The 144,179-nt window shown below is 42.5% G+C and overlaps 5 protein-coding genes and 2 long non-coding RNA genes across 8 annotated transcripts; 2 read left to right on the forward strand and 5 right to left on the reverse strand.

Moving 5' to 3' along the window:
- Positions 1–17,161: 17,161 nt before the first annotated feature.
- On the reverse strand, positions 17,162–30,397 carry trmt11 (tRNA methyltransferase 11 homolog). Its single transcript, XM_074652519.1, has 13 exons — positions 30,241–30,397; positions 28,712–28,777; positions 28,497–28,570; positions 27,015–27,096; positions 26,806–26,898; positions 26,577–26,711; positions 26,334–26,490; positions 26,144–26,224; positions 25,278–25,442; positions 25,002–25,074; positions 24,439–24,573; positions 20,087–20,207; positions 17,162–17,503 (listed from the first exon to the last, which is right to left on the reverse strand). The coding sequence occupies exons 1-13, from the start codon at positions 30,316–30,318 to the stop codon at positions 17,363–17,365; spliced, it is 1,401 nt and encodes a 466-aa protein (XP_074508620.1). The 5' UTR covers positions 30,319–30,397; the 3' UTR covers positions 17,162–17,362.
- A 1,962-nt stretch (positions 30,398–32,359) lies between these two features.
- On the forward strand, positions 32,360–33,548 carry LOC141778328 (actin-binding Rho-activating protein). Its single transcript, XM_074652521.1, has 2 exons — positions 32,360–32,481; positions 32,886–33,548. Exon 2 carries the CDS (start codon positions 32,905–32,907, stop codon positions 33,394–33,396), a length of 492 nt encoding a protein of 163 aa, XP_074508622.1. The 5' UTR covers positions 32,360–32,481; positions 32,886–32,904; the 3' UTR covers positions 33,397–33,548.
- A 1,435-nt stretch (positions 33,549–34,983) lies between these two features.
- On the reverse strand, positions 34,984–38,777 carry hint3 (histidine triad nucleotide binding protein 3). The gene is made up of 5 exons (XM_074652520.1): positions 38,568–38,777; positions 37,797–37,914; positions 37,500–37,569; positions 36,960–37,086; positions 34,984–36,320 (listed from the first exon to the last, which is right to left on the reverse strand). The coding sequence occupies exons 1-5, from the start codon at positions 38,718–38,720 to the stop codon at positions 36,273–36,275; spliced, it is 516 nt and encodes a 171-aa protein (XP_074508621.1). The 5' UTR covers positions 38,721–38,777; the 3' UTR covers positions 34,984–36,272.
- A 2,764-nt stretch (positions 38,778–41,541) lies between these two features.
- On the reverse strand, positions 41,542–46,696 carry ncoa7a (nuclear receptor coactivator 7a). Of its 2 annotated transcripts, XM_074652522.1 has the most exons (7): positions 46,547–46,696; positions 44,628–44,823; positions 43,627–43,791; positions 43,159–43,311; positions 42,946–43,041; positions 42,649–42,722; positions 41,542–42,446 (listed from the first exon to the last, which is right to left on the reverse strand). In XM_074652522.1, exons 1-7 carry the CDS (start codon positions 46,681–46,683, stop codon positions 42,308–42,310), a joined length of 960 nt encoding a protein of 319 aa, XP_074508623.1. In that variant the 5' UTR covers positions 46,684–46,696; the 3' UTR covers positions 41,542–42,307. The 2 variants fall into 2 exon arrangements, with proteins under 2 accessions (XP_074508623.1, XP_074508624.1); XM_074652523.1 differs by lacking the exons at positions 44,628–44,823; positions 46,547–46,696 and adding an exon at positions 44,085–44,244.
- A 15,572-nt stretch (positions 46,697–62,268) lies between these two features.
- LOC141778330 (uncharacterized) lies at positions 62,269–64,895 on the reverse strand. Its single transcript, XR_012596050.1, has 3 exons — positions 64,493–64,895; positions 62,609–62,880; positions 62,269–62,578 (listed from the first exon to the last, which is right to left on the reverse strand). It is a non-coding gene; the product is annotated as an uncharacterized LOC141778330 (long non-coding RNA).
- An 8,238-nt stretch (positions 64,896–73,133) lies between these two features.
- Positions 73,134–75,175, reverse strand: LOC141778331 (uncharacterized). The gene is made up of 2 exons (XM_074652524.1): positions 75,018–75,175; positions 73,134–74,932 (listed from the first exon to the last, which is right to left on the reverse strand). The coding sequence occupies exon 2, from the start codon at positions 74,919–74,921 to the stop codon at positions 74,382–74,384; it is 540 nt and encodes a 179-aa protein (XP_074508625.1). The 5' UTR covers positions 74,922–74,932; positions 75,018–75,175; the 3' UTR covers positions 73,134–74,381.
- Positions 75,176–125,331: 50,156 nt separating this feature from the next.
- LOC141778226 (uncharacterized) lies at positions 125,332–128,306 on the forward strand. Its single transcript, XR_012596010.1, has 4 exons — positions 125,332–125,627; positions 125,921–125,995; positions 127,960–128,063; positions 128,178–128,306. It is a non-coding gene; the product is annotated as an uncharacterized LOC141778226 (long non-coding RNA).
- Positions 128,307–144,179: the final 15,873 nt, after the last annotated feature.

Here is a 144,179-nt window from a genome sequence, read left to right on the forward strand (position 1 = left end):
GGTTCAATTTCAAAGGGGTCCCGTGACCTCTGACTTCCAGATATGCGAATGAAAACTCTGAGATGAACGGAGTGAAAACAGTATCTTATTAGATAAAACAGATGTTGTCAAACTGCATAATTAGCAGTTGAAAAAAGGGAATAAATCGTAATATATCTAATTGCAATACTCAGCATATCACATAATGTTCATTCATGTGACTTAAGCATGGTGATAATATGGCACCGTGGGGCCTCTGTGGATTCCCTCCTCTAATATCATGTTGATGTGATAATAACTGTGTTGTGTGTTGTGTGTTGTAAACATTAACCGACAGTTTGATGAAAAACATAAAAGCAATGATTCATCTAATGAGAAAAGTAAAAGTCCATTGAAAATGTGTTCTGCCATCCGTCATGAATGTTTCACGAGTCAGCTCTATAGTTAATGTACCATATGTACTCCCCACTCCCCCGTCTAGATATATCAGATGTCACATCTACTAAACTGAATCCATATCGGTGCTGATGGCTATCATCTGTGTTGACCCTGTTGTCTTCAGTCTGGTTTAGATGTGAAGTCTCTCACACAGCTGAGAGCTTTCAACAACAGAACAATGAGTTCTGTACAGCGTACCCTCCAACCTCCAACCTCTCTACCTCCACATTACAGTCGTTCTTCCTTCATGATGCCGTTGCATCAACATCACACGAGTAAAACAAAAAGAGAAGAAAATAATCCGACGCAGAGGAATCTTAAATTCTGTTTTTTTCATTGCTCAGACACCTCCGCCACAAGACCTTCTTCTGAGCCCAACAAGTGATTTCATCCTCTAATGAGCTCCGCCACACACGATGACTCCATGTGGTGTGTTTGTGTGCACGTTTCCTCAAAACACAAATGTGTTATGTAGCTGAAGCCAATGTTGGTGTCTTGGCACCGCTATCACTAGTCTGAATATGACTCAAACAGAGCTGTACTGGGATCATACATACTGTACTGTACAGTCAACCTTCAGGGACAAACTCCTGAGATGATCCAGGAACCGTAGCCAGCCCCGAGTCTGTTTCACAGTAGCACTCTCCTCCATCTCATAACTTTCTCTTAACTCTCTGGTTATCCTTAGTGACAGCAGTAGTCAATCTTGTGGTGAGAGGTGGGGGGGGGGACCCGAGGACAGAAGCAGGAAAATATGGCGAGGTAAAAGGAGCCAGAAGAAGGCCAGACGGAGAGGGAGTAAGAAGAGAATAAAGTTGCTATCGTCTACAAGTTGGAACATAAAATTAAACAAAGGGAAGTTTACAAGTTCCGGATGGATTGTAAACAGAGTGAAGCCTGTGCATATATCTACCATATACAAGCTTATGTTTAATGATGGGCTGCGTAAACCAGCGTAACAAAAGCTCTTACACTCCTCCAGAGACGGCCCGTTCTGTTGCCTCTCGGATCGGCTCACAGGAGCTGAAGAGAAAGAAAAACCTGTAACAGATTACTTCCAGGACACCTCGCACTTACACAAGACAAACAGTCCTTTGCAAATTAATGTTCTCTTCTCCCCCCCCCCCCCCCCCCCCCCTCCCCTCCCACCAGTAATCCAAAAGCCCCGTCTGAGTTCACATTGTTCCATACCCATTATGCTGTGTGCATTATGCATGTGTGAGTTACCTCTCCTCGTGCACAACCACGGCTCGGTGCTCTCTGCAGAGATAGGCAAGGAAACAAAGTGCGGCTGAATTTGCAAACCGTGAATTCTTTCTGCTCGATAAATAACGTGAATGATCAATTACCGGCCATTACCGTCAGTTTAACTGGACGTTAAATCACGGAGCTTTCACTGCCAGCACATGTGCTGGGTCTGATTCTCTGCTAAAGAGGGTGTCAAGAAGAAATACAGCACAGTAGTCCATTACCTTCAAAGCTTCTGGTGTATAATAATAGGCACAGCGTGGATTTTAGAGGGTATTTTATGCCAATTACTGAATCACAAAGCCAACTTTGTCTCGTAGCCAGGTTGGACGGTTACAGGTGAAATCAGAACTCACAGTAATGGTGTTTAATGTAGCTGTTAGCGTGAGATGTGTTTGGTTAAACAGAGTTTATCAGATGTTTTCATCTCACAGGTAGCTCCTATATTCTCCTGTTTTATAAAACATCTCATGGGGGTCCCTGCATAAACAGGACCGCCATCCTCTGATGCTGAAACTGTGCAACACTTAAAGAGAACCCAGCGCTCACCTGTTCAGGATTATCCAAGGTAATAGAGTTAAAAGTCCATGTAGGACAGAGACACTTCCGCACATCTGTTTGCAATGACCCCCCCGCCATGTGTATGTCACTTTTATGAGACTGACCTGCTCTTCCACTCCCGTCGACTTCACATGCCTGACCTCTCGCTTTTAAACTCCAAATTTCACACGTCACCGCTGTGCAAGATGCAAGCACAAACAAGGATTATATGCATGTCTGCAGTATTATGGATGCATAATGTGTAATGTGTACTTCTCTTCTCAAGTATTGTAAAAATGAAAACAAAAGAACAAAAGTCCTGATAAACAGTGTGAGAACGGAACAAATGAAAGGAGCCAAACAGCAGCTGAGAAGAATTATGTGCTGGTGTGTCTGCGGTCGAGCTACATGTCTAACGTGCCACTCGGTTCTCAGCCGGCGCTGGAAAACATGCATGTTGAACGTGTACGTTCTAGCGGAGGGTACAAAAATACTCGTCAAACCTTTCCTCCATTTAATAATTCCACCTCACAGCACCAACATGGTGATGGTGCTGTGAGGTCACGGCCGTGACGCAACACGTCATGGAAGGCAAAAAAAAATTAAATCAGACATGCTAGACTTTCTGTTGGGGCGTCGTGAGGCGTCGTGAGGCGTCGTGAGGCATCGTGAGGCGTCCCAGACGCGGCGTCGGTTGTCGTCTACTGTGACACACTACACGAGATAAAACGATGATGTCGTGACTCGTGATGCTCAGAGCCGACACCCTACGACGGCCGTGTCGAGCTTTAATCGGGCTGAGATTGTGTCGTCTGAACCGGACATTAATGAATCCCTTATCTAATGCACCACCTGGCGAGCACGCTAAGTGACCCAAATCAAAATCAAATCTAACTGACTACTATTGACTTTTATCTGAGCTTTTATCTGAGTAACTACTTTTATTCTAGTTCTCTTTCATCACTGATGCGACTATTATTGGATGGATGGCCATGACATTTGGTACAGACATTCAAGTCCTCCTCAGAATGATTTGACTTCTCCTCTAGCGCCATCATCAAGTCAAACATTCTCCATTATTTTGGTTCATGACCAAAGTCCCGTCAGCTGAACATTTCGTTTAGTGCTAATGAACGCCGTTGGTGAACATGCTAAACATGAAAGCTGTTTACAGAAGCATTAGCATGTTAGCGCTGTCAGTGTGAGCATGTGGCTGGAGACGCTGTTTAACATATTGATTGAGTTTACTTTAAAGCAAAAGGATGCCACTCTCCCTACCACCTATATGCTATTATGATGATTATGAAAGCATGTTAGTGTGCCCCCAACGTTTTAATGAGCTCGTTACATCCTGAGCCGTAATAGAGAAAAAGCATGAAAAGTAATTATTAGTACAAATCTGCATAATTTAGTTTAATGTCTACCATCGTCACTGTAATCTGAGCACATACAGTGTTTCCTTACAGATGTTTCCTTCTCGGCTTCTTCTCAACGTTCTTTCCAAAGACATCTGCCTTCTGCTGGGCATACATCCTCAACATTAGTTTGGTGACATCTTAACAGTGGAAAAATGTGCCTCAGTTCTGGGAACATGGCAGTCGGCGGTGATGCCGTTGTGCCGAAGAGCATTCAGCTATTGAGAGCCAACCCGACATCGGTGCGTTTGGTTCTGGACTCATAAAAGCAGAGAGCATCTAAAGCTCCCTCTTTGCATCCAAGCCTTAATTCATTCCTTATAATGTAACGTTTCCCCCCCTACCCCACCCACCGCCGCCACCTTGGGGAGTGCTGGCAGCAAATGAGACGTCACCTCCTCGCCTCCTACATGGCATGTCTGTTATTTATTACAGGTTAAAGCTTTTTTTTTTCCCTCTCTGAGCTTTCATTACACAAACGGTTCTCTTTTGGAAATAAGTATATGATGATAAATGAGCGTTTGAGGCGCGCACGGTGTTACGCTGCGGGCACATGCACCTTTGATGAGGAGTGTAGGGAGGGATGAGAGGTATGAGGCTGGCGAGGTGGAAGAGGGATGAAGTCCTATTTTTCTTCCTTAAAAATAAAAGTTCCCTCGAGACTTTTTCAATTAGTCATCGGAAGGTAAATTGCTCCGTTTATTTGACTGAATGAGAGCAGATTTCAAGAAAAATGACTTCAATGCTTATGAAGTCAGAGAGGAATTTCTCACCCAACTCCCTCCCGTTAATGCGATGTGGTGTCGGTCTAAATGTGGTGTGGATCTGGACTGATTAGCTTTGTTGCTCAGAGTTTTTTAGACAAACTTCAAATATCTGATAACTTGAAAGACAATAAAGAGCCCGGCTGCCATCGTCATTAAAACGCCTCATGAAAGTACCAACGTTTCACAAAAGCCTTTGTGCTGACAGCTCAGATCATGGTATAGCCGCTTTAAAAACAGATGCAGTTTGGTGTGAACCAAACTGGCAACCGCCACCAGTGGAAACACCCACCAACACCTGCCAGTCATACTCACCATGGCTGCAGGTTGGCAAACCTCCAATCGTCCCCATTTTTACAACAGCTCTGTCTGGAAAGTTCTGATGAGGTGCTAAGTGTCTCATAAAGGGTGAGATAAAACCCCTTAACTCAGGACAAGACCCCTTCCATTCTTCTGTAACAATGTCTTTATCATTTGCCAAAAAATGTGCCCATTTCTAACTGATGGTCTCTTCAGTTTCTGTGTTTTTAGGCAACTCAACCGTCACCTGACTAGTTACTACTGAGGCATTCTCAGACGTTGTACTGCAGGCTCATTCAGAGGTTGGTGAGTAAAAAGGTAATTTGTTATTTGCTCACTGCATTGCCAGAGTAAAGCTATTCACATCCCATTGTTTGCACCTCTGGTTCCTGTGCTTGTGGTCCAGTATAATGTAATTGGAGAGCTCAGTGGTGGTCCAATTACAACATTTAAAGGGAACATATCGTGCTCATTTCCAGGTTCATAGTTGTATTTTGGGTTTCCACTACAACATGTTTACATGCTTATTTTCTCTCATCCTGTCGGTCTCTCTCTGTCTGAAATGCTCCGTTTAATCCTCCTGAATAAAGCTCGGTCTGCTCTGATTGGCTTGAGAGAAGAAATAAAGCGCACCTTTGCAAAGGTAGTTCTCAAGCTGTGGGTGCAGATACTCAGATGGGGGGGGCGGTATATTCTAATGAGCCTGCATGTGACAGACTGTAGGCTACATTCACATCTGGCGGTGCGACGAAAACGCAAGTCCTCCCGTTCGATTTAAAAATATCAATCAATTCAAATATTTAATCGAGATTAATCGCAAATTAATTGCACTTTTTTTTTTCTGTTCAAAATGAACCTTAAAGGGAATTTTGTGAATTATTTAATCCTCTTATCAACATGGGAGTGGGCAAATATGCTGCTTTATGCAAATGTATGTATATATTTATTATTGGAAATCAATTATGAACACAAATCAATGACAGATATTGATCCAGAAACCCTCACAGGTACTGCATTTAGCATGAAACAATATGCTCCAATCATAACATGTCAAACTGCAGCCCAACAGGCAACAACAGCTGTCAGTGTGTCAGTGTGCTGACTTGACTATGACTTGCCCCAAACTGCATGTGATTATCATAAAGTGGGCATGTCTGTAAAGGGGAGACTCGTGGGTACCCATAGAACCCATTTACATTCACTGATCTGGAGGTCAGAGGTCAAGGGACCCCTTTGAACATGGACATGACAGTTTTTCTTTGCCAAAATTGAACGTAACTTTTTTACTTTTTTTAGTTTTATATGATACCAGGATCTTCACTCTTCGCTTTAAAACTGAGCCGCCACAACCTAAAAATTGCAAGTTGCGTTAAAGAAATTAGTGGTGTTTTCAACAAATTTTCATTATTATAGCGTTAACTTTGACAGCTCTAGAAGAAACAGAATCAACTTTTGGAGAAATGCAACCCGACATCACGCCAATCACATGACCAGTGATCCAGCGTTGTACAGCCCGGCCGCTAGGGAACAAAAGACGTTAATCGTCGCAGTCAATGGCCGTTAAAGTGACTCTCCCACTCCGCCGCACAACCCGATCTGATCTGGTGTGAATGCATCCACAGGAAGGGGAGCCAAATCTGAACGGCTTATTGAATCACAATCACATGTTTATGCACAAGCCCCGATATGTCCCCTTTAAAAGAGGGACTTGTTACTTCAGGCTTCTCAGCCACTGACACACACAAATGAACACGTTAAAGCTTACAGCTAAAAGTATATATTTATCACATGATCGCTCCAAGAAGCCGTCACAATGATGTGCTTTCATGTGAACACCCGTCATCCGTCTTTCGACCTTTATGATGTCTCTCTCTTAACTCCCCGCTGTGCTGCTGGAATCCAGAACCATCTGGCTCAGTTCTCAGAGGAACCATCACCAACTTTGAAGTGTGTAGAGATGGCTGGAGCCGGCCTACAGAACTATTAGACAACTCAAAATGAATGTCAGATAAAATCAGAGTACACAGGTTGAATAAAATCTTTAAGTATTTATGGCCATGTGGGAACATCAGACAGTAGTGCACTGCCTGCCATGTTAGCAGGAGAAAAACTGATTTTTTAGGAATATTCAAAGCAGGTATTGAAGCAAAAGGTAAAGTCCACGTGTCTTCTTTTGGGGCATGTGCAGGCAGAATATGTAGCGATTACAGAATAAAGAAAGGGACCATTTAATTAGGGCCCGAGCACCGACAACGTCGGGCCGGCGAAGGCCCTATTGAAACTGTAGTGTTTCTTCTTTTTCTTTTTTGCCTTTTTGAGAGCCTTAACATGCTCGAAAAAGCTGTTAAACTTGGCACACTTATCAGACGCGGTGAAAAATTAGATATTTTAAGGGTCTCGGGTTTGGGTGTTGCAAAATGGCTCGCTAGCGCCCCCTAGAAAGTTGGAAAAATGTAGCCCCCCGCTCCGGTTTCACCTACAAGTATGAAATTTTGCAGACAGATGTAACATGTAGAGACGTACAAAAAAGCCTCTTGGAGGTATGCCCAAAACTCAACAGGAGGTCAGCCATTTTGAATTTAATGTGCGATTTTCACCCATTTTTAGCGTTTTATAGGCCGTGTACTTTAACAAACTCCTCCTACAGATTTAACCTTTACATGTCAATATAGATTCATAGCCCTGCCCCAAGACGTTAGCCACGCCCCCTTTCATAATCATGAACCGGTTGTCGTAGAGTCTTGTGGCAGGCGTCATTGGACTCATCACAGTTCTGGTTTCATTGTGCCTGGCCGTGTCTATCTCTGTCCCGCCAGTACCCACGACACGCGGGGAGGTGCGAGGGCCTGTAACACAATGCATGTAGTGACAATATTTTAAAAGGAATCATGATGAAAGACCAGATTTGTGCCATGTATGATCCATTGTGTAAATCTGCTTTACATGTGGAAAAACCCTGTGCCACAAAGAATGACCACGTTACACTTCATTCAAATCAAATCCAAATAAAAACCGAGTGGTGGTTTTTCGACTACCGGGGCTGGTTGCTGTTTTATGGCAGATGCTGAATCATGAGTCTGGCAGGTGGGAGGTAAAAAGCATCAGAGAAAACAAGAAGAGTGCAGATTTCAATGAGGGCAGCTGGAAGGAAAATGTGCAAGCAAAGAGAGAGAGAGATGTTCTGGAAAGCCCCCGTGATACAACCGGTACAGATAGTCCAAATCGCTCACACACAGGCATCCAAACACAGTCACACTAACATGCTGCTGCACGCAGAAGCTTACACAAACACACATTTTATTTATTTAGATTCATACAAACCTCAAAATGTTCAACAAAAGCTACGCAAGAATGAAATAAAAAACAACAGCAACAAACTTTTCATCATGAAATATCCAAACAAACAGAGCAAACAAATGAAACCGACTTCCCACCGGCCTCAGATTACACACTATAGATCGTAACACGCCACCTACGTTCACATCAAAGACCTTTTTTATGTGGTTTCCAGGTGAAAGAAGGAGTTTCTTTTACTCCCTGTCTCATCCACATTAATCACCAAAGTGTGTAGAAGCAGAAACTAAAGAAAGAACATATGCATTTCATCTGATATCCCAGCAGCCTGGCAGCCTGGCAGCCCTACAGCGAGCCCCGAGCCACCAGCAGAGGCTTCTGCGGTCTGTAAATTGTTTATGGTGTTACGGCAGGAAGAGGTAGCGTAGCAACATTGTTTAAAAACAGTAAGAGAAGAAGAAGAACCAAAATAAACAGCATTTCTTGTGGTTTGCTTGAGAATGTTGTGTTTTTGTGTTAATCTGCCCGTAACAGTTAATTGTATATCAACCATTTAAAATGCCTGCTGTTGCTCAGTGGGGAAGCCTAAATACATTTCACAAAATACTTGAGTTGGATTCAAGTAAATCTCCCTTTAAAACTTTATATATACACAATTGAAGCTTGAGATGCCCGTTATAGATCTGTTTGGAAAACTTCTAGAGACGTTTTAGCAGCGTTATAGTGTAGTTCTCCTCGCTGTCTTGCAATATAAAACACTAGTTGTTACAGCTCTGGGCAGCTCTGAGTACGACATGGATGGAAGTCAGTGTTGGTCCTGGCCAGCGCCGAGCCCAAAAAGCTGTAACAACAAGAACAAGTACTAACTCAAATCTACAGAGTTTATTTGGTTTGAGTTCCACACTGTCAGATACTGGCCAGCTCCTTTCTGGCCACACGGCACCGCAGAGAGGAAAATGAAGTTAGAAAAGTCCTTCATTCAAGCACTTGTATATGCGCTGCTTTATCAGATCAGATAGGCTGAATGTAAAAAACATTAAGTTGTATAAATGCTGAAGACAAGTTTTTATTTAAGGTAGTGGTTATGTGCCGTTTTATTGTGCCGTCATCCCCTGATGGAACTCCTCTCTGCTGCATTCAGGATCTGGTTTAGTGCTTCTACATTTTGTAAAATCTGCTTTCTTTTCCTAATAATGATTCTCCAACCAGCAGCTCTAAAATAACGAACATCTCGATCGTTTAATCTGAACAAGAACGGACGTGTCACAACAAGTCTTGTCATAACTTTGAAGTTGCCAGGCAACCAGCAGAGTCTCCAGGAAGTCACAGCCTGACCAACAAACCAAATAGAAGTTGTTGATTAGTGAGCTTAATAGATGCTGCAGGGTTCAACGTTAATGGGATTAACGGTCAGTCAGGAGGGTCAGAAATCGATTTGCCCAAAGTCAATTTTTACTTACCACTATACAAATTGTTTTATTTATTCATGTCATGTTTTATCCTCTTTGCTCTCAAACTTGCGGCAAACTGAGCAATACATAGTTGGAGTTTAACCCACATCCTCTCTAACGCCTCCCAACTAAACTCCTGGTTCCAGGGTAAATGAAATAAACTTTGTCTTTACCTGCCGCCGTTTTCTCGGTAGTGCCCGATCGGTACTGTGCATGCACAGCTCTCAACAGTGATGAGTCTTATCCTCAGCTACTTCCATCATCAGCTCCGGAAAAAAACAATGTGTTAAATTATTTTTCAGTTGCTAGATTTACTAACCCGGCATTTTAATCTAACTCTACACAAGTTTTAATTTTCCAAAATGTTGAACTATTCCTTTAATGTCAAGGTAGATGACAGAATGTTTTGTGCAAGATTTTAAATATATATCACCAGACAGTTTAATGTAAATAAGGCTAAAGACAAAAGTCAAATGTCACAGAGTGACAGAGAAAGTGTGGTTAGACTGAGACACAGTGTAGATGGACACACTACTACTACTACTATACACCGAGGCAGATGTCCTCCGCAGGTTTCACCTCAGGAGGGACAGGTGTGAGTGTGTTGGTAGCCAGGATGCACCTCACAGATCCCCCCCAGCGGGGATGGGGGTGTGATAGTGTCTGCGGGTCCCAGAGGAGAAAACATTGGAGCATCATGCGTGTATCCTGACCCGGACTAACGCTGACACCCCCATGGATAACACATTCCACTCAGCTAAACAGCCGTGAGAGCGGTCGGCGTGATCGGCAAAGCACAAATCTACGCATGTTCGTGCTCACGGACACACAACCGCCTGTAGTACACACACACACACACACACACACACACACACACACACACACACACACATAGTACCCCTACACCTCAACCAAACCCTCTCAGGAGGCACTGAGGTGCATCGCTGAAATTCAAACCCGGCACAGACCAGAACTCTTGACTGCTGCGAGGCAGAGCAGCTCATCCTGAAAGATGTAATTTCTCCGGGCGGGGGAAGGTGTGTGGGGGGGTGCAGGGACCATGCAACGAGGGCCGGAGGTGGCAGAGATAAAGACGGGACTTCAGGAATAAATAGAAATCTGCTGGTCCTTTTGCATATTACAGTGTGGTAGATCTAGTCCTGTAACGCAGAAGAGAGGTTTTAGGAACGGCTCACAGAGGATATTGATATGTCCTTTCTGTGCTGTTCTTCCTGTGGTCACATATTTCCTTTGGCAGCTCCAGTTTCCTCCCACTTTGAAAATACATGAACTCAAATTAGCTCATTAGTGTGAATGTCAGTGTGAGGGTGTGTGTGTCTGTATTTGCTCCAGGACGGACTATAGTAACCTGTCCAGGTTGTTTCCATGCCCTCAGCCTCAGCCCCAATGCATGCTGGGATAGGCTCCCAGTATCCCTGAACAGGAAGCTACGGAAATGTCTGAATGGATGAAAACATCCCCACTGGTGTCTTATACAGTATTAGGCCCAGTTAGAGACATTAGCACTTTATGATCCTTGCAAGAGTAGAAGAGGAAATGTGTCACTACCACCATGTCTGCCATGTTCGGTGTGTGCGTGTGTGTGTGTGTGTGTGTGTGTGTGTGTGTGTGTGTGTGTGTGTGTGTGTGTGCGTGCGTGCGTGCGTGCGTGTGCGTGCGTGCGTGTGTGTGGGTGTGTGTGCGTGTGTGCGTGTGTGCGTGTGTGTGTGTGTGTGTGTGTGCCCACTTGGCAGTTAAGAGTCATTAAAAAAGGGCGTCAGGGAGCCATCCAGCGGTTTCTTGTCATTAATGAAGAACAGCACTGACAACCGCAAGAAGAACCCACACACACACACAAACACTATAAACACAAATAAGGCACTTCTGCACACACACACACACACACACACACACACACACACACACACTCATCCAGATAGACCCATTGACTGTTTGTCTTTGGCTTTTGCTCCCTGCTGCTCTCTGCCAACACTTCTTTTTTTTTTACTTCTTCTTTCCGGTCGTATTAAGTGTGATGAACCCGTAAACACATAAATACATGCACACACACACACACACACACACACACACACACACGCAGACAAGCATGTCATTTTACAAAATCAACAAAGGGCTCTGGAGGACTTAAGGGTCCATATGCTGGAAGAATAAGAGGAAAACAAAGAGCACAAACCACAGAGTGGATTTATTTAAAGTAAAGCGTGAGGAGCTGAGTTCCCTCAAAGCTTCAGCCCGTGATAAAACCCAAACCCCCTCGCGTGATGCTATCACAGTCAAATATGGTCATGGTGAATGGGCCGTGGATAGGTGAAAGAAGGATGAGGAAGTTGTGTGACAAGCCGTTCAGTCACCCCCTTTACTTCCTGGGCCAACAACCCTCGCCACTTCCAGGCGAGTATCTAGAGGATGTTGTGTGTTCGGAGCTGCTCTGCACTTTCTCAACCACAGCTCTATCACTTCAAAAGCTTAGCCCCCTGAACTGTTTGTTTACAGGCTGAACAGCATTGATTGTATGGCAAACAGTCTGTAGGCTGGAGGATAGTATACACACAGGACCTCTGGGGGATTCACTCAGAGGGGGGGATGCTTTGAATGCTGCTCAAGGCTGTCATCTAGTGGCGCTGAATCTACTGATGCTGGAAGACGATGCACTGAAGTTGTATCTTATAAAATAAAACCTATGATGTCCAGATATTGTCCTCTCTGACTGCTCCCTCCTCGTCTTCCTCCTCTACTTCACTGTGAGCATGGTTTGAGTTTCACACAGCTGCGTGAGGCGGGACTCCCGCCGTGATTTGTAGCACTATAATGGCTGCTCGCTGTGCCGTGCTTCTCCTCCCAGACATTGAGATAACAGCTCTCACCTTACCTCCATCAACAGCCGAGGGGCTGCGCAGCGCTTCCCGGGGGTGGATGAGGGCAGCGGGGTGACCTGAGGGCGGGGGCGGCGAGGCGAGAAGGGGCGGAGGACTTGCAGGTGTCCAAACTCCCCTGGCTACGGACAGGTGCACTGCACCTGTGCCACAGATGTTCAGTCACTCACATGTGGAGCTCGGACACTCCTGAATCCCAGATGTGCACTCTGAAGTTTCTCTCTCTCTGCCTCCTGAACACACACACAGCTACAGTTTCCCTGCGACACACACTCCTACATTTAGATTGCACCAGGTGCAACACTCACTCCTGTGAGAATGGATCAGTGTGTTAGCTATAGTGTTACAGGTCAATAACCACAACCTACCATCAGATCTGATGAGAGATACTCGTCTCCCTCTGGCTGCAGGGATCCTCCCTAAAGGCTTGTTGGTGTTCATGTGTTGCCTTCTTCTTCTACACCAGGGGTCAGCAACCTTTACTACTACTGAGCTTTAAATATACAACCAATATACCGGTTATAATACCATCTACCAGTTATTATACAGCGCTGACGAAGGCAGCTGGCAGTTATATTAACACAGACCAGGGGTCAGCAACCTTTACTATCAGAAGAGCTATTTTAGGCAAAAAGATAAATAAATAAATCTGTCTGGAGCCGCAAAACATGTGATCATTGTGATGAAGGTAACACAGTTTATAGTCTGAGTATATAGTATATCAGTCTAATGCAGTGAGGGCCAAAGAGACAATGGAGTATTAGGACCACATTGAGGGAAACAACATCTGAGATTTACAGAATAAAGTTGTACCTTTACGAGAAAAAAGAAAATAACACGTAAGATTACTACTTTTTACTATTATGACTTTATTCTCATAATTTTACAACTTTTTTTCTCGTTAACATATGACTTAATTTTTTTATATTTTATGACTTTTTTTCTCATAATATTCTGACTTTATTCTCTAAATCTCAGATTTATTTATTTCCCTCAATGTGGCCCTAATACTCCGTCGTACCGTCGTACCATAGACCTACAACAATGATTAATAAAAATGAAAATGTAAACAAAAAAACAGTTATTCATTTTCATTTCTATAAATCCACAGGGAGCCGCTGGAGAGGAGCTGAAGAGACGCAGGTTGCTGACCTCTGGTCTAGTGGTTAAAGGAATAGTTCAACATTTTGGGGAAACAAGCTTATTCACTTTCTGATAGAGAGTTAGTTGAGAAGATCAATACCACTTTTATGAAGCTATAGCTGATAGCTGGTTAGCAAACTAGGCAGCGCTGATCAAATATGAATCAATAATCTGTTACGTTAATGTCTATTTCTCTCCTCACATGTTCTCAGAATCATCTTGTAGCACGGTTTAGCTGGAAAATGAGAACGTTTGTGACGCCGCCGCCATTGTGAAATCTGGTGAAGGAACGCCAAGTTCTGGTCACATGACCGGAGCACAGCCAATAGGAACGCTCTCTCTCTCTGAAATGACCTGTGATTGGTCAAAGTCTCCCGTCACGGGCTAGATGTTCTAAAGCCTGAAAACAGAGCCATGAGGAGGAGCACAAGTCTAGTTATCGCTCAGAACACTTGAATTACAATATGATGAAAGGTTATTATGGGATGTCTGCCCAATGATGCCAAAAATATACTGACTACTGCTGCTTTAAAGTTATATATTGGTTGTGTGTGTGTGTGTGTGTGTGTCGTACGGTTCTCATAGTGTACCGGCTGATTCAGCAGTCTGAAGGTCACTTTCAGACGGAGGGGAGTTTAATCAGGAGCCATTGTTCCAAAACAGCGGCCCTCGCCTCCTACAGGGAGTTCCCCTTTGAGAAAAAGAGAGGTCTGTAGATGACAGAGGAGAGAGGAGGAGGAGAGGGCAGAGATGAGGAGGTGAAGAGGAGGCTGGGAGAGCTGCTGGAGGTGATAGAGGAGGAATAGATCCGTCTCTGTTGCTATAAATACAACTTCATCACACAGAGTAACAAAGACAGAGGGATTCTGGGGGATCAGGAGGTAAAGACCAACGGTGGACTGGAAAGTTGGACAAATTGAGCCCCTCGCTCCGGTTTCACCTACATGTATGAAATTTGGCAGACAGATGTAACATGTGGAGGCGCACCAAAAAGCCTCTTGGAGGTATGCCCAAAACTCAACAGGAAGTCAGCCATTTTTTATTTCGATTTTTGCCCATTTTTAGCGTTTTATAGGCCGCGTACTTTAACAAACTCCTCCTACAGATTTAATCAGATCGACTTTAAATTTGGTCAAGATCTTCTTAAGACCTTCAGGATGAAAAGTTATTGAAATGGTGAGTTTTCACTTATTGACCTGACCGTGGCGTGGCGGCCATTTTGAGCCATTCGCCATGAAACAGGAAGTTGTTGCAACTCCACTGTGCATAGTCCGATCAGCCCCCGGATTTCTCAGGCATGATAAGGATCCAGTCCTGAGGACATTTACATGTCAATATAGACTCACAGCCCCGCCCCAAGACGTTAGCCACGCCCCCTTTCATAACTCATGAACCGTTTGTCGTAGAGTCTTGTGGCAGGCGTCACTGGACTCATCTCAGTTTCATTGTGCCTGGCCGCATCAATCTCTGTCCCGTCAGTAATCCCCCGACACGTGGGAAGGTGCGAGGGCACGTTCATTTACAGGTTATGTCCAAATCATTTTATTGCCACTGAATTACACCAGGAAACGTCTCTGCTGCAGTTAGCATCCAACATTAAACTCAACCAGATCTCACATGTACACACACACACACACACACACACACAAACACACAAGCAGCATTTCCACAACGTCTGGACAGAATTAGGAACCCCCCCTCCCTCTAATTACAGTCTGCATCACTGGAGACCGAGGGCTTTTGAGAACATGGTTTATCACTGTGACACACACGCAGCGATCCTCAAACACAGCAATAGAAGAACTGTGTTAAAACTACCATCTTCAACAAATCTTCTGTTGTGGTGAACACGGCGCTCATTTAACATGTGACGAGCAAAGAAACGCCAAGAGAGAGAGAGCGAGGACAGAAGTGGTGAGCAGAGAAAGGCGAAGTCTCTAACTGTCTTGGGGAATCATTTGATTTGGCTTGATGATGATGTACAACAAAAGGGCACTGTGGGAACCGTAAACAACGAGCACCGCAAACGATGGCGAGCCGGGTATCATGTGATGGTGCCTGGAACTCTCTCGCTGTGAAGCAGGGCGAACGGGGGGGAAGTGTGTGGTGGAGAGGCAGAGGCCCGACTGATAAACAGAGCGAAGGGAAGGGGGTAATGTACATAAAGGCCTGCTGCGTCGCTCTCAGGAGATGAATAATGAGCCGGGCTGCATGTAAACTGTGGTTGGAAAACAACAAAAGCTGCTGACTAACTGTAGCGGTGTGTGGCGAGGTGGGGACGCCCTGTCGTTTAGGCCTGCACGGGGAGGCCTCTCTCGCCTAAACATGCTGCCTTTGTCTGAATAAAGGAGGACCGCGGCTCTAATTACAGTTAGACATTCTGCTTTTAGAGTATTCAGGCTCTGCTGCTGCTGAGCTGACGGATACCTCCGGATCTGAGAAGAGAAGCCGATGAGGATGAGTCTTAAACTGTCATTCTCTCTAGCAGCCAGCAGGGGGCGACTCCTCTGGTTGTATAGAAGTCTACGGCCCTGTTCACACCTGGTATTAACATGCGTCCTCAGTGATCCCATCACAAGTGGTCAGCTCTAAGTACAGGTGTGAACGCACTCAAGATGCATTAAGGACGCATAGAGATTGGGGATCTTTCAGACCACATTCAGAGGTGGAACAGGAAGTGAATTATTATCATCCTGTCAGATATGTTTCTGTGTTTTTGTTCCGCTGCTCCCGCCTGCCCGCCTGTTCTCTGTCCTCCCGGCTCTCTGGAGCGCTGTACCTCGCTGTTGTCTGGCAAAAGCAGCGGTGCCGGCGGCATGGAGGTCCCCGGGGACCGCCAGTACAATAACCTTTATTTTGATGTTAATACAATGTACCAGAATGAACTAATATGTAGGATATTACTACTGACATTCCTGTAATATTACGTCACAACGGCTGCTGTATTAACCGTGTGTTTACTACGTGTTTATTTGCATATAGAGCGGGGAAGTGAGATCAGATCACAAGTGGCCACTGAAGACGCATGTGGAGATGCATTCTAATGCCAGGTGTGAACAGATGCACTTAAAGCTGTCTACTTGTGATCCGATCACTGAGGACGCATGTTAATACCAAGCCTACTTCTCTCTTGATTTATGACCTCAGTAAACATTGTAAACATGAGTTTATGTTTCAAGTCTTCTTCAATACAGCATGATGTTCATTTAGTAAATGATGGTCCCGTTTAGAGTCAGATAGACCATAAAGCAGGGGATGCTTTAGGGCGGGGCTACCTGCTGATTGACAGGTCGCTACCACGGCGTTGTCCGTGTTTTCGTCTTTTGTCGGTATGTTTTCAGTTCATGAAAGTTGATATTAACATTTTGGTCGCCTAAAATGTCTTGTTCAGCTGCTAAAGATGCTATCAAGTTGCATTATGGGAAATTTAGGATCCATTCTTTTTAGAGCTTAACCTAGATCAGTGACTAAAAGTCGGGATATCTCAGCCTCTGCTGCTTCCATTTACACCGTTCCTTTCTATCAACCTTATGGATAAAGTGTACTACTATATCACTGCAGTACCTCTTTAACGTTTTACACCATGTTCCCTTTTAAACATTGTTTTGTAAAGTATTAAGTAAAGCTGCATTTACCATTCAGGCAGTCAACTATCGCTAGTAGTAACCGTCAGCACTCAGTACACGATGTTTGTATTTTATCCATTTATTTGCAAAGCAGTAAGTACAAGCATACAAATAATCATAATTAAAATAGTGAGAAAGATTTAAAAAATGAAAACTGTAACAAATATGTCATCAGTTTGTTCCCGTCTTTGAGTCCACTGACGACCACGTCCATCTGATTCTTCTGTCCGCTTCTATAAAGACGCTTCATGTTGAGGTCCGTCGGTCGGTTCACTCTCCGTTGACGACGGGTTTGTTGTCGTCCTTGATGCATCTCTTGTTCAGTCCGCTGAAGTACTTCTCTCTGAAGGCGTTGTGTCCCTGGTAGGCGCTGAAGGCTGGGTCTGCTACAGGAGACAGGCTGTCCAGTTCCTGGAGAGAGACACATGTAGACGTTATGGTTCTGAACTGATGAAGATAATGCTGCCTGTTTTCCCCCAATTAGAAAAAACACACAACTTCTTACATTGCAGCAGTTAGTCACATTATACGTCGTGGAATACATCACCCTCCACTGGTTTTAATAGTAAGAACAAGACGTTCTCCAGCTTCTAGATACATCTTGTTATTCACATTCACGGCTTGTTAAAGAATGTTACGAGAGAAATAAAATAAGTAAATAAAAACAGGCAGCTACTGGTTCCTTTCCCCCCAAAAGGAGCATGTGTTGAGACTTTGCTAACACTATATTAATACCATTACATTTGGATGTAAATGTTGAAACAGCTCTTCCTTCCTTCCAGTCAACTCCCGCTACATGTCTGTATAATATTAGCATCACAAGGTTTGCATACTTTCTCCATGTTTGCACGGAGGAACGGCGCCGTGCTCGTGTATATTAACAATGTATATGAACTGTTATGAATCCATTCGGTTAAACAGTTTGTCTTGGCTGTAAGGTAGCCGCTGGTCAACGGAGGGATGAAGGGAGGAAGAGAGATGCTGGGAGGAGGAATAATGAGGTGAGCTGAGTTGGAAGTGATGACTCCAACGCTGGGCCTGTAATTTGTCAGCAACACCTCTACTTCTGCTTGCCGATGCTGCCAAGCAACCTGGAAACAGTTTCCATGACCACTCGGAGGGAAAACTCCGGGTAGCGAGACTGACAACGTAACCATGAACCCCAAATTCATAAGGACAGAGGGGCATAACTAAAAACAACTAACAGTAGAAATAAGCAACAAATTAGGCAAACAAGTCATTTAAGGCCACCAAACACATTTTGTCACACCCTATAAATCAGTAAATGTGAGGATTCTCTGCACTACTTTAGCAGGAAACGTTTTACAGTAATTAGTCTGGCCCCATTATTGTCTAATCACAGACACAGTGTGGACACGTGCGCGTGTATCACAGCCACACAAACACATTTAGGTATACACACACGCACACACAGACACACAAAGCTGTGATCCCTGATGAATGAGTGCAGATAGGTGCTGATTATGTTCTATTTGGGAAGGAGAAACTCTGCGACCTGAGATAGACGTCAGTCAGATAAGATCAAACAGCTGTACAGCTGTGTTTCTGTGTTGCTGTGTTTCTGTGTGCGTGTCGCACACGCGGCCCTTTTTGGGAGCAATTTGGGGTTTTGGAGTGGAATGAGATGTCAGATCCAAAGATGGATTGTTTTCCATACGATGTGTGATTAAACCATTTAGAGTTCCAGTATAAAAGAAATGAGCCAATCACAGCCAGATGGAGAGGATTTACCCGCAGACAGACACGGAGACACCATCACTGCCATTGGGATGACATGTCAAAGACATAAAGACATACTATATACACGTACATGACATACTTATGTGGTTACATATACAAACATTTCTATGAACTACACGTAAAAAAGAAAGAAGATGAAAGAACAGGCACACACACATGCTCTCGTTTTACATGAAGTCATATCTGTGCTTCTGTTCATGCTCACATACTAAAACTGTAAACACATTCTGGTTGGTAATGTGCAGATAATATACATAACTTAACAACATATCGAAGAAGAAGTCCAATCAAAGGATATATAAAATTAAATGATATGGTCAACTTTACCGCCGTTTGGCTGTAAAGTTGACCGTTTGACCATTAGAAGAAAAATGTGTGTTTTAAATCCTGTAGAAGAACTTGTTTTTAACCAAACCAATGCTTTAACCAATCATTAACCAAACCAATGCTAGTATATACTGTATGTGTGCTACTACAGAACAACGACGATACCTAAAGGAAGAAATCAAGTTATGAAAATAAATGTAATGCAGAATTGCAGTGTTTTATTTTAGATAAGCATGCATCTCCAGACTCAAAGACAGGCCTTCATGAACACTAACGATTACTTCATTATTCTGCAATTTTTTTCACAATTAATCATTTTGTCTATAATATGTTGGAAAATAGTAGTTTTATAATTTCCCAGAGTCCAAAGGTGACTTATTGAAATGAGCTTGTTTTATCCAGGTCTGTTCTAATGTTCTCAGTTTACTAAAATATGACAAAGAAAAGCAACTAATTCTTATTCAGGAGAAACTGGAATGTTTTTCATTTATTTGCTCTGAACATTTAACAATTAATTGATTGTCAAAACAGTTGCCAATGAACTGATTAATTCAGGTTCAACATTAATGTTTTGTTTTCACAAGTGGGCCAGATATCTACATGCCTAAAGTCAGTTTCTACTTGCCCCTATAGAAACTGTTTTATTTATTAGCAGTTATCAAACAGCAACAGAGACTAAAGTTAACTGTCATGTTTAGTTTAGTTTAGTTTAGTTCACCCAACTAAACTCCTGTTTCGCTTCGGCTCATAAACTTTGTCTTTACCCGCCGCCATTTGCTCAGCTAGATGTACTAGCCTGACGTGGTATTTTACTTGCCCCGGGCAAGCGGGCAACCCTTATTGTTGAGCCCTGTAACTGTTTTCAGCTCTAAACCCAACACATTGAAAAGCACATAATGAACCCACCTCAGGCTTCTTGATCTTCTCCATGGTGATCAGGCGTCGGGAGGTGTGACTGGAGAGAGTCTGCTCACAGTTACTGATGATCCGGAGACACGGGTGGAGAGGCACCATCTCCTCACAGTACCTGAACAACGGGAGACACACACACACACATCAGTCAGGTAAACAGAGGTAGAGCAACTCCAATCCCACCTAAAGAGCTAAATGAGAGGAAAGCTTCAGGCCTTTGTGAAAACGATGCTCTTCCTGTTCTGTCTGGAGGCTATAAACCGGCTGCTGGGCTTCAGACGGACACTAATCCTGTTACAATTACTACCAAACGTTTGCCAACTCTCTTTGCCGCCCATCCCAGTGTCTTTCCTTCCTCCCTCCATGTCTCTTTCTGTTTCTCTCCCACCAAACGAATCACTAAACATTCGACCAGCGCGGCGTAACCACGGCTGCTGAAGCTAACGGAGCTCACTTTGTTGAAGGTGAAGGTGGAAAAAGTGAGTGTGACCTGACAGGTCGTCCGCTGGCTCTGTCATCACCAGCCAGGCCAGGTTAGGGCCTATTAACAGCGGATGATGATGTACGTGTTTGCATATTTGTGTCAGCGGCGCTTTCTCCTCGCCGCCGTCACAGTAGCAACGGTCCCGACCCAAAGCCGGATTTGAGCGTCGCTGTTTGTCTGGCCCGTTGCCATGGCCGCATGTGGGCCTCTGAGGCGGCGGGATGTTTGGTCGTCAGGGTGACCTAACGGTGATGCAGCCAGATGATAATTCTCTCCTGTCAATCAGGAGTCATTAGACCGGTTGAGGTCGTGTTGACGTCTCAGTGGAGGCAGATCGGCTTGTCTTTCAGAGAGTCTCTGTAAAGGACACTTTCACACAGAATGCCTCCGCTCAGGGCTTCATCTGTCTCACACTCATTTAAACTAGATTTATTTCTTTTTGCCATGAGGATGCCTTTGTTTAGCTTATTCTATATGACACTTAAAACTGTAAAAATAACAACAGTGAAATTCATTTTAACAACACTAATTTCTTTAACGCATTAATGCAACTTGGGTTTGTGAGCTTGTAGCAGCTCAATTTTAAAGCCGTAGTGAAGATACTGAATAATATGAATCTAGTAAACCTGATGAATCCATCGGTACCAATCATGTCAGACTAGCTGTTAGTGAAGGAGGTTAAATAACACTCCAAACTTACACTAAATTTTGTTGAGGAAAAACTGTCGTGTCCATTTTCAAAGGGGTCCCTTGACCTCTGACCTCCAGATCAGTGAATGTAAATGGGTTCTATGGGTACCCACGAGTCTCCCCTTTACAGACATGCCCACTTTATGATCATCACATGCAGTTTGGGGCAAGTCATAGTCAAGTCAGCACACTGACACACTGACAGCTGTTGTTGCCTGTTGGGCTGCAGTTATGCTATTTTTGATGCTAAATGCAGTACCTGTGAGGGTTTCTGGATCAATATCTGTCATTGTTTTGTGTTGTTTATCAAGCCAATTTATGCTCTCGATTTCATGTAAAAATGTGATGCTGAAGCAGAGGAGAGGAGCCTCTAGGAGAGGAGCCAGTGTCACTTGAAGAGATTTGCCAAAATGCGGAGTTAAAAAATGATGACCTGGAAATGAAAACATGGCTCATTTATCCGTATCCCCTTACTTCTGACAGTGCAGCCACTTTATTTCCTCTCTTCACTGTTTATGTTGTAATTAGGTGACTGAGATTACATCATCTGTCTTCATACGTTTTCCCTCCTTCATTTATTTTTTAAGGGGAGAAAGAGAAAGAGAGTTTAAAGGGTCCGACCCGGTCTAGACGCCGTCTTCTGATGACAGAACTTTGTGTCACCTGTCATCATGCACACACACACACACACACACACATAGACACACACATAGACACACACACACAGTCCCCCCTGTTTCTATCACAGCCGTGGACGCAGATACACACATATATGTGGGGGTGACAGAAACACGATATCTCCCCTGTAGAGCCCCAGATTAGGCCCAGGAGACAGGCTACGTCTGGGTTTACACACACACACGTGTGATTGTACACAGAAACACACACACACACACAGGTCAGACTGCAGACACAGATAGTTGACATATCTGACCAGCCTGACCTCCGACGTTTATTTTGGCACGGCGCTCTGACGGGCACGGAGTCGAGCACCGGTAGATGAGTAGCAAAGACAAATGTGTGAACATGATGACACACATGTATGCACGAGACCACACGCATTCATGCATGTATGTACGGATGCATACACACAGAGACAAACGCATGGTGTGTCTGTACACAAGCTCGTTCTTTCTCTCACACACACGCTAAAAACCAGAGGATGCAGGATTATCTCATCTCCTTCCCGCTCTTATAATCAGCGACCAGAAGGAGTTCCAGCCCTGCAGAGGGGGGTTTTTATTCCCCAAACGTCCGTTGCTGCTGCCGTCCGTCTGTTGTGGTTCATACCTTCACAGTCAAACACCTGCACCTCCAGTCAGCACTTCACGTTCTGCTCGTACACACAACGTTTAAACAATGCACAACTGTGTTTCAGGAGCGCCGCCTCATACAGCCGGAGCTGTCAGTTGTGGTTTTCTGTGACTCAGCTGTTAGAGCAGGTAAACCTCAACACACCTGTATGCTACTCTGTACAAACACCGTCATTCACACAGGTGGTTACACACGCAGGACGATGTTTTATAGGAGCGGGAATGGAAGAGTGCTATGGGGAAACGCTGGAGGGTAGAAACCCCCGAGTGGAAAAGACCTCTATGTGCCAGACGACTCTGAAAGAGCTTCTGCTTCAATGTATGGCCTTAGTCTATAATTACATCTTATTTATATGAAAATAATAAAGCTGCATTTTTTGTTTGCACTAAAAACTGTAGAGGACCTATAATATTCTTTCAATTAAGATTTGACAATAAAGTGTTTATGTTCCTTATGTAAGCCATAAACCATTACTTATTTTTACCAAATAAATGAAAAGTATGTTGAAATCAGAACATGACCTCCTCGCTGTAACAGAAATGTACCGAACCGAACCGAAAACCTTGATATGAACCCAACCATGAATTTTGTGAACCGTTCCACCCCTCGTTGTAACCCCTCTCAAAATGTGCCAGCATCTGTTTTTAGTATTTCACAATGAAACATCTGATTAAAGGCTTTTTATCTTTTGGCTAGAGGAGTGCCTTGGACCTTCCTTCTTCTGTGAGAGATTTACTGCCGTCCGTGTTACATTCACTCTTCTCCACAATTCATTTACAGATTTAATTACATGCCGTTATTAGATTTAATAAAATGTAATTGTGTTTACATTATAATCCTTGTTTGACTATTTGGGCGATTCATTAGGTCGACAGATTATTAGATGTAAATGTTGTAGGTGGTGCTCATCATGACAAGCCTGTATTGTGCAGTTCTGGTTTATGGTCTAAGTCTGCCCCCTATTGATACAGATTATGATCTGCACCAGCAAGAGGAGTTCCCAATATCAACCTTTGGTTTCATCACATTTACAGCTGCACAGTATTTACTGATGCACGTTGGATGTCATGAATGAAACGCAGAGGAGGAAAATGAAACTGAGAGCGTCTGTCTCCACAGTAAATCATCTGTTGAGAGTCTGATAGTTATTTATTTGTGCTTCAGATTGAAACAATCAGAAAATAACTTCTTCTTTCTCTTACTTACAGCACCGTCGCGCTGTCTCTCTCTTCTAGCGTTACCTCTCGCGATCTGTCTTTCTTATTCTGTCTGTTTTTTTATGAGTCGGGAGGCCGAAAGCAAAAACTAACTTTACTTTCAATGTCATCAAACAAAGAGAAATGTTCTCCCCTCGTCCTAAACCCATACTAGAGTACATCCTTGTTTATGAATGAAGCGGTACACCAGTTGAAGCCATTGTGTGTTTTACCAGTCAGCGACGGTCATCCAAACTCCAGCCCAAAGATTTCAATACTTTTAGAAAGTGCTACCCCCTGACCAGGACCTTTTTGGGGGGTAAAAGGCCCCGTAACTTATTATTAGGTAATAATTAATAATTAATTTAGACCCTGGTTTCTGCGGTCGAAACGCAATCAGTTCCTCAAAAGGTTCCTAGTTCCAGGGCAAAGTTCCTGCGGTGGAAACAGGGATTATGAAGACAAAGTAAACTTCAAATCTAGTATCAATATATAAACCTCAATGCATCAAAGCCTGTTTTCCAACAACAAACCGGTCACAGACCCAGTTTGAGCGCTCAGATAACAGAAATCAGCTTTAAAGAGCTGCATGTTACTGTGAGAGGCTCATCATTCTGAAAGACCTTTATATTATCAGCCATACAATAAGCACGTATACTCACTCTGGTCTGTAGACAGGCAGCCAATAGACGAGCCTCCCGCCCAGGACCAGGTGGTGGGCGGAGAAGTTTAACAGGTCTGTGAAGATGTCACTGAGGAAGTACGCCTGTGAGACGGGGACGTGGGACTCTAGGTAGCTGGGCAGAAGAATCAAAGAAACACAAACCGGTTCAGACCAGAGCAACAGACAGGACCTTTAAGTAGAAGAACAAACCATGTCATAGTACATACAGGTACATACATGAAATGTGACCTCTGCATTTAACCCATCCTAAGTCTTTTAGGAGCAGTGGGCTGCTGCAAGCGCCCGATGGAACTAACATTTCACTTTATATTCTTAAAAAGCATTTCCATTTTTTAAGTTTAGGTTCTGCAGGCCTGCTTAGTGTTCCTCCGAGTAGAGAGGAGGAACTCATCAGTGAAACAAGCTGCTGGTTAGAATGAAAGCCTGCAGACTGTAGACCGTCCAGGCTAACCCTGGCCTTACTGTAGTTATACATTTCATGCCTCGGAATAAATGAAGGTACATTTTGTCAGGAAGTCACAGAGTATCAGGTGAACTTACATGCCCTCGGTGGGTTTAGTGACGTCTTTGTGGGAACCCGTTCTCCTCGTGGACTCTCGGATACCGTATGGAGCTGACAGTAGGAAGAACCACACGGGAACAACAAACAAGAACAACAAAGGACAAAGTTGATCCCGTTATGAGAGGAACACAATAGACTGGACAGATGTAGCTGGAGCTCGTGCTTACTGCAATAATGCTTTACACAGAAGCTATCGATACATTCATCACAAGTTTTCATACCCAAAGTGTTAACAGAATAAACTGTGGACCTACGATCGGTAATGATGGCATCGAACAGAGGAGCCTCCCTCCACACAGGCTTAGAGGCGTCAGACACCATCACGTCTACGTACAACTCCTCTGTTCCGTACTGCCGCAGGTTGGCTCGGATGTTCTCATCGGGTCCTCGCCACTTCTGGTTTGTACGGCTCGACCGACCTGAAAGACAAAAGGTGCTTTTAAGAAATTTAGATAGTTTCTGAAACTCAGAGCTGCGGTCGAATAGTCCTCTTTCTCTGAGGAAGGTTCCTAACGGAGTGAAATGACCCTCTCAGTATCTCAGCAGCAGCCGTGGTGAGAGCTGTTAGGATCCTCTAAATGCTGAGGAAAGGAGCTTCAATGCTTCCTTTATTATCTCCTTCAGCAGAGGACACACTGGAGCATCCTTTACCAGAGGAAAAGAGAGAATAACATCCCACAATGCCTTGCAGCCGCAGCACTTAAAGCGACGCACCATTCGGCCTTTCATGATAACAAACGATATGCTGATCTTGCATATTATTTTCATACGCTCATATACTAATTGGGATTCATGTTTAATATGAGTGGACAGTGACAACCATTTGGTTTCACTTTACAGTCGGATTCTCTGAACACCACGGTTGTCTTTTCCTGAGTCCTTCTGAATTCTCCTTCTCATGTTTTCTTGACCTCATGACGTTTTCCATCGAGGTCAAGGAGAAGTGGTTAGGAGAAGACGTTAGGACGCCATTTTTTTACTTTTCTAACGCAGCCTTGGGTCCTGCCACTTAAATGACATGACACGATAATTTGCAAGCTTGAATTAAAGACCCCACAATCCTAAAATAAGAGAGATTAAAGTTGATGCTCCATGTAAACTCTGAGTAGACAAGACTTACCTCTGCCATGAATAGTGTTGTAATCAATATCTGTTCCACACACGTAGGCTCTAAAATGAGAACACGCCACCAACAGGCTCCCTGAAACAGATCAACAGACAAAGAACATTTATTGGCCCAGATTCCCCCAGATGTGTGACTCTCTATTAGCTGTGTGTGTGAGTGAGAGTCGGTGACGGGATTATCTCACCTGTGCCAACAAACGGGTCGAAGACGAGGTCATTCTCGTTGACCTTAGCGTGGTTGGCCATGATGAACGAGAGCCCAGCATCCATACTGGTGTTCCCTATGAAGTGTCTGTTCTTCACGCTGTGGGACCGGATCAGTTCACGCTGTCCGTCCGCTATCTGGTGCAGGAGTGTAGAAAGATGTTCAGTTGCAGATCACCTCTTATTATTAGTCAAATGTGAACGAACAGTCAGCTGTATCTCACCCATCGGCCGAAATAGATGTAGTTGGGATGCTCTGGGATGTCGTTTGGGTCCGTGCCGTAATCCTCCAACAAACAGAAGATGTGCTGAGGGCTCTTCAGGCTCACTGCTCCTTCAAACGGAAGATAGTCCATAGCCTGGGGAGAGAACAAAACATGACTTTCTGCATACATACATACATACAGGCATAGAAAGATGCAAACACACACATTTCCACATCTCAATACTCACATCAATCCTTTTGATTCTGTCTGTAAACTCCAGAGTCTTGTTGAAAGTGTAGACGTTGATTCTGTAAGTTGAGTCTTTGTGCATGAATGGTGACTGTAGGGGAATGAGGAGGAAGAGCACAAACTGAAATTAAACATCTTAGCCTCTGACTCTGTATGTTTCGTATGAGAGTTTGGTCTGTCGTGGCTTTAAGCCGTAGCATCACCAACCATGTTCTCTGACGGGTACTTCAAGAGGGATGTTCTGAGCTCACTGTGTGTTTTTCCGTGGCCCCAGAGTTCAAAAGCAGACCTGCAAGGATAACGCAACATGAACTACGGCTTCAGTACAGAACATACTGCCATGATAACAAAGCACAGATGGAGATGGATAGCAGTGTTGAGGTTGTTCCATCACTCACCTTCCCACAAAGCTAAAACTAGGGTTGTTGTCCACCAAAGAAATTCTTAGTCCACAAACACTCATGGTTTTGTCGACTAAAATCGATTTGTTGATTTAATCGACAGAGCTGACGCCTGTACTACGAAGCCAGTTCAACAAACTCAGGGTATCTTCTCGTTATCTGGCTTCACTAACTCTAACAACCGAGATCACGCTAGGCGGTCCTACGAAGCTGGTTATCAACTCAGTAAATCAACCCAGGGTTTCTCAGTCTGGCTGTGAGCGCGTTCACATGAACGGGGCGGTGTTTGCAGCATCTGACCAATCACAGACATGGACTAGTCTACTGACAGACAGGCAGAGAGACAGCAGAGAGACACATTTAACAAAGGAAGAGTAAACTATATTAGACAAATACGAAGAAGTTAAACTCTTAATCAGACTAACAGTAACACAGTTGAAGCTGCCAAATGCAGGAAGAACAGCTGGTGAAAGAAAAAACTCCCGATGTGTGAATGCGTAAATTAAAAGACTTATTAATTTAACGGAACTCAAAAGTCAGATATAGTCCTTTAGATATAAATAGCTTTATTATATGTACAGGATGGATGGATTACACCTCATTATATCCATTAGTTACGACACGGCGTGACTGTTTCAGTCTTCTCTCAGCTGCGTCCCGTCTCCGGCGGTGTGAAACGGACTCAAGACCAAGTAAAAAAAATAAATATAAAAACATAATTCAAAGCGGTAAACAGCCCCAGCATAGATCCAGCTGTTCTTCCTGCATCTGTCAGTTTAAACTGAGTTGTTTTAGTCTGATTGTGACGGTAACTTCTTCATATTTGTGTGATATTATCATACGATCCGCGCACCGAGCTCTGATTGGTCAGTAGGAGGTGCTTTTATACGAGTTGATCTCTTATCTGGAACATAACCTGCTCCGGAGCAGGTCAGCTGTTCAGCATCAGTTACCATGGCGATCTACCCCGATAAGAAGTGATCCTCCTTCGTAGGACGGAAAACCCTGAAGTTACCTCGCTAACAGCAAATCCTGCTTCGTGGTACAGACCTTTGTAAAACTGAGTTCCTCCACAAATAATCACACAACAGCACCTCTTTAAATCTGGAGTTTACCAGAGATGTGCTGATAATAAAGCATAATAAAAATGACTCATCGACTTCAGAAATCTTAGTCGACTGAGACCAAAACAATTGATTAGTCTAGTCGACTAAGAGCGGGCAGCACTAACTAAAACACATTTCCCCGCTGTGGGACTAATGAGAGATTATCTTATCTCAACACTTACTTTGCACAAACCGATCTGGCCATGACGCCGCGGACATCCTCCTCGCACAAACCATCCAGACACCAGAAAGGAGTCTAGAGAGAGAAGAGGCAAGAAGAGGAGTGACTGTGGGGATCTGGGAGTCTACAGGACAGAGGCATCATGTCAATCAATCACTTCATTAGAAACATCTGGGAAAAACAAAAGATTTAAAATCGGTGAATTTGTTTGCAAACCTTTTCTTTGAAGTCTCCTCTTGGATGGAATGGTTTTCCTCTGAGAGCCAGCAAAGACTTAATCTCCTGTAGGAACATAAAGCACAAATACTCAGAAGCATAATTACAGTCTTGAGCAGTGACGAATAAATACTGTAGATCTTCATGTATAAAATCAGTGAGGGTCCCTGCAGGATGAATAACATCACAGGAGTAGTAGAGTACGTTAAAGGTCCCATATCGTGCTCATTTTCAGGTTCATACTTGTATTTTATGTTTCTACTAGAACATGTTTACATGCTGTAATGTTAAAAAAAACAACGTTATTTTCCTCAAACTGTCTGTTTGAATATACCTGTATTCACCGTCTGTCTGAAACGCTCCGTTTTAGCGCATTTCAACAGAATTGCGTTGCTAGGCAACAGTTTGGGTCCATGTTTACTTCCTGTCAGCTGATGTTATTTACATCCACTGCAACAGGAAATAAACTGGGACACATTTAGAATGTTTACGTTTAAAACCGTGTAATGGTCTAAATATTGTATATTTGTGACATCACAAATGGACAGAAATCCTAACGGCTTGTTTCAAAAGCACAATTTCTGAATGCAGGCTGTGTGTGTGTTTCTCCGTATATTGAGCGTTTTGATAGTTTAAAGGTCCCATATTGTAAAACGTGAGTTTTTCATGTCTTTTATATTAGAAAGTAGCTTTAAGTGATATATAAATACTGTGAAAGTATCAAAACACTCAATATACGGAGAAATACACACACACAATTTATTTTTTTCAAGGCTGTTTTCATATATGCAATCCACTGTTCGTAATTACAACAGTCTATAAACCAACTTTTAAGTAGATGAGCTGACAGACAAACCCAGCAAGTACACTAAAGAAAACAACCTCAACATTCAAAACCAAGAAAAGAAATACAAATAATAATAATGACAAAAAGAAAGAATAGAGTTAAAAGAAAAACACACAATAATAATACAAAAATACGAGTAATAATAAATAAATTAAATCAACAAATAAGTTAATACAAATATTAACAAATATATAGTAATATCATTCACATGCACACACATGCATCCTCCTTAACGTCAGGTCACCTCGGGCATGTGTATGTGCATGCGTGTGTGCATGCGTGTGTGCATGCGTGTGTGCATGCGTGTTCACCCTCAGAAGGTAATGTAACGTTATTATCATGTAATAAAACAGCGTGTTAATCTCACGTGGAACCAGAGCCTCACTCAGTACACACACATACATAGACATGTGTACATACATAATCAAAACATATTCCCCTAAGAAGAACCATATACATATATATATATATATATATACACACATGCATGTAGTGTACATGTAAATAAGGTAAAGTGTGTAAAGTGAAACACGTGGAACCAGAGTGGAGCTGCGAACAGACGAACAGAGCCCGCCTGTCTGACTGATACCACCGTTAAACTCACAGTTACACTACAGTTACACATGAACAGCCAGAGACAGGCATTAGTATGTGTGTAACCCAGCAGGGTGTGGAGGTTTACCGGCAGCCTGAAGTCCAGGTTATCCTGAGCCAGGTGGATCAGGTACTGGAGACATGATCTGCTGCTGGAGGTCGCCATGTCTGCTGCTGCGGATTCAAAATACGTCCGACTGGAAACGAAACCGGGCTGCGGAACTAAAGTACCGCCTGATGGAGAGAATGACCCTAGATGGAGAAGAATGCTCTCTCCTCCTCTCTCAGTTTAATACTTTATCTTTAATGTAATGGAGAAGAATGCTCTCTCCTCCTCTCTCAGTTTAATACTTTATCTTTAATGTAAAGGAGAAGAATGCTCTCTCCTCCTCTCTCAGTTTAATACTTTATCTTTAATGTAAAGGAGAAGAATGCGCTCTCCTCCTCTCTCAGTTTAATACTTTATCTTTAATGTAAAGGAGAAGAATGCGCGCTCTCCTCCTCTCTCAGTTTAATACTTTATCTTTAATGTAATGGAGAAGAATGCGCGCTCTCCTCCTCTCTCAGTTTAATACTTTATCTTTAATTCAACAGTGTAATGTTTTTTTTTATGTTAATACATGTCTATATGTGCACAACACAAACACATTTTTATAAATGCATGCATTTATGTTATTTTCATATGTCTTATTTTTCAGCAGTATTATTTGCACTGTCGTTATATATACAATATGTGCAAGAACACAAAGCGCCTGGGTCAGTCCTTCATGCTGGTAGCCATCAATAAAAATCAAACAATACACGCACATATGCAACTTATAAAGTAAAAGAAAAAACATGTACAGGTGCAACTTATAAATAAAAAATTCTGACATAATTTCCTGTAGGGAAACGTGAAGAAAGTTGTCAAATACTACTACTAATAATAAAAAAAACACATTACAATATATATATAATGTATAACTTGTAAATTGAAAAACATGCTTAATTACAACTTTTAAAGGACTAGTGTGTAACAATTAACATGCACTATCTGCAACCATCTTGGACTCTAACCACTGCTGCACTTTACACTATACATCCTATATACCACTTTATAGACTGCACATATTACATTTATTTATTGCACATACTACATTTATTTATTGCACATACTACATTTATTTATTGCACATACTACATTTATTTATTGCACATACTACATTTATTTATTGCACATACTACATTTATTTATTGTACATACTACATTTATTTATTACACATACTACATTTATCTATTGCACATACTACATTTATTTATTGTACATATTACATTTATTTATTACACATACTACATTTATTTATTGTACATATTACATTTATTTATTACACATACTACATTTATTTATTGTACATTCTACATTTATTTATTGCACATATTACATTTATTTATTGTACATATTACATTTATTTATTGACGGACTGCACACACTATTTCACCCATTCACTCTGTATCTTTTATATCTCTATTTATTGTTTTTATAATGTGTGTATACCTTTACCTCTCCTGTGTTTCACTCTGTTTGCTGATGTTGCTGCTTTGACACATCACCGGGGATTAATAAAGGTTCATCTTATCTTATCGTATAAGCAGTGTTTCCACTAGCTGCTGTTAGTTTGACATTGTCACCTATAAGTACATTGGAATTCTGAGCAGTTTACACTGAGTCAGCTTTAAGAAAAGAAAAAAGGTAGAAAAGGCACAAGGTAATTACAGTACAAAATAAGTAGCACATTCAACCCAACACAATAAATAAATAAATAATTAAAATATAAAACTTCCTCAGTGTAGTCAATAAATAAACTAAACTACTCTCTGCATAGGAACGATACCCCACAATACAAATATACAGTATATATATATATATATACATATATATATATATATATATATGCTCCATGACCATGTTAAAAGAACTTGTAACTCTCAAAAATATTTTAAAAAATAAATAATTATTATATTTCAGACAATGACACAGTCATCAATAACTGTGCTGTGTGATCATATCCCTGGATGAACTGCTGTCACCTCTTCAGGCCGTAATCTGCTTTACTTCAGAGGAACCTCATCGTCACCGCCCCCTCTGATCACTGATTGGCTGTTCAGATCCTCTCTAGCAGCCCATTGGTCGAGACAGATGTCCATCACAGCGGTTTTGCCTTTGGGACAGAGAAGCATCCGCACTCTTGCTGCTGTCAGCAGAGCTGCAGGGTTGTGTTATTCAGTTGGTTTTTATGCACAATGAAAGATAACAGCAGGTGAAGTGAGGATCGAGTCAGGGTGTGACATGTGAGTTGATCATGTTTGATCATTGTTTACTTGTATAGTCATATAGTTACTTTAAAAAGCAGGGTGTTCACTTCTTCTAGTTTTGATGATGAACTGATATTGATTTTGTAAAATCATATTTTTCAGTTTAGTTTTCATGAATTGTCATTTGAATTTGTTGTTCAGGTTGTGGGCTAAGTTATCGTTGATTTGTGTACAGTTGAATCAGAAAAACACACCAAATACAGGACAGGACAACAATAATTAAATTAAATATAATGTTTAAGTTGAAATCCATAGATTATTTTGATTATTTTAGGAAGTTATTATTTAAATAATAAAATATTCTTCAGTGAGTACAACATTGCTGTATGTAGAAATGACTCATTAAAGCTGTAATCTTCTACTCATGGACAAACAGCCAGATCACCCCCCATCCCCATCATGGAAACTGAAGATGACGTCCCAGATCCTGCTCAGTTTAGCGATGACACGGCAGCGTGCATAGTTTCTGTGAAAGGCTTAAAGGAGAACTGGCAGAAGTGGTCCGATGAGCACCGGGAGTACCAGAAGCACAACCCCTTCAGCCACGACGCCAGGCCCAGCGTGGCGGTCCCTCAGAGGGGCCAGGACGACTACGGGAGGCCCCTGCAGGGCTCCATGACGGAGCAGCGCGGGAAGGATGCTCACACACACATCAGCAGAGAGGTCGAGGAGCTGTGCGAGGTCATAAGGAACATTGGAAAGCCTGGATGCAGAGATGATGGGAGGGTGATCACGGTGGAGTTCGGGAAACTGTTTGAGCATTACGTGACGATCTCGAATAAACTGGTGGGGGTTCTCCTACGAGCCAGGAAGCAGAGGCTGGTTGACTTTGAGGGGGAGATGCTGTGGCAGGGGAAGGATGACCACGCTCTTATCACTCTGTTGTCATGATCACAAACTGGGATTAGTGTTTATGCCTTGATTCATGTTACATGCAGTGACAAGTATAGAGATACTTCATGGCACTGTGGTATTCAGATAGCAGGGGGATTGCACTAACATGCACTCTTATTAAGAAAGAATAGCTCTTTTTCATGCTTACACAAGTAAAAACCTCCGTGGCCGATACTAATGCTGAAAGAAATGGAATGACATAGTTAATAACAATTCAAAACGCCGTTACGAGTTTGGCTCATACCAGGTGAAATGCCAATTAGCAGCATATGTCAGCAACAATAGAAGTCATCAGCATGCTGATAGACGAGTTTTCAAAGCAATTAATAGCACTCAAAAAATGGCAAACTGTTTTTACCTAAATGCAGGTGCATCAGTCAAATGATAATAAAATGATGTCAGGATATGCTAAGCTAAAACTTTAACACAAATATACAATAGAAGTACCATTTTTTGGGGGCTCATGCGTTTCCTAGGGTGACTTAGTTGCTTCAAAAATAGTACATTTTCATGTGTCTACATTATTTCATATACTAGATTTGAGTGTGTTGCTAAATCAGATCTTAGCTGATTAAACCCCCTTTCGCTATATATCTCCTTCACCAGCTGTTTATTGCGGGGAAAGTGTCGGAGTGAGCAGCTGAAATGAAGTCAGAGTAGTTAACGGGTACGAGCCGAAGCCAAAGAGAACACGAGGCTGCCTGTGACAGACAATATGGTGCTATAGGATGAACTTGATCCCACTTGGCTCGATTACAAGCGTGCTTTGTAATTTAGGGTAACCTTGTTACGGTTTGAAACTTTTATACACCTGCACCGCACTGAGATAGATGTACAATACGCACAGTACACTGAGATAGATGCACAATACGCACAGTACACTGAGATAGATGCACAATACGCACAGTACACTGAGATAGATGCACAATACGCACAGTACACTGAGATAGATGCACAATACGCACAGTACACTGAGATAGATGCACAATACGCACAGTACACTGAGATAGATGCACAATACGCACAGTACACTGAGATAGATGCACAATACGCACAGTACACTGAGATAGATGCACAATACGCACAGTACACTGAGATAGATGCACAATACGCACAGTACACTGAGATAGATGCACAATACGCACAGTACACTGAGATAGATGCACAATACGCACAGTACACTGAGATAGATGCACAATACGCATAGTACACTGAGATAGATGTACAATACGCACAGTACACTGAGATAGATGCACAATACGCACAGTACACTGAGATAGATGCACAATACGCACAGTACTACACTATAAACTATGCACTGACTGACATACGCCATAATATCTGCTGCTATTAAAAGTAATGACCATGCAAACTAATGAAGATGTTTTAGCATAAGGCAGTAGTAGATAGATCTATTAGCAAGTACTGCTCATGGTATTATAATAAAGGAGGAAACGTAACAACGTCCTGTCTGTTCTGGTGTTACTGTGGGTGCTTTGTGAACTGTAAGCACTGACTGGTGGAGTTAAACTAATGAGAGAGAGTGTAAACTGATATGTGGGACTCACTACGTTAGAAACACACTGAGAAGCAGCAATGCATTATTTATTCTAAGTTAAATTAATTCTTAAAGTGCATACACTTTCATACAGTATGGTTTTCTTTCTTTACATTCCTTAGTATACAGTCGTATCATATAGCATAAATATTCACTTCATACACCAACTGGTTAGTTCATGTTGTACATCTTAACACAATCATAAGACATTACATCAAATCAAATGTAAGATGAGCCTGTATAATCAAACACCTCTCTATGGTTCACTGCTTGTTGAGATCATTAAGCATCCTTTACTTTACAGTGTCAGAGGATCACTTCCACTGTGAAGGAGCCTCAGAACTCAACATGGCTGAGGTAATCGTGCTATACACAGCTGTCCAACGCGTTATGCCAATATATGAATTACACAAATTCATTTTTCTTAGAGTTTTAAATTCATTTCAGTTATTCATGCACAAAATCAGATTTGCAAAGCAGTAAGGCAGGAAATACAACAGCTTGGGAATTCTAAGTGAATCACAGTAGGGGTGGGCGATATACCGAATATACTCTATATGTACTGTGGCTTGTTGTACGTGGGACGTAGTAGATGACTATATCGTCAACATCGTGTATAAATATGTATTGTAATTGTTTAAAGCTGCTGGCATGAGACTTGCTTTGGCGCTTCGCTTCTACCGCGGCTCTCTCTCGCTCGCTCACACACTATCCTGGGTTAGTGTGTGTGTGGTGTATGAGCATGGATGTGCGTCTGGGGGGGTGTTTTTGTGTCTGGAGGGAAGGAGGGAACACAGAAAGAGCCTGGAGAGAGCAGAAGAAGTGAAGCGCCAACTCGAGTTTCTACAGTACGTGTTGAGGTAGGAGAAAAAGCTAGAAAAGCTGCACCGGTTTAAATTGGAACTCAAAATTTAATAATTCTCAATAATTTATCGGTTATAGGTCTGATACATATATTATATTATTTATAAGCATATCGCCCAGCCCTAAATCACACCATATGCTACTTGGTCCATAAAGTAAATGCATTTGTATTATGGCGTATTAATGGAGATTTTATGAACCTCTTCTGTAGAAACATTTTAAAAAACATTTGTCTGGCATGTCTCAAGTAGCACGAAACAAGATTTGGCTTCATTCATTTGGCTTCCAGTCTGAAAAGTGGTCACTTATTACAAATATGTGACCAGTTTAAAATACTGTCATTAGCTCTGACCAACTTAATGTGAGAGTGTATCATGAAACAAGACATTCTGCAAGTCTGCAAGTCATCATCAAAGTCAAGTACTGTGAGATCCGGATCCAAAGCGAGCGATCAGTTGGTCTCAACTTTAGATTCGAGGATCGCAATCAGCTGCTCCGCCTGCAAAACATCAACATGTGGACAGAACAGAAATTAGACTGACAGCACTTCTGGTTGACCTTTAAAACTCCACCTGCATAAACTAAAGTATGGTGGCACCACGGGGCGGGTGGCACCACGGGGCGGGTGGCACCACGGGGCGGGTGGCACCGAGAATCGCTGAACTAAATATGAGATTCATGTATTGATCTACAGCACACTGTCCTCCGGTCAGTTACGTCTATAATACCAGCTTTTAGACTGTAAATCCCTTATGCAACAGGAGGTAGAGCCTGGGAACACTTATGAATTTTGTGCAGAGGAACTGAACACACTTCTACTGTATTGGTTCCTGGTGGAGTGGTTTGGAATTTCATAATGAGAAAAAGACTCCGAAATGCAAAAACAGTAAAAACAACGGAGCTCACTGTTCATTCATCAAATACTAAATGACTAGTTCAACAGTCCTTTTACATTTAAACCAACCTGCCTGCAAGAAATCAACAGCTTTTTCATGTTGACCTATTTTGCTTAATGTCGCCTGATGGTGAACAGATTTAAGACTGAGAAGCAACTACTTTATATTTACTAAACCTTAAATTATATACAATAGCATGTTTAGTAATGGAGCACAGAACAAATAACGAGGAGGCGGCTTACCGTGATAAACCAATAGGAGTTGAGTCTGTAGATGACGCGAGACATGAAGCTCATTTGACTGACAGGTGCCAGGACGTGGAGGTGAAGGTGTGTGACAGAACAGAACGGGGGCCAGTGGAAACCGAACCTGCAGGCAAGGGAAAGGGCATCAGTGCACAGAGGCTCACACCAAGCTTTACTCACTTTAAGTGGCACTTGTTACATCAACAAAGCCACAGATATGTTAGCAAAGCTAAATAATCTGTCAGTAATAATTACACAGCAGTTTAGAGGATTTCCATTAGATTAAGAGCGACTGTTCTCTGGTAAATACAGCTCAGAGTTTACTCTGTTACACTGATACTGTGATGATGTGTACATATACTGTTTATCAGTACCTGGCATCACTATCACTGTGGATTGTTTGCTTGCTCTTCTGTCTAAACAGGCATAGTGTTGATTATTAGTACTGATAATGCTTCAGTCACTATTTGCTGAACTCGGCCTTGACCTGGTGAAAATGTTTGTGGATGCTTCCTTTGTAGTCACATCGGAGCTCACCGGACATCACTGAGGTCTGTTACGTTGTTCTTCTGGAGGATCTCCTTCCCTGTCTCGACCAGCCGCTTCACTGAGCGTGACAACAAAAACACATGTTCCTTTTTAAACATAATACAATTTACCATTAATAATAAGACAGCTATATTTATTCAGTTGCAGAGTAGTTAACACAAAACACCAGATCACAGGATTAGTTAGCAGTGAACTGTCAGTGAAACTGAAGTTGGCAGCAACATGCAGTACATTTCTTTACATTTCCACAGGCATCAGTAATGAGGTGTGTAGTTGAATCTTTACCCAAAGGCACGTGTTCCTTGCTGAGGGATTTACAGTTCCCTACATGTTTGGTTGGGACGACCAGGTAGTGGTGGGGAGCTCCAGGTTTGATGTCTCTGAAACATGAGATGTCCTCATCCTGCAGAGGAGAGAAATGACAAAACAATACAAACTGCATCAGCCTCAGGACCGGAGGGGTAGAAGGGTACGGACGACAGGGTTCACTGAAGTGCAACACTTTTTTTTAACTCGAGTTGTTGGTTAATTAAATCACCAATTGAGTCCCCTAACTGCAGCCTCTTTCCAGTAGAGATGGTTCCTGGTCCTCTAAGCAGGACTCAGTCCACAGTAGAAATACAGACTGCAGCTTGCACATGTCTTCATTAGTATTATTAGTACAGTTCAGACATAAACAGCTGTTAAAGCCACTGACAGCTGATCCAGATGTGATCCTTCACGTGACGCTTCAGAGGAAACGACGTCTCATGTCTCTAAAAACATATCCCCTCGTTTCCTCTGTCCTCGCATGGTTTCCTTGCGTCTCTCCATGCAGGGAAACGGGGATGCAATTAAGAGCTTTGGGATGCAGCCCAGCTCTCCATCATCTCTCCTCCAGCTCTGGTTTCCACCTGAAACCTGCAGTCAGATCGTGTTTCAGGGATCTGGAAGGTCCTTGGTGTGAAAACGTTTAGCATAGCTGAGCTAACTGTTCCCTAAAGCAGGAGCAACCTAGCAGGCCTAATGCCAGCCTGGTCTATATGATCCCTCATTAGATCATGTTGGTGTTCTCACCACGTGGAGGAGCTCTGTTCCCATCTCTTTGTTTATAATCTTGCAGAAGATACATTTCTTCTCATATCCTTCAGCTGGCAGGCTGCTGGTGTTGGGATCGTCTACCTGGGCAGGTAGAGGAGAAGGTAGAGGAGCCTCGACTGCTGCTGCCATGTTGTTGTTGTTGTTGTACTATGAACTGTCGATCCCAGAGCTCATCGAGCTCACAAGGGGAAACCAAAAGATTGTCGATTGTCAGTGTGTAAGGGAGGAAACCTGCCACCAGATGGGGATGTAGTTCAACATGTGATATGTGGAAACTCATTTTAACCTGGCTTTCTAACCTGTTATCCCTTTTTAACTGGTATAATGTATAATGTTCCTTCCTGGACTCAGTTTAACAGTGTGCTTCATGGAAACAGCAGGCACCCTCAGTATTTCCTACATTAAGTGTTTAGAATGTGTCTCCTCCATATTTTAAAGGTCCCATATCGTAAATAGTGAGATTTTCATGTCTTTTATATTATAAAGCAGGTTTAAGTGCTTTACAAATACTGTTAAAGTATCAACACACTCAATATACAGAGAAACACACACAGCCCGTATTCAGAAATTGTGCGTTTGAAACAAGCCGTTAGAATTTCTGTCCATTTGTGATGTCACAAATATACAATATTTAGACCCTTACACAGTTTTAAACATAAAACATTCTAAATGTGTCGGAGTTTATTTCCTGTTGCAGTGTACGTGAATGACATCAGCTGACAGGAAGTAAACATGGACCCAAACTGTTGCCTAGCAACGCAATTCCGTTGCAATTCTGTTGAAATGCACCAAAACGGAGCGTTTCAGACGGAGGGTGAATACAGGTATATTCAGACAGACAGTATGAGGAAAATAAAATATATTTTTTAACATTACAGCATGTAAACATGTTCTAGTAGAAACATAAAATACAAGTATGAACCTGAAAATAAGAACAATATGAGACCTTTAATTCATAATTTAGTCACATCATAATGAGGGTTGCTGGCTCTGTGGATAGGATTGTTGCCGTGCAGCAAAAATGACCCACATTTGAACATAACCTGATATAACCCAACACTCAAACAGACACTTTTGGACTTAGAGAGCAAACACAGTCGTTCCAGGTTCAGTTAAAAAGGGGAAGTTGAGGCCTACCTTAAAATCAATATGTGAACTACATAAAGATACTGCGGTCTGAAGCCAACAGCAATAAAGATGGAAAATAGATATAATCTGAATATTTTTTTTTTTTAATAATGCTATTTTTGTAATGTTTTAGACCTTTTAGTGGACTGTGAGCTGCGTATGTTTCCTGCATCCATGGACAGGATATGAGACAGTTACACCCTGCGTACAGACGTAAATAGCCCCTCAGGGCACCTACACGTCATTCACTGTGGTTTTGCATCTTTTCCCTTAATAATTAGCAGGTTGACCTCTAAACTCTCTGAAACGTTACTTGAGACTATTTTTGTTCTTGCTGGAAATGAAAGGAAGCCGCCCTTAAAGCCTTTCTGATTTAGTGAAGTAAGATCATTCAGCTGTTAAACAAACATTTACATTTAAATCTATTGTGGTCTGTGTGACTGCTGCCATAATATGCACACAAATGAACACAAATATTATCAACATGAATATCTGATCAGATTTGGTATCATCAGATCAATATCTAAAAACAAACATCTCTACTTTTGACTGAACCCTGCAAACAGAGGCTCTCGCTTAAAGGGTCGTCTCTAGAAGGTAACCTGCAAATTGCGAAATCTGATCTGAGATCTGCAAAAACTTGCAAGATAAATGCTTAACCTTAAGTATTCAAGATAAATGCTTAACCTTAAGTATTCAAGATAAATGCTTAACCTTAAGTATTCAAGATAAATGCTTAACCTTAAGTATTCAAGATAAATGCTTAACCTTAAGTATTCAAGATAAATGCTTAACCTTAAGTATTCAAGATAAATGCTTAACCTTAAGTATTCAAGATAAATGCTTAACCTTAAGTATTCAAGATAAATGCTTAACCTTAAGTATTCATGATCATTGCCTTGCCTTAAATATTCATGATCATTGCCTTACCTTAAATATTCAAGATCAGTGCGTAACCTTAAGTATTCAAGATCATTGCTTAACTTTAAGTATTCTAGATCACTGAAGTCTATCAGTCTAGAAACTGGAGGCTCCTTTCAGCTGCCTGAAGTTTCTAAACTTTAGGAACATCTTTGCCATGGCTGGATGTCCAAATGGGAACACTGACTACCTCCCCCATTCAAAGCCAAATGTCACAATTTAAGGGTTAGTTAGTCATATTCTGACATTTGGCATACCTTAGTTTGAGCGGTTGGCCGGGGTTCCCAAATGTCAACCGAAATGGCAAAAATGTTCCCAAATGTCAGCGACTAACAGGAACAACTCTGACATGCCATTGTCTGGGAGTCTGCAAGTTCACATTATTATATATTTGTTCTATTTACTTCCACTCTTTTGTTTCCTCTACTGTGTGAATGTTCTTCTATTCATCCTAATAGATGCATGTGTGTTCGTTATAGCACAAATACAGTAGAATCAGCTGGTGATTAGTCACACTAATATAACAATTCAAGTCTATTCCTATGTTGTTATTTGTAGCATGAAAATAAAACAGCTTCTTCAGTGGAAAAGATGATTGTTGTTTTAAGGGTTTATTCATAATAAAATATGAATGAAAACGTTGTCTTTCACCAGGAAAGACTCATTTTAATGTGGTTCCACGAAACAACACTGGCGGTGCCGGCACCATATATATATATTTATATATATAGATATAGATATAGATAGATAGATGGTAAAAGTATGTAAAAGACTTGAAATGGTTCCTTAATATTGTCTCTTTATGCAAATAGGCAGGCAGGTGTCTCACTTTCCCAGAAACAGAAGTGACGGTTAACAGTTGAGTCCTCTTCCTCCACAAACCACATCACAGATTAAAACGTCATTTATAGTGCAACTCTGTACGTTTATTTTTCAACCTGAGTGGGTCACTCTTCATCATCAGTAGTCAGTTTCAAATGGAGAACATTAACCAGAACTCATGTTAGAAAAAACAAGTACAATTAGAGAGCAGATAGGCCACAGTGGGTCCTATCATATTACAGTGTTTAGTTTTATATAGCCCTTTATGTGCTCAGTTTGTTTCATCATCTTTTCATAATCACATCATCGTCGGGGCCATGACAGTAAATAACACATATGCAGACGTACACACAGATACACACCGTAAACACTCGTTAGACAGAATAGAGAAAACGATTTTCCTTAAATCCTGAATGTGCTTAGAATAGTTACGAACTTCTTATTCAACAGCGTTACTGTGAACTTTGTGTTATAATGCTCCCGGAGGGGAGAGCATGGAGGGCATGGAGGGCTTACAGTGTCAGATGCCAGTTACTGACTGGACTTAGCTCGCGGCTACTGATGAATAGCCGGTAGTTTAAAGCAGCAGGGACCCTGAATCGCAGGATTTCATCTGGACACTTGGATAAAACCAGCGTAAACAGAAAGTCCAGCCTGAGAACCGCTATAGAACAGACTTGTGCTTCTGCATGTGGGCTAATCTGAGCCCGGTGCACAGATAGCAGCAGCTGCTCCATCAGGTTTTGTACAGTAGTGGCTAAAACCACACTTGAAGTCGTGTAACTTCAGACAGCACAGTGGGTTCTATACTTTGTTTTTAGCTCGTCTTTTCAGACGTTGTCCCTTCAGTTCCGTACGGTCCAGACTTCGAGGTCTTGTACGATGAAGTCTTCGTGTGTGGAGAGAGACGCGTTGTGGAAGGTGGGACAGGAGAAGCTGGAGCCGTGGTACAGATCAGCGTCCAGCCACAGACCAAATCCGCCCCTACAGACAAAGAGAAAAACATTAACATCAAATCTTTTGAAAGCTGTTCATGTTTTCTGCTCTCAGATACCAGGTGCTGTAATCTCCCACATCTCACAGGTAGCATTGTATTAACTATTTTATGGTCTTGCTTTTATGACTTTATGACAATCACAGCTGCTGCCTTTACTTTGGGTGAGCGTGTCTGTGTTTTATGACTTACCCTCCTCCACCAATCTGCAGGGAATCCAAGTTGCCGCTCACAAAGTAGGAGTTCTCACCGCTCCACCTGTAGGCCTGGAGAAATGAAAGACATAAGACACTCAAACCCAGTGCACACATTTCAAGTGGAATTACATAACATTTGTATCCTTTCCTGAAAGTTATTACTTTCCTGATATCTTCTTAATCTAAAGAATTGCTCTTAAATGGTTTCACACTTTACTTGTAATACAAACACACCAGTTCTCAGACTCGCTGGCAGGTATGATTTTGTAACTAGAGGAAACTCCATTCGTACCTGGAAGTCGGGGTTGAAGCTGAACAGGAAGGTTTCTCCGGTGCCGTAGCACTGTTTGCTGACTCTGAATGGATCGGAAGAAAAAGCCCCGAACACCTGAAAAGACCAAGACGTCGGTCATTAGAGGAGCACCCACAGATCATATACCGTCAATCAGTTTGACTGCGTTAGTTTACTGAAAAGCCTCGGAGGGTTAAAGATATAGATGCGAACCTGTTTGTGCAGGTCTTTGATGACCAGCAGCACGGGGCTGTCCAGGCCGGACATGTTCCTGTACAGAGTCTTCAGGCTGCTCCCGTGGATGGCCGTGCTGTAGACCAGCTGCCACGGATAGCCCTGAGTCCTGGCTGGCATGTGAGCAGCGAGCTGTTGGAAAAGGAGATGTTAGAATCAAAAGATGTCCTACCGAAAGGTTTATAAATAGTTCTGCTGATGGCTGTAATCAATGCTAAATTGTCCACTTGGATTATTTTTGAAATGTTGCCGGGTATTCGATACCACGGGGGAAAATTGACTCAACATTGAGTGCATGAATTATTAAAAGATGAACAGCAGTGTGAGTGTGTGAGAGCAGAAAGCGCAGGTGGTACCCGTGTATCGATACCGTGGAAAACTAGTCTGAAACCGTTTCAAATATTCAGTATCGATGATACTTTCGCCAACATACGGGGTATAACTTACTCTCTCCAGGTGTTGGTCATCCAGCAGCTGGCTGTGGTCGGCCAGGACGGGGAGGAGAGCATCTCCAGCTTCCTCCTGGTACTCGGGCTCTTCCGCCTCGGAGCCCTCGGAGCCCTCGGAGCTGCACAGGCTCAGGCGCCGCTTGGCGTCCTTCACTGTGATAATCTGGTGGTGAGATGACGCAAAATGAGAATTCCCTCTACATTACATACAGCAGCTTGTGGTTGAGTGACTCATTTACAGACGGCGTGCACGTCAGATTTGAAGGGTAAACATGTTATTGCACCAACAGAAGCAGAGACGAGCTTAAACATCACAAGTGAATTCATAACTAGATTGATGGATGATAAGCTGGCTATGAAGGATGGAGAGTGACTCAACATTTCTTACCCCTAAAGTAAAGTATATTTGACCCCTTAAATACAGAACATCTGTCATGAGCAGCACAGCAGTCCTACCTGAACATACGGCTCCCGGCTGTCACTGGCGAAATAAAACACCTTGATGTTCTCCGGCAGCAGCTTCATAGCTCCTGACTTCTCTCTCAAGCTCTGTGCTCTGCTGTACCACATGTCTGTTTAACCACACCAGCCAGCATCCTTCCCTTTTTGTTCCCTCTCTGGTCTACACTTTCACTTTTGTGCCTGAATGCTATTGGTCGGAGCCCTAAGAGGAGGGGCTTCTCATTGGTTGACATCAGTTTCTTTTCTCTCGAAGAGGAAAGTGAAGCAGGGCTCCGGGATAAGAGAGAGAGATAGAGACAGGATGTCCATATTTGGAGACAATGGGATTTCCCACAACCTCTGGGAGACCTGCCAAGCACTCTAGTGCCTGACTTACTGTAAGACTTGATGATTTTTGTAAACCGAGGTGTTTACAAATGTTTAGCAGATGTTTAAACTGTTTATATTCTCGTCCTGATGTGATCCCACAGTTCAAGAGCCACACTGGGCTTTTATTTCATATCTTATTGTGTACGTGTGCTCCTGTGCAAACCTCACCTCCCAGTTCTCAGCAGTGGGGTTGACGGGGTTACTGAGGAGCTTGTTGATGGCAGCCACCTCCTTCTTCTCCACCACCAGATAGCGGTTCTGGTGTTTCTCTCTGATGAGGAAGCGCGGTCGGCGGTGCTTCTTGTTGCTTTTAGTGTAGATTTCTGGTGACCACTGCACAAAGAAGGTGTAGAGGTGGTCGACCCTGTGGACGCAAAAGGAGAAAGTGCACGTTTTACTAATAGAAAACTGGTCCGTGCATTTATCTTCAGCCGACTTGACGACTGTAACGGCATCTTTACTGTCGATCAGACGGCTGCAGCTGATTCAGAACGCTGCTGCTAGAGTCCTCACTAAGACCAAGAAAGTGGATCACATCAGCCCAGTTCTGAGGTCTCTACGCTGGCTCCCCGTCTCTCTCAGAGAACTGATTTCAAAATACTCCTGCTGGTTTCTTTTGCTATGTTCTGAACCATCCAGACCTCTCAGGTCATCTGGATCTGGTCTGCTTAGTGTCCCCAGAGTCAGAACCAAACATGCAGAAGCAGCGTTCAGGTTTTATGCACCAAATATCTGGAACAAGCTCCCAGAAACCTGCAGGACCAAAGCTTAACACTTTCTGGTTTGCTGCTGCCTTTAATTAAACCACATAATGATCTTCTACTGCACTAGAACGTCTACTCTTGTGTGTTATACTCTATTTTAGCTTCTCTCCTAGCTTTTATTTTTAGCTTGTTTTCATTATGTCTTAATGTTCTTTTGCACTTTGTCGCAATGCTCTTGAATGTCTGTCTGAAGCACTTTGAATTGTTGCTGAAATGTGCTCTACAAATAAAGCTGCTTTGCCTTACCTAGATAATCATCGTATGTTATACTGCTATGGCTAAAATGAATAGTTTTTAATATAAAAAGCAAAAGGCCTTCTATCAACCAACACCACTATGAGGTCACAATGACATCATGTTATCAGAAAATAAAAGAGAATAGTGCAACTAAAGCAGAATTACTGTGTTATCTGCAGTACAGTAAATACATATATGTCTTATACTGAGCATGTAACGTTGCTGCAACTTAAAACACTGACAGTTGGCCCAACCTCTTATTTCCCATGAGAGAGAGAGAGAGAGAGAGAGAGAGAGAGAGAGAGAGAGAGAGAGAGAAAACAAATTGGAAGTTGAACAAGTGCCACTCGCAAAACTCTATTATATGTTTGAGTCGTGCTCGGACATGAATAGCAGGAAAGTGAAGCGTGCTCTGAATGTTTCAGGCATTAATCATCATGCCTTGCTGAGGATAAACGAGGTCATGAGTGGAAAGTAAAGATTAGGAAGCCCTTTTTTGGAGTTATTTATGTCGGATTCTGCTTCAATCTTCCACATTATTCCAAAACGGAGCCACGTCAGGGCTGAAATCCTGGAAGTCCATTTAGCATTGCCAAGAGCAGTTACAGTATACAGCAGTTGATAGTGTAAACCGACTCTGACTCCGGGGAGGTTAACCTCAATCAAGTCTCTCTCTTTCTCTTCGCCTACGTACAATAATAGCTCTCTCTCTTCCTGTCTCACACTCACAACATTTCCCTCTCATCAGTGTCAACCTGCACCGCAACAACCTCTGTCTACCATGGAATGACTGCAGTAACTCCCACTTTGCTTCCTTTGCACATATATAGTAATAAATACAACACCAAGTACATCACTATGGCGGGAGACAGGTTTACGTCCCATGCATGATTTGATCTCATACATTTAGAAGATTGGATTTAAAATCTTCTCTCCTTCTTATTATTAAATGGTCTTTGCAATTCTAATCCTACCTTTTCTTCTTTAAATTTGTTGAGACAATCAAGTCAAAGTACTGACTGAACTCCCGATAACACCACATCCAGGACCAGCATAACAATGTTCTTGATGATGCGTTTCACTTACTCTCCGACGCTGTAGGCGACTCCCATGGTTGGTTGAAGGTGTTGGTAGACTGGAAGGAGAAGGAGAAGAGTGAAGGTGGTTTGGAGGCTCAGTGCTGGTGCAGCATGTCCACTCTGAGCCTCAGCCATCGGCAGCATTTTATACCAGCGGATCAATGGCTGAGATAAGCCCCTTTGACCATAAACCCTCCCTTTCTCTCCCTTGATAGCTTTACGTGACCTGTTCACAGGAGGATTTCACAATGAAGAGTTGGTGACACATTAACTTTAATCTGCTCAGGGTCCCTGTCCTGAAGTCTGGCTGGAGTTCAGGCAGTTACTGTGTCAAGGTAGTGGCTCGGTGACCCGAACGAGGCGTCTTTACACAAAGCCTGCAACATATCGTCTGTCTGTCACTTTGATTAGAGATGCACAACCTTTTTAAGTCCCGATAGCGACACCTGGGCTTTGGGGATCGTCCCATACCAGAGTTTAATTAATCAGCTGTATGCCTAACTCAGAGGTCAGCAACCTGCGTCTCTTCAGTTCCTCTCCAGTGGCTCCCTGTGGCTTTTAAACATGGAAATGAATAACAGTTTTTTTGTTTACATTTTCATTTTTATTTATCATTGTGTATTTTTAAAGTTATGACTTTATTCCCGTAATATTACGACTTTTTTTCTCGTTAAGTTATGACTTTATTTTCGTAGTATTACGACTTTTTTTCCTAACTTTGTAAAACAAAACGCAACTAATAAATACATAGATATAAATTTACTAAATTGTTTCTTATTCTTTATTATTAAAATAATAAATCACACGCCAGCGACTTAGTAAAAACAAATCTTAAAAATGAACAGGAATTACAATTCAAGTGTAAACCTTTTTAATGCAGCAATATACTGGTTAAAAATTAAACAATAATTAAATCTCCAGTCTATAATGTGCATGGTATATAAACATAGAATTGAATTGGATAGATCGGCCCCCATTGTCCAGCTATCTGATCCGGTATCGGTACATCTCTAACTCTTTCATTGTGTCTTCCTGTCTGTGGTTCTGTCTCTCACTCTTCCTGGATGTCTGGCCTCTCTCCCATCTCATCAGAGGTGAAAAGTACTTGTACTTTACTTGAGCATCTGCGACTCCACTAGTCATCTTACTGCTACAGTTACGATTTTTATAAATCTATAATAAGCATATAAGATAGAGATACAATGCATTATTATATACCAGGGCTCAGCAACCTTTACTATCAAAAGAGCCATTTCAGGCAAAAAACAAACAAAAAATAATCTGTCTGGAGCCGCAAAACATGTGATCATTGTGATGAAGGTAACACAGTTTATAGTCTAAGTATATAGTATATCAGTCTAATGCAGTGAGGGCCAAAGAGACAATGTACGTCGGAGTATTAGGACCACATTGAGGGAAACAACATCTGAGATTTACAGAATAAAGTCAGAATATTACGATAAAAAAAGTCGTAATATTACGAGAATAAAGTCAGAAGTTTACGAGAAAAAAAAAATAGCACGTAAAAATACTACTTTATAATATTATGACTTTATTCGCTAAATCTCAGATTTATTATTTTTCCTCAATGTGGCCCTAATACTCCGTCGTACCGTCGTACCATAGACCTACAACAATGATCAATACAAATGAAAATGTAAATAAAGAACAGTTATTCATTTCCATGTTTATAAATCCACAGGGAGCCGCTGGAGAGGAGCTGAAGAGACGCTGAAGAGACGCAGGTTGCAGACCGCTGTTATAAACCGTACATGAACGTCACAGTATAGCTCCACCTCGACCAGATACAACATTAAAATAAAACATTCAGATAATAATATATATAATATGACAGCGATGCCTTTCTGAATAATGAGTACTTTTAGTACTTTAATGTTAATAATACTCAAGGTAAGAGTTTGCATGTTAAATAGTGAGCTGTAGAGCTGTAGAGGTGCTGGTAGCTGCTTACCTGTGGACAGAAGGAGCCGGGCCAGATGTCTTCTGCTGTTTGCAGACTGTAAGCTTTGAGCTAAGCTAACTGGCTGCTGGCTGGACCTTCATATTTATAGCACACACAGGAGGAGAGGAGTATTGATCGTCCTATCTAGCTCTCCACAAGAAAGTAAACATGTGTGTTTCCCCAAATGTCAAACTGTTCCTTTAAATATGAATGCAAGACAGGTAATAGTTGAGTATTTTACACTGTGGTTTTGGTGCTTTGGATGTTTTTGTCCACCGCTGCATCACATTCATCTCTCACTTTCACTTTGTCTTCTTCTCTAATGCAGCCTGGTCACTCTGCCCGTCTCTCAGGTTTCTCTTTACAATAAAGGGAAGTGATTAACGGTTTGTTGGGCCGGTTTTCAACGCCAGCTTTCAGGGAAGGAAACGTGCACGAAGGAATGGTTGTGGTTTGTGTAAAAGACATACTCAGAGCGGGCTCATGGGATTTGGAAAGTTTTTGGGATGATGCAACATCAGGAATTCCGGATGATAAATGGTGTGACGGAGGCGGGGGGGTGGTTTAATTCAGTGCTTCAACTGCTGTTCATGTTCATGGTGTGTCTATGTGTGTGTGGGTGTCTATGTTGTTGGCTGTTCTCCACACACTCTAGTGGGTCTGACTGCACGCGATGACGACATGGATGGCCACATAAACTCAGATGTTATATATCTATCTTCAGCTATCTCTTTTATTTTAACAGTCTCCACCCTATCGGGATTAATCAAAGACTCCAGCTTTCAAATCAAAGATTTAATCAGAGCAGCGCACCTTGATTGCCGTGTTGACCATTCATAAATGATCAGTGCTCAATACAAGTCATTCAGACTTGATCAGTTTTGAGTGTTGGCTATTATCTCAGCACACTAATGTGCAAACATAATGACAGAGTTGTCTGTTTCTTCTATTTGTGATTGTTGGGATTAACTGAGCAAACACAGATAAGGTCAATGGGTCAAACATGCTGAGCTGTTCAAGCACTAAAGAAAATATATTCACTTTTATGACTAGATCTTTCTACAGTCTTCTCTGCAAAAACATGTGTTACATATTAAATCAAGATATATACAGTTAAAGGACAAGTACAGCATATTCTTCAAAGTTACTTCCATAACAACGACAGGGCTGTATTCTGTTAAATTACAAAACGATAGTGGCTGCTGTGCTCAAACGCAGGTTTGTTCATGTTCAGATATCAGGTCAGGAGATTACAATAGGGTCCCTGTGGGGTCAACAATCAGTCATGATGCTGTTACACAAGAGAAGTAAGATGGAGGAGATCAATGTGAGACGGTGTCCGGTCCGACCCACAGACGAGATCGATCGGTAAACACACAGACGGACAGATACACACACTTAAAGAGACAGATATGTAAATGCGTATGTGCACACCAGCAGACGTGTATGTGACCAAGCTCATGCATACCTGATGCATGCATACGTGTCAGACCTACACATGCGCACACCCACACACACCCACACACACACACACACACACACACACACACACACACACACACACACACACACACACAGGCAGAAGAACTCTCCACTGTTACTGGATGACCCATTCAAGTCTGCCAGAAAAATCACAGCTGAGATTTTTTACATTTTATTTATGGCTGTCAAAGTTAACGTGATAATAATAACGTCTTAACACAAAGTCCTTTTTAATGGCACTAATTTCTTTAACGCATTACGTCATAGGCTTGGTTTTAAATCTAGAGTGAAGATACTGACATCATATGAAACTAAAAAACCTGATGAATCCATCGGTACCAACCATGTCAGACTAGCTTGTCATGAAGGAGGTTAAATAACGCTCCAAACTTACGCTAAATTTTGGCGAGGGAAAAACTGTCATGTCCATGTTCAAAGGGGTCCCTTGACCTCTGACCTCCAGATGTGTGAATGTAAATGGGTTCTATGGGTACCCACGAGTCTATTTTAATTGGTTGAGAGCCCCAATTTTATTGTGTAATTCCAACACAGTCTCACAACAGTTCATGATTTGTGTACATAGACACGAGTTTCTCTTTTTTTTTTTGTGATGCTCAGCACGACTTTCAGTATCGTATTTTTCGTGCTTTTTCTCGTTTGATTTCGGATTTGTTGTTGAAAAAATACAAACTGCACATTCCACATTCTGATGCAAACTGCACATTCAGACTAAAGTGTTTGTGTGGGTCTTGAGAGGCTGTTGCTCTCTGGAAAATGATGTGTATACAGTACATGCACACACCCTCATCCGCCACAACACACCTTCATCCTTTACTTGGCAGCAGGTTGTGGCGGTTGCTGCAGAGCCGTTGTTGCTTCACCTCTCCTCCAATTCCTGTAAATCCTCTCTGCCCATGCACGCTTCCAACCAGACATTGGAAAAACCTCTATGAGCCAGCATTGCTCATTTCTCTGGGTTCAGTACACAAACACACACACACACACACACATGCACAGAAACACAAACACTCTAATGAGGCGTGCAGGCACGCACACAAACAAGCATCAGTCTGCAGGCTGGCATTACTCCTTCAAACGTTAAAGCCTTGAATGTAAATGCAGATGCGAGCTGCGCCGGTCTGCAGCGTCTCAGTGTGCCTCTGCAACATGCACTCTCTGCAGCAGTAAGCTGTGCACGAGTGAGTTGAAAGAGTATGTTGACTTTTCAGAAATCTATAGCCATGGTGACTATCACTGGTAGATAAATCCAAAGATTGATGCCGTTGTTTAGTTTGATAGCAATTTAAGATGCGAGGGATCCAAGGGAGGCGCTCAGAGGGGGGGGGCATCCTTACCAGATGCCCGAACCACCTCAACTGGCTCCTTTCAACGCAAAGGAGTAGCAGCACTACTCCGAGTCCCTCACGGATGACTGAGCTTCTCACCCTATCTCTAAGGGAGACGCCAGCCACCCTCCTGAGGAAACACATTTGGGCCGCTTGTACCTGTAGATCTAGTTCTTTCGGTCCTGACCCAGCACTCATGACCATAGGTGAGAGTAGGAATGAAGACTGACCGGTAGATCTAGTTCTTTGGGTCATGACCCAGCCCTCATGACCATAGGTGAGAGTAGGAACGAAGACTGACCGGTAGATTGAGAGCTTTGCCTTCCGGCTCAGCTCCCTTTTCGTCACAACAGTGCGGTAAAGCGAATGCAATACCACTCCCCCCCCGCTGCTCCGATTCTCCGGCCAATCTCACGCTCCATCGTCCCCTCACTCGCCAACAAGACCCCGAGGTACTTGAACTCCTTCACTTGGGGTAAGGACTCATTCCCTCATTCCCATAACATAGATTGTCTAGTTGTGAGATCTTGTTCTCTATAAATAATTAGAAAAGTTAAATCAAATGAAATCATTTGGAATGTTATAATATCATGTCATTATAATCATCTTATTTACTAAATTGTGACCCTAAATGTTTTATATTTTCATATTTTATCATGCATGGTGTGTTTCTGGAGTCTGCATGAAGCTCACATGAAGCAACGCGGAGGTTATTCAAAGTGACATGACCACAAGTTGAACCATGCGGGGGCATTGATTTCCAGACTATCCAAAAGTCCAGTACGGGGGTTATTGCTAAAACTCATGAAGTGCATGCATGTGCGTAGGTTCAGGATGTGTGTCTTCCTGTGTGTGTGTGTGTGTGTTGCAGGGGCATGCCTGCTCAGATTGAATCTGTTTATGAGTGTGAATTTATACATAAGTTATCCTCTTCTGTTTATGTGCGGGTGTACAGTGCATGCAAGTCAACAGTGTACGTGTCTGAATGATGATAAAACTGAACTGAACATTTGTCAATCAATCCAGAGAGCATGGCCACGGCAGAGTTCACTCAGAGGTTACAGGGGAAAGTGTCTCAGTGTGGGGGGGGGTCATGCTCAACCAGTTTTACATGTGAATGTATCATACAAACCCAAAGCAAAACAACTAGTTGAAGTCGGTCTCTTCCCTCCAGATGTTGGCCCCTGTGTAAGAAAATATTGAAAATGTTGAGTATCGTTATATTTTGTTTTGTGATTCTCAAAAACAATATTGATTTTAAATTAATAGTTTACATGCAAAGATGAACTCAGTCAATACTTTATTTCATTTGCAAAGACACTGTATGTGTCCTCTCAAAGCAGTGCTATGATGTCGGCCCTGACATGCAAGCTGACAGTCGGACGTCGGACAGTTTGGGGACAAATGCATCATTGTGCATCGAGCTGAAGTTGCAAACTGGTGGCTTTGCTTCTTTCACTGTAAACTTGTAATATTCCACTTCTTCCACTTGTTGATGTAAAGTGATTAGTTCCTAGTCCTGGACGTTCTGCTCATGGCTGCTTGCCGGGTCGTATTAGTGCTCAGAACCGGGTTCAAGTTAATGCCGTCATGCTTTAGTTCTTTTTTTGTCTGCATGCTGAGAAGCCAAATCTCAGAGCTCACAAAAACCGGTTCGGACCGGATACAGCACTGCTTTTTTACTCTGTGTGTGTGTGTGTGTGTGTGTGTGTGTGTGTTTATAAGGTTCCTTTTATGACAAGACAATACACTTTCACTACAAAGTGTTAGCTTACAGTACATGCTATACCTCTGGGTTGTTAACCTACATAAATGGCATCTTTCACTCTCATTACTCTCTCACCTCCCCCCCCCCCAGAGGTAAACTGCTTACCTAGCACTCTGTTCCCAGAGTTATTTAACTTTAAATGCCATTTAGTGACCCTCTGATGCAACGTGGTACGCAGCAGCAGGCTGTAAAGGACATTATTTCGGCCTGACGACGGTGTAATAGCTCTGACTCTGCTGTGTCAGTCGGAGGTTAATCAGTGATGTTTTTCTGAGAGAGTAACAGTTTCAGTGACCCACTTACCTGAACAAGATGCATTGTGGGACACGGAGGCTAAGAAAGACCACAAGGGAGCACTTCTTGACATGCTCAAGAAGAAGCCAAGATGGGACTTCCTCTGCAACTGGGGCCTCGATTCAAGGGAAATTCGAGTGGGTACAAGATAAAAGGAAATGTGCGTAAACTTCTTACTGCAACCGCTGAACCTTCCACCGTAGACTTAAACTGAAACCTGTTTTCATGTTTCCACATTTTGATTAAGGTCAAAATAGGAGGTGGCGTTGGTTTGGGATTCCATGACAAACCATATTACTTATATTTATTGTGATTAAAAATAGATTGAATTTAACAGGAAGCCCTTTTCGGTCAGTCTAACACTGAAATATCTCAACTATTGGATGGATCGCCGTGAAACAACATGTACAGACATTAATGAATCCTAATGGCTTTGGTGATCCCCGGACCTTTCTTCTGTAGATCCACCATCTAGTTCACATTTTGTGGTTCTGAGTGAAATGTTTCGACAACTATTGGAGGAACTGCTATAAAATTTGTCGTAGTTATCCATGGTGCCCGGAGGATGAATTGTAATAACTAGGGATGCAGCGATACCGATACCAGTATCGGGTATCGGGTCCGATGCTGTGCTCATGTACTCGTACTCGCAAAACGGCTCTGATACAACGGCACCGATACCACTTTACGGCAGCACGACGTTAACCTCTCGTCACCTTCTTTCGGGTCCTCATGCTCCACCTCCCCAACGGTGGGGCGAGACGGGCTGGTGGTGCGCCGGCCCACACTTTCATTGCACCACGGGGTTTTGCTTGCACCCTCTGACTCGCACTTGCGCTAGACTCCTTGGTCTGTGTTTCAAGACGAGTCGGGTGGGTTGCCGACATCGCCGCAGACCTCTGGCGCCTTTTACGTGGGCCGTGGCATGACGCGGTTAGGGCGCACTGAGGACAGTCCGCCCGGTCGACAGTCGCACCGGGAGCAGGGAGCGCTGTAAAGCTGCGGCCGCGAGCCACCTTCGCCTCGAGCCTTTCCAAGCCGACCTAGAGCCGGTGGCGGCGCACCGCCTCGTATGCGAGACTCCCCAGCCTGCCGTGTGTTGCTCACACCCTCCAGCTGGCTGTTAACGAGGGTCTTTTGGCACAGAGAAGTACTCGTATCGGTACTCGGTATCGGAGAGTACCTATACCGAGTACCTAGTAATAACTTTTGTGATCCCTTAACCTTAGTTAGAGGAGGTCAGGTCAAAATGTTGGTTTGTCTTATAGTCTATGGTTGGAATGTGATCTGTGAGCATGACGTTAGCATTGAGCTCAAAGCATCGCTGTACAGTACAGCTTCATTGAGGCACTCTTGGTCTTGTAGATAAAGATCAGGGAGTATTAGGGCCACATTGAGGGAAAAAAAACGTCTGAGATTTACAGAATAAAGTCAGAATATTACGAGAATAAAAGTCGTAATATTACGAGAATAAAGTCATAACTTAACGAGAAAAAAGTTGTAATATTACGGAGGCGCTGAAGAGACGCAGGTTGCTGACCCCTGGTATAGATAGAACAGTTTGATGGCATAATGAATGAATACGTAGACGAGTTGAAAACTCACTGCACTTTTCATGTTCAGTGTTTTATTAGAATTGTAAAGAGAAGCTTATCTGTCTCCAGGAGCAGCCACAGCATTAGATAAGACCAATAACACTCACCATCACCTTCATCACCTCTGAGCTCATCATTCTGGCTGTAGAACTGTTGCATGTTGAAATCTAGATTATTTTTTTTTTTTACCTTTGTCCGAATATTAACAGTCTCCGGTGTTCTGCCAAAACCACCCTGACCCTCAGTAAACTGAACAACCGTCACCGCTGCACTTTAGACCAGACTCTGCTGCAGCAGCCGAGGCCGGCCGTGTGCTCCCGGTCTGTTCTGCTGTCGCTGTGCAGTCGTCTTATGGACTTCCATAAAACTAGATCTTTCTTTGAATATATGGCCAAGTGGTACAATGTTGCATCAATCTACATTGTTATATGAAATTGTCATACTTTATTTTTTCCCTTTTTTCGAGGTTGTTTCCATACATGCAATTTACAGTTCGTAATTACAATAGTTTATAAACCAATTTTTAAAGTAGTTGAGCTTAGAGACGAACACAAAAAGTACACTAGGGAAAACAACTTCAGCATTCAAAATTGAAATACAATTAAGAAAAAATAAATAATAATAATAATAAAAAGAAAGAATACAATAATAAAAAAAAGTTTTAAAAAATAAATAATAATGATAATATTAATACAAAGAAAAGAAAGTAATATTATTATTATTATTATTATTAATAATAATAATAATAATATTAATAATAATAATAATAATAATAAATTAAATAAAAAAATAAGTTAATAGAAAAAAGGGGTGTGTGGGGAGCGCAGAGATATAGACATATTATTTACATGGGCACGCACAAGCGTCCGCCTTCACATGTCAGGTCACCTCCAGGCGTGTGTATGTGCATGCGTTCTAACCCATGTGTACCCATGTAGCTATATTTTTCCTTCTGTTAGACTCCATCTCTTCTCAAAAACATCCTCCATATTCCTGATTTTGTGAGTTCCCTTTTCCATAACTTTTACTTCTTGAATTAAACTTTTCCATTTTATAAGTTTAGTATAGTTATTTGCTTCAGTGCCGTGATTCTGAGTATTCTAAATAAGTAACGTTCATCTCTACCGAGACCAGTTGGAGGTTTCCCAGAGTACGATATGCTCTGCTTTTAAATACAGAGTCTTCTATAAACTTAAATATTTCTAACCAAAAATAATTCAATTGACTGCATGTGTAGAAAATGTGTGAATGATTTGCGTTACTTTCAGAGTTTGGTCTTCTTTTACATTTGGAAGTTATTTCAGGTGTCAAGAAATATCTCATAATTATTTTCCAAGCGAATTCTCTCCAGAACAAGGAACTGGTTGTTTTATGTATTTCACTCCACATCTGTTTCCATTCTTCATCAGTTATTTGTGTTCCCAACTCTGCATGTTATATGAAGTATAAATATATAACTTTGTCGCGTAAAGTAACAAAGAATCCCTCTTTGTCTAAGTTGTTCACTTAAAGCAGCAGAAGCTGAGATAAAGTACCGTAATTAGTCAAATTAATAATGCAGAAAGAAATTGGAATATTTTGACTTCTGGTGAGGATAGGGGTTATTTTAGTAATCTGTTTGGAAAAAGAGTAGGAGGGGACTGCAATCTGACGTTAGAACAATAAGTGGTGGAAAGGTGTTTTAGTGTTTGTTTGTTTGTTTGTAAGTATGCTTGTTTGTTTATTTGAGTATAACTATCATAAATTGGTAGTGAGTGCACTTGAGGCAAAATGCTTTGTGAGTTTTCATCTTAAAAATGGAAATCTCCACCTCTGATGTAGAACAGAGTAAAACAGAGTAGAAGAGAATGGAGACCTGTTGATGCTGCTGCAGTGTTTATTGTGTTTATGTGCATGCTGCAAATAATGGTATTTTACTATTATTATTATTATTATTATTCAGTGGGTTTTATTTTCCATCTTATTGTATGCATTCTGTGTATTAAATTGTATCTTATTTTAACAAGTGCGGGTGATTTATACGTGTAAGAAGTTACAAACAGTCCCTTTAATTTTTCATCTTATTTTCCATGTTTTTATGTTTATTCTATATCTATCTTCCCTTACTGTTATTATTATTATAAATAATTCAAATGTAACTTGTGTAAATCATAAGCTGTTGTTGTCTATGATCCAAGCAGGACCATGACCTTTTTATAAACTATCTAAATGAATCATCAGCTCTCTTTGAGTGGAAGATTCCAAGGTAAAAAAAAAAAAAAAAAGAGTACCCCACCCACTCTCTTTGCTCCGAATAGTTGAAATCTGTTAAATAGCATTGCTCATTTATCCAGTCAGACATGTAAAAACATGAGAAGGACAAAGTTCATCCATAGTTTGATTTCGGTGTCCCTCTGGCTCTGCCAGCCGGCTCGGTGGCACTGACCCGATTCTGCTGAACAAACAGACGGTGCTAAACGCAGCAGAGGTTGCGTGGCGTATATTCAGGTTGCAGCACTCAGTTGAACCCTTGACGTCTGGCCCACACTCACAGTATCTCTGCAACTACAAGGTCTATTTGAATAATCATAATAAAGGTAACACTTGTGAGGTTTCTGTAGAGGTGTAAGCATCAGTATGTTACTGGGTATATCATTTATATAAATGAAGATGGCATAAGATTTAATTTCTGCAAACACAAAACTATGCACTGTTAGAGTGAATGTGCCTTTGGAACGATGCAGCTGTAGCACAAAACCTCCAGCAGAACATTACCTGTGCACAGGCTGATGTTAAAAACAGTGAAGCAGAGCCAGACGTGCAGGCTACCGGTGGAGTCTGTGGAGTCTCAGCTGTCATAATGACATATTGTTTGTGCCAGGTAGCATGAGGTTACACAGTGGCCAGCACCGATATGCGGGCATCATGCACCGATGGCGTGTTTCTACTGTGTGCATGCACATAGTTGCTTGGTGTTGGACCAAGCAACTAGGTTGTGTTCCGTTATAGATAGATAGATAGATTGGTGCAAGCCCAAATGGTTTGGAGGGATGGCAGCCTACACCGTCTGCCTGATGGTAACAGCTTGTTTGATAAAAATGGTTATCATGAGCTTTTAGCCAAGCTTTTTCCTGTTATGTGGGCATGCAGGATAGATGTGTTGCTACTAGGGATGCTCATTTTGAAAAATGTTCTTAACCGATAACCGACCCTCTTTAACCGATTATTAACCGTTAACCGACAAGATTAGTGCCTCGCATGCAGCGGTGTACCGGCTGCAGGAGCACAACAGATATTGGTTGACGGGAGTCTCCAGTTCACCGTCCAGGAGCGTTAACTTAGCAGCTACGATGCTGCGTTCACTGTCTCCAGTTCACCGCCCGGGAGCGTTAACTTAGCAGCTACGATGCTGCGTTCACTGTCTCCAGTTCACCGTCCGGGAGCGTTAACTTAGCAGCTACGATGCTGCGTTCACTGTCTCCAGTTCACCGTCCGGGAGCGTTAACTTAGCAGCTACGACGCTGCGTTCACTGTCTCCAGTTCACCGTCCGGGAGCGTTAACTTAGCAGCTACGACGCTGCGTTCACTGTCTCCAGTTCACCGTCCGGGAGCGTTAACTTAGCAGCTACGATGCTGCGTTCACTGTCTCCAGTTCACCGTCCGGGAGCGTTAACTTAGCAGCTACGACGCTGCGTTCACTGTCTCCAGTTCACCGTCCGGGAGCGTTAACTTAGCAGCTACGACGCTGCGTTCACTGTCTCCAGTTCACCGTCCGGGAGTGTTAACTTAGCAGCTACGACGCTGCGTTCACTGTCTCCAGTTCACCGTCCGGGAGTGTTAACTTAGCAGCTCCGATGCTGCGTTCACTGTCTCCAGTTCACCGTCCGGGAGCGTTAACTTAGCAGCTCCGATGCTGCGTTCACTGTCTCCAGTTCACCGTCCGGGAGCGTTAACTTAGCAGCTACGATGCTGCGTGTAGTGTCGCGGACATGCAGCCACTTTCCCAGTAAAAGTCTCCACCGCACATTTAGTTTAGTTTAGCAGGTTGTCAGCTGTGTGTCTGCCCGGCGTGACTTTAGCGAGTGTCCGTCAAACAGTGTGTGTGTTTGTGCTACGTTAGCAGCTCGGCTTCGTGCTCGCCGCCGCCACACGTAGTCTGCGTAACTTTAGTGAGTGTCCAACAGACCGTGTGTGTGTTGGCGGTGAGTGTGAGGTTGTTGGTGGTGTTCTAGTTGTGATCGTAGGTGTAGCAGTGTGTGGACAGTTTATTTGTCGGTGAATAAATGCTATGAAACTACAACTCCTCTGCTCCGCTCAAGAGAGCCGGAGAGACCGGAGCCGACTTCCTGTAACCTGCAACTCCGGCTCTGCCTCTTAAGGTGGACTGTTAAGGTGGACCAGCTTTTCTCCTTAAAGAGACGAGCTGCTCCTCTGAGCCGCTCAGCTTTTTAATTAATTATAAACATTTCTTTTAACCGTTTTAACGTTGTAATAGCGTTAATCGGTTAAAATGCTTAATGTGGGTTAACGGTTAAACGGTTAAATATGGACATCCCTAGTTGCTACATGTTTACGTGTCCTTATCTGGTGTTTGTTGCCCCCGGTACGGTCTCATCAATGTTTATGAGAGGAATAGTATGCAGCTTGTCAGTTTTGCCACATCATTGCAGATCTATACCGAATATACGGTCGTGTTGTTCAACCAAGTTTCAGCCCGTCATCTTTTCAGGACAACGTAGTCCTGAATCCTATAAATACGACTCTACCCCTGTTTGTAAATGAAGACTGCAGGTTGTGATACTAACAAAATATTATCTATTTCAGCAAAATCAACAATTCAAAGATCAAATTACACCATGATGTTATGCTACAAGGTGTGCCGGGGTACAGATGTTTCCTCATGCTGAAGCCAACATCATCATTTGTTAATATTCTACCAAACACAGCTTCAGCTGACGCGGCACTCTGTGGTTTGAAGCACACTTTTAGGGACACTATTATTAGATAACCACTGCACATTCAGTCTCTCTTTAAGTGAATGTCTCACTTGTAATGTTGAGAACATAAAGAAAACAATGCTGGATCAGTTACTTCATTCAAACACATAAATTCACGTTAAGGGGGAACTCCGGCAATTTTACACATTCAGGTGTATTTTATCAGTCAAGGGGATTTATCAGCCTGTGAAAACATCTGTATAACATCCTGTTTGTCTCTAGAGAAGTCTGAGAAGTCACATCACTTACTGTAAGCTATATCACCCAGGGGGCTTAGAGACCACACATTTATGAATAGATTATACTGTTACAAACTTGGGACATATATATATATATATATATATATATATATATTTTAAGTATTTAATGCTTGATAGTTTTCTTCGCAGTACCACAGTGGTACTTGCGGTAGATTGCAGAAGAGATGTCACTTCAAGATATACAGGTCTTTCTGAGTTTAAGAAGAGTTTCAGGAAGTATTTCAGTCTGTTTCCTTAGATTAAAAAAACAGATACGTAGTGGTTTGCAACGGCCGATCCAGTATGAGGACTAAATACATATATCCTGATGTTGATATGATGACATGTCATTACAGTATTGGGCGTCATTCACCAATATCTTCCTGAGTTCTTGAGAACGGTCCGAAGAAAAGTCCCATGCATGACGTGTTGTTAAACCGCAGAATAGTTCGTACCTGTATCCCGCCAGTTCCTATAAAAGGTTATGAGAGCGTGCACACAGAAATTGAAAAGAAAAGTTGAGAGAATAAAGCCAATAATGTCCAAATGAAAGTCTAAACGGACTTCAGGAGTCTGAGGTGGAGGTCGTGCTGCAGGAAGTGAACACCAAACAAGCTGTTATATTGAGTAGCATCACTAGTGGCTATAAAATAACACAAAGAAAAGATGCACGGGTGCTTTTACTCCTTCAGTGTTGAAGTGTTACTGTTTATTCAGTTTAAACTTAAAAACACTGAAGCATTTGTAAAATTGGAGAGGACAGAGGTGTAGGAAGCTGAAACTGCTGTACAGCAGCTCGTATACTTCATACCTCAAGGAAGATAAAGAGCAATCTTTAACTTACACTTAAACTTTATTAGATTCATCACATACGGGAAATTTGATCTTTGCATTTAACCCGTCCTCCTGTGACTATAACTACCAACGTTATTGATATTGAAAATGAATAAGATGATAAAAAGGATTGAATGATGAGTAAATCTTTGCTCCAAGCTTACTGAGATTGTTTAAAAGTTGACTTTGATGGTTTGAAGCTGACAGTGATTTAAAGTCAACACTTGAACGCAGTCTCATACTGTATTTATTATTTTTACTTCTTACTGTCATGTTTTTTTTTCTGCTGCTTCCTCTCCGTTTTAGCTGTAACTTAAATAAGATAAAATAAAGAAATCAATTGAGCACCAAACTTCAAAGAATGGAGTCTCAGAGGTCATTCATGTTTTACTGGAAAATTCAACAAGCAGTGTAGCCATAAAACTTGTGATAAGATTCAGACCCCAAAGCAGACCATAGAGGCAATTTAAGGTTTAAGTAAGTTTACTTACAGGATAGATTAAAGCTGATATCATGCAAACAACTCCGCTGCAGCAAGACATCAGCAAATAGTGAGGAGCAAAAGCAAACATACTGAGTTAACTTTGACTGAATGTGACATTCTACAAGGTAAAACTTCTCTCTACTGTAGTATATATACTGTATACTGTAGTATATATACTGTATACTGCATACTGTATACTGTAGTATATATACTGTATACTGCATACTGTATACTGTAGTATATATACTGTATACTGCATACTGTATACTGTAGTATATATACTGTATACTGCATACTGTATACTGCATAGCTCATTAAGGGATGAGCAGCTGTGGATGCAGGTCAGCTGATCTTCAGAAGCTCAATGAGGACATCTACTGGAGAGAAGAGGGATGACAGGACACAATGAGGGACGCAGACGTCGATCACCTTTTATTCTTTCATATGAAACAACATAAAAGTGGAGAAGTAATCGAATGTAGCACAACTACACAACTTCAATTATTATATTTTGTTTAATTCTTCTGCAATGTTGTTCTAATCTCATAGAAAACTGCATTAAATTATAATTATATAAAATGATATATAAAGTTGTATGTAAAAAAAAAAAGGCATAGTACAATATGTCCAAAAAATAAGTCAGTATAGTATGTTGAAAAAATAAAAAAAAGTCATAGTATAGTATTTAAAAAAAAAGTCATGGTATAGCATGTCCAACATTTTTTAAAAAGTCATCGTATATTATGTAAAAAAAAAAATCCAATTCAATTCAAATTATTTTTATATAGCGTCAAATCATAACAGAAGTTATCTCAAGACGCTTTATATATAGAGCAGGTCTTAGACATACATCATAGTTTAGAGACCCAACAAGAGATCCCACCAAGAGCATTGCACCGGAGCGCTGTGGCCAGAAAAACTCCCCGTTTAGCGGGAAGAAACCTGGAGCAGAACCGGGCTCTGGGTGGGCAGCCATCTGCCGAGACCGGTTGGGTTGAGAGAGAGAGAGAGAGAGAGAGAGAGAAGCAACCACAATAATAGCCCAGCAGCTGTAATAACTAATACAAGTAGGACTGATAACACAAAACCAATAGTAGTGGATGTAAAAGAGTGATAATACAACTATCAGAATTGATGTCATTGGGTCGTCCTCAGCCGGGGTTTCAAGCAGAGCTTCCAGCTACACTATCTCAGTCCTCCATACATCTGGCTAGCTCGCCAGCATGGTAGCAGTTGGTGTCAAGCAGACACGGCAACAGATGCAACCACAATCCAGGTGACATCCAGATCCAGGTGTACCCCTGCTCCAGGTGTGACCCCGCTCCATGGTTACCTGCGAGACAAGAAAGCACAAGGACTCCTGGGAAGGAATGAAGTTAGTAACAATGAATGGGACATGAGTATATACAGAAGGAGAGAGGAGCTCAGTGTGTCATAGGAAGTCCCCCTGCAGTCTAGGCCTATAGCAGCTTAACTAGGGGCTGGTCAAAGACAGCCCTAACTATAAGCGTTATCAAAGAGGAAAGTCTTTAGCCTTACTCTTAAATGTGGAGAGGGTGTCTGCCTCCCGGACTGAAACTGGGAGCTGGTTCCACAGAAGAGCAGCTTGATAGCTGAAGGCTCTGGCTCCCATTCTACTTTTGGAGACTCTAGGAACCTCAAGTAACCCTGCTGCATTCTGGGAGCGCAGTGCTCTAGTGGGGTAATAGGGTACTATGAGCTCATAGTATAGTATGTCGAAAGGGTGCCATGTGTGGCGGTACGAAACACTGACGGCCGTGACAAAGCCTCGGTATTTGACGCCCTGGGAATGAGAACATGCTGTAATAATTCATCATTGCACAAGAAAACTGTGTGCAGAACTACAGCAAGTACCGGTCGTCAAACTTGAATCAAAAGATTGGGCAGTAAACTGTAGGGTGTTTACAACGGACGGTTTGGGTAACAATAACCTGGGATGGTTTCTTGGACCTGCATTATTCCTTTAGTGAGCCTAATGTTATCATAACCCATGGACCAGAAAACAAAACCCAGGTTATATCGTATGCCACTTTAGCATCACGAGAGGACCAAGAAAAGAACTGTTAATCGACTTCAGGAGGAAGAGAGAGGAACCTGCTCCTCTATGCATCGGAGGAGACGTGGTGGAGAGAGTCAGGAGTGTCACACATCTCTCAGGACCTCACATGGACTGTTAACTCCACCTCTCTCTGAAAAAGGCAACAGCAGCAGCTCTACTTTTTAAGGTTACTGAAGAGAGCGAACCTATATCTCAGCAGGTGCTGCTGTGCTTTTACAGATGATCTGTTGAAAGCATTCTCTCTCATGACATGGTGTGGTTCACGAGCTGCACGGTGGCACTACAGAGAGTCATTAAATCAGCACAGGACATCAGAAACACACAACGACCCTCTCTCACTGACGTATACAGAGCCCGATGCCTGCGGCGAGCTAACAGAATCCAGGGCTGCGGACGAAAAGTCAAAATATCTCTGGAGCTCAGAAACGGAGGACAACCTTGTTGATCTGTGGCAACACAAGTGTTTATTTAACGTGTCTCCATGACACATCGCTAATTCTTCCTGCCCGTCGTCCGCCGTGTTTGTTTAAACTAAAGTCACATTTGATCACAAGATATTTTGCGAGATCTCCGTTTTTTTTTAGTCGGGACTCTTGTTGTTGTTGTTAGGAACAAAACTCTTATTTAATTGATTATAACATGGTGTCTGGTGTCTGTTAAGATTTGAAAGATCTTTTTTAGTGTGGGCCGGCCTTAAGTTGTGTTTTGAAATGAGTACGGGTGCGTTTTTTGATTTTCATCTTTGTAAGGGAAAGAATGACTTTTTCCTCTTCGCATATTTCTTGCTTTTAAAGCAAGCGTCGATGGAGTGGCGTGTTTCAGTGTTCATGCTGTCACGGTCAAACCAGCTTTGCCTCAATAATGCTGCGGCGTGTAGTGTGGGCTGGCCTACCTGGTCTCCGCTTGCTACCGCTCGCTATTCCGAGTTGCTCGGCCAGCTCCCGACTCCGCTTCAGTCCCGTGGCCGGTGCGTCTGGGCGGCTCTGGGGAGAGCCCGAGCAGCGGCGGGCCGACGGTCGGCCTCGTAGTTCAATAAGTCTCGTTAAGACGAGACGTAGACAAATACACGATACACGACGAACTGTTGACAAACTTGACAGCACAAACGTTCACGGGGCGTTGTGAGTCTGCATTGTCAGTCTTCTCAGGCTCGGCATTCAACTTTCACGACCGAACACACCACGCCAAAGTCCTCCCTGATGGCGTTCAGGTCGGTCTCTCCGACGTTCCTGTGTGACGGCGGCCTCTCGCTCCCCCGCGAGTTGCTAAAATCACTTCCTGCTCACCAACTAGGCCCGCCCCTAAACCTCAGCAGCCAATCAGAATAGCCCATCCTTATGACTCAACTTATGATGGACAGTTAGACCATGACAATGCTCTCACAAAATGTGGTGTGATGTGCTAAACAATGCACGGATACATTATAGATGGAGATGATGCAACTAATAGGAAATGACACTTGTATAATTTTGATATCAAGAGAGTGATAAACAATAATGAATAGCTAACACACAATTCTATAACTAGAGGGGAATGTGAAGAGATCTGTCCCTCTGTTTCAGGTATACGCTTAGCTGTTTTCTTTTAGACACCAATACTGAAACTACTGATCTTTGAGGTGAAGGACAAAATGAAGATAAATGAAACAATCAAGAGATAAATGGGTGAAAAAAACGACGTCACACTGGAGAACTAACAATCTGTCTGAACCTCATCAGCTTGAAGCTCATTCTAGTGATTGATTAGTTCTGTCTGCGCTGTTCGCTTTGATAGGAAAAGCTCGAGCCCAAATCCTCTTCTTGAGCAAACCACATAATGTCTTCTTAGAGGGAAAACAGCTCAACACTCTCCTCCCAGAGACAGATCTCTCCTGTCCCTCCGGTGGGCTGGATGTTTGAAATGACAGCTGATACCCGACGGCCACTGATGAGGATAACGTACCTTCAGATATCCTTGTGTGCTGTCTCAGCTCTTGTTGTCGTGTTGAGAAATCTCCCCGATGCTGTCACTCATAGTTTTGTGCCGTGCCCACACAGATAATTGTGCTGTATGCCAAATAGGTCAGACGTTTATTCAATTTAATCCTCACCAATCTGTGCTGTATGTCAAGCACTCCGTCTCGTCTGTGTGTATTATCCAAGAAATTACTACTTGGAGTTTTATCAAAAGTAGATCAGATTCCTCTCACTATCTCTTGCCATTTGTAATTCATATTGATGCCTGCCAACGCCATATGGGGAAGGGATTAGCTTTATTTTCCAAGAGGAAAGAGGGGTGATTATAGCTGGTGGAGAAGTGGTGCCATTCGCCTCTTGTATCCAGAAAACTAATCAAAATCAGACGTGAGTTCTTCATCTTATTTTAAATTGATTAGGCAGGGAGGAAGTGGAGAATACATTTAAGCATGATAACCAGAACCAAGAAGGCTGTAACTCTGGCTGGGATGGCGGGATCATTCGTCCTACATGTTCAGGCCATGTGTGTCTCTTGATATTAAGTCACATTGTAAGTGATTGGGATTATAAATAAACAATTTGTCCCTGATATTGTTGCCTTAAAAGTGCTTAACAAATATGTAAACACAAGTACTATTAAGGGGACTATTTGTAACTTTCAGAATTGCTTGTTAACAGCAACACCTGTGGCTGTGAAATCAACGAAAGTCAGCGTCGGGCTCGCGCTTGCTCGCTCTACATAGACATGAAGGAGTATCGCTCAACACAGTGAGGAGACACACGTCAGCTAAAAGCACAATATCACTCTATATTTCAGCTGCTTGGCAGTAATGTTAGCTGACCAGACCAAGGTCTCTCCATGAATCAATGCTGATCCTAGTGTTGGCTTTTCCTCAGCGCAGGCTTCAGCAGCGGGGCTCCTCAACGAGTTACGTTTCTCTCTGCGGAGCCCCGTCACTTCACAAGACACGGGAAACCTCTGTTGGTCTGGAGGAGCTGCAGCAGTTGTTTCTGCACAAACATCCACTGAACATTCACTAGATATTCTCAGAGCTAAACTTACTCTTCTGCAGTGTGGAGTGAGCGCGCGTTCATGTCTAGAGGTGGAGCGAGTACGCGAGAACACTCGCGCTGTCTGAGTGAAGGCAAGCAGGCAGAGAAGCAGAGTACAGCGGCCACACGCGAGCGCGCATGTGTCCCGACCCGGTACATTTATACGCTTAAAAAGTTACAAACAGTGCCTTTAAAGTTGCATGACATAACTTCTGTGATAAACAAGGACAATAAGAGAGAACAGAAAGAAAGATAAACAAGAAACAGTTTTTCATTCAGTGTCCTTCACATTTATGCTCTATAAAATGAGACTGTAACATTTTATGTCGTCAAAATATAATATAAAATAAATAAAAATATATAATCTGTTTTGCAGAGAACATTTTTGCAAGTTATATTGCAGGTTTAACATAATTATTAACAAAGTGAGACAGTCCTGGTGACAGCAAATACTTCAATACCATGTATTGAAAAGGTGCTATGTTCAAAAAACAGATACATGGGGAAAAGCAATTACAAAACAGCAATTAAATGACCCGTTAAGCGACTTTTGAAACAATTGATAGAAGTGAAAAACTACTCCATAATTTGGTTCCCCTAAAGGTCAGAGGTCAGCAACCTGCGTCTCTTCAGCTCCTCTCCAGCGGCTCCCTGTGTATTTATAAAAATGGAAATTAATAACTGTTTTTTTGTTTACATTTTCATTTTTATTCATCATTGTTGTAGATCTATGGTACGACGGTACGACGGAGTATTAGGGCCACATTGAGGAAAAAAATAAATCTGAGATTTCGAGAATAAAGTCATAATATGACAGGAATAAAGTCAAAAGTTTAAGAGAAAAAAGTCATAATATTAGTATATATATGTATAGTAGTAGAGTAGTAGTAATTTTATGTGTTATTTTCTTTTTTTCTCGTAAAGTTATGACTTTATTCTCGTAATATTCTGACTTTATTCTGTAAATCTCAGATGTGTTTTCCCTCAATGTGGTCCCAATACTCCGTCGTACATTGTCTCTCTGGCCCTCACTGCATTAGACTTATATACTATATACTGAGACTATAAACTGTGTTACCTTCATCACAATGATCACATGTTTTGCAGCTCCAGACATATTTTTTTGCCTAAAATGTCTCTTTTGATAGTAAAGGTTGCCGACCCCTGCCCTAAATCTTATCGAAAACTGACCTCTACTAGTGATGAATTTAGGAGGATGAAGATCTAGATTGACGGGTTGAGTAAGAACGGACCTGAGAATGTGTTTTAAAATAGGTAAATTAAACTGCTCAGGAATATTCCCACCAGAAAGTATCTTATAACTAAAACACATATTTGAGAAGTATTTTAATATGATAAATAGTAATAATGTAGAGTTTCTGAAATAGAGGAGCAGAGGAGATGTGTGACTCTGATCGAGTTGCAAATCCTCACAAAACGTTTCTGGAGAACTAAAATTTTATGAAGGTTTGTAGGAAAAGTACTCGCCCCAAACTATATAACAATATGAAAGATAGGGATAAATTAGACTGTAATAAAGAGTAAGGAGACAGTTTGTGGTGACAGGAGGACTAACGCTTCTTATTATACCAATAGATTGATTTATCTTTCTCTTAACCCAGTCAATCTGTTCTCTTCAACTCAACCGCTCATCAACAGTAATTCCCAGGAATTTTGTAGATGACACTGGAAGCATTTCAACTAATTATAGATAAATCCACTGAAAATAATATAGTTGGATTTGTTGATATTCAAGGATGGTTTATTTAATCTGAACCGTGAGGTGTAAGGCACTTAAACCAACATTAGCATCTCTAATCAATGAATTGAAATTAGAACGAGAGAGAGAACTAGGGTTGTATCGTCTGCAAACATTATTGGAGACGGATATTTGAGACAAGATTCTTCAAGAACTGGTGTCTCTGGCCCCGCTCTCCCCTACAGTCCCGTGATAAACCCAGTGGACAGGGGACATGGCGGATATTGTGTCTGTGTGTCCTGGCTGGTCCGGTCCTGTGTGTGTTCTCGCTCTGAGGATCTACATATGTATGCCGTCCGTGTCATATTTGCTCCCCCAGTCATATGGAAGGTGTCTGGATTGGTGTTTGAGAATAGTATACCCCCACTTAGCTCTGTATTTATATTAAATATTAAATCCAATTTAAATACAAAATTACCATATGAAATATTAACCGACAGTGTAAATATTTAATGTGAGCCCTTTACCATAGGCCTGGTGTTCATTACCATGCAGTGCTGGATTTTAATGGGCAATTTCCCCCGGAGACTGTGTGTGTGGGTTTCCTCTTATACCCTCCGAGCTGCAGCAGGGGACGCTGTTGCTCTACGCTGCTTCGGTGAGCTCATCCTGAAAGATAAATACATTATAAAGACAGGAGGAGACAAACTGAGGGACATGTTTTGAGAAACTGAAAGATGCAGTTTTACTCTGGGGGTTTTTTATTCTCCATTTCTAGTCATATAGGTCAAAATGTCTTTAGCTCTATATGCAAATGAGAGAAATTGTATCACGGGGGCATGTCAGCTGTGTGATGTGAGGCAACTGCCCAGTGTGTTGTCCACTTAATGCATGCTGGGACAAACTCCAACTACTGAGGACAACACAGGAGGGACTAAAAACATAAATCAGACACCGTCCTATTAAATCATCTTATGCACATTAAAGCAAAAAAGGATTTACATTCCAGCTCCGCCAGCAGGGGTCAGGCTTACACCACAGGAGACGGAGGTTTCTCAGGTGTTCTTTAAATTACAGTCAGGAGAGAGAAAGAGAGAAGTGACTGTTTCTATTTGTTTCTCTCTATGATTGATCCCTTCAACACAGTGTTGACGTCTCTAGTCTTAGTCAGTACAACGGGGATTTACATTTAACACCTTTCACTACAGTAAAGGTACAAATTAGAGTGTATATGTATCGTCCTTCAGGGCCAGCGCATTAACTGGAAGCAAAAATTCATGGAAAGGTACCAACTCTTTCTTAATTTCTCCAAAAAAATATGCAAAGGGACTGAAGTTGATGTTTCTAGAGGGAGGAATATCAAAGATGAAGAGGCGAGATGAACTTATAGGGAAAAAGAAAGCTGTGAGTTAAAGAAATGAGCTTTTATAGAGTGCTGCGGAGGAGATGTAGGGTTAGAGATGCATGGCCAAGCAGCTCCTCTGAGGCAAGGCAGTGAGGAACATTAATCATTGGGAGACATCTGTTCATTCTGCCGCTTTACAATTCTGTCAAAGAGCTCCCACCCCCCCAACCATCCTCTCAGAGAAAACCTGTCCTCTGTTAAGCATGGACAGGCAGAGTGAAACATCAGAGCAAGCCTCCACGAAGAGCCGCCTTCAATTTGATTTTCCATTCAAGCCCATTTAAGATGAACAAAACAAAGGGGGACAGGGAAAGAGAAATCAGTTGCTATTATCTGCATTCGGCTGGTTTTATTAAGCAAGAGACTCGCTGTCACAGAGGAAACAGCCACGCATCTCCACATGTCATAAGCTGACACACCCACACACATAAGCATTTGCATATGTTGTTTTAGGGGACGTTTCCTTGACTTACATTCATTCTTTGGAAGATTTAACTGAAAATGATGCATGTCCAACCCCCTGTACTTTACTATGACCTTAAACTAACATGAATGAAATCACAAATCTGCTGATGACTTCATGCAAAAATAGACAGGGAAGAAATAGAAATGCATCTTCATATATGATTTAGAGCTAAATACATGTAGTGAGATTTAACCTAAAACTGAAAGGTTGGAACAGTATATGTGCTGAAGAAATGGGCGGTGTGAAAATGATATTCCTCGACCATGCAAGAATTATGAGATAAGTTATAACGGGATAAATGCAGGGAAATTATATGGAGTCCAATTTGTGCCAACATTAATCTTTGCCGATGACTATGTGCATTTGAATATTTTGCTTCAGATTTAAACGGACTGTTGGTAACTTCCTCCACGTATAAATCATTGCAGGTCGGTGTCCCATGGTCGCTTGCGTGTGTCTCCGCTGTTCAGACTCAGACTCCAACACAAACTACAGTGAAGCACCAAAACCTCTTGGTTGTATCTAGTGAAGCTGTTAAACAGTGTTGGCCGCGGTCGGAGGACGCGGGGGAGACCGTAGCTTTGGTCTCCAGGACCGGAGTCTCTGCTGTACTCTGCTCCTCTGCTCCTCTGCCTGCCTTCACTCACACACCGCGCTCGTTCTCGCTCAGCTCGCTCCACCTCTCACGTGCATGCTGCTCACTCCACACTGCAGAAGAGTTAGTTTAGCTCTGAGAATATCTAGTGAATGTTCAGTGGACGTTTGTGCAGAAATAACTGCTGCAGCTTCTCCAGACCAACAGAGGTTTCCCGTGTCTTGTGAAGTGACGGGGCTCCGCAGAGAGAAACGTTATCGTCTCCGACCAAAACTCCGGCGTCTCCCCCGTTCCCTCCAGCCGCGGTCGGGAGACGATAACGTCAAAGCCAACACTAGGATCAGCATTGATTCATGGAGAGACCTTGGTCTGGTCAGCTAACATTACTGCCAAGCAGCTGAGATATAGAGTGATATTGTGCTTTTAGCTGACGTGTGTCTCCTCACTGTGTTGAGCGATGCTCCTTCATGTCTATGTAGAGCGAGCACAAGCGCCAGCAACAGGACGCTGACTTTCGTTGACTTGACGGCCACAGGTGTCGCTGTTAACAAGACATTTCTGATTCTTACAAACAGTCCCTTGAAGAAACTTGAATTGTGCACCAACACAACAGTTTTCACATATCAGCAGTAAGCTGAGAGGACATCTCTGGGTTTTGCAGCCATCTGTAGGTAGTACAACATCAGGCAGTGTATCTTTAGTGTGCCACATATTTCTGTATAAAGCGAGGAGCCTATAAATCTCTCTTATCTGCTCAGATTGGTCCTGCTTGTTCACGGGCCCTTTCAAAGAACCCTGTTATATTTTCAGTGGGAGCATCAAATCAAATCTGAATTCAACCTGTGAGTGCACAGCGGTCCAAATGGTGTCCTCCCATTGGCAACAGAGGGGAGCAGAAGATGAATGAGGCCTTTCTGTGGGTTTTGAGGACTGCAGGCATGCGGGTGCTTTGTCATCATAATATTGAAAGTGAGTTTTGCAGGAGTTTGTGCCTTTTGGCCATGAAGGTGTGCGCTGCCTTGTTTCACAACTCATTAGAGTCAACATTTTGATTGACTGCCTGCTATTCGAGCTGATATTGGAGTTCATACAAATTTCTATTTCTCTTTCATATTGAGAGTTTTTATATTTTTGGAGGTACTTTTGTTTTTTACCTTGACTGTAAGGTCATAAAATCCTCAGAGGAAAGTACTGAACAACACACTCCTATTCGTCGTCCATAACCTCATTCATTATTATTTCCTTTGCTTTTCTTATTTACTTCAATAAACTGTTTTCTTGCTCTGTGATATGTATAGTCCAGGGGTCAACAATCTTTACAATCAAAAGAGCCAGTTTAGGCAAAAACAAAAAAAAAAATCTATCTGGAGCCGCAAAACATTTGATCATTGTGATGAAGGTAACACAGTTTATAGTCTAAGTATATAGTATATAAGTCTAATGCAGTGAGGGCCAAAGAGACAATGTACTACGGAGTATTAGGGCCACATTGAGGGAAAAAACATCTGAGATTTACAGAATAAAACTCGTAATATTACGAGAATAAAGTCATAACTTTACGAGAAAAAAAGAAAATAACACGTAAAATTACTACTTTATAATATTATGACTATATTGTCATAATATTACGACTTTTTTCTCTTAAACTTCTGACTTTATTCTCATATTACGATTTTTTTTCTGGGAAACTTCTGACTTTGTCATAATATTACAACTTTTATTTCTCCTAATTTTATGACTTTATTTTCGAAATCTCAGATTAATTTTCCTCAATGTGGCCCTAATACTCCGTCGTACCGTCGTACCATAGACCTACAACAATGATAAATAAATAGTTCATTTCCATGTTTATAAATCCACAGGGAGCCACTGGAGAGAAGCTGAAGAGACGCAGGTTGCTGACTCCTGATATAGGGAAAGCAAAGTCATCTTCTGCCTAACTTTTGGTCTCCCCACATAATGTCCCTTTGATTTCCTTTACTTATATTATTTTGTGCTAATGCTATACTCGCTTCCAATTGGCCGAAGTAATGATGGACAGGTTGTCCTGATATAGGAAACAAAATACAGGTTAGGCTGTGAGCACCGATTTACAGTTTTGATTAAACAAAAACTATTTCTAAGATCTCAATAGATAAAATATAAAATAAAGTAATATACATTTGTGGTAGACAGTACCTCAAATTAATAAACTGAAATTAAACATTGTAGTAATGTATATACATATATACGAGAGGTCCCGGGTTCAAATCCTGGACGAGCCACCAATTTGTTACGTTCCCCTCCTTTAAGGTCCACGGGATGGAGGGAGTAACAAAATAAATATGTAAACCCGGGAATGAGAGAAGCTGGCAACAAGATTTCGTGAAAAATAATCATACAATTTATTAACAAAAAGTATGATAACAAAAATGTACAAACACCAAATGAAAACTACTCTCTAACAGAAGACGGGAGGTAAATACACAACTAAATAAATATAGTAACCAATAATAAAACACTATAATTAAAGCTACTGCTTGAAAAGTGCAGCGCAAAACAACCCGAAGGTACTCAACTTAAACCTGCTGCTCCACAGAGACGGCGAACAATCAGGTAGTGAACAACTTAACACCACTTCCTAACAATAGAGCAATAAACACACTTAATTCACAATAGATCACTGCCGACTCCGACACACGACGTCAACCACGACGTCAACCACAACGTCAACCACCACACACACTATTGAACACCGCCGTTTGGCCAACTGGCAACTTCTGCTCCGTTCTCCAGCTCTCTTATACTCCACCCTGATCACTGATCAGCTGCAGGCTGCGTACCTTCATCCACGGCATCTGCACAGGGGGGAGGAGGAGGGCACAAAAACACAACATACATGCAACACAGCACGGCACGTAACATATATATATATATATATATGTATGTATATAGCCTACATAGATGTAAGTATATAGCAGTGACAGTATAATGGTAAAGTGATGAGCTCAGGAGCTCCTAGAGTTCAACAGTCTTATGGTGATATGAAGTTGTCCCTGAGCCTGGTGCTGAATATAAGTCTGACAGACTAATTAAACGCCGTAGCGTCTGACCATTAAAAGAAAAAAACAGAAGAAATGAGAACTGTTTTTTTTTTTGGGACTGTGAACTTCAGAATTCAGAATAGTGAACTATGAACTAGTTCATTTGAATGTGTGTGAACTGAACTTTGAGCTAGCTCACACACTGCTGGTGAATATAATGTCATCTTAACTAAAAGATCCAACTTTAGGAAAATAAGAGCCAAGTTGTAATAAACGGGAATGTGTCGGTTATTGAAGAAAAACAAATATTCTTAAGCAGCACATTTGTATTTATTTTATTGGTCATTCTATAATGTATATAATGTATATTCTCCAAGCAGGCAGGCTGTGCAGGGTGATTTTCCTGACTCTCTCAAGCATTGAAATAAGCTCATCAAGTTATCGCACTTTTTGCGTTTCTGTCTACAAAGAAAAGCAGCAGCCAAATATGTAAATCAAGATTGTTTAAAAAAAAAATTGAAATTCCATCACATTTTTCTTTGGAGAATCACAGAGCTGTTAAAGCTGTCACAAAGAGATTCTACATCACATTTCAATGCTAATGTAGGCTGTCGGATGTCGAAGAGAGGCAAGAAGATTGGGGCCAATTATGTACGTCTCTTTTGGCTCATAATGTGCAGACGCGTAGATTTGGTCGATGCGTTTATTGTTGTGGTTGTATCTCACCAAAACTCTGTCCTTGTTACTTTCAGGGTCTTTGCGGTTGTAGTACTTCTTGACTTCGTCTGGCAGGTCTTTGGCGTGGCGAGCGTTGAGGTTTCCAATGGTGTAGTATTTGTATTGCTTCTTGTCCTTTATCGCTGGAAGCAGACTCCTTGGCCCTCGGTTACGAAACTCGTGAAATCCGTACTCTCCTTTAACAGGATCACACAGAGCCACCATGTTGTTGTCCAGGCAGTCCCGAACGTACCACACCAGCAGCTTCAGGCCGTGGCGAGGCGGTGGTTGACCGAACCCGCTGTCCTGCAGCTCTTGGTCTGAGTCGAGGGTTTTCAGAGAGGTCAGAACGACTGACAGGACCAACGCAAGATGAAACAAGAGCTGCATCTCTTTGCCGCGTCCCATGTTGAAGTTATCTACGGATAAAGACCCATCACAGTTATCCTGATGAAAACATCCCACTCTACATAAGTAGATCTACAGTACATAACAGTGTCTTACCTCTTAGTCGGTAATAAGAGGAGCAAGTTTGTCTCCAAATATGCCTGCAACCACAGCTTAAGTCTATACGTTGTGCTGCGGATGAAAGAGCTGCTGGGCCACTTCTCTCTTGTGTGTGAAGGATGAAAGCAGCACACTTGTTATGTTGACCAGAGGTAGAGCTATTTTCACTCTCTGTTTGCGATGAAAGAGGAAGTGCTGTTTTGCTGCACAGCTGGGGTCTGCACAAAGTTTTGTTTCAACATAGACAAGTTAAGCCTCAGCTTGAAATAACCACATACTATGTGATGTTGACAGTTGCAAAGTAGACGAATCAAACCACAAGTCACATGTGTAAAAAGATCTATTATCCATTAGATATGTTGTTTTCAACTGTTTGCATCGTGATAGAGGGACAAGTGCAAATCAAGATTCAGGCTCACGGGACTTTGTGGTCATGAGCACAGATGGTTCAATTTTTTTACTTCTGCCGTCACTCCCACTTGTGAATAACATCTGCTGTCAAATGAAGTACAGCACAACGGCTCTGCAGTGACACAGCAGAAGAGTAACAGTTGAGCAACTTGCAGTGACTGTGGAAGAGCACCTAACTGCACTATAATCTAATGTCACAGAGGCTTGCAGAGGAGTCAAACTTCCAAATCTCCTCAAAGCATGCTGCAGCCCTGCATGTCCAACAAGCATTTAGTTTGATCTAATTTCCTTTGTGGTGCAGGTGTGAAACCAGACACCAGATCTCAACTGGACACATTTAAAGCAGCAATAATTCAGTTTTTCAAGATTCAAGATTCAATACTTTGCTGTCATTTCGACATAGTCAATAGGAAACAACAAGATCCACACCTCGCATATGAGCACCGTAGGAGCATTCAAGTAAATGAAGTAATAAGTAATAATAATTAATAACATTCCTCTTTTGTGGCCACTTGTGGCAGCAGAACAATGATTGACATATGATTACCTTGCAAGCGACAGTTTGCATTACACATACTAATTTCATCCATTCTTGATATAAAAAATATTGTTATTAATAATATTATCAATATTGAATATTGTTTTAAATTTATATCCAAAAATCCATAAAAGTATAAAAGAAAACAGCCGTGCAAGTTCACTTGAGTGCAAAGTAACATGTACCATTTTTTATACCGTCCAATCCATAGCAGTCAGTGCATAGCATGCTGTTCCTCCAAACAAGATCTATTCTATGGGATCTGTATTGATAGTTGTTGGTCTTGCTGGTGTCAGTCAGGTTCAGCTAATCAGGGTGAGTTTGTGTTGCTCAGGCTGAGTCCTATAAGCCATGTTCCATTTCAGGGCTTGTCTCCTTTGAAAGACACAGCCTACTATGGTGTAGCCTTCAGAGGACTGACGCTAATGACCTGTACCTGCACCTCTTCTCCAAATGAGATGTCATGGCCAGGTCCTGCACCCCCCCATCCCCACAGAGGCTGTGCTCGTTATTCACAGCGGGGGGGGGGGGGGGGGCAGTGGGGCCTGATGAAAAGTTAGCCACAATAGGAAAGTGAAGGCGAACATGCAGGGGAATCACATATGTAATAATTCAATAATTTTGATATGCACAATCTAGATAATGCTAAAGCTTTATTAATAATGTGAACAGCTTTGTGCGGTGTGACTGCTTAACACACACAGGTTGCAAAAGGATAAACAAAGAGTGGTCACCAAAGGCCTTCTCCTGGGAAATACATGAGAGAGCGATGCATCCATCTCGAGGTAACCGTCTTCGCCCACAGCCATTATTGTGTTGTGTTCTCCTGTTGTTGTCTCAGCACCAGTCTGGGTGTCGACAGGATTCAGTGGGGACAGGTAATACAAGGGAACTCAAAGACAAGTGACAGCATATGTATTTAATATATAACACGCATATAATCACAGGTGTATAACAAGTGCCGTATATTCAGTACTGCAACGGAACGAACAATTGACTTTCACTTCCAAGCAATATAGTTTTTTTTGCAGAGCAGACAGCTAGCTGCTAGTACACTGGTACACCCACCTGTAAAAAAAAGATCTGAAAAATGTCGGACAAAAAAAGTCTGAAAAAATGTCCGAAAAAAAAGTCTGAAAAAAAGATCTGAAAAATGTTGGACAAAAAAAGATCTGAAAAAAGCCACAGCCTCAATAGAGTGCTACAGGAATGAGTCCTACAACCAGAAAATGAGTTAGCATTTTAGCACTTCCTCGTCTGGAAGTCAATGGGTTTTTAGTTAGATGCCCTGAAATAAGTATTCAAGATTCAAGAGTTTTATTTGTCACGTACTCATACAGGATGTGCAGTGAAATGTAAAGTGGCAGTGCACAACAACATCAACTGTACAAAAACTAAGAAAACATACAATCTCCACGGAGCTCCGCCGACGGCGACCAATCGCAGCGGCGCCATCTGGTTCAGGTCTGTGGTTAACACAAGCTGAACAGATTTTAACGTTTTGTTCTACGACATAAAATACGTCAGTTAATGCGGTTGCTAACAAGTGGCTAAATCAGACGACTAAACGTCATCACGCCGACTCGTCCGCCTTTACAGCCTCGATGTGTTTACGTTTGTTTATAGTCTAACCTTAGCTTTTTACTTCTGGCGATTGCATTCACACTTAATAAATCACAAAGTGGTGTTCATTTGTGAGGATTATCTTGCTGAACAAAACATGTAAGTATCATAAACGTGTGTTTGCCACAGAGCTGATTTTCTGCAATAATCCAAAACCCAATGGAACAATCCCGTTGGCTTTTTGTCAAGGGAACCGGGGCGATGCTAACTTCCTGGTCGGCCTACAAAAATACATCATCCCTGGAGAACTCTATATTATGCCTTAGCCTTGATATAATGGAAATGGGTTATGAGACCAAAAGAGGCTGTAAACACGTTTGTTTCTGCAGTAAAGTTGGGCATTTTTAACATGGAGGTCTACAAGGATGGACTTGTTTTGGAGCCAGCCTCAAGTGGCCATTTTAGGAACGGCTTCATTTTTCAGAACTGGATGTTGCCGTTTTTATGACTCAACTTGTTCCGCACAACGTGATTTGTTGATGCCTTTATTTGCGGTGCAAAAGCTCAAAATAGTCGACCTCGTTCTGGAAAAACAGTGAATTAATTGCCCGAAAAAAAATGTGTTTAAAGGCCTTTAAAGTAAGACAATATAATGACCAACCATGGATGTCTTTCCTTGACCTTACCTGAACCCACCATTTGTGACACATTTATAAGCTATCATGACAATGTGTTTTCTACGCCACTGCTGAGCCTGCATCCTTGATTGTGAGTTCATAGACTACAAAAAAGTATTCATTTCCCAACTAGCTTTGGATAAGCCGGTGCTTCTGCAGGTTTGAGCGTAAGTACTAAAGCTCCAGATACATTTTAAGATGGATTCAAACCTCCAACAGTGAAATTGAGCTAACTCAGTTACCCACGTCCTTATGTGACCAGGTGTAGCATGTAAGGTGGCAGAAAGAAACTATCTAAGAAGATACAGAGTCAGGCATAATGATGTGTGAATCCATGATGAACATATAGAGATAAGAAGAAAATCAGTGAACTTGTTCTTTATGATAAGCTTTACATAGGATTTCAGGTCTGGGTTCACGGTGATGGATGGAGCCAATAGAAAGCCCTCACAAGGGTAGAAATTCACTGATGTGTGTGTGTGTGTGTGTGCATGAGAGAGAATTTCATTGACATTGTCGCACTGGCAGACGTAAGTACATCTGTGCTTTTTGTGCTTCCTCGATGGAGCGTCGACATTGACTGAATCAGACTGGCAGTAAAACTTCCCCCGTGAGCCAGTCTGACACTTCTATTGAGGAGCTGCCAGGCACCCCGGGGCTGGCTCTACCTCATCCCTTTACTGCAGTGTCAGCCTGCTCCCACAGCCACTTCTGAAATTACCCCGCACACTCGATTTACTCCGTGTTTTCCCCCCACAAAATGGACTCCCATTAAATCTGCTGCACACGTCGGCCCCAATAACGACGGCAAAGTGTTTAATATCACTGCACATGATGACTCTGAGACGGGAATGTGCTTGTACTGTACATCTTTGGAATGGTGTGTGGGTGAGGGTGTGGCAGTTTATGGCTGTGTGTGTGTGTGTGTGTGTGTGTGTGTGTGTGTGTGTGTGCAGGGTATCTGCAGGTTTCAGAAAGCCAGATTTAGGGCTTTCCTCCCACAACTACCTAGAACTGGATTGAAGGCCAACTACAGTTAATAAACAAGATGCTGGATGCAGCTGTGATGGTAGAGTGAATTGTAAAACAGAAGATTATGCCATGAAATGTTTAAAAGGCACAAAGTTCAGCTGGTTTAAAGGGACTGTTTGTAACTTCTTACACGTATAAATCATTGCTGGTCGGTGTCTCATGGTCGCTCGCGTGTGTCTCCGCTGTTCAGACTCAGACTCCAACACAAACTCCAGTGAAGCACCAAAACCTCTTGGTTGTATCTAGTGAAGCTGTTGAACTGTGTTGGCCGCGGTCGGAGGACGCGGAGGAGACCGTAGCTTTGGTCTCCAGGACCGGAGTCTCTGCTGTACTCTGCTCCTCTGCCTGCCTTCACTCACACACCGCGCTCCTTCTCTCTCTCTCTCTCCACCTCTCAGGTGCATGCGTTAAGAGTTAGTTTAGCTCTGAGAATATCTAGTGAATGTACAGTGGACGTTTGTGCAGAAATAACTGCTGCAGCTCCTCCAGACCAACAGAGGTTTCCCGTGTCTTGTGAAGTGACGGGGCTCCGCAGAGAGAAACGTTATCGTCTCCGAACAAAAAGCTCCGGCGTCTCTCCTGTTCCCTCCGGCCGCGGTCGGGAGGCTGAGGCGGGAAAAGCCAACACTAGAATCAGCATTGATTCATGGAGAGACCTTGGTCTGGTCAGCTAACATTACTGCCAAGCAGCTGAAATATAGAGTGATATTGTGCTTTTAGCTGACGTGTGTCTCCTCACTGTGTTGAGCGATGCTCGTTCATGTCTATGTAGAGCGAGCACAAGCGCCAGCAACAGGACGCTGACTTTCGTTGACTTAACGGAAACAGGTGTCGCTGCAATTTCTGATTCTTACAAACAGTCTCTTTAAAGGAATTCTGCGAGTTTTTGTAAGTGGAGGAATGCAATCTGCTGGGGCACGTTGTCATAAGGTGGTTCTCTCTGCTGCCATTTACTGACAGAATCATGTAGTGTTGGAAACCCCTGAACCTGCTACTTTCAGAGTCTAGGTGAGGAGGAATGCTCCTAGATTTTGTGGAAATGCTTTGGAGAGAGGATGGATGGCACTGAAATATCTGAGATGTATTTTCTCTTCCTCAGTTGCATTCTAAAAGTGTTCTCAGACTGCATCGAAGCACTCGAGTCCAAATAATTCAGCCTAACCTCTGTGTTTAAGGTAATGACTCAACTGAAAGGGGAACTTGAGAGAAGGCTAAAGGACCATTTGGTTTGGCTTTGCTGTGAACAACAAGCTCAAGCAGCTAACAGCTGATCTGGCTAATAGTGAAAGGTATATGACTTCTCAGAGGAACAATTTCATAGCAAAGTGTCAAAGCTTGGCCTCACAGTGATGCAGTCCAGGCCTGCAGTCTGAAAGACACTGATATGGATGGACTCAATTAGGAATATGTCAGCTCTTCAGAACTGGAAGGTTGCCACAGTGAGAAGCAGTTATCTCAAACTGTTTGCCAAAGCAAGATGTCCCAGTTGTGAATTTGAGGAAGGTCAACACCTACATCTTCTCCATCCCATGTACAGGACATTCCTTCCCGTGCATGAAACAGATACTCTGAGAAAAATAATGTTCCTCCGGTGCTCCTAAACGGCAACTGCAGGATTTCACAGACCAGAGGAAAACAACCAATCAGAGCCAAGCTGGAGTCTGACGTCTCTGAGCCGGCTGTCAATCACTCGCAAACCCCGATCAAACGGTCAAACTAGGCAGCGCTGATCAGATGTTAATCAAATTTTTTCAGAATCATCTTGTCGTGTACGGTTTATCTGTAAAATGAGAGAGTTTGTGACCCGACAGCCATGTTGAGATCTGCTGAGGAAATACCGAACACCGGCAGTCGGAGCTTACAGCTAAAGCGTGCACTACAAGATGATTCTGAGAACATCTGAGGAGAGAAATAGGCATTACAGTAACAGAATATTGATTCATATTTGATCAGCGCTGCCTAGTTTGACCTTTTGATCAGAGTTCATGAGTGATTGACAGCTGCCTCCGTTGAATAGCAAGTAGGAACGCTCCCTCTCTAAAACGACCTGTGATTGGCCAAAGTAGATTTTCTAAAGCCTGAAAACAGAGCCATGAGGAGGAGCAGAAGTCTAGTTATCTCTCAGAACACTTGAATTACAATATGCTGAAAGGTTATTATGGGATGTTTGCCCAAATATGCCAAAAACATTCTGCCTGCTGCCACTTTAAGACATTTACATACAACGTTTTGCTGCGGTCACTTAATCACCAACAGCGTAAAACTCCACAAACTTTGCAAACAATAATGTTTTTATCTTTGTGGATGCAGCAAGAAGTTGACAGAGATGCCTAAAAAGACACATGCAGACCTCCATCACTAACAGTCTGATTGCTGATGTCAATCCTATTTCATGCAATGTAACTGCACATAACACATTGCCAGCGGGTGCTGCCCTCCGTCTGTCTGGATCATTAGCTGTGCATTAACTAGGTAATTTATGTATGAGGGCACTTATTATGACCTGAGCCTCTTACCACAGATTGTCATGCCACATCTCATTTATTGTGAGAGGCTGGCGGAGTCCCCTCAGAGCAAACCGTTCCACAGGCCGAGAAAACACAGCTGAAAACTCGATTGCATCTCTCAGACAAATAAAGCCATAATTAAGAGTGTTAGAGGGAAAAGAAGGAATGCAGTGGAAACAATAAGTGACATTTGCTCCTGTAACCTCTCTCCGTCGGTGCTGTGTATATGAAAGCATAATGAAAAATACAATTTCAATTTAAGATCCATTTCACATTTCACTACGGCTGTTGTGTCAGACGTGAGAAATTACGTTACGACAACAAAAACATTGTGTTGTACAGAGGCTTTTAGTTATGCAAATATATCTGTAATTGTTGTTCTGAAGAGATGTAAAAACAAGAATTAAAAAAAAAAGTCTAAAGGTTGTAATAAAGAGTTATAAATGGGTGGATATAAAGAACCACAAAAAAATCAAAGCTCACCAAGTGGCAAACTTTATAAAGACAAAGAGGTCTTCCATTCATCCATAACGGCATTCATGAATTTGGAAGGTCAGTAGGTCTCTGTAGACGGACGGACTCCTCAATCTCAAAAACAAGTTTTCTCTTGTTCTGGGACCCGACCACTCGGGGCTGTTTCTGCTGGGACCGGCTCAAATGAAACTCTGCAGTGCAATAATTTGTCTGCGTCCCATGTGTAAGAGAACTGCCTTTCTAGACAGCTGTATTGTGATGCACCACTAAAATTGACATTATATGTTAGAGACCGAGGCGCCAAACAGACGGCATTTGGCTTTCATTCTTTGCAGCTGTATGTGAAAGGGGTAATTATTATTATTTAGCAACTTTCAGCTTATAGTTTTGGTTTTACTGCTGCAACTTTATTGTTTGGTTCTGTGCTGTTCCCCATCAGATCCTATTTCCATTTTCTGTTAAAAAGCTTTGATAAACCCACTGTACACTAACTGCTCAGCAGCAAACAGCAGACAGACACAGTTAGAGACTATAGCTGGTGAACATAGTGGAGCATTTAGCAGCTAATGAGACAGACATTTCCAACGGGAGCTGGTGGAGACCAAAAATAGAGCTAAAAGAGGAGAGAATATTGGACTTAGGGTGCTTTCACATCAGGGACCGCGGGCCGGGATCCGAGTACACTTGTCCCCCAAAGTCCAGTTCAATTGATTAGTGTGAACGCTCCGTACCGTATTCGGGCACGGTTCGTCGATACCCGAGTCCAGTTGAAAAGGTGGTCTGGAGTACTGTTCATGTGGACTCGGGTATGGTTCCCATCAGGTGTGAAAGCCAACCGTACCAGAACACGGAAGTGGACCGCTATTTAACGCAAGTAACGTTAGCAGTTGTTTCTTTTCAACGACGCTGGCGTTTGGATGGAAGAACGTAGTGCGATACTTCATTGCTCCTAAATTAACAGCACTGCAAACAGGCATGCAGAGCAGGGTTTCTGTTGGACGCAATGTGGAACCTCGATGGCCGATCATTTCCATATTTTTTGGGCATTCCCTAAAAATACAACCAAATTGGCAAGAGTTGGCAACTGAGATCCATAAAATAATAAAGTTAAAGTACTCATTCATTACACTATACTTGGGAAAAATACCAGAAATTGTTTTACACAAAGATAAATATTTAATAAAGATTCTCTTGGCAAGTAGTAAGAAAGCCATAACTGGAAAGTGGTTGCAGACTGATCCTCCAACATCAGACCAATGGCCGGGTATTATCTATGAAATAAGACTCACATCTATTTTAAGGCTTAAATTGGAAAAAAAAGTATCGAGTACTGGGAAAAATAGATTGTGTATTTTCACCGTTGATTAAAGTGTGACATTGTATATCAAGATGTATTTACAAAAATGTACTGTGATCTGACATTGTAACACCCATGATGACCTCATGGTGACCTCATGATGACCTCATGGTGACCTCATGATGACCTCATGATGACCTCATGATGACCTCATGTTCTTTGTTCTCAAATGAGAAAAAGAGTTTTAAAAAGAACAGCAACATGTGTCACTAAAACTCCAGCCTGTCATAGTATCATAAGATTATTCCCAAACAGCTTTGTTTTGTGGTCGGTGAGAGAACCTTGACCTTATCAAAGTTCTGTTTATATGTGTGGAAAGTGTGTGTGTGCGTGTGTGTGTGTGTGTGTGTGTGTGTGTGTGTGTGTGTGCGTGCGTGCGTGCGTGTGTGTGCGTGCGTGCGTGCGTGTGTGTGCGTGCGTGCGTGCGTGTGTGTGTGTGTGTGTGTGCAGGGCTCAGTAAGTGATGGGGAAGTATGTGGCTGGAGGGCTGCCAGCTCTGTCGATTCTGTAGATAAAACCAATGTGAAGAAAATAAGAGCAGCAGCTGATTGGACCGAGCAGGCCCCGGCCATAAAAGGAGAAATGAAGACTAATGGGCATATGATTGGCCGGGGAGATGGGACACAAATGAGAGGCTGGTGGGGGGGGTGGCGGCCTGGACAATGACTAATGACAACTCCATCCCACAATCAGGACATCCACCTACTGAGAGGATCATTGGCCTTTTGGTCTGGATGGCAGGCTCATCGACCACACTCCCATTCAGTAACTCTCTGTCACACACACACACACACACACACACACACACACACACACACACACACACACACACACACACGCCAGATGGACACAGCATGAAGGAGAGACCAAACACATGCACGCCACACTCAGCATTTCAGTAATGTCATTTAATATGACTATTTGTCACTACTTAGAGTTGAAGTTAACATCATCATCAGATGAATGAGCCGGCCCTCTTCTCTTCTTCTCTTCTTCTCCATCATCACCGACTGATATCTGAATACTAAGAATATTTATACTGAATAATCACTCTGAACAATTCTATCACCAGTGACTAAACGTTCATGTAGTCACATCCTCGATTAGCAAATAATGTATCTCAAGTCAACAATGGGCACCCGGCACAATGGCCCCCAGATCAACATTACAATGATATGGGTTTCACTAAAGTACCTAATCTCCAGGCTGTCTGATACAGGAGACAAAATATCAGCTCATTCTCATTCCCAGGGCGTCAAATACCAACACTTTGTCACGGCCGTCGGCGTTCAGTACCGCTGCACGAGGCATCCCTTAGCGGCTTTCCATTAAAGGGACTATTTGTAACTTCTTCCACGTATAAATCATTGCAGGTCGGTGTCCCATGCGCGCTCGCGTGTGTCTACGCTGTTCAGACTCAAACTCCAACACAAACTCCAGTGAAGCACCAAAACCTCTTGGTTGTATCTAGTGAAGCCCGTCTGTTAAACAGTGTTGGCCGCGGTCGGAGGACGCGGAGGAGACCGTAGCTTTGGCCTCCAGGACCGGAGTCTCTGCTCCTCTACTACTCTGCCTCTCTTCACTCACACACCACGCTCCTTCTCTCTCTCTCTCTCTCTCCACCTCTCACGTGCATGCTGCTCACTCCACACTGCAGAAGAGTTAGTTTAGCTCTGAGAATATCTAGTGAATGTTCAGTGGACGTTTGTGCAGAAATAACTGCTGCAGCTCCTCCAGACCAACAGAGGTTTTCCGTGTCTTGTGAAGTGACGGGGCTCCGCAGAGAGAAACGTTATCGTCTCCGACCAAAACTCCGGCGTCTCCCCCGTTCCCTCCGGCCGCGGTCGGGAGGCTGAGGCAGGAAAAGCCAACACTAGGATCAGCATTGATTCATGGAGAGACCTTCGTCTGGTCAGCTAACATTACTGCCAAGCAGCTGAAATATAGAGTGATATTGTGCTTTTAGCTGACGTGTGTCTCCTCACTGTGTTGAGCGATGCTAGTTAATGTCTATGTAGAGCGAGCACAAGCGTGAACAACAGGACGCTGACTTTCGTTGACTTAACGGCCACAGGTGTCGCTGTTAACAAGACATTTCTGTTTCTTACAAGCAGTCTCTTTAAACTAACCGTTGTCGATCCAAAATAAAGACAGATTCAACTACACAGCTTATTTCTGGCATAAAATGTTTTCAGAAACACATTTTGGTGAATTATTTTCGTGACATGAGAGAAGAAAGTTTCAAAACATAGTTTCCATGTTGCTTCTGGTTTGAAAGCTGGGAGCAGCAGCAGCCCAAAGAACGTATATTGATATACTCTTTGCCACGAGGGAAAGCTTTCGTCCAATCAGGTGCCTCTAGTTGCCTTGTGTCTATAGTGGCAGCCCGTCAAGCGTCAGTCAGTGACTGACTTTGAGCGTTTGTGAGGCTGGCTCTCTGCGGTCCTGCCAAAAAATCTGCACCTTCTTTTTGAGGAAAGCATTAGTTCAAACTGTACACTAAAGACGTTGCTTGGAAACATAGTGTTGTGTTTTGATTCGCAGGTGAAATGTTTGACTGAAAGTGCAAGTAAACAACAATGAGTGCTCCGCAGCGCAGGGAGGGAAAAACACAATCCGTCTTGATGATTACCATTTCAAGGATGAACATGATTACACGTATTTTGTTGTCATGTTGCTCTACACAGCACACAATATAACCTGTCATTGTAGACAACAGGGGAACTGTTGCTGTTTGTTTCATAGCTTCAAACACACGTCCTGTTTACTAAAAGCAGAGAGTGACAGAGAGCAGACAGGAGTCTTTGTTGAACTGATAGAGATCCTCTGCTCTCTCTGTCACTTCCTACAGGCTGTGTCATTTCATGTCCTGCAGCCCTCTCGCTCAAAGACAACCTTGTAATTCTCTCTGATTAATTAGCCGGGCTTTTCAGCACTTTGGCCTGATAGCAGCAGTGGGAGCTCAGTAATGCAATGTCATTTCCATACTGCTTTAAGTGGGACTTTATTATAGGAAATAAAGTGGCTAGTACAGCTATAAAGTGGCTGAGCGAAGGGAGTGGCTTTCTGCTCTTATATTTCTGCTTTACATAGATCAGGGGCATATTTGTCCTCCTGTTGTCAATGGAAACTACGTCTCCTGGACCAACAGTGGACACACCCAGTTAGCTGTAGTAAATATAGTAATGTGAGAGGGCTCTGAAGGGCTAACTGACTGCACTGAATGGCTTTTTAATGGAGCTAATAACTTCACAGTCATAATTAGGGATGCACCGATACCGATGCTGTGCTCATGTACTCGCACTCGCAAAACAGCACCAATTCCACTTTACGGTGGTGCGCCCGACGTGGCTAAGGCGCACTGAGGACAGTCCGTCCCGGTCGACAGTCGCACCGGGAGCAGGGGGCCCCGTTCCTCCCCGGTGGGAGAGAGGGCGCAGCGAGCACTTTGTCCACAGCCCCGCGAGCCACCTTCGCCCCGAGCCTTTCCAAGCTGACCTGGAGCCGGTGGCGGCGCACCGCCTCGTATGCGGGACTCCCCAGCCTGCCGTGTGTCGCTCACACCCTCCAGCTGGCTGTTAACGAGGGTCTTTAGGCACAGAGAAGTACTCGTATCGGTACTCGGTATCGGCGAGTACCCAAATGTAAGTACTTGTACTCGGTCTGAAAAAAAGTAGTATCGGTGCATCCCTAATCATAACGGTAATACAACCTTTTTTTTGCAATCACAATCTTTGATATGAATATTAGTATGGTCTCTACACAGATAGGGTCAATGATGAGGTCATAATGTAATGTAGGCATCAGTGTGCGCCGTGTTCCAACACAGTGTGTTTACCAGACCCAACCTGCTCCACACCAGTTTATGTTCAGAGTTTCAGCTATAAAAAGCGTACCTGGACCTATAGGTGTCAGAATTATAAGAGGTTTTTAAAGGGCTGAATAGATCTGCTGGATTTTTCCTGACGATATTCTCAATGAGCAGATACAGATTCTCAGTTGAGGGGATACGTTATAAATGCAGACCAGTAATGTCTGTATAGACCAGGGGTCTTCAGCTCCTCTCCAGTGGCTCCCTGTGGAGCTTTAAAACAAATTAGTGGAATTGAAATTTTGTTTACATTTTCATTTATCATTGTTGTAGGTCTATGGTATGACGGTATGACGTATTATGACCACAATGAGGGGGAAAAAATCGGAGATTTCGAGAATATAGTCGTAATATTATAAAGTAGTCATTTTACGTGTTATTTTCTATTTTTCTCGTAAAGTTGTGACTTTATTTTCATAATATTCTGCATTTATTCTGTAAATCTCAGATGTTTTTTCCCTCAATGTGGCCCTAATACTCCGTAGTACATTGTCTCTTTGGCCCTCACTGCATTAGACTTATATACTATATACTGAGACTATAAACTGTGTTACCTTCATCACAATGATCAAATGTTTTGCGGCTCCAGACAGAATTTTGTTTGCGTAAAATGGCTCTTTTGATAGTAAAGGTTTCTGACCCCTGGTATAGAAGAAACCCGCCTACACTACATCTCATGACTTCAAGGTTTGTTCCCGTCATAATTACTATATAGCCACTAGAGATCGCCTCCTAATTAAAAGGTAAATATGGGTCATAATAAGCTGCAGTACGAACAATCTTCGGAGTCGTATGTTGCGGGAGGACAACCCTCTCTGCCCCGTTAGATCTGACCCAGGGACGTGAAGGAACAGAGAGCACACAGAATTTAAATTTCACTACGCAATACAAACATTTTATGACATCAGAATAATTTGAAAGATGCTATAATCGCATACAAACTCTATATCCAGTGGCTTGAAACCCATTGTTTCTATGGATCAAGAACAAGTAGGAACTCCTACAGCTGCACAAAGTGGTGAATTATAAGCAGCTTGTTCTGGATAATCTTACCGTCTCAAATTATTGACAAACAGAAACTTCACAGATTTGAGAGCACCTAGCTGAGATAATGAAAAGATAGAAGCAATAAAAGCAACATCCAGCAGAAACACAATCTACTATACCCAGCAGAGCACACACAGGCTTGGACTTTAATTTCCAGTGAATGAGGAATCTCTTGCCTCGCCCCTCAGCACAATCAAACAGGAGCTTTCATTTCATGAAAATAACAACAGCCACTGCAGTCATCTCCACATGGGTTTGATGACAGGCTACTTATATCTCTTTTATTAGGCCCACACCCTCTGAGATAGGTCAGGAGGGAATACATCCTGCCATGTTTTTATTGTGCTGCAGTGTTCAGCGTGGGGCGTGCCTGCAGCATACCATCCAAAGAGGCACGCAGCTCCACCGACACACACCACAAATGAATATGCCACTATCCCACCTATCCAACGAGAAACACACGAGCTGCCGATGCTCAGCCAGTCAACTGGATCTGATGGATTTATCCCTGAAGACAAACGCCGAACACAACGCAGCGAGATAGGAAATGACCCAGTAGCAGATTGAAATACGCTTTTAATACAATGATGAAAGAATTCAGGAAGTTTTTTTTTTTGCTTTTTGAAAGGAAAGTTCTGCTCTTCCTAACTTATACAGTACCAAAGAAATCTATTAGATAGCAGGACATTTACAGTGGGAACTAGGAATGGAACGGATCAGGTAAAAAATCCAAACCGTTCGGTATGTAGTCACGGTTCGGGACGTGTATGAATTATTCGGTTCATTTGAAATAAGTTATGAGGCCGATTGTGTATTTTTTTTCATGTCGAGTTAGGCTCCTGTTTATTGTCACACTAGAAATCAAGGCCTATTAAAGGAGGCTGGGACACGGGCAGACATGGGTCTTGAGGTACAGGGTTTAACACATGCGCAGTGTAACTGAAGCTGCAGTCGTGCGTTGTTATTGGCCCAATTTCGGTGAGTGCAGACCGTTGATGAAGCGTGACAAGGACGAATGGACACGATAAAGACCAGTTAGAGGATCCACCAGCATCGTTTGGCTCTGCTGTATGGGAGCATTACGGATTTAGTGTTACCATGAAAATGACGGGAAAAAGTGTTGGATGAAACGGCGACTGTGTGAGCACTCCATCTACCCATCGTCAGAGGTCTGTAACCTATAGGCGTCATCCTGGATTCCACCCTCTCATTTCACTCACACATCAAATCCGTCACAAAACCTGCCTTCTACCACCTCAAAAACATTTCCCGACTCCGGCCATCACTCTCCGACTCCGAGGCAGAGACCCTCATCCACGCCTTCATCACCTCCCACCTGGACTACTGCAATGGAGTCCTGTCCGGGGTACCCAGCAAAGCCCTGGACCGGCTCCAGTATGTTCAGAACTCAGTTACCAGGGTTCTGACCCGCACTAGGCCCCGGCAGCACATCACACCGACACTCATCCACCTTCACTGGCTTCCAATCAAGTCCCGCATCACCTATAAACTCCTCTTGCTCACATACAAATCCCTCCATGCCCCTCAGTACCTAACCGACCTGAACCACCCCTACACCCCGTCACGGAAACTACGATCCTCTGACACCGGTCTGCTCTCATCATTACTATTATTATTATTAATCTATTTTAGAAATTTGCATCAGCAGGGAAAGACCAAGAGTGGAGATGAAAGCAGACAGTTTCCCAGCCTTTCACTCAGTCCATCCACTGAGCTTATGATCTAAGAACTCAATCAAGATTCAACGACACGCCGTCCTCCAGGAGATCTCTCTACATATTCTACTTTTTAAACATAAGACTTCGAGACTGGAGGAGAAAATGGGAATTCTAACCATTTGTTCTGAGTGGATCCTTGACTTTGAACACAGTGTTATCACAAAAGCAAGCAAAGCACGGAGCTGAGGCTGGCAGTGAGAACAAATGGTGAAAATGAATGTTGTGTGCGTTGGCCATGGGATATGAGATTTTTGTCTGTCAAAGGAGCGAAACCACAGCCGTTGCTCTCTATCTGCAGTCTTCAAGGTTAAATAGAGATAAAAGCCTGTGAGTGGTGCGGGAGCCCTGCGCCGGACCACCATGAAGGCCCATCTGTAATGTTCAACATGCTCCTATCACCACATCTTGTTTCTGCTGCTCCACCATTTACTGCCGGGGCCTTCCGTATCACATGGCTCGCACACGGGGGGGAGGTGACCTTCGCTCCAGCTGAGAGGAAATCAAAACAGGCTGGAAACAGGGGAGGAGAAAAACACGAAGAAGAAGAACAACAGGAAAATAAGCCCAGGATGAGGGAGCATCGCAGATGTTAATAAAGCATCCCGACACAGAGCAGCAGGGAGATAAGGTTAGCGACAGAAGACTGTTCATCAACCAACCAATGCACAAGTCTGATAGTGACTCACAGAGAATGGCTGCAAATGCTTGTTTGGATCCTGCTTTAAAATGTCCTACTGGGGGCTGTTACCCACCATACTCTGTGACCAAAATGTTCTTTGACAATCGGGAGCCCTGTGTACTATGGGTGGTACAACATCAGCCACACATCCTAAATGTCTATGCTGCTGCTGCTGCTGCAAAAAAGAAATTGCAAAAAGGGCCGACATTTTTCATGTTGTGTCTAGAGTCCTGCACATTTCCTGCTGCGCATCTGCAAAGTTTATTATCACAAATGTGGTCCTGGAGACAGCTACTGTAGTCAGAACTACCACAGAGGAGGTTTGGAATACTTTGCCAGGTGTTTATGCCGTATGTCTGTCTGTCTGTCCGTGGACAGATTTTGTCACCGTGATTGTGTCACAACCGTGTAAGATGCCGTCACGTAAACTACAGGTGTGTAGTTGAGATCAAAATGAAAGCCGAGCTCAAGGGGGCTGGAAGTACATGGGTAGGAAGTGGCAGCTGATTAGACTGTTGTCAGGCTATTAAATACTGTAGGTGTCATCAGTCACTAGAAGCCCCATAGATGTGGGTGAGAAACGTTATCGTCTCCGACCAAAACTCCGGCGTCTCCCCCGTTCCCTCCGGCCGCGGTCGGGAGGCTGAGGCAGGAAAAGCCAACACTAGGATCAGCATTGATTCATGGAGAGACCTTGGTCTGGTCAGCTAACATTACTGCCAAGCAGCTGAAATATAGAGTGATGTTGTGCTTTTAGCTGACGTGTGTCTCCTCACTGTGTTGAGCGATGCTCCTTCATGTCTATGTAGAGCGAGCACAAGCGCCAGCAACAGGACGCTCACTTTAGTTGACTTAACGGACACAGGTGAAGCTGTTAACAACACATTCCTGATTCTTACAAACAGTCCCTTTAAGTAAAGTATAAATACCTTGAATTTGTACTTCAATACAGTACAACGTTAGTAGCTGACATTATTTAGCTGACTGTGACAGACCGATATTGGCTACTTGATAGTATTTGCTAGTGGAAACAATAGTTTGCTAGCGACATCCAATGAGTTTGACATTGTTTAATATTTTCATTGTTCTTTTTGTTTTTACGAGGAAAAGACAGAAGACTCCTTTTTCAAGTCAAGTAGTCGTGTAAGTGGAGTTATAGTAACTTGCTATAGGTCTTTGCTTTGGAAAGAAACAGAAAGGAATCTATGATACCAATCATTAAATTTTATATTAGTACATTCATCGTGTTCTTGCATTGATGCTATGTACTGTAGGTGTTCATTTATGTAATTTAAAGCTGTTTGTTTGAGCTTAAAAACTATTTAAAAAAGAATCTGACTCAACTCATCCTTATTACTGATCTGCTTATCTTGGATAGACAATCACATCAGCCATCATCTTCAATGAGAGGGGACGACGTTAATGTTGCACTGGTGAGCACCGATATACTGCACAGTATCTGGCATATAATGGAGACTGGAACGGGGGGGCCACCCCTACAACACCCACATTTCTCCACCCCTGAGTCTCCCCGTGTCATTTGAACAGTTCGTGTCATAACAGAGGACATTAATCCAGATGGGCCCTTCAGCTTGAAATCATCTGCATTTTCTGTCTTTCTCTGTTGAATTGGTAATGTGCTCCTCAGCTAATGTGTTGAGGTATTCAGGCATTTCAAATCATCTCAGAGAGGCTTTTAAGCACAATGAACTGTGTTCTGTCAAGAACCATGTCCTCATACTAGGCATGTTAATAATTAACCGTTTAACCGTTAACCGACATTAAGCATTTTAACCCATTAACGCTATCAGTTAAAACAGTTAGAAGAAATGTTAATAATTAACTCAAAAGCTGAGCGGCTCAGAGGAGCGGCTCGTCTCTTTAAGGAGAAAAGCTGGCTCTGGCTCTGGCTCGCTTGAGCGGAGCGGAGGAGTTGTAGTTTCATAGCATTTATTCAGCGACAAATAAACTGTCCACACACTGCTACACCTACGTTCACAGCTAGAACGCCACCAACAACCTCACACTCACCACCAACACACACACACACACACACACGGGCTGTTGGAAACTCACTAAAGTTACGCAGACTATGTGTGCGTCGGCGGCGAGCACGAAGCCTCCGGCAATGCTAGAGCTGCTAACGTAGCACAAACACACACACGGTCTGTTGGACACTCGCTAAAGTTCTGCCGGGCAGACACACAGCTGACAACCTGCTAAACTAAACTAAATGTGCGGTGGAGACTTTTACTGGGAAAGTGGCTGCCTGTCCGCGACACTACACGCAGCATCGTAGCTGCTAAGTTAACGCTCCCGGACGGTGAACTGGAGACTCAGTTGTCTGTTGTGCTCCTGCAGCTGGTACACCGCTGCATGTGAGGCACAAATCTTGTCGGTTAACGGTTAATAATCGGTTAACGAGGGTCGGTTATCGGTTAAGAACATTTTTCAAAATGAGCATCCCTACCTCATACCCATAAAGCCTCTGTTTTATAGGCTTGTGTCCTCTAGTTGGTTGATTGACATCCACTGACACAGCAGCACTGATTGTAAAAAAAAATCCCCTCCATTTTCCGATGTCATTTACTTGGACGTGTCCGTATTTAACTTCAGCATTAGCTCTCAAGATTTCCTCGCTTTGCTTCTTCAAAGTGTGTGCATTTGAATGTTTCCAGACAAACCATACAATGTGATTATCACAGATAAAGAAAGGAGAAATATAGATTCATTGTAGAACAATGGAAGAAGTGCTTTTAACTTTTGGTAGCGCTCTGTGCATTTGGAGCCCGGGCACAGTTCCAGTTCCAGCTGCGTGCAAAAAGCAAAGAAAAAGGAAAGGAGTGCTTTGAGCTGTGTGTGATGAATGACTTCTGTGAGCTAAAATTCGTGGAGCACTTGTTTATAGCAGGAACATAATGTACCATAAATTCCACCTCCACTTTTCCAGCTCCCAGATAACATTTTATCCAATTCGCCGGTGCTTTCTCTGCTGATTAAAAGGCACTCTCAAGCAAACAGTTTTGCAGCCGCTGCTACATTGCTCCCTCTCTCTCTCTCTCTGCCTCCCCTCCAGTATCTCACCCTCATTTCTCTGACTGTACTTCTTTCCCTCCCCTGGTTGGTCACTCATATCTTTCCTATTATTTCCCATCCGTCTCTTCCTCCCACCCCTTCGCTCTTCACTTCTATAGGCAAGGAGAGAGTCACAATGCTGAACTAACAGTGTGCAAATGTGCTGCTTTTATGTGCATTGCCTCCACACAGGTAAGTGCAGATTGGGTACACAGATCTGTAACTCTCAGCCCCCTCAGCTTGTCCAAACATTTTACCATAATGTAGGAAAAAAGGCCCGAGCTTGTATTTATGCATGAGAGAAACCCACATTGATCTTGACGGTAAAACCCATTTATTGTTACGAGCAACCTCTAAACTCTGCTGCAGCTGTTTCCCCCACTATACTCACACTGTCCAATTACTGTCTCTGGGAGAGCAAGGCCGGTCACAGTGGGACACAATCAGTTTTCTAGGTAGGGAGAGACAAAGTGAGGAATACGTGATGCAAGAAAAGCACAGAAATGGAAAGTCAGACAAGACATTTTTTAGAGAAATTAATAAGTGAGGAAGATAATTAAAGCCTCACAAGGAGTGTCAAAGCCAATAAAATCATCCAGCTCGAAGCGAGATACACAGCATCTTACTTAGGCCTCCTCTCGTCCAGCCGGTTAGAAAACACAGCCCCCTTTTCACAGTCAAAGCTTTAAATGTATAACTACGTTAACTCTTATTTATATTATTTTTCTTTGTAAGAAAGAAACGACAAGTTCTTAAGTTTAAAAACATCCTCTTTTGCCTTTTGATTGACAAATGAGTTGGCAGAGACACTAAAAGGCTCTCTATACGACATCCAGATGATTAATATAGCAGAAAACAAATATTGTCTATGTAAAGATATAGAGGAAATGTCTACCTGAGCAGAGAATGAAGTCACTCTCCCTTTGTGTGTGTGTTGGAATCAGAGCTTCTCTGTGCAGAGCAAACCTCTGAAGAGAGTTTAAGCATGAGGATATTTTCTATGTGTTACGATGCATTTTGAGGTAATTTTCCCTTTCATTTTATTTTTTAAAAACAGTTTTATGTTATGCCATGTAGCCTGTACAGACTGCAATGCAAATGCATCTGCATGAATATGCTACACTCAGAGCTGGTGATGTAGAATAGAAGGTGAGACAGTTGTGTGCTACAAAACGCTGCAGGAGACGCGGTAATTTGTTGTTGACGTCGACAATTTAGCAGATTTATCTGATATCTGTTATCAGTCCCTCATACTGATAAAACATGTAGGCTAAATTGGTTTAATGTAAGAGTTTTATCAGGACCAACTTTAGATTCATAGCAACACTATTCATATGTAGACATCATGGATAGGTCTATATTTAACTCTTCAAATAAGCTGCTAATCAAACCACTAATTTCATCTCTCAGACTCACATTTTATAGCAAAACCAATGAGAAGAATCTAAACCGTGAAACAAACTGATGAATGAGAGACTAAAACAGAGCGTGAATGAAAAGAATATCTTAATATACTGTAGCCGACCGTATAGTGTCAAAAATCTGCTCTAAATATGGTAGAGACAGCCTGGTGATACGCGATAAGGAAAACACATATTTGGGTTGCCTCTCAACAGCTCTGAAGATTAGGGAGATTAGACTGACAAAAAAAATTAAAGACAACAGCTCTGTGTTCAGAAACAAGAAAGACGCCTGCCTGTAAAGAAGTAATGATCTGCTGAGTTTCCTTTCTCTTGCTTGTTCTCTCTCTCTCTCTCTCTCTCTCTCCCTCTCTCACTCACATTTGTCAAGACTTTTGCTATATCAGCTTGTTTAAACTCCAGTGACATTAAAGGGAATGTAAGTTTTTACATGTATAAACGTGGTTTAATCAGGTTGTAATCTAACCAAAGAAATGATACCTTCCATGACTTTCTGGGTTTCCTCTATCAGCCTGTAGACTGCTTTTAATGTGAAGAACCTGAACCTCGTTTTTTCCAAGAAAATCCAACGGAGGTGACGTCATGCGCGCGCCTTTGTTTTCAGCTCCGCTTACAGGGCTAACAGTGTGCAACCGTAGCTAACGTTCGGTTAGAAATGGACTCCGCTAAGGCCAACAAACGACCATTGCCAGCATTTCTAACATTCTGGTGAGAGTTTTGGTGTGACATTTACATTTTTTATTTACCTACATGTGTGTACAAATGAAAACGAGAGGAACCAAGATACATGTAAGCACACGTCTTTGCTGGGCTGTTTGATGATGTCCTTTCAATAAAAAACCTTAGATGTCAGAGTAGCCAAGAGATGACGTAGTCTATTGCTTCTTCTTCTTCTTTGGATTTCCGACAGACTAGGTCAGGGGTCAGCAACCGTTACTATCAAAAGAGACATTTTAGGCAAAATAATAATAATAATCTGTCTGGAGCTGCAAAACATGTGATCATTGTGATGAAGGTAACACAGTTTATAGTCTAAGTATATAGTATATCAGTCTAATGCAATGAGGGCCAAAGAGACAATGTACTACGGAGTATTAGGGCCACATTGAGGGAAAAAACATCTGAGATTTACACAATAAAGTCAGAATATTACGAGAATAAAGTCATAACTTTACAAGAAAAAAATAAAATAACACGTAATATTACTACTTTATAATATTGTGACTTTTTTTTCTTGTAAAACTTCTGACTTTATTCTCGTAATATTATGACTTTATTCTTGAAATCTCAAATGTATTTTTTTCCTCAATGTGGCCCTAATACTCCGTCGTACCGTCGTACCATAGACCTACAACAATGATTAATAAAAATGAAAATGTAAAACAGTTATTCATTTCCATTTTTATATATCCTGGAGAGGGGTTAAAGAGCCGCAGGTTGCTGACCCCTCCACTAGGCACATTGCTGCCGCCACCCTACAGGTTTTTCTTTACTTTGCAAGTGCAAAATATGTTTCACAATGTGAGTGCTGCACACGCCGTTATTTCTTGCCGTATATCAGTCATCTCCACCTCAACTGCTTTCATGTTCTTGCAGTTGTGTTGAATGAGGCATCTCTTAGAGCTCTCATGGACAGAATAGAAGGTATAATCAGGAACTCCTTCAGCCGCTTTATGCATAAAAACAACGATCTGCATCAGGGTCTTCAGACAAAACGCTTCAGCATAATATTTTGATCACCTGATCATCACGATGATGATATGATAATAATCATAATCAAGTATGCTCTGTGTGGGAAGCACACTCCCCTCACACATATCAAATATGATAAGAACAGCACAGCTGATTTCAGGCGCAGTAAGTAAAGCGCATCAGCTTCCATAATCACTACTCTGCGGGGGATTTCCTTCCAGCCAAGGACACTGGCAAGCTCCCAGCGGGGCGCCGCCACGGATCAGCCCGCGCCCCGGCATGGATCGGAGGGGGAATTCTGAGTGGCTGCATCTGTATAGTATAGTTCATGAGAGTATGATTGGTGACATGACATTTGCTCCCAACGTTTTGTTGGGTCAAGCGAGCAGGTCGGCATCCACGGTCATCCCATGGCCAACAGTCTGATCTGTGATCTGCAGCCCTCCCGGTGCCTTTGACGTCTCTGTGATGTGAAATCTAATATTTGTCGCTCCACAAAAACACACATTTGTTTCTTCAACTCTTTAATCGATGCCGTCCAACAGGCAAGATCTAGGTATGTACAATAGTTAGGGATGACCCGCTCTACCCACTGAGCCACAGCTGCCCGCATGCTAACCTTGTGAACACTCAGTATATACTGTATATTAATTAGGGCTGCCAATCGATTAAAAATATTTAATCACAATTAATCGCATGATTGTCCATAGTTAATCACGATTAATTGCAAATATGCAATGGAAATATGCTGCTTTATGCAAATGTATGTATATATTTATTATTGTAAATCAATTAACAACACAAATCAATGACAGATATTGATCCAGAAACCCTCACAGGTACTGCATTTAGCATAAAACAATATGCTCCAATCATAACATGGCAAACTGCAGCCCAACAGGCAACAACAGCTGTCAGTGTGTCAGTGTGCTGACTTGACTATGACTTGCCCCAAACTGCATGTGATTATCATAAAGTGGGCATGTCTGTAAAGGGGAGACTCGTGGGTACCCATTGAACCCATTTACATTCACACATCTGAAGGTCAGAGGTCAAGGGACCCCTTTGAAAATGGCCATGACAGTTTTTCCTCAACAAAATTTTGCGTAAGTTTGGAGCGTTATTTAACCTCCTTCATGACAAGCTAGTATTTTTCTGACTTTTTTCTGGCCTTCTTTGGACTTTTTGTCAACACCACAGACCCCTGGCGCCTTTTACGTTAGCCGAGCCCCGCCCTGGCGGCACAATGCGGTTGGGGCACACTGAGGACAGTCTGCAGGGGGGCCCCCATCCCTCCCCGGTGGGGAGAGAGGGCGCAGCGAGCCCTTTGTCCACGGTGCGGCGAGGTCCGGGCGTGGAGCGCTGTAAAGCTGCGGCCGCGAGCCACCTTCGCCCCGAGCCTTTCCAAGCCGACCTAGAGCCGGTGGCGGCGCTCCGCCTCGTATGCGGGACTCCCCAGCCTGCCGTGTGTCGCTCACACCCTCCAGCTGGCTGTTAACGAGGGTCTTTAGGCTCAGAGAAGTACTCGTATCGGTACTCGGTATCGGAGAGTACCCAAATGTAAGTACTTGTACTCGGTCTGATGGTATCGGTGCATCCCTATCAGTTACCAAATGTTAAAGGTCCAGACTGTCCAACCTCTCGTCTATCTCTCTTAATATGATTTAGATGTAATTAACTTTGGCTATGTCAAACTCTGTGAAATGGTTGACAAAGAGAAAATGTCACTGTGCAGCGAGCACACAAGCTTCAGTTTGGGGTGGTGGCCTCAGTCAACACTCAACAAGCTCGAGGAATGCTCAACGTTTACATAAATACTATACAAAGCCCCTAAACCTTCATGTTTCAGGTGCTTCAGTTTTGGTAGATGATAAAGATTATACATTTCTGTATCATTAGAATGTTTTTTAAGTGCCATCAGGTGCTAATAATAATGGCCAATATAAGCAGAGCCAAGATTTGCAGACAGGATAGTCTGGAAGCATTCAACAACCTCCTGTGATCCAGGAGATGGTGTGCAGCTTGTTGTTCCAATCCCTTCTGCTGTGGAAGGAGCTCACCATGAAGCCCCCATCATCCCGGCTCTGACAACAACCTGCACAACCATAGAAGTACGCACAAAACTGCTTAAACTGCTTACCCAGTGCTGGAGATAGAGAGACAGAGAGAAACATCTACAGAAAGATACACGGATGGAATATAAATGAACTATTATAACTTTACAAAACCAGTAGATGCACTAAAAGGGACTGTTTGTAAGAATCAGAAATTGCTTGTTAACAGCGACACCACGGGGAAATGCTGCTAATACGCTAAACTAGTAATAGGTCTATAGTAAGAGATGACATCGATTCTGGATCCTTGACTAGAAAAAGTTTGAGATTGCTCTCAAAATCTGTTTGCTTGGTTTTTCTAACTTCTATTTATGTCCATAAATAGCTCTCGCTCGATTTATGCTCCTCTGGGAAGCGGCCGAGCAAAATAAGGTTTAATAAATAAGTAAGTAAATAGTTATAATAGTATGGATATTAATTATATTTTTGATGTTCAACACAGGCCATTTTGGTAGATAATAATAATAATTTAATGTTACTTTTGTAGGCGGACGTTTTACTGGTGTCCGGTAGTCGCTTTCAGTCCAAAATGGCGGAGGCGTAGCTCTGCTGCTGGGCGCCGACGTTGCAATGTAACGAACAATTGACTTTCACTTTTTAGCAATATATGTTCTTTGACTATACTACCTAATTCCATCAGTATGAGAGTTTCCACAATACATATGAAATGAATTTATCTGAGAGAGAGATAGTGGAAAAATCATGCAAATAGTGATACAAGCACCGAATCTGGCGTGATGACTCCCGAGGGGACGCTTAGCAAATATGAACGATTGGCCACTTGAAAATCCAAGATGGCCAAATTGACCTACCCATAATGGTTTCTCTCATAGAAATGTATCTACTTGGTCGAGTAGGGGATCAGTAGTCCAAAGTTTCCTTTCCTGAAAGACCGGATAAGTAGGAATATGCCAAGCTCCATATCCAACACCAGGTGCTAGAACTGGAACTGTCGACTCTCAAGCCGCAAAAAAACACAAAGCAAAGACTCAGCGGACGGCCAGAGAGTAAGAAAACACTTATTAGAGGATGTTAAAGCTGTAAAAAATAGATCAAGAATACCAGAAAACATATAACTCTACATCACACATTCAAATTGACCAAGTACCAAGTGGTCAATCGTTTATATTTGCTTAGTGTCCCCTCGGCAATCATAATGACAAATTTGGTGCTTGTATCACCATTTGCACGATTTGATTGGAAAATGGATGTTATCCGCTCCACTAAGAGAGAAAGGAGAAAAGAAGAAAAGCAAGGCGCTGCTTCTGATGAACAACCTGCTGCTAACACAACAGGTGCTCCTCCGTGCAGTAACGTTAGCACTAACAGGGATGATACAACACATCTTCTGGTCATGATGATGGCGATGGTGTCAAAGCATACTTACGTATACCTGAAACGTTCCTTCTCTCATAGGATGCAGCCCAGGAATGAATTTTAAGACTACAGAGGGCGGCTTTATTGTGCTGCCTGAGCCACAATTTACCACAATTTACCACAGCTCTCTTCTTAGAGATGAAACACAAGATAGATCACAGAAACCGCCGCAGTAGATCAATTCAGCCGTGCAGTGAAAAGATGTGATACGGTTGTCAGGACAAGAGAATATAGGAAGAGAAAAGAGGAGACGAGCGGGTGAGGAGGACCTGTACCTGTTTGCCTCAGGCCCCAGAAGCACTGCTCAGTAAATCATTCATAACACACAGGCAGAGGCACACTGAGACCTCCCAGACTGCCAGGACAGGACAGTCCCTCTGGTCCCCCTGGTCCCGCTATACTGTTGAACTGATAACACATCTAACCTGAGGGCGCTGCTTTCCTCTCTCCTCTGTTCTGGGCAACAGCCTGAGAATAATAATGGATGCATAAAGGCAGAGTGGATGTTGGGGAGATGAAGCCGTCTCTAATCACTCCTGGGATTGTCTTCCAGCTTTGCTCTTAAAGATGGGAAACTGAACAAGAGACGCGAGGGATATTAAAAGAATGACATATGGAGAGACTGCTGACAATGTGTCAAGAAAGAGAGAAAGCTTCAGCCTCCAGTGATCTCTTTGTCTCTGAACACACACACACACAGGAGGGGAAAAGATAAGTTACCAATATTGATTTCTTGCATCACGCAATTAACTCATATGAAGATAAATATTTCCTATTGACGCATGTTAAACAGTTCTAAATTGCCTCGAAGGTTGAGCCAAAGTTAACTGTCAGGATCGGTTTCTGAAATTGCCTTTTCAGCCAAACCACTTTATGGAATCGATGGCCTGAATAAGAAGCGATTAATTGACCTTGTAGTTTTCTGTGAAGCTGCAGTATCACTTCTCCACGGCGGGGCTGTGGGTCCTTGGTCATATATACGCCATACTCCCAGTTTAATATAAGAAAAGATTGTTGTTAGCTGGAATGCTCTTTGGCTTTCTTTCTTTATTTCTTCTGTCAGGAAGGTAAATGGTGTTTTTTTTTTTAACTGGAACTCGCTTCTGTTGCTCTTTCACATTATAGCATCACGTCTGGCTCTGACTGTAACTGTGTTACGCTCTAATTGTACTGTAAAAAGTCTACAAAGTGACAGTGACTAACGCCCATATTTATCAGCGTCAGACTAGGAAATCAAGCCTAACTTGCCACAAATTCATGGACGCACAGTAGATGGGAGGAGTTTATGAAAAGATACACAAACATTTAGTAATTTTTGTGACTGATCTTGAGCAAGATACAAAAAAACGAGCTGTCAGGCAGGCGAGTGTGAGGCAGCAGGAGAAGGATGCAAATGCAGGTAAGGTCAGTTCAGTGTTTTAATGACAAGCTGAAGGGTCAAATAAGCTTACAGCAGATACAGGTAGGTCGACGGGCAGGCAGGTGTAGCCAGGTATGGGTAGACAAGTCAGCAGGCAGGCACAGGTGGCTGTAAAGCAACACAAAAACGTGGCAACAGAGAAACTATGCAGCAACTTTGAAGAAGTGACAGAGGAACAAAGGATGTGGAGAGTGGCTGACGAGGGAATGATACCCCCTGTACACCTGGCATTAAATTGTGTTTTGGGTGATCAGACTGCGATCAGATAGTGCTTGACCTCATGAAAGTACATGCAACCAAACGCATTGAAGACGGACTGTGATCCGATCGGCCAATCCATCTCCGGAGGTGGTCAGGGACGCATTGTGACCACATTGAACACAACTGGAAATGCAATTGCGTTTTCAATCCACATTCAACAACTACGTGGGCAGAAATACGTAGCAGTACATTCACACCAAGCGTGAAGCAAATTTTCGCCTCTCTTTCCTCCATTTCCTCCATCAACCATGTAAGAAAGAACCACTGTTGCTGCTCTGTACATGTTGGTGAAGTCCCAGATATGTCAGAAAACCAAACGCCGTTGTGTCTGGGTTCATAACGTCACCCGGCGGCGAGCTGTATTCACATACAGCGCCATTTAACTGACTATCTAGCAAGCCACACGTCGCTACTGCGGAACCCAAAATAAACAGATTCTGCTGTGATTTAATATCAATAAACAGATCAAAATGATGCCGAAATAACAACATCATGATGTTGATTTGTAAAAAGACCAAATTCATGCTTTGTCAGGTCTGTCCGCAACACAACAAGCAAACAACTTTTTATTAATATTGTGTCATTTTGTGTTGATTTTGATGTGAATTAATAGGATAAAAAAAGCAAAAGCATTAGTATAGGCATTATTTTGCATTAGAAGTGTTTGTATCATACATGATTCACTGTCAGGTGATTATTCGTTTTAGTTCAGTTCACTTCACACAACACGTGTGTCTTTGTTTCTCTACTGAGTGACTTCACAGCTAAATAGTGTGTGAGTAAATGAGTGTGCTTCACATGCTTCCATGCACACCTGTGTGTGTCTCAGTGTGTGCCAGTGCGTACTACGGCTCAGTGGTTGCTGCTGCACACGGCATGGCATTGGTTTGATATTCAGCGCCACGCCAACATAATGAGACCTGGGAGAGGGCAGCGGGCCGATAACGACAGATGGCCACATCCACTGGACGTAAGAGCACTAAAACATTTGGAAAAGACTGCATACTGACTGCTTTGCATGACCAACAGCAGTGTTCCTTCAGGAGACTGGGAGGCTGCAGAGCAGTGGGAGGGATCCATTAGACTGAGAGCTGCTGACGTCAATGCCTGGCTGAGGAGAGAATGATAGTCTGGCTGCTTCTATTATCACTCAAAGACGTGACAGGACCAAAAAAAAATGAAGTTGACACTCTCTTAGTTGCAGACACAACTGGTGCAGATAAACATTTTGCACTTGCATTGATTCATGTGTTTTCTTTGTCCAAATACAAGCAACTTGGTGTCTCCAGCAACTCAAAGGCTGCAGGCACAAATCACAGGGTCTTCGAATAGCTAGTTACCTGGAAAAAGGTGCTCACGCAACATCAAATGTACTGTGTATCAACAGGGATGTCTCTAAGACTATATTGATCCCCCTTAAAGGGATAGTGTAGGTGTTTCTCAGTGGGGTTGTACGAGGTACTGATCTGTAGGCAGTGTATTACCTACCTACAGTAGATGGCGGTCGGCACTCCCCCAGTTTGGAGAAACCTTTAAGTACCTCTAAGAGTCCCACGGATACTGAAAGTGTCTGGATTGGTTAATGGAGGGGCAGGTGAGGTAGAGGTAGGAGAAGCTGTTTTTCTGTACGTATCATAACAGCGGCTTGTATATCCGCCGTCCTCGGTCTACCGGTTTCCCTTTTTGAATGATGAATACAGACTACGTCCTGGTGGATCCTGGTGGGTCCTGGTGGGTCCTGGTAGGCCCTCCGTAAGGCCGGCGGGCCTTCAGGCTGTTTCCTTTGTTTAGCATGCTGATATTTCACCAAGTGAATATCTTTTTTGTTTTGTCTTTTATCCATGATAATGTGAATACGCCTTTAGTGTAAAACTCAGCTTGTCAGCTCTCTGGTGGACAAACCGTATTAGAGATACTAGTTTGGCATTTCTGTATTGCAGTGTTTTGTTACTTATCGGTCGACACGTACTTCGATACTGATCTGATCTGCAACAGGCTATTATTATTGGTCATCTAGAGCGATGATATTTATCGGTCTAGTTGAAGCATCAGCAGCAGTACCACTTGTATTTGTGGGAGGTGTAGTAGAGTAGTCGTAGCAGCCTGCTAGTAGTCACATTTCTAGTGTTAATAGTTAATAGTGTCATTAACAAATGTGATTATACATTATTATGTTCCTGTAGGACACTCCCTGAATTTTCATAACGGAACGAAGTTCTCCACCGTTGACAAAGACCTGGACTCCTATGAAGGGAACTGTGCCAGAGAACACCTGGGGGCGTTCTGGTACGGTGCGTGTCACGATGCAAACCCCAACGAGGTTTATCGTTGGGGGGCTTACGGCACTCTCTCTGCTGTTGGAGTGGAGTTGTTCTCTTGGAAGGGTAGAGACTACTCCCTGAAGACCATCAGCATGAAGATCCGTCCGGTGCAGTAGTTCTCAGGACCAACGTACAGCAGAATGTCATCAGTTGATTTCTTTCTCTTTCTCTTTCTCTCATTAAACATGTAATCTCACAGAGGGTCTTATTTTCCTGAGCACCAGAAAACCAACTGATGTTTGTAATCCTTGTTACCGCCTGTGGCCCAGAGCTCAGAGTCACTACTCGCTGCTACGTGGAAGAAAATAATGTTGTTACTTGAGTTTGCTGCAGCAGGAAAGTAGGGCCCTAAACCTTTAACAGAAACACATATATAGAATTACTGCATTAAAACAATGTTAAAAGAGGAAATAGTAGGACAGCCAGTTGATCTTTGGTGGAGGTTTGAAACCCTGATGTGAATCATTATCTCTTGTATGTATGGTGACAATAAATGAGAAGCTGAGCAGAAAGCTGATCTGATGTCTTTCTGTCTTGACTCTCACACAATGACAGGTGGACTCGTGATGGGCCTGAAATCAGTGACAACTCTCAGGTGTCATGTCTTGTTTCAGCTGAACAAGAAGCAACAGACAGAGCAGGACATCACACTGCAGCACCAACAGGTAGACAGAAATAGGGTTGCAGAATTTAGGAATATTCAAGGTGTAAACTTTCCATAGGAATTAAATATAAGGGTCAGTCAATGGAATCAAAGGTCCCAAGGCTGGGATCGATCGTTATCCACTCGACCGCCAAGGCGCTCCAAAGGTACCAATTTTATACTGAAATTGTTTTTTAATTTAACTTCCCTTGGAGATTTTCCGACCATTTGCAGCCTTACTGGAGACATGAGCACGTTGGACTGTGTCCTTGTGAGTTCAGTTTTAACATCCGGTGCTTGTTTCCATCATGTGAGTTGATTTAACAGGTTCAAATGTGTTTTATGACATTTCCAGACTGAACAGAGACGAGCTCGCTGTTTCCCCCTGCTCCCAGTCTTTATGCTAAGCTAAGCGAAATGTCTCCAGGCTCTTATACTGAACATACGGACATGAAAGCGTTATCGGTTTTCTCATCTCACTCTTGGCAAGAAAGTAAATAAGTGTATTTCCAAAAATGTTGAACTTTTTTTTTTTTTAAAGAACTAGACACACATGTTAAGTGATCGGGAAGCTCTAAAACGCCCATCGGTGGTAATGAGATTATTGTTTGCTTCTTTGTGTTTGACTGGCAGCCTGTCCAGGGTGTATGTCACAATGCTGAACAGGATAACACACACACACACACACACACACACACACACACACAATCTGTGCTTCATGATTTCATCCTTATTGTGAGCAAACTTGCAGCCCACTAGAGTTTAATACAAATGGTTGTTTTTCTGTAGCAGATTGTCTTGGTAATAAATCATCCTTTTGAATCAACAGTATTTTTTCTTTAGAGAGACCACGTGCAGGTATTTTATTGTGACAGTCTAATTTTTAACCTTCAAGCAGAAATTAGTTTGATCACAGGTTGAGAGGAATGCACTCAGCCAGCCGATGTGCTGTGCTGAAGGCTAATCTGTGTATGAAATGTGCCATCTCAAAGCTACTGTTTATCTGTATGCACAAAATGATGTGTGGGACACATGCCACAGCAGCAGCAGCAGCAGCAGCACTATCCATCCACAGTACACACCAGCATTTGACCTGTTGATCCAAATGGAGCCGGGGCCTCAGAAACACATAGAAATGTAATCAATATGCATGCTGAACATCCGCAAGGCCAAACTAAACCAAACCAAAAAGAGAAAAGGAATAGGATGTGTGAGCTGAGGAGCACACACGAGGCCGACTGCTGAGCTTCCCAGAGAGTGAGGGGGATTAAGAGGCCATAAGCTGCAGAGAAGTGAGAGCTGAGGGTGGTGTGTGTGTGTGTGTGTGTGTGTGTGTGTGTGTGTACTGTACATAAGTTGAATTATAATTACACTTGTGAAAACCAGTGGGAGGTTCTGCATATACTGTAAGCAATCATGTGCATATGTTTGTTTTTTTTATCTTATTCATAACTCTGCATCTCAGATATTGACATTAAGTAGTTGTATGTCAAGCTTCAGTCTACAGTTTAAGTCCTCCAGACTACTCGACCACAGAAGCAGAATCTCAGGGCGGCATACATCTCTTTCTGCAAACATCAGAATGCAGACGAATCCACAATTCACTTTGGAGGACGTGAGAAGCTCTGTCTCTCCAGGCGATTACATCAAGGTTAAAGAACTCCCCCCCACCCAAGTGTCTCCTGCTGCAGCTCCCAAAGTAAATATTTTTTGCCGTCCGTCCAAAGGACTGCATTATTTCTCCTCTGTAGTGCGGATGCTGTGTGGGTTCCCGGCACTCCCCTGCAGCTACTAAGTCAGCCATCTCTGAAGTGTGAAAGCCCGTCTTTGAAAGCAGAGGAATGGAATTTTCTTTGGAGTTTTCCAAAGACTGCCACAGACTACAGGATTATGATTGCTACAGGGTTGTTTTGCTACACTTTGACATAATGAAACAAGCTAAGCAGCCGCAGGCGAGGCAAGAACACGGCGGCAAACCCGGCAAACTCCCCACATGAAAACAGTTTGTGTTTATGAGGGTAAATACTACTTCAAAATCTGCACTAAACTAGATTTCATTTGTAAACACATCCTTCATATTGGTCTGACAAATGGAGCACTCCGTCACCAGTTTTGAATCACCTTAGTTACACGTGCTGTATTGCACTCTGATGATGTGATCACAATGCAAGATACAGTAAACTGTGGAAACACATGGACATCTGTCACAGGCAGAGCTTGAACTGGAAAAAAGAAATGTGTCTGTGCTGCATGAGGTTAGATAGCATTAACTGGTATAACTGCACAACACATATGAAATCTATTTCTGTAAAATATTCTTTGAAATACTGACAATTTTACAGTTAACAATTTGAACTTTAATGTAAAATATATGGTTCAAGGATATACACTTTCTATGTAGTTCTCCAGTGTACCCTAAAATAACTTTTGCAAAGTCAACTTAACCAGTTGAAAAGATGTCATCAATTAGCCTGAAGAATAATTAATGTAAAGACTACCAAGGACAAGAGAATACCCAACACGTTCTCACTCCCAACTCAAAGACCGATGCTTGGTCAGTGGCCCCTGAGCTTCAAACTATGACTCGCTACCCCTCTAGTATGGCGTCAGCTTTATGTCATATGTAAATAGCGTAAGACAATACGCACAATATAAGTCCTCGCACACCAATTCAACAATCGAGAGTTGTACAGGCCGCCACGAGCGAGAAACGAAACAAAAAGATAGGCAAAGAATTTCACCACGAAGCAGCGAGCACACAGGAGCCACAACACAGGAGAGAGACCTTAACCCTAACCCTAACCCCTAACCACAACACGAGAGACCCTATCCCCTAACCCTAACCCCTAACCACAACACGAGAGACCCTATCCCCTAACCCTAACCCCTAACCACAACACGAGAGACCCTATCCCCTAACCCCTAACCCTTAACCCCTAACCCCTAACCACAACACGAGAGAGATCCTAACCCTAAACCCTAACCCTTAACCCCTAACCACAACACGAGAGACCCTAACCCCTAACCCTTAACCCCTAACCCCTAACCACAACACGAGAGAGATCCTAACCCTAAACCCTAACCCTTAACCCCTAACCACAACACGAGAGACCCTATCCCCTAACCCCTAACCCTTAACCCCTAACCACAACACGAGAGAGATCCTAACCCTAAACCCTAACCCTTAACCCCTAACCACAACACGAGAGACCCTATCCCCTAACCCCTAACCCTTAACCCCTAACCACAACACGAGAGAGATCCTAACCCTAAACCCTAACCCTTAACCACAACACGAGAGACCCTATCCCCTAACCCTTAACCCCTAACCACAACACGAGAGACCCTAACCCCTAACCCTTAACCCCTAACCCCTAACCACAACACGAGAGAGATCCTAACCCTAAGCCCTAACCCTTAACCCCATCCCTAACCCCTAACCACAACACGAGAGAGACCCTAACCCTTAACCCCTAACTCTTAACCCCTAACCCTTAACCCTAACCCAGACATTAACGCATTACTTGAATACTGACAAGATGGATTTTCGTGTGAGATGTGATCTTGTGATTCTCGCGTGATCTCATGACATCACGAGAATCCAGCTGCTTTGTGCGAGGTAAGCTGAAACTGGCATTGTAAATACACATATATTAGTAGTCTGTAATTAGTGTAGTTTATAGTGAAACTTGTCAATAATGAGGTCACTTTTGTCCAGAACCTATAGCAAGATCCTGCTAAATCATGTCATCATTTTGTAGAAGATATTTAGAATAAAACCTATTAAAATGTAAGAAAGAAGTGAAGGTAGAGAAGGTAAAAGAACTTGAGGATTAGAGTGTGAACATTGACTAATTAAAATGATGTTTCCACTCAGTGTATCTGAGACAGACAAGCAGCCCTCAATTCCACCTTTCACTCCATCCTGAACAGTGGAGACATGTGTACCCATTGTTAACAGCGCTGTGCTGCCTAATGCCTGAGTATGGCTGCTTGCCCATACCATTAGTTTGCTTAAGGAGCAAAGGGCTGTTTCCTCACAAAGGAAATTAGCTAAATCCTTGGCCCGTCCAATGAAATTAGTCTGACAGAGAAAATTGATTGGTTGTTGTTTTTCCCAACAAAATATGGTTAAATTGTCTGAATTCTTCCTCCAATTAGTTACAACCCATTTTAACAAATGTGCTCACATTAGAGCTTTTTCTTCTTTTTGTCATCTTCTGGTAGTAGTTGCCCCGGTACTGTACCGTTAGGCCTGCGCTCTTAGAGATAGGCCTACATGGAGAAACAGCTGAATACTGTATGTGGTGGTGTAAAGGTAATAGACACAAACATCTCTTACTATAGCAAAGGGGTCAGCAACCTACGTCTCCGGAGCCACATGCGTCTCTTCAGCTCGTCTCCAGCGGCTCCCTGTGGATTTATAAAACAATTAGTGGAAATGAATAACTGTTTTTTTGTTTACATTTTCATTTTTATTTATCATTGTTGTAGGTCTATGGTACGACGGAGTATTAGGACCACATTGAGGAAAAAAAATAAATCTGAGATTTAGAGAATAAAGTCATAATATTATAAAGTAATAATTTTACGTGTTATTTTCTTTTTTTCTCGTAAACTTCTGACTTTATTCTCGTAATTTTACGACTTTATTCTCGTAATATTACGACTTCTTTTATTGTAAACTTCGGACTTTATTCTCGTAATATTACGACTTTATTCTCGTAAAGTTATGACTTTATTCTCGTAATTTTACGACTTTATTCTCGTAAAGTTATGACTTTATTCTCGTAATATTACAACTTTATTTACCGTAAAATTATGACTTTATTCTCGTAAAGTTATGACTTTATTCTCGTAATTTTACGACTTTATTCTCGTAAAGTTATGACTTTATTCTCGTAATATTACAACTTTATTTACCGTAAAATTATGACTTTATTCTCGTAAAGTTATGACTTTATTCTCGTAATTTTACGACTTTATTCTCGTAATATTACAACTTTATTTACCGTAAAGTTATGACTTTATTCTCGTAGTACATTGTCTCTTTGGCCCTCACTGCATTAGACTGATATACTATATACTTAGACTATAAACTGAGTTACCTTCATCACAATGATCACGTTTTATGGCTCCAGACAGATTTTTTTATTTATTTATTTTTCATTTTAACAAGGACATATTGGACTTGAAAGTGATAGTCTTGATCTACTGTCTCTAAGGGAGCACACGTCTGCAGCGATAAAGGCTGCTAGTCGACTCTTTGCTCCTATTTTAACAAAGAAAATGCATCCAAACAGAGAGGATGCTGATGGCTTCGATTCCTTCTCCTGAGTAATAAGTCAGACAGTGTCGGTCCACTACAGAGCTGCTTCCCTGTCTCTCTATGCTAGACCTGCTTCACTGGGCTCATTTATGTGACAACGTGACAGTGTGTGTTTGTATGACTGCCTTAGTCAGACCTGGGGTTAGAACAAGCAGTACACACACAGAGCCACACAAGAAGACAGCAGAACAAGCTGGAGTCAATAGCCTAATGCATTGAAAGCCACTGACTTCACTGCTCAAGCAGGAAGGGCCGATTTAGGAGAGATTATCTTGGCTTGATAATGACAACAGCATCACGCTGAAATCAATGGAGCTGATGATACTACTGCAGCTTAACTAAGTAAATGTATTTTACGCTAACCAAAGCTCTTTATAAATCAATATTCACTCACTGTTTCAGTCTCTCTCTCTCTCTCTACCCACTGAGGTTTGACAGCATCTTTCGATTATACAAATTTGAAGAAAAAAAAACGAAGCAAAAAAAAAAAAACAGGAGTGAGAAAGAAAAACAGGACTCGGAAGATGAGTTCTTCGCTCCTCAATTCAGCCGGTCACGTCGATTAAGATGTGAACTTCTACAATTCCAGCAGTTCACATCCAGCTCCAGGGCCTTATCTGAAATTAAAAAAAGTCCCCTTCTCCCTGGCTTTGAAGTTTTTCTAAGCCACTCAAATAGTTCCATTCGCAGAATGTGGAAGCTAAAGGAGGCTTTGATTTTTGGAGTCGGCTTTGCCTGTCACTTTGTGTTACATGCTGGCTGATCTAAAGGCTAAAACGGAGTGACATTGCCATGCTGTCAGCCTTTCCCACCCCTCCATTTCAGCGTCTGATTCACCCATTATTGACTGTTGCACAGCCCAAATGATTGGCAAACAGTGTAAGGCTTGGGTTAAAAGAACAACACTGCAGAGAGAAATGAGACATGGTGTTGCTTAAATGTTTCATTGTATGGATTTGTGTCTTTTATTTGAATAGATGGTTCTGAATGTAGTTTTTCACTTTTAATTACCACACAAGTCAAAGATGGACAGCTACACTGTGATGGTTTGCATCTGTTTACACTGTTACGCCCGGGACACACAGGGAACGTCAGGAGCGTTTGGCGGCTGCGTGATTCACGCGTCGGGTGTTCACACCAGCTGCGTGTCTGCTGCGTTTCTGCTGCTGCAGCTGCTGCTGTCAGCTCTTTCTTTCTACATAGAGTTTGCATTTTAATGGCCATTTCATTTCATTATAAATATAATTTATATTTATTTTAGAGAAAGGTTAAGAAACGTGTGGTAATTTGTAAATAATAGTAATAATCCACAATTTAAACTCCGTACTATATTCATTCATGGAGCTCTCCAAGTCACTGCATGTTCTACAACACTGTCCGGCACATATTTCAGAATAAAAGCCTTGGAAGGAAAGAAGGAATTCTGTCCACAGAAAAAACACTTGAGGGCTTTTATTTTGAAATGAAAGCAGGAAGTGTTGATCTAAAAATAAGTCTTTACTTTTTTTTCATCTCCGTGTGTTGATGATATGATGTCAATATACAGTCAATCCGACTTTGTCTGTTGCTCCTGTGAGACGCAAAAATAGGCGAGACCTCGGATCTCTAGAAGAGACGCAGCTGAGACGTGCGTCTCACGCAGGCATTGTGGCTTTTACCACAATTTTGTCAATTACCCTGAGGATAATTGTTTTTAAATGTTATTTTTAATAACCACATGGCCTCTCTTCTAGCAACACCCTCTTTAACTTCTCATTTTTAGCTCCACTACAGAATAGCGCAATCATCAGTATGTTTAGAGAGCAGCCAGATGTCACAATTAACTCTCTGGACTTTTCATCTCAGTACATTCAGATTAATAGCTCAGCCAATAACCTGTGAAGTATGTAAAAGTCATGCAACTAACTATGTAATCAATCAAACTACATAATATCCGTCATAGCAGAAGTGGATGACGCTGAAAAAAACGAAACACCTCGTAACTCAAGAGTATGTCACCCCCTATATTTCACTGCACATGTGACAAATGAAACCTTTGAATCTTAAGTAAACTGCGTATCGGTGCAACCAAACTGGTAGCATAGTATCACCAAAAAATACACTGCAAAAATGCAAAATCTTACCAAGTATATTTGTGTATTTAGGCTACAAAATATCTCATAACACTTGATTTAGAACACAATCACCCAAAGAGTAACATTTCAGTGAGATACAGGGACTTGTTTTTAGACAATGCATCTTGAATAATTTGTAAAAATATTACTTTTAAGCATTACAGGCTTATTATGACACATAACACTTCCTAATGTTTGTGAAATAAGGCTAAATGAGTTGTCCCAGCTATTTTTGAGACCTCTTTTTTTATCTTGAAAGGCCTACTAAAGATTACATCTTATTTCAAGAAATCTAATTTTTACTTGCTCCACTGGCAGATTTTTTTAAAGGTCCCATATCGTTCTTATTTTCAGGTTCATACTTGTATTTTGTGTTTCTACTAGAACATGTTTACATGCTGTAATGTTAAAAAAAACACATTATTTTCCTCATACTGTCTGTCTGAATATACCTGTATTCCCCCTCTGTCTGAAACGCTCCGTTTTAGTGCATTGCAACGGAATTGCGTTGCTAGGCAACAGCTTGGGTCGATGTTTACTTCCTGTCAGCTGATGTCATTCGCATCCACTGCAACAGGAAATAAACTGGGACACATTTAGAATGTTTACGTTTAAAACCGTGTAATGGTCTAAATATTGTATATTTGTGACATCACAGATGGACAGAAATCCTAACGACTTGTTTCAAACGCACAATTTCTGAATACGGGCTGTGTGTATTTCTCCGTATATTGAGCGTTTTGATAGTTTAACAGTATTTAGTATATATCCCTTAAACCTGCTTTATAATATAAAAGACATGAAAATCTTGCTATTTACAATATGGGACCGTTACATTTTTTATTACAAGCAAAACAAATTTATTATACCACAGAATTTACTTAGTGAAAATTGTTGGAAACTGACCTCAACATCTCAACATCTGTTTGCTTGATTTTTCTAACTTCCATTCATGTCCATCGCTCACTTTCTGCTCCTCTGGGAAGCGGTCGAGCAAAAAAAGGTTTAACAAATAAATAAGTAAGTGAATAGTTATAATAGTATGCATATTTATAATATTTATAATGTTCAACACAGGACATTTCGGTAGAGACATTAAGAATTATGACAATAGAATAGAAATAATGTACGTTGTCCTGGCATCTGGTAGTCGCTTTCAGTCCAAAATGGTGGAGGCATAAAGCTCTGCTGCTGGGTGCTGATGTGGCAATGGAACGACTTATTGGCTTTCACTTCTTAGTAATATAAGTTCTTTGGTTGCTATGTACAGATATTGTTGAAAAAATAATAATCAGAAGATGTTGCCACTGAACGTAACGAAACGTTGGCACTGAATGTAATCCACCTGTAATACCACCATTAACCACCAGATCAACCAGGACTGGATTAGTAAGGATGACAACTAGGGATGCACCGATACCACTTTTATTCAGACAGAGTACAAGTACTTACATTTGGGTACTCTCCGATACCGAGTACCGATACGAGTTCTTCTCTGTGTCTAAAGACCCTCGTTAACAGCCAGCTGGAGGGTGTGAGCGACACACGGCAGGCTGGGGAGTCCCACATACTTTTTAGGTGGACGTTTTACTGGCGTCTGGTAGTCGCTTTCAGTCCAAAATGGCGGAAGCTTTACTGCTGGGCGACTTCTTATTAATATACATTCTTTGCTTATACTGTGGATGTCTGAACATGAGGATGTAAGAAGGGAAAGCCTTAGCGTCGAAGTGCAGCATGGAGGTGCCAGAGGAAGTGAAAATCATTTTTCGGGGGGAGTAATCGCTCTGCACTGAGAAACTGTTTTCCATCATGTCGACATCCAATAGTGTGATATTCTCTTAACGATGAACTCAGTTGGAGAGTTTTCACTTTCATCCATAAAGACGAGGAAGCCATCCAAAAAACAAAAGGACAAAAGGACTCGATAATTAATGTTATCTGCTGTGTTTTGGCTGAGGTGGACCTCGTGGCACTTTGCCACTCCCCCAGCAATAGGAGGCGCCACTCTGTGACTGCCGCTCAGCTGGCGTTAGGGGGAAGATTTCAGACATCACTGACAGGGAATTGGCTGGATGAGATATTGAGCATTCTGCTTCAAACGTTGGGAATGTCTCTTTAGGTTCCAAGGGGAAATGTTTCTGGCAGTGCTCCTTCCTTCCAACGCGCAGTCTAGCCAGACACAGTCATGGGCAGCCGGGCTAAATCCAGACACCCGGAGTAAACAGCATTTGTAATGGGATATTAGCCTAAGCTGTTCCCTCATTTGGAGTGTCTGTCTCATTTCATGGCTGAACATCTGAGAGCTGCAGAGGTGTATTCCAGGCAGCGAGCATCCACCTTAATCCGCTGGATCTAATCACTCCTGGCATCTGTCAGTCACACTCGGATGATCTGAGCCAAATGTATCGGCATCTGGAGAGAGCAGGTGTGAATAGGCAGGTAATGGCCGCAATAAATGAACGTGATATGACCTTTAGCCCCGCCGGAGAGCCACAAAACGCACCCAGAGGTGGCATAGAGGACTCTGTAATGATATTCACAGCAACTCAAACAGACCCCGTAATGGGCTCTTTATATTCTCTGACAACTGGCATAGGACGTGGATGAGCCCTTTGGTGTCCCCGGTGACAGTTAAAGTCAGGGGTTGGAATTTATTTATGAATATTTATGAACAAACACCCAGACAATAAAGAATGAGCAATGGAACAATATTGTAGAGAATTTCCATTGTTTTTTGGTTTACAAGTGAATAACGTAATGTACACTGCCGGAGAAATCCACCCTATATATATATTTATATATTTATATACAGTATATGTATGACAGGAGAGTGTTGAGGACTACAAGTACCTGGGCGTCCACTTAGGCAATAAAATGGACTGGTCTAAGAACACACAGACTCTGTACAAGGACGGTCAGAGCCGCCAGATTATTTCTCAGGAGACTCAGATCCTTCAACGTCTGCAGATCCACGCTGCAGACGTTCTATCACTCGGTGGTGGCCAGCGTCATCTTCTACGCCGTGGTGTGCCGGGGTGGCAGGGTGAAGGCGGCCGACGCTAACAGACTCAACAAGCTCATCAGGAAAGCAGGTTCATTCCTGGGAGTTGAACTGGAGTCTGTGGTGGAGGTGTCGGAGAGGAGGATGCTGAGGAAACTACTCGGTATTAGAGACAACGCCTCTCATCCTCTGCACGCCACACTGGAGACATACCAGAGCACCCTCAGCCGTAGACCGAGACCAACGAGGTGCACCACAGAACCATGGATGTATAAAGAGAACTGGATCCAGCGTTGAAGAAGTGAGTTTTTCATGATATGTCCCCTTTATAGGGACTGTTTGTAAGAATCAGGAATGTCTTGTTAACAGCTTCACCTGTGGCCGTTAAGTCAACTAAAGCGTCCTGTTGCTCGCGCTTGTGCTCGCTCTACATAGACATGAAGGAGCATCGCTCAACACAGTGAGGCGACACACGTCAGCTAAAAGCACAATATCACTCTATATTTCAGCTGCTTGGCAGTAATGTTAGCTGACCAGACCAAGGTCTCTCCATGAATCAATGCTGATCCTAGTGTTGGCTTTTCCCGCCTCAGCCTCCCGACCGCGGCCGGAGGGAACGGGGGAGACGCCGGAGTTTTGGTCGGAGACGATAATGTTTCTCTCTGCGGAGCCCCGTCACTTCACAAGACACGGGAAACCTCTGTTGGTCTGGAGGAGCTGCAGCAGTTATTTCTGCACAAACGTCCACTGAACATTCACTAGATATTCTCAGAGCTAAACTAACTCTTCTGCAGTGTGGAGTGAGCAGCATGCACGTGAGAGCGGAGCGAAAGAGCGAAATAGCGAAATAGCGAGAAGGAGCGCGGTGTGTGAGTGAAGGCAGGCAGAGGAGCAGAGTACAGCAGAGACTCCGGTCCTGGAGACCAAAGCTATGGTCTCCTCCGCGTCCTCCGACCGCGGCCAACACTGTTTAACAGACGGGCTTCACTAGATACAACCAAGAGGTTTTGGTGCTTCACTGTAGTTTGTGTTGGAGTCTGAGTCTGAACAGTGTAGCCACACGGGAGACCATGAGACACCGACCAGCAATGATTTATACGTGTAAGAAGTTACAAACAGTCCCTTTAAGGAGTAGACAATGTTTAAAAGACACCGACGATGACTGTCGGTAGGAAACGAGAAGTGAACAACGGTAACGTTTGGCGTTTTGTTGGCTCCTGACAGACAAAAGTCATAATTCATACAGTAGCTAAAGGTTTTTATCAAATTAAAGTAAGTGTATATATTTTGGCATCTGCTAAAATGACTAATGTTCTTGTTTTCTTGGGAGGACTAAAAAGAAGTCGTCTAAGGGGAGGAAACACGCAGACAGGTAGACAGCTCCCTCACGTTAGACAAACTGCTTTAACAAAAAAAAAAGAATTTGAACTGCAAAATGATCCCCCAAACTGTCCTGCTTGTTTCTTGCCCTGTCACACTTCATTTTAATAATCAACACAATTACTTGAGTGAGTGCAATATTAAATGTTAAATGATGAATAAGAATCGTTATTTACTTCAAATAGAAATTGTTTTATTTGCCACATTCAAAGTGAGTGAAACTATTTCTCCTCACTTTGTCTTTCTGCTCTCTTTTTCCTCTCTTCTCCCTCCTTGTCTCCTGAATTTCACGAGTGCTCCTGCTGGGACAATCAATCCTTAATCACCCCTCCCCACTGCAGCCAGTGAGACAACTCAATCGGCGCTAAGATATGCTAATCTTATTCCTCAGATGATTACACCATGGAGTCAACATTGATCTTCCATGACCTCAGAAAAACACAGGCCCTACAGTCAAAAAGACTGATGGTGATGCGTGTTTCAGTGTGTGTGTGTGTGTGTGATGGGAGGGGGTAATGCCTCCGCCGTGGATCAGTGTGCGGCTGAACTGCTGTGATCTATTTCAGAGCAATGAGACACTGGACAGGCACGACGGACTGATAAAGACGAGGCGCTGTAAACCAGTGTGGACGGAAAGTGTTGATATATCACACCAATATACAAAATGATGAAATCGGACCGTTTTTGTGGTAAAAAGCTTCAGTCGGGGCGGAGAAGCATTTACATCATCACGGGACATTAAAACCCTCCAGTGAAATCCAGACTAATGAAATGTTTTTCCAAATATTTCCAATAACTCGAGAGCGTTGTAAAGTCAAAATGTATTGGAAAAAGATGCATGCAATCATTTCTAAAATTCATTTGTTTTTATCTAACAAAATATCCATATGTGTTGGTGTTCAGCTGACGAGTTACAAAAAAGACTAATTGATTTAATACACTGAAACACTTTATTCAAAATCAGGGTTTGTCTATATTGGGTGATGACGTCAGAAAAAGCTTTTCTTAGATACAAGTGGGGGCTGGGGCACGCCATCCTAGGGATGTCACGATAACAGAAATCTAGTAGTCGATACCAATACCAGTGAATTTCCACGATTCTCGATGCCCAATTCGATACCACGGTACAAAAAAACAACAACAACAACAATAAATCTCATGTACTGTAATTCAACATGTACTCTTTTATTAAAAACATTTGAACATTACAGAAACCAGAGGCATGTAGCCTTTAAGTAATGAATAAAAAGAACTGACCCATTTCGTTCATTTTGGCGTATTAGCGGCAGGTTATCAATCGATAGTCAGACGACGGACGCTACATACTGACCGTGAATGCATCTGGTCCATCAGCTCAGAGGAGCAGGAGTCACACACCGGACGAGAGAGATGACAGACCGAGAGATGGCGGAGGATTTGCTGTCGAAGTGAAAAGCAAACACACCTGTTTGGAAATATTTCACGTTTAATCTCAACGCTATCAGGGAACCGTAACGTTAATGAGATAATCGCCGCGAGGTGGATGGAACCGTCACAGCCGGTGTGCACGAAGCAGTGGCGCCAGGTAGACCCCCGCAGCGGAGCCCCGCAGCAAAAGCTCTACCGGAGAGTCCAGACACACCGCCACCCGACAGTAACGATCAGAGTCAACGCTCTGCACATGTTGACCGTCATCTTTTCTTGTAAAATGTCCGGTGTAATCGGTAACATCGGTGTTGTCACAAGTTTATTAACCGGTGGGAAATTTTCCTCACCGTCACATCCCTTCCAACGACCATTACAGGCATCGTACGGTACCTTCGGTACTGTAGAAAAAGAGTACTGTGTTTAGAATTTAGGCATCGCCAAAATCAGCACAAAATGAAAGATCCTTGCGGTAGCTTTAATAAATAAAAGAAAGAAAACACCTGTCCTATCAGGTGTTCCATCCTGTGGTCAGAGAGGTGAACATATATCTAATATTTACTATACTGACTTTATCAATATATCAGCCTGTTGACATGAATAGATTTCTGTGTATTTAAAACGTAAGATTTAGTTTCACTGTTTTATATAAAACACACAACATGTTGCAGTGCATATTTACTACAATAAACACCATCACATCCCAATCGTATCCCCGTCATGACACGACATGACCTACTTTAACTCAGCACAAGTCTTCACCAAAACACACTGCAAACATCTCTCTCTCTATGAACTGCTCTGCACATACCGCCCCTTGGCCTCTTGCGAGCTCATATATTGCTCTAGCAGTTTAATTGAACTAGGGATGAATTAGTTCTACAATCTATTAGGCTGAACCTGCAGGGGCTGGCTGTCTGTATGAGGGTGGTTGGTATTCCTCATGCACATGGGGGGAGAGGTGGTGAACTAGCCTTGAATCCTACAATTAAACTCATCTGATGCATCTGAACATGTTTTTGCCTAAATCTGTACGGCCTGGAGCTGTGATCTTTGTGTGGCTGCTCAAACTGCATCCTGCCTTGAAAATAATATAGACAATATAATGATCGGCCCCAAAGGACTACTAATCAGATCTATTTTTGTGTGCATGGTCGGCACCATGGGCAGCACCTGTTGATGTCTGAGCTGACACTAGATGGCAGTATGACTCAAGCCAACTCTCCGTCTCCATCATTCCTCCTCTTCCCCCCCCACCCCGCTGCAGCCCAGCCCAGTTCCCCTTCATGTGGAAGCTGCAACCACCCTCTTTAATGGAATGTCAAGAACAGGCAGCATTGTGCCTGCTGCCTGTTTGAAATACAGAGCGAGTTTAAACAATGTGCTTCCCCCCCCCGTTCAAAAAGCTGCGGCGTTCCTGCGAATCGGAGGGTTCACTTTCAGTAACTCCCATAAACTCCCTGTGGTTGCGGTTCAGTGCTGGTAACACTGTTCGCTCCTCACTGAAGGCGATGACAAGCAGGTTGTTCCCCTGGAAAGATGTCGTATGGTTAAACCTTAAAGTGGCTGCATTTTGGTAAACACTGCTTAGTAAACACAGAGTGCCTACAGTGTTCAGTGATAACACACATTCAATGTATTCTCGCTCACATACAATATCTGTACGCTCACAAAATAGATCTTGATGTCACTTGCTACTTCTCATCTCGTCCATCACTTTCCATCACGGTGCCCTTGCCTCAGAGGACACTGGGATTTGGTGTGATTGAGTATGACCTAACATAATGGTACCGTCATTGGACTGAAATATGCACACATGCCGTAAGGACAAATATAAGACGACAATTAGGCTTCTATGTCGTTCCATGTAGAGGGCACTGTCAGGTATTCTTTTCATATTTTTGTCCTCATCCTTTTTTGTATGCTGAAAAGGTTGATCAGTGATTGGTGCTGTAATGCCATGAGATTGGTTAATTTTTTCAACCAATAAAGGAGCATTAAAAACCTCTACTTAAAATGACAGCATGGAAACTACCAGTATAAACTACCAGAAACTTAGATGACTTGTTTTAAATAATAGTATAATAGTAATATAATAGTAAATAATAATAATAATAATAATAATAATTAAAGCTGTAAGCAGCGATGACCGGGCCCTCACACCTTCCCGCGCGTCGGGGTTACTGGTGGGATGCTGACTGACGCGGCCAGGCACGATGAAACCGGAACTCTGATGAGCGCAATGACGCCTGCCACAAGACTCTACGACAAACGGTTCATGAGTTATGAGAGGGGGCGTGGCTAACATCTTGGGGCGGAGCTACGAGTCTATTTTTGCATGTACATGTCCTCAGGACTGGACCCTCATCATGCCTGAGACATTTGGGGCAGATCAGACTTTGTACAGTGGAGTTACAACAACTTCCTGTTTTATTGTGAATGGCTCAAAATGGCCGTCATGCCGCGGTCAGGTCGTTCAGTGAAAACTCACCATTTTGATAACTTTTCATCCTGAAGGTCTTAAGATGGTCCTGACCAAATTTCCATTCGATCTGATTAAATCTGTTGTTTTCACAAACAAGAAATCTGTTTGGGTTAAAAAAAAAATTGCGCTGTAATTTAAAGGGACTGTTTGTAACTTCTTCCACGTATAAATCATTGCTGGTCGGTGTCTCATGCGCGCTCCCGTGTGGCTACGCTGTTCAGACTCAGACTCCAACACAAACTACAGTGAAGCACCAAAACCTCTTGGTTGTATCTAGTGAAGCTGTTAAACAGTGTTGGCCGCGGTCGGAGGACGCGGAAGAGACTGTAGCTTTGGTCTCCAGGACCGGAGTCTCTGCTCCTCTGCTTGCCTTCACTCACACACCGCGCTCATTCTCTCTCTCTCTCTCTCTCTCTCGCTCCACCTCTCACGTGCATGCTGCTCACTCCACACTGCAGAAGAGTTAGTTTAGCTCTGAGAATATCTAGTGAATGTTCAGTGGACGTTTGTGCAGAAATAACTGCTGCAGCTCCTCCAGACCAACAGAGGTTTCCCGTGTCTTGTGAAGTGACGGGGCTCCGCAGAGAGAAACGTTATCGTCTCCGACCAAAACTCCGGTGTCTCCCCTGTTCCCTCCGGCCGCGGTCGGGAGGCTGAGGCAGGAAAAGCCAACAGTAGGATCAGTATTGATTCATAGAGAGACCTTCGTCTGGTCAGCTAACATTGCTGCCAAGCAGTTGATATTGTGCTTTTAGCTGACGTGTGTCTCCTCACTGTGTTGAGCGATGCTCGTTCATGTCTATGTAGAGCGAGCACAAGCACCAGCAACAGGACGCTGACTTTCGTTAACTTAAAGGTCACATATTATACTCCATTTAAACTAGTTATTATAGGTCTCAGACACCTCCAAACCATGTCTCTGAAGGTTTTTTTTCAAAAAAACAATCAGATCATGCATTCCAGCATGTCTCTATAACCTCTGTTTCAGCCCATTTCCAAAAGTGCTGATTTCTGTGTCTGTAGCTCTGTAGGTCTCATATTATGCTCATTTCCAGGTTCATAGATGTATTTTAATGTTGCACTAGAACATGTTTACATGCTGCAATGTTCAAAAAACCCTTTATTCTTCTCATACTGCAGCCTGAGTCTGCCTGCCTCAGAGCCTAATTCAGCCTCTGTCTGAAAACCCCTGATTCACAGCCTGTCTCCTCCCACTCTGCTCTGATTGGTCAGCGTTTTCTGTCAATCAAACGTCCTCAACAACAGCGTCACCCTCCCCCTCCCTCCCGGAGAAGCTCTCTCTCGCTCTCTCTCTAGAGAGAGAGAGAGAGCGAGAGAGAGAGAGACGAGTGGAGAGATAGCAGCTAGAATAAAGTTTATAAACCACTTTAAAGTTCATAAACCAGAAACTTCACCCAGCGCACGTTACCGGAGGAATCTGATCAGAAATCGGCGACACATGATGAACATCTGCGGTCCAGATTCCAGGTTTTCCTGACGGTTTCTCTCAGGTAAATAATGCTGTTTATATCTCTGTTAGTTAGCTCAGTGTTTACCTCATGCATCAACTCTGTAAACCGTAAACATACACTCTGTTTTACGTCTGTCTTTACAGATCCATCTGTGAGAAATGACCGACAGAATCATCCCAGAGGAGAGCAGATAGCTGAAAGCAGACAGCTGAGAGCAGACAGCTGAGAGCAGACAGAGGAGAGCAGACAGCTGAGAGCAGATAGCTGAGAGCAGACAGCTGAGAGCAGACAGCTGAGAGCAGACAGCTGAAAGCAGACAGAGGAGAGCAGACAGCTGAGAGCAGACAGCTGAAAGCAGACAGAGGAGAGCAGACAGCTGAGAGCAGACAGAGGAGAGCAGACAGAGGAGAGCAGACAGAGGAGAGCAGACAGCTGAGAGCAGACAGAGGAGAGCAGACAGAGGAGAGCAGACAGCTGAGAGCAGACAGCTGTGGGCAGATGGCTCTGTTTACATGAAGATACAGAGCTAACCCGGTAGCATGTAGCTAACCCGTTAGCATGTAGCTACATGCTAACGGGTTAGCTACATGCTACCGCTATGACACGGTGTGTAAACACAGCGACCATCAGGGTGGAAAATAGAAGATGTGAAACAGTAGTCAGTTCATTATTTCTGCTAAAAGATAAATGTATGGAAGATCAGAGTAATGGTATATTATTTACAGTAGGAGCTGTCTCTGTGTTACCATGACTACAGACCACCGGAGCTTAGCTTACCATAGTTTACCAGAGCTGAAGACTTTCTCCTGTACCATGTTAACATAACTAACTAACAGGTGAGATGATTACAAATGCTGTGAATAATTAATATTGTCATCTGTCTACTCAAATAAAGTTTGACTGTGAAACAGAAATGTGTTGTGTTGCTTACAGTCACTATTTACTACCTGTAATCTGCTACATGCATGACATCAAATATATATAATATATAAATATCATCTGTTTAAACAGTGTAATTACATAAAGCCTTTGTGAAAGAACATGTTATATTTAGATGATGGGAGTACATGAAGCCTGTTCTGCTGGTTCTTGCAGACTTTGCTCAAGTTCGGTTGAGGAGGAGAGACAGTGACGCGCTGTGGGGCGGGGTCAGCTACTGAAGGTTCTCTCTGGTTCGACCAGGAAACCCTTATATGGCTAATTCTCAAATGACGTCAGAAGAAAAGAAAAGCTGCGCAGCGTTGTTTTCGACACCCATTTCCGGACAAACGGAGCAGGAGAAAAAGAGAGAGGATGGTCTTTTATGATACTATGGTGACCTGTAGACACACTGGGGACAGATATTGATGTTTAAAAGACATGGAAAAGTGCATTTTGCATGATAGGTGACCTTTAACGGCCACAGGTGTTGCTGTTAACAAGACATTTAGGATTCTTACAAACAGTCCCTTTAAAGAAGAAATCCATCAAATAGTGATCATACATGTAGCCAGTTTATGTTCAGGTCTGTAAATCAGGATTACAGTTTTCAGGATTACAAAAAATAGTAACTTATTAAGAAAACCTCTCATAATGCTTTACATTTGTTTTTAAAAAAGCTCTTTTGCTATGTATTTTTCTTAAGAGGCCAGCATGATGAGACAATACCCACATCAACCAAATCTTCTTCCCGAAGCCCTCGATGATCTCTCTCCTTCACCCTCTTCTGTGTATTCTCAGGACCACAGGAGACAGTTTCAGCTGCCGACATTGTCGCTGTGACAAGTCCAGGTGGGAGTGAAGCTTAGTCTCGGGCTTCCTGCAGGGTCGATGCTCGGCTTTGTGTCTCCGCGGTGTTATCGAGTTTCACATGTGCTGGGCTTCAGGATCTATTGTCTCCTTAACTGCCTGCACTCTGCTACGGGTTAATGGAACAGGCTCTACTGGAGAGCAGCACTGGCCGTATACTTGACCTCCCTCTATATACTGCAGGTCTGTGGCTGCAGGTCCGTGCTATTTGAATCTATTTACTGCTTATACTACTGTACAGCATTCTGAAAGGTTGTACACTACTAGACATTAATGATGCAAATGTGCAGTTTGTATGTTACACTGCATACGATCAGAAACGAGGGAATAGAGCACGATACTGTATGTCAGCTATGCAGCGTGGGTTCATTTACATATCTACAGGTTTTTTACATTCAATATTTATTACAGTAACAACAGATGCCAACGTGAACTAAACTGTGGATCAAGTTTTATTGCTTTGACACAAAATGCTTCCAATGATTACATCTTTCAGAATTCATGAACTGGAACTAAAACGTTTACATACTATTGTAAAAAACTGTTACATTTACATTCAAAACTAAACCTATATATTGTAAATTAAACTTCAATTTGTTACATTTAATGCGCAGACCTCCGCCAAGCTGCCGGAGTACGATGCCCCCCCTCTCCGTTCAGCTTGCGCCATCATCCATGTGTATTTTAGTTCATGTTGAGATCAGCTGTACGTAGCGGAGCATCGTAAAACACTTCATTCAAACTGGACGAAAAACAAAATAAAAACTCACCTAAACTGTCGTCGTCACTCTTTCCAACAATCACCAAGCGTGCTTTGGTCCAACTCAACTGTAGAGTTTAATGGGAAAAAACGCAGAATCTACAGTTGTCCGCCCAACAAACCAACATCAAACCAACGCCGGTGAAAACAAATTGAGGAACAGAAGCCTGAGGAGCAGGAGGAAGAAGTTCAGCAACCATTCTCAACCGTATATTGAAATGTGTTTGTGTTTTTGTGTCAGAGTGGGTGTCTTTGTCTGGTGAGGATCTTTGTTTCCCATCTAGGTGCTCTATCTCTCTGCTGATTGGTCCAAACATCATCTCTGCAGTTTAAAATGCTCAGGTAGTCTGACAGTAGTCTGACAGCAGCCTTGTTCTGTCCTCGGCCTCCAAACCTTTGTGTTAAAGCTGTGATCTACAGCTGAATTAGTAGACTTAGTGCCCTAGTTGGCTTCATCATTGTGTAACTTATTGTAGGCGAACTGCCCTCCTCACCCTACTGGACCCAGAACAAGGCCTACTGGTGGAAGACTCTGGCATCAGGACATCACATCAGACTGAACTCTTTGACCCCGCTCACCTCTGAAAGGGACTATGAAGTCATTTCAGTGTTCAACATTAAGAAGCCCCGTCGTCTCCTGCTGGAATCATCAACAGTAAGATTATTTACAGTTATGGACTAATGGCCGATTTCATTATTATTGTTTATTGGGTTTATATAGTTTATGTTCGATATACAAATTGGATTTTATGCTGATGTTGCTGCCAGCTGTGTGTATGAATATGTGGCTGCCATGCCAGGTTATGTTATGTTATGTTATGTTATGCTATGCTATGCTATGCTATGCTGTTTATGTTTGTCTTCTTGGTTGTCCAGGTATGAGTAGACCTACACACATCAGGCCACCAGGAATCTGACTCTGGTTATTTTGCTCTCATTGTACGACAGAAAAAGAAATGAAGCTAAAAACGAGGTCAACAAATCTGAACAAGAGTGAAGAGAGAAGATAAATATACACGTCAGGTGACCTGTAACATTCCCTCTGATGATGATGATGATGATGATGAAGGCTTGTAGGATTAAACTGTGGTGCATGGCCTGTTGTGGTTAACATCTGTCTTTCAGAATCTTATCAGTAGATGTTTGGTCTTGGACGGGACAGGCCCACCTGATTATCTCTGTGCCCCCCCACACTGTGATTTCTGCCTACACCACTGCACTGCATAGTTTTAACTGAGCCGAGGTCCGGGGCGAGTGATGCTGTAAAGCTCCCGGTCAGAGCTGTGAGCCATCTTGACCTCGGGCCGTTACAACCTAACCTAATTTAACGGAAACTGTGACGAAATATGTTCGTCAACGATCTTCTTTTCCATGACTAAGATGAGACGATGACAAGATTTGAATACATCTACTTGTTAGAGAGTGTTTAATTAAAATGGTTTATTTAGATTTTAAACATTATAATGTTACTGTTGTGCATTTCCATCAAGTATTTACTTGATAAAATCACCAGACTGGCAGCATAGTAGCGACCTCATTTCCACCTAAATATCATCACCTTTCTTTGTGCTGCCTGATTTCAATGACCTGTTTGTTCCTCTCCTTCCACTGTGTGCAATGCACCGGGCACAAAAACAGCACACAGACGGGCAAACCCAATTTCAAGGTCAACTGTTGGAGTGGTTGCTTGGGCTGGTTGATAAATATAGGGCCCCAAGTGTCTTCATTTGAAAGAGTGCAAACCATATATAACCTGCTCTTGAGCATACATATTTTGTGCCATTTAATTGTATGTGCTTGTTATACAAATACAAAAAATAGACACATTTGTAATGTGGATTAAAGATGCACAACTATTAATTGTGACAATTAAATAATATAATCTCTTTAGTTAAGATGAATGAACAAGGTGATAGTTTGGTGCTGATTAAGAGAAGATCGGGGTTCAATCCACACTGACATGTCTGGTGTACAGTTTCACATGAAACCGTCTTGGAGCAAAAACCATGAAGGAAAAATGTGGAAATACTCATAACAGTTTATTTTATGATTGGTAATGTTGACATAAATGTGTGAATGAACTTGTACGGCCAACCCGTTTACTCTCAGTGATCGGGAAGATATGACGCACAACAACTAGGAACCTCCTTGTTGGAAAGCCGGCGTCATGACGGACTACAGCAACCGGCCATCACTCACTCAGTGAGTTTGTGATGACGGAGCAGTCCCTGAATGACAATGATGACAATACTGGCTGTGACAGTGTTGACAACAATGAGGACAATAATTTAAGACATTGTTGCTGAGGTTGAAATGAAAGTTTAACCAGCATGTAGAAGATGTAAAGAAGAAGAAGAGGGTCAAAAAAGAGGTTAAGAAAGGACACAGAGGATGAAGGGGGGGGAGCACCAAATGATTCATATGATGCTAGGAGGTTGACTAGCTCAGGGGTCAGCAACCTTTACTATCAAAGAGACATTTTAGGTAAAAACAAACAAAAAGAATCTGTCTGGAGCCGCAAAACATGTGATCATTGTGATGAAGGTAACACAGTTTATAGTCTAAGTATATAGTATATCAGTCTAATGCAGTGAGGGCCAAAGAGACAATGTACTACGGAGTATTAGGACCACATTGAGGGAAACAACATCTGAGATTTACAGAATAAAGTCAGAATATTACGAGAATAAAGTCATAACTAAACGAGAAAAAAAGTAGTAACATTACGAGAAAAAAGAAAATAACACGTAAAATTACTACTTTATACTATTATGACTTTATTCTCATAATTTTATAACTTTTTTTCTCGTTAAACTATGACTTAATTTTTTTATATTTTATGACTTTATTCTCTAAATCTCAAATTTATTTTTTCCCTCAATGTGGCCCTAATACTCCGTCGTAGCGTCGTACCATAGACCTACAACAATGATGAATCGAAATGAAAATGTAAACAAAAAAACAGTTATTCATTTCCATTTTTAAAGATCCACAGGGAGCCACTGGAGAGGAGCTGAAGAGACGCAGGTTGCAGACCTCTGGTATAGATACTAGCGCCAACCAAGATGTGCTGCTTCAACACAGTAAACTGGTGAAAATATTCTTCTATTTTAATATATCGTTATATATATATATATATATATATATAACTGACAGATTTTTTTTATGTGGCTAAAATATTTTTTTCTGATGCTCCCGTCACGAGACGCTTTACCTCGCCATCAGACAGCCCTTTCCGACGCTCTCTTGAAAGCCATGAGAGTGTGCAACCTCTGCTGTTTTCTTACAGTCGTTGAGCTTTACCTGAGCAATAAAGTCTCATTTAACTTTTTTTCTTTTTTTTCCCATGGTATCGAACTGGGAGAATCATGGAAATTCACTGGTATCGGTATCGACTACTATATTTCTGGTATCGTGACATCCCTACTTAGCTCCACCGTCTTGTGTCTCGCCTGGTTGCTAAAACTCAAAGCTTCAAAACGTCAGTCCACCAACCGATGGGTGACATCACGGTGTATATAATGTTCCTATATACAGTCTATGCTCAACAGACAGCTCTCAAGGTCCCTCTATACTACAATAGCTGACACTTCTAAATATCACATTTATTTTTCATTCCTCCCATATTATTACCACCTAGTTATTTTATTATTATTTTCAATATATATTAATTGTATTATTATTATATTATCATTTTTTATTTTTAATGTTTCTTCACCCTTACACAATCATACACATAAACGTGCCATATTTAAGAGATTCACCCTTTCAGTAAACACTGGGTTATTACACTAATTTAAGTCACAGTGAACTGCAAGTTTTTATTATTATAATTATTATGACTATTATTTCATTGTTATGTATCATGTCAAGTTCTGTATGTATTTATGAACACATAACGGTGGACTGTGGCTTTTCCTTGTTCATGAGGTTTTACGGTTTTGGGGGACCGGGTTGTTAATGTAAATCTTTATTCATAACTTCATGTCTCTCTGATCTGATTTAGGCAGTGGAAACCGTAACTCTAATCAAAGCCACTGAATGCCGACAATGTAAGAATACCAGCTCAATAACAGGAGACTGAGAGGATCTTAGCTCCACTCAGTGAAGAGATGATTTATGTTGTTGAGATAACGACATAATGCCGCTTACGGGCAACATGTTCCTCAAATTCTCCTCGACAATGGAAACAGATGTTTATTTTTGCCTGAGGAGCATCTGCCCTTGGTGGTGTGTTTCATTGCATCGTGGCTGCAGGCAGGTGTGTCTGTTGTATGCATGATTTATTTAACAGATATAGAAGTTCACTGGTGCCACCGCCGCTGACACATACATTGAAACTAGTAAAGATATGCTGAAAAACATATCATTAAACAAAGTCATTAAGATTCTTGCAAGATGAGAGCATCTTGTAAATGAGTTATGGTTTGATGCCCAAATGTTCTTTATGAACAAAACCTCAATAGAAATTAAAATTTCATATAATTAAGAAATAGTTCTGTCATGTGTTTTGAGGTTTATAAAAGACTTGCAACAAGGGTGTCGGTTTGGTTTGCAACCGCTTCCAGTCCCGTCTGAAGCATATATATATATGTATATCCGCCGTCCTCGGTCTTCCTGTTCCCCTTTTTGAATGACGAATACAGACTACCGTGACATGCTGGTGTGGAGAGTTATTTCCTCTCACACAGGTGCAGAGCGTACGGGCTAACTGGCCGTCGGATGTCGTCTTTGCGGTGTGTTCAAATGCAACTTTTTGGCCAAGACAAAGGAGTTGTGAAGCGATGCAACTTTTGCCCTTTGGTTGGCTTGGCGTGTCTGGGCCTTTAGATCACACAAACACATAAAGGAAGTTAGTCTCCAGCCTACAGTAACACCAGGACTGACTAAGAAAATGAGGTTCAGGAAAGTAAAAGAGAATATGATTCTCTCCTTCAACAACTAATGTCTAATTGCTTATTAAAGCAATGTGCACCATCCTCAACTGCTTTAATGGATCAATAACATTGTGTTGGTCAAGCTTCCAGTGTCAATGCCTCTGTGTATTTGTCTGCAAACTGTTGCTTAAGTCAAAGCTGTTTGTAGTGAACTTACCTGGCTAATTAAAAGTTAGTCCCACGCACACGCACACGCACACGCACACACACACAAACTCACCAAAGTCATATATCCTTCAGTTTCACAAAACACTGTTTATCCTCCTACACACACATTTTCTGTGATGCCGTCTCTCAGACACACAATCACATCCACTTACCGAGTTTGCACACAGATTCTGTCGACAGCCGGTGATCTCTCGGTGCAGGGGTTGCTGTGGTGAACAAGTGTATGTGGCTGGTGTTGGCTGTGTGTGGGAGAGGCGAGTAAAACGAACATCTGTTATGTTGCTGTATAATCAGCATAGCCGGCGTAGGCGGCAGAGATGAGAAAAAACTTTGGAAGAGAACGATACCGGGATGCAACGCGTTCCCTCACATCCACGGGGCCGTCGCTGAGCTTTATGACTGTTATCACACAAATGGGGCTACGTAAGGAGGTGGGACTCACTTTATGAGTGATAAGAGCGCGCCTGTTCGCAGGAAAACAGCCGTTAACGTCGTCCACAGTTTGCTATGCCCATCACAGCAGGCTTCATTGCTAGCTCTGTTTTCATACAATGGCTCTCCAGAGAGTGAGATAGAGACAGAGAGAGAGAGAGAGAGGGAAAGAGTAAATTCTGATGAGGATGACCTAAATTAGACTTTGAGTGATGCAAATGGGTGTTTAATATGTGTTTGTGTGCTTGTCTGAAGGCATTTGATTATATGTTTTGTCTGCATATATGTGTGTGTGATCTGTGCGTGTGTTCGTGCACGCATGTGTGTCTGCCAGAGTGTAATGGCGCCAGGCCCTCTAGCTACAGGCTACAATCCAAATGAGATCTGAGGAACTGTATGTCAAGCCAGCTATTCATCAAACATAACAGCAGAGAGAAGCAAGATTGAATGGTGGCGATAGCATCTTCAATCATCAAGTGTAGGAGGAGGCCACTTTGTGGGTTTCATCTCCACAATATATGACACGCAGTACAGGAGTGTCAAGTGAATATGGTAATGTGTGAATAGATCTTCTATGAACAATTGACGGTTCCAAATGACGTCCACGGAGGTGCAGCGGATATTGTGAATCCTTTAATATCAACCAAAATAAGCTTCATGTAGTAGAAGCTTTAGAACGAACGAACAACTTCACCTCCAGTCATATTACTGCCAACACAATCTTTTTTTCAATTACGTTAACATAAAATGATTTTGCATGAGCAATTATGTCTTAATGGAAATTTAATGGCGGCCAGAAGCATTTGTATTAAAATATAAAAATCACTCGCAATGTTCAGATTCACTGCAAAACTAGTGTGAAGGGTACGTTTACTGTATGTCAGTGGTTCTCAAACTATGGTACTCTCTCTAGTGGTACACGGAGGAATCTCTGACCATCGATTCCTCTTATTGATGCTTTGGCCACAGTTACGCTGCACAATGACGCATACGCACGCTGTATCATGTTTCAGTTTGTTTTGGATCAGAGACAAGGCTGAGAGAAAAAAAAGCTCTCAACAGCGTGGCGCTACTGAACTTGAGGGGGTGCACCCTATTCCTCCCTGATAAAGAGACACTGTGAACAACAAACCTGTGTTGAAATCAGCAGGAGGAGAGTTAGTAACGTTAGCTGTTAGCAGCAAAGTCCTGAATGGCTAAATAACGGAGCAACTAACGTTAATGGAGGTGCCATTCAGTTATTATTATGAGGCGTTCAAAGCGGGCTCAGGTAAAATACTATTAGGTGAAGGTAAATTACAACGTTATCATGATGTGTTCAAATGTAATCTCGTAAAATGTAGATTTGGTTTTAGAAACTTGAATAAATCCAGTTGTTAGGAGATGTTTTCACATCAATATAAAATAGATATTAGAGAGAATTATGAGCTGTTTAACTTCCTAACACTAGCTCGAAGCAGCTTGACAAGATTTTTTTAATCAAAGCAAATATTTAAATAATCTTAATGTGATTTTATGTAAACAACCACTAGATGACAATAACAAAGTACAGTACTGTTTACAGTAGGCTACCCTCCCTGCCCTGAAACATGGGGCTTTTTGGACCTGCAGTGCATGCTGGGGGATTCTCTGTTTTGTTAATGGAAACATTACTACCCAAAACAGTCAGTCCTGTACGGTTCAAAAACTCCTGCATATAATGTATTTTTCTTAATAATCTGCTGTTTGGAGTGATTTTCAAGATAAATAAGTGTGCAGTATGTTTTCTATAAACTAATCTAGTGATAAAATAGAGGTTATGTCTGACAGAATTAGTTTGGCCCCTGGCAACAATCTGGGTTTCTCATGTGCCCCCCAGGATAAATAATGTCCCACCCCCTGGTCATAATGGTGGTACTTGGAGAGTCATATATTTTCTGAGGTGGTACGTGGTGTAAAACGTTTGAGAACCACTGGCTCATAGTAACCTGCGTCACATTTTAAAAACCTGGAAAAGAATGCAGATAGTCAACCTTTAATCATGGCATAATGCAGAAGACGCATGTAGAGTTCCTCTCATAATTAATTTCACTATCCTCTGAGCAGCCCTGACGCATCTCTGCTGGTCTGGTCTGGAATGTGTTTATATTGTGCACAAGAGTAAATGTAAGGCTTTATTAAAAACAGCTTAGCCCAGAGAGATGCTGTGCCTGTGGATACTGTATTTCATAATAAACAACCAGAAGGGTAAAGTCTCTTTAATATTAAAGCTGAGTCACTCTGCTGCTCCTCCACACCAGCCAGAGGTTAATGAGAACTGTTTTCTCCCAGCCCAACACTTCTTCCTATGGATGATACTCTGTGGTCACATTATTGTGTTATTGTGCTGCATTAAGATGCACGACAAGTTCAAGCAGCAGTGTGTTTCTGTATCGTCAAACCTGTCAGTGTGTGTTGACTTGTCTCAGGTTCTGTAGGTGGAACTTCTTCCTTTTCCTGTTCAGTCTCTCTCGCTGTTTTCCAAACAAACCGGCATCATCAAACTCATCATCTCCTTGTTTCACCAGAACAGCAGAAGTAATAAAGTGGCTATGGGTTTAATCATTAGGCTACTGTGATGCATCAGGAGCAAAACATGCATTTGAGCGATGCTCCTTCATGTCTATGTAGAGCGAGCACAAGCGCGAGCAACAGGACGCTGACTTTAGTTGACTTAACGGCCACAGGTGTCGCTGTTAACAAGACATTTCTGATTCTTACAAATAGTCCCTTTTAAGTTTTGACGGAAACCCGTCTGTAGAGCTCTGCCACCCATACATGTCTATCAGCCTATCACAGGCCGCCGTGGTGATTGCCACTGGCTCAGTCCAGTTCAGTTCAGCCCAGACCTCTTCCTCATTGATCAAATTTGAATTTGGATTTCCTGGCTGTTAGTGTGAGTGTTAGTAATGAAGACAGCAGCAGCCAGCAGTAAACGCACAAGTGGATTTTAAACCCCAAATCTCTTCAGCAGCTTGAATTTAATCACTTTGTATTAGTTCTGATCAACAAACCTTCCACAGACATGTACATTATTGGAATTATGGGCGCTGGGAGGCGGTATATATCATCTTTTTTTTTTTTATAAAACCACTGTTGGTCAGAATTACAAAAAATATGCCCCAATTTCTTTTGCGTTGCTTTTAATGGACCGGTTCTGTGAGTCCTGTGGGATGGATTCCCAGTGAATGAAGTATTGGAGAATGAATGAATGAATGCATCAGAAACAGCAAATGATGGGTAATATGAGCCCAGCAGCAGACCCAAAGGCAAAAGAGCACTATGCTGATAGTTGTTAGTACTTTGATTTTGAAATATGGTGGTCATTTTAACATGAGGCAAAGAGAAGTGAAGAACTCAATTATGAGAAGAGTAATACTGTGGCCATGGCTACATGTAAATGCACCAGTATTACCTCGGCTGACATGATCCTTTTATTTAAAATGGGATCCAATTAGTGTGCTCCATCTCCTGTGTGTACATATACTATAGTCCTCTAATGGATATGATGCAGTTTTATTGATTCCATATTAAGCCTGTGTATGTCATAATCCTGATGCAGGACGTACAATTACCTGCTGCCGAGTGAATCCAGCCTCCAGAGCCGGTACAACAGTAGAGGTGTAATGGTGTGTTTCCTGTCCTCTTGTGAAGAGGTCACCGGTGGTTCTTACGTCTGATTTGACCCACAGAGGCATGAAGATGGTTCCAGAGGGAGCGGCATGAAAGATTTATGAGACTCTGACATAAAAGGGTGGGTTTGATTTATGGAGCTGTGTTTGTGTCTCAACTCTCACTTGTGCACATGCACAGACACACATTGACATGAGAAATGGTGCTTGTGTGTTAGTGTGCCATCACATGTCCTGACCTCCACTGTGTGAAGAAAGGACAGGGTCACATAACACAGGATGATTGGTTTTGTTCTGCAGTTTCACACTACAAACCTTCAACTCGTGAGGTTTTGACACTGCTCTGAATTATAATCCAGGTTGGATTAAAGGGACTCTATGTAAGAATCAGAAATGTCTTGTTAACAGCTTCACCTTCGGCCGTTTAGTCAACGAAAGTGAGCGTCCTGCTGCTGGCGCTTGTGCTCGCTCTACATAGACATGAAGGAGCATCGCTCAACACAGTGAGGAGACACACGTCAGCTAAAAGCACAATATCACTCTATATTTCAGCTGCTTGGCAGTAATGTTAGCTGACCAGACCAAGGTCTCTCCATGAATCAATGCTGATCCTAGTGTTGGCTTTTCCCGCCTCAGCCTCCCGACCGCGGCCGGAGGGAACAGGGGAGACGCCGGAGTTTTGGTCGGAGACGATAACGTTTCTCTCTGCGGAGCCCCGTCACTTCACAAGACACGGGAAACCTCTGTTGGTCTGGAGGAGCTGCAGCAGTTATTTCTGCACAAACGTCCACTGAACATTCACTAGATATTCTCAGAGCTAAACTAACTCTTCTGCAGTGTGTAATGTGCGCGCATGCACATGAGGTGCAGAGTACAGCAGAGACTCCGGTCCTGGAGACCAAAGCTACAATCTCCTCCGCGTCCTCCGAACGCGACCAACACTGTTTAACAGACGGGCTGCACTAGATACAACCAAGAGGTTTTGGTGCTTCCGCGTAGTTTGTGTTGGAGTCTGAGTCTGACACTGACCCGCAATGATTCATACGTGTAAGAAGTTACAAACAGTCCCTTTTAATAATCAGGAAAAGTGGGCACCTGGACCTGTTGCACCAGACCCCCAAAGGCCCCAGGTTTGGGAAGTCCATATTAATATGATTGTTTTGTTTGGTCATTAGAGGCCCCTCGGTATCAGACACAGACGCCTGGGGTAACCCTGTTGCGTTACTTTTGGACGTGTCAGTATACGCTCTTTACATGCAGAGTGTCCTGTGCAGTAGGACGAGACCATTATATGGAACACAAATGTGCCTTAATTCTTTATTCCAGAGAGTTAACTACATCTCCCTTAAGAACCCCGATTGGTCCAGCCCCTCCATGTGAGCACAGTCTTCCTGCGCCCCCCTTATTGACTCCTGCCAGCTGCCCCATATAAGACGACAGGACCATTAGTTTTTCCCATCATGCAGTGTGGTTCAGGCTGGCATATGTCAGCGGCAGCACAAAGAGCCAGCGAAACGCCTGTCAAAGGAAGAGATGGCCTTCACCAAAGTGTCCCCAATTAATTTAAGCCAATAGAAAGTGCCGATTCTTGTCAGTGCCATCTGGAGCGTGTCCCCCTGGTGCCTGAACAGCGTTAGATGATTACAGACACATGAGGGTTTGAGAAAGAAATGTAAAAGGAACAGATATTATGAGGGCGTGAAGTTATTCAGCAGCCTTATGAATGTAAATATATTAAAAGATGATTGTGTGGAGACTGGAGAAATTAGATACATTTATAATTAATACGATGAATTTAAAAACAAACTCCTATAATTTAAATTTACATGTAAGTGATGAGTCATAAAATATATTGTCGACAAAAACACACTGTGTCACTGTGTAATATTGCATGTATTAGGGATGCACCGATACTGATACCAGTATCGGGTATCAGGTCCGATACTGTGCTCATGTACTCGTACTCGCAAAACTGCACCGATACCACTTTACTTTCACTCCGCACGACACGATTGGGGCGCACTGAGGACGGTCCGCCCCGGTCGACAGTCGCACCGGAAGCAGGGAGCCACTCCCGGCGGGGAGAAAGCTGCGACCGCGAGCCACCCTCACCCAGAGCCTTTCCAAGCCGACCTAGAGCCGGTCGCGGCGCACCGCCTCGTATGCGGGACTCCCCAGCCTGCCGTGTGTCGCCCACACCCTCCAGCTGGCTGTTAACGAGGGTCTTTAGGCACAGAGAAGTACTCGTATCGGTACTCGGTATCGGAGAGTACCCAAATGGAAGTACTTGTACTCGGTCTGAAAAAAAGTGGTATCGGTGCATCCTTAGTAATATTGCATGTAAAGTTCTTTTTGAGTCTGGGGATGTGTGCCACTTCTGTAAGACTGTGAGTGCCATTAAGCATAAGCATTTCACTGTATGTTAATACACATGACAATAAACTTAAATACAAAATAAACTTGAACTTGAAAATTATAACCCAATGAGTGAAAGAGACACACAGTTAACAAAAATAGTAGGGCTGTCAATCGATTCAAATATTTCATTGTATCTTGTATCTTTCAGGACTTTCACCTCGCTCAGAGGCCAACCGTCATAGAAAATATCGGAAACACCAATCTTTAGGATTTATCTGATAACCCATTGGTTGAAATAACAGAGCTAACATACCGATGTCAGCATTATATTCATAAAAGAACACAGGAAGAACGTGAAATATTCTCTTAAAGAAAGTCAAATTATTATTTTTTCATTAATTTACGACATTGTTCTCAGAACGTAATTATTGTTTTTTAATGTTTTAGTTTCCATCGTTTGACTTTGAATTGCTGTTTAATAAGCCAGTGTAGTGCACTGTTCTAATTAAACTTAAGGGGGCATGCTCACACTGGAAACGTCTGACTTCAGCTGTCATACCTTGTTAATTAACACAGTAGATGAGAGAATTAAATCAATATGTGAGTGGCAGAAACAATTTTAGTCCATGATTGAATATCACAAGGGACCGACAGAAGCTGTGGGATCTCCTGCTTAATTGTGCAGGCATAATAATTCTTATTTTTCTTTTTAGTCTTTTTCCTTGGCCCTCCAATCTCTCAGTTATTGATAGAAGAACATCTAAAACATCGTGGTGGAAAAATAAATTAAAAAAAGAATCAAGGTGCATGGGAGACGTGTGGGATTTAACTTGGCTCTACATACTATACAGTAACTCACTACTACATTAACAAGGAGCTGCCCACTGTAGTCTGTTCAGATCATTTACTAAAAGGTTCCCCCCTGCCCACTGATGGGAGTCTGGGACTGATGGAAATGAGACAGTAACTGAGCTAGCACTAGACCAGGGGTCTGCAACCTGCGTCTCTTCAGCTCCTCTCCAGTGGCTCCCTGTGGATTTATAGAAATGGAAATCAATAACTGTTCTTTGTTTACATTTTAATTTTTATTTATCATTGTTGTAGGTCTATGGTACGACAGTATGACGGAGTATTAGGGTCACATTGAGGAAAAAAAATAAAGTCATAATATTACGATAATAAAGTCATAGGTTAACGAGAAGAAAGTCGAAATATTATGGGAATAAAGTCAGAAGTTTACTAGAAAAAAAGTCGTATCAAAAGTCAATATTATAAAGTAGTAATGTTACGTGTTATTTTCTTTTTTTCTTGTAAAGTTCTGACTTTATTCTCGTAATATTGTGACTTTTTTACTAGGTGAGGTAATCGCCGCGAGGTGGATGGAGCCGTCACAGCCGGTGTGCACGGAGCAGTGGCGCCAGGTAGACCCCCGCAGCGGAGCCCCGCAGCAAAAGCTCTATCAGAGAGGCCAGACACACCGCCACCCGACAGTAAAGATCAGTCAGCGCCCTGCACATGTTGATTGTCATCTTTTCTTGTGAAACGTCCGGTGTAATCGGTAACACCGGTGTTGTCACAACCGGTGGGAAAATTTTTCCTCACCGTCACATCCCTACCAACGACCGTTACAGGCATCGTACGGTACACCTTCGGTACTGTAGAAAAAGAGCACCGTCACTAATTTTAATATTGGCATCGACTTGGTACCGAAGTATCGGTTCTCGTGACATCCCTAGTCCACACATCCAGCCTTCATTGTGTCCAAGTAGGACATCTGATGGCTGGTGGCCATATACACCTTCCACCTCCATGTGGTTGAGGAATGGAGAGTAAAGTGAAGGGAAAGTGACAACAGCACCCTGGGATGGGCTGTGAACCGTCTGTAACGGGAAGGTGAGAACGGTGAAACGCCACATCGTCCCATAAAAATGCTTCCTTTTCCTCACCTGGCACAAAGTCTCTCATTAAAATCCCTGTCAATCAAGAAACAGAAAATAAAGCTCACTGAAAACCCTCCAGAGTCCACTCACTTGCTTGTTCCCAGTAAACCCAGCCAAATGAATTTCCCAATACTCTCTGCTCTATTACTCCAAAAGCCAATGAGATGGCTAAACTGGGTAAAGAGGTTGAGTTAGCGGGATAAGTGTTGTTGAATTCTTGCAGCTTGATGAGAGCAGCTTCCACCGAGCTGCTCCCATGCTGCTGCTCTTTGTGGAAGCCTGAAGCTCTCTGTAGGCAAATATCAATTGCACTTAATCAAGACATTGTTCCTGTAGACTGCTAACTCTCTGACAAACACACAGTTCTCTGGATACTTTCAGGGCACTGGCTTTTTTTTCTTCTTCTTATTTGTTTGTTGTGTTTTTGTTCTGTCCTTTTTTTTCTCCATCTTCAGTCTCCACCACGCTGATTACAGCCTCCCGTAGACTCACAGAAGAGCTTGGTGTGTTTGATTGAATTTAGAGAGCAATTTGTTCAGCAAGGAGAGACACAGTATAATCCAGTCCCTGCAGACCGCCTGAGTAACTGTTTGTTTTCTATTAATTAGCATGTGTTTGTGTGTGTGTGTGTGTGTGTGTGTTCCTCATTTGCATGTGTGTGTTTGCTTTGGGGTACTCATTTACAAATGTGTGTGTGTGTGTTGATATTTATGAATGCACATACATTTGTCTGTGTTGATATTCTAATCTACTCTACTCCGCTTCACATCCCAGCCAATCAGGTTCCATGATTTTTTTCCTTTAATTTGGACCTTAAGAAGTTCCCATATGTCTCAGCGTGCTCCGTCGCAGATGGGCCGGTTGCCCTCATAGTCTGCACTTCATTAATGCCCTTGAGGCACGTCACCACCAGTGTATACGAGGCATGTATATTAAACAGAACAATCTACAGTGTGTAAGGGGTGTGTTATTTAGCGTTGTGTTCTATATGGCTGCGCGGTCTGAAGGAAGGACCTGGACCACAACAGCTACTGGTTATTCTCCTTTAATGAAGTCTGGATGATAGTTGTGCCTGCACAATTCAACAAAACCACATAGAAAGCTCTGTAACATGCAGTCTCTTCCACACGCATGGGTTATCACTCCCATCAGCAGATAAACACACAGGAAACCCCGTAGCACATGTAACAACGTGACTACTATAAAGCTTGCAAAAGTGTGATTTATAAAGTTTATATTCAAATGACACATGGCTCCATGTTCACAATTTTAGGTCTAACATTTAAAACTGAATACTACTACATTTGCATTGCCTACAAGACAAAGTAAATGTTAAACTCTGACCGGAAAAATAATACGTACCTCCTCTCAGAAAGCCTAGCGCGGACTGAAAATAGCACTGTATTGATGTCACAAAACTGCGACCTCTTAAAGTGACAGTACAGGTATTAACACTTAGAGGGACTGTTTGTAAGAATCAGAATGTCTTGTTAACAGCGACACCTGTGGCCGTTAAGTCAACGAAAGTCAGCGTCCTGTTGCTGGCGCTTGTGCTCGCTCTACATAGACATGAAGGAGTATCGGTCAAAACAGTGAGGAGACACACGTCAGCTAAAAGCACAATATCACTCTATATTTCAGCTGCTTGGCAGTAATGTTAGCTGACCAGACGAAGGTCTCTCCATGAATCAATGCTGATCCTAGTGTTGGCTTTTCCCGCCTCAGTCTCCCGACCGCGGCCGGAGGGAACGGGAGACGCCGGAGTTTTGGTCGGAGACGATAACGTTTCTCTCTGCGGAGCCCCGTCACTTCACAAGACACGGGAAACCTCTGTTGGTCTGGAGGAGCTGCAGCAGTTATTTCTGCACAAACGTCCACTGAACATTCACTAGATATTCTCAGAGCTAAACTAACTCTTCTGCAGTGTGGAGTGAGCAGCATGCACGTGAGAGGTGGAGCGAAAGAGTGAGAACGAGCGCGGTGTGTGAGTGAAGGCAGGCAGAGGAGCAGAGGAGCAGAGTACAGCAGAGACTCCGGTCCTGGAGACCAAAGCTACGGTCTCCGCCGCGTCCTCCGACCGCGGCCAACACTGTTTAACAGCTTCACTAGATACAACCAAGAGGTTTTGGTGCTTCACTGGAGTTTGTGTTGGAGTCTGAGTCTGAACAGCGTAGACACACAGGAGACCATGAGACACCGACTTGCAATGATTTATACGTGTAAGAAGTTACAAACAGTCCCTTTAAGGCGAGGCATTGATCTTGAATAGATAAGGTTAGGATAGGTCGTCTTGTGGCAGCCGCCCATTCTCTGGTGCTTGCTGTGGTTTACCTTTTCCCTGGTGTTTTTTTGGTTGAATTGCTGAGTGATTGGAGGGTTATTCAGTTCACCTGTTGCAGGGTGTGGGAGGAGGGGGGGGAGGGGACTGGCTCTTAAATGATAGTTGAGAGCAGGTTGGTGCGTTCCTCTCTCGGCCAATCAGGGTGTGACGCCGCCCTTTTTGTAGGGCTTAAAAGAGGAGGGAAACTGCACACCCAGTGTCATTCTGATCTCTCCTTCTCTAACTGCAACATGTGTTATCAGCCAAGCAAGGAACTCTGGTCTGTTTGAGGCCCTTTTGAGATTCTGTGCTCTTTGTGTTTTGCTTATTGAGAGTGTTGACTATCCTAGTTGGGGAAACAAAATAAATACCATTCAATAAGGTTACCTGCACTAGGGCGGTTAGGTGCTATTTGTGCAAGAATCTGGCTTGCCTCACGATAGCCTAACGCCTGCAGGCTATATTTAGTGCCCGAGCACCGACAACGTCGGACCAGCGAAGGCCCTATTGAAACTGTAAGGATTATTGGGGCCCGAGCACGAATTTTCGTGCCAGGAAACCTATTGTTTTTCTAAGTATAAAAAGTAAAAATTAGCTGCCTAAGGATGCAAATACATTTCAGTCTAAACTGACAATAGTTGTATAGTATTATGTAAGATGAACAGCCTGAAGCCTGCCACTGAGGTCAAATTTAACTCATAAAATCATTTTTTTGTGGCTGTCACAGTACTGTCAATAAAATCATCACTGAAATTAGATAAATTTATTACCTTTGGTGTACCAAAGCCAGCGATCATGTCGTATTAACTCTAGATGGAGAACATCAATACATGATATGAAATCATACTTTTTGTCTGCGTGTATGCTGTTTACTGATCAACTGTCTGACTCTTGCAGCCAAAATCACTATCTGCTGCTATTTCTCAAGATGTAGAGAAATGGCATCTCAAATGTGTGGTAGACGATTTCTGGACATACAGCATGATGCTAGCTTTGGGAAGAAATCCATCTCTTATTTACAATATATAATGTACATAATGTTCAATAACTATTACTTCTCTCTGTATCTTCCTCCTCCCTTTTATTATAAAGCAGGTTTAAGTGCTGTATAAATACTGCGAAAGTATGGAAATGCTTAATCCATGGAGAAATACACCCAGCCTGCATTCAGAAACTGTGCCTTTGAAGACAACAAAAAAAACACATGAAACAAATGAACAACATAAAAAATTTATTTAAAAAAATATAAAAACACAATTTATCCTTTCTCCTCCTCCTTCTCCTCCTCTTCCTCCTCCTCCTCCATCCGTACAGACGCATCTGCCACTTCTGCACAAATGTAGACAAAAATACAAACACATTAAATGTGACATTGCCTTTTTTTCAAATTATTTGATAACACAATCAAACACAAAATATATTGAAACTTTTTCTGGGGTGCAGCTCAAAAACAAATCAGATTAACACTAATATTATTACACAACCATAACGTTACAGTTATATCTTTGACAACATGCAAACTAAAACTAAACATCTACTAACTAAACATCTATTTACTTACCGTCTCTTTCAAAGCAGGCCGAGGCCTGCGCCACCTCTGACTGCTCGAGGGAGCTCGCCAGTTTGGCCCTAGTGGCCTTGAGCTCCCTCTGGAGCAGCGTCGCCTTGCGGTCCGCCGACCTCAACCGGCAGACTTGCTGCACCAGGAACTCCAATGCGCAGGCTCTCTCTACGGAGGTCCTGGCGCGGCACCGCCGGATCCGCGCATTTGTACTGTAAACAAAACAATAAATGTACATATCAATCACATGAACAACTATTAGGCTTAAAATGCAAATATGTTCAATTGTATATGTTTGGGATTAATAATAGTATGTTTTTAACATAATTATTCCCTTCAATTTTATTTAATCATCAACATATCAAATCTATGACAGTTATCAACTTCTCACTAATATACATTTAAAGCAACAATCATTTTAACAGGTTTCAATAGCATGATGCAGATGTGTTGCATATACTTAAAGATTTCTAGCCAAGGCTAATTTGTGACTCTTGTATCTGGTTAGGCTTTCCTGCTTAAAAAGGTCAGAACAAATCATCATTACCACTCCTACATTAGTTAAAATTACCACAAATTAAATAGTGACATTCTTAAACATGTGACATACCACTACATGTAATAGGTAAAGAGTTGGAGGGCCTGCCTCACGGCCTCCACCTCAGGGTCATTGATTGATGGAAATTTTGTTGGGCTGTCCATTCTGAAGAACAAAATTACACAGTACACAGTGAATCAACTAAACACAACCTTCAGCCAGGTCAGCCATTAGGAATTATGGGCAGGGAGACAGACTTTCCAAATTGGGCTAATGCTACTATTCCATCATACACTGATCTTAATTATTGTGTATTTTAATGAGTTTGCCTGATTTTAAACATGTAGCTAGTGAATTCTTGTAAAGTAGAATCAGCCCACACAGTCTAATAGTTATTAATATTTAAAACCATGTCTATTCCTGACAGATCAGAACTTTTCTAATTTAGAATCAGACTTTATTTATTTCCTATTTATTGACACCTTCACTGTGGTTTATCAAGACATGCCACAATGATGGTTGCACTTTAGCTAGCTAATCCTAAAAGTGCAATGTCATTCTTTGTCATAATGACATTATAGCAGATGAATAGATGTCCGACACGCGGTGAAATATAGTCTGGTTCGCGGGATAAAACACGCGGTCCTGCGAAAAAAACACTAGCTAGCTAGTTAATCCTAAAAGTGCAATGCCATTTGACCAAATTCCCCATTATCTGGATTGTGCATCCCTAATGAATGCATTCCTGAAACTGGCAGTCACACGGTGGGAAAACAAATCAACAATCTCTTAACAACAAACACATTACAAAAATATAAACTAGGATAAAAACTATACTCACTAAATCCGTACAGCTCCTTCTCCTGCAGTCGGTCATCTGCTCTGATCTGTCTGGACCAACTCGCCACACCCAACCTTCGCTAACGTCACCTGCAGCGCCCCTTGTGGATTGCAGTCGATATGACTGATATTGCTGTTTTGAACAACTATTTGATTAAGTCTGTATTTCATTTAAAAAAATAATCTGATCTGTCATTTTTGTTTTGTATCTTGACATCTTTGCCAACCTTCCTCACCAACATGTGAGCCCTGGCAAAGGTGTTTGACCCTGGGAAACAGTCCTTGACTGAAAGGTCCTCTCAACAAGTGTCAAGAGGCCAGGCACCTATCAGCCTCCCAGGTGGGGCTGTGGATGTCAGGTCAGACAGGGGGACTTCTGTGTTCCTCTTGTACACATCCCCTAGAAGCCCCAGAAACTGATGGGGCTGCATCAAGTGTCTGACAGAGAGGAAAAAGACGCTCG

Source organism: Sebastes fasciatus, chromosome 12 (assembly GCF_043250625.1).
Source record: "Sebastes fasciatus isolate fSebFas1 chromosome 12, fSebFas1.pri, whole genome shotgun sequence".
Lineage (NCBI taxonomy): Eukaryota > Metazoa > Chordata > Actinopteri > Perciformes > Sebastidae > Sebastes > Sebastes fasciatus.

What these genes read in the sequence shown, in the direction of transcription:
- trmt11 (XM_074652519.1), bottom strand. Translation starts at nt 30,318, where the DNA reads ATGGCGACCTCCAGCAGCAGATCATGTCTCCAGTACCTGATCCACCTG. An exon ending in GCCAGATCGGTTTGTGCAAA is followed by an intron (nt 27,097 to 28,496) that starts GTAAGTGTTGAG and finishes TTATCCTTGCAG; the next exon opens with GTCTGCTTTTGAACTCTGGG. An exon ending in ACTAAACCCACCGAGGGCAT is followed by an intron (nt 24,574 to 25,001) that starts GTAAGTTCACCT and finishes TCTTCTGCCCAG; the next exon opens with CTACCTAGAGTCCCACGTCC.
- LOC141778328 (XM_074652521.1), top strand. Translation starts at nt 32,905, where the DNA reads ATGGAAACTGAAGATGACGTCCCAGATCCTGCTCAGTTTAGCGATGAC.
- hint3 (XM_074652520.1), bottom strand. Translation starts at nt 38,720, where the DNA reads ATGGCAGCAGCAGTCGAGGCTCCTCTACCTTCTCCTCTACCTGCCCAG. An exon ending in CAAGGAACACGTGCCTTTGG is followed by an intron (nt 37,570 to 37,796) that starts GTAAAGATTCAA and finishes TGTCACGCTCAG; the next exon opens with TGAAGCGGCTGGTCGAGACA. An exon ending in ACTCCTATTGGTTTATCACG is followed by an intron (nt 36,321 to 36,959) that starts GTAAGCCGCCTC and finishes GATGTTTTGCAG; the next exon opens with GCGGAGCAGCTGATTGCGAT.
- ncoa7a (XM_074652522.1), bottom strand. Translation starts at nt 46,683, where the DNA reads ATGCTGCCGATGGCTGAGGCTCAGAGTGGACATGCTGCACCAGCACTG. An exon ending in GTCGCCTACAGCGTCGGAGA is followed by an intron (nt 44,824 to 46,546) that starts GTAAGTGAAACG and finishes TTGCGTCCACAG; the next exon opens with GGTCGACCACCTCTACACCT. An exon ending in GCTTCAACCCCGACTTCCAG is followed by an intron (nt 42,723 to 42,945) that starts GTACGAATGGAG and finishes TCATTTCTCCAG; the next exon opens with GCCTACAGGTGGAGCGGTGA.
- LOC141778331 (XM_074652524.1), bottom strand. Translation starts at nt 74,921, where the DNA reads ATGGGACGCGGCAAAGAGATGCAGCTCTTGTTTCATCTTGCGTTGGTC.